General features: G+C 35.4%; 2 long non-coding RNA genes across 3 annotated transcripts; one reads left to right on the top strand and one right to left on the bottom strand.

The window, feature by feature from the left end:
• Nucleotides 1-55,312: 55,312 nt before the first annotated feature.
• Nucleotides 55,313-107,565, bottom strand: LOC146443244 (uncharacterized). 2 transcript variants are annotated; one of them, XR_014855969.1, is made up of 6 exons: nt 107,516-107,565; nt 62,159-62,233; nt 60,933-61,017; nt 59,379-59,509; nt 58,254-58,404; nt 55,313-55,804 (listed from the first exon to the last, which is right to left on the bottom strand). It is a non-coding gene; the product is annotated as an uncharacterized LOC146443244 (long non-coding RNA). The 2 variants fall into 2 exon arrangements; XR_014855968.1 differs by lacking the exon at nt 107,516-107,565 and adding an exon at nt 78,016-78,079.
• A 266-nt stretch (nt 107,566-107,831) lies between these two features.
• LOC146443243 (uncharacterized) lies at nt 107,832-111,233 on the top strand. The gene is made up of 3 exons (XR_014846461.1): nt 107,832-108,170; nt 110,817-110,865; nt 110,950-111,233. It is a non-coding gene; the product is annotated as an uncharacterized LOC146443243 (long non-coding RNA).
• The last annotated feature ends 32,946 nt before the right edge of the window (nt 111,234-144,179 follow it).

Raw genomic sequence — 144,179 nt, 5'->3', positions numbered from 1 at the left:
GAAAAAAAAAAACCCAGGCAAATAAACCATAGCTGCTAATATTACTGTCTGGTTTAATACACTGGTTGAAATGTTGTGATGTCTCTAAAGGCCAAGACACAGGGAGGTTTGTATGTGATCTGAATTCCACAGGATTACATCAGGTTCAACAAAAGAGGACTCCTGTTAGGCGGCTCTGGATGAACACTCCTGATCTTTAGGTTCAACACTAAAGGCAAAATTTGCTTCATCTTCCTGATCTCTGTAAATAAGTGAAATTTTCTCCATTTTCAGCCTACGTTTCTGTAGCAATTCTGAAGTAAAAGATAACCAAGTTGAAGTAATGTCTTTACTTTTAGGTGAACATTTAGGTCACTAAAAATCTATGCTGTGCTAAAGTTGTATGTAACTTAATTATTTCAGCTAATTTGATTGCTATTATAAAATTATGGTGTTGGTTGTTCTGTTCTAAACACTTGACATGCACATTTTAAGATATCATATTCTTCACAGAAAAATAAAATTCCTACACAAAACCAAACACTTCTCCCCTCACTCAAAAAACCCCCACAAAAAACTAAAAACAATAAGACAAAAGGCGAAAGAAAGCATCAGAAATAGGGAATTGGCTTTGGGATCTTTGGCAATTTCATGTGAAGAAAGACAAAGATTCCCTTCCCCGAATTTATATAACAGTTTGGCAAATACATTTAGTATTTGCAGTATTATAGCGGCTTCATTTAGTCTCTTCTTTAGAGGTGTGCTTCTTTATGTGAATAAAGAAATACAAGTTGGATTAGCCATTTTTTTATACCCTACATGAGGAAAAGTTATTTGATTCAGGGTTTAATCTTATAGTGTTCAAATACATATTTAGTTTTATATACACAAAAAATTGTCAGCAAGATGAAATACTGAAAAAAAAAAAAAAGCCATTACTGATGAATTAGGCACAAAGCTGGAATGTAAAAGAGAACCTGTGAGGGAGGTATCATGGGGTCATCAGATGGGTTTGCAGCCAAGACTCTTCTGTGTAATTCTTTTCATATGCACTTCAATTTTAACTGAAAGTCTTCTATGTCTGAAATAATATATTTGTTGAACAAAATCCAGTCTATACTAAGGGCTCTACTAAGGGCTTTAAAGATATTTTTTTCAGATGGAGAAAAATATGGGGTTTTAACAATTTTCTGATGACCTCTAAATAAGAATAGGAATAAATATATGTTATAGAATTAAAATACTGATTTAAATCTAACCCTGGCTCCCAAAGTCCTCCTATATTTGCTGTTTAAAGCAATATCAGATATGTATTCCTTCAAGCCAGGCAAGCATGGTATATACGAAGCATTATTTATTTTACTTCCAAATGAAAAAAATTGAACAGGAGGAATATATCAAGACATAACATAACGAAAATGTTGCAGGATTAGAGGTGTATCTGGGAAAATTTGCCAGCTATTTTAACATATAGGAACTTTCAGTGTGCCGTACAGGTCATCTTTGTGTCAGTCCCAGGATCAAAAAGAAAAGTAAAATATAATTTCATACCCAGTTTTAAAATAAATTCAATGTTCTACAAAAGTATTAACCCATCAGATGAGGTTTTTACTGACAGGCAACAGCAAGCCTATACTGCTGTGCATGGAAAAGGCAGCCAGGAACTGGAAATACAGCAGGCAGGCAGGGCAGCAGCTCTACCACTGTGACACCATTACAAAGTACACATGCAAGAAGAGAAGACAACTGGTGGCAGTGAGCAGGGTCAGCCAGCAGCCCTGGGATTGCCAGCCACGTCCTTAGTGACAATTCAGGCCTGAGAAATGGCCAGGAAGCCGAGTCAGTGAGGCCAGGTCAGGGACAGTGGGGTGCAGCGCCAGGTACAGGCAGAGCTGCCACAAAACTCTCACATGGACATAGGTCAAGGGCCAGAGCTTAATGCAGATTTCCAGAAAAGAGGAAAGAGACCACAGGAAAGGCTCCCTCTTCAAATTCTCATAGCTTATATTTTCACAGTAGTTTGATCCCATGTTATACAGGTGAGCAAAATCAGAAATTACTTTGAACACAGCCAAACTCCTAGGAGCTGGGGAAAGAGGCTGCAGAGCTTGTTAGTTCCCTCAACATCCTGGTACCAGCAACAGTCATTTTTTTTCCAGTGAGCAGCAGTTTAATGCTGTGAGAGTTTAAATCCTTGGCCTTTGGAAGGAACAGAACATTCCATAGAATATTGCCTAAAGATTTTCCTATATTTGACTCAGGTCAATAGTGTACAGCCTTTTCCTTTTGGCAGGTACGAAGATTGGAAGGTACAAAAAAATTATAAAGATAACAACTAGCCTTACACACAAAAGAAAAAAAAATCAAGAAAGTGCAGGTTTTTGTATATTTTTGAAGGATTCCACTTTAACTTGCTTTGCAGATATGAAGATCTGGGAAATAGAAGTGTATGTAGGAGTCCTAGTTATCTAACTGATTTGTCATCTTTTACCCAGAAAAAGGCATTCTTCCATCTGTCTTACTAAGACTTTCAAGATATTGTAATGCATTCAAATTGTTTCAATGAAATTTGATTATAGCTTCTTGTTTAACTGTTTGACCAAATTGTGATTATAATACAAATTCTTCACTTTTTTTTTTTCACTTGTATTTTTTACATTGAAGGGTATTTGATTTTACAGATGAGGACCTGTTAAAGTGTGGTATAGAAAATCTCATTGTTTACATATTCCTTTACCACTTTCAATAAGGATCTTCCTCTGGCTGAAGTTTAAGAAGAAATTATTTTTAAGCTTTGGGAGCTGAGAAGTGGGCAATAAATTTCTACAGTGCGTAGAGAAATGTTCCCTCCAAAGTCTACGGGTTTGTATGTAGTATGACTAACATAAGATGTGAGACCTCTTTTCATCTCAGAGAGGTTTTTTCTTTCTGCTTGCCTGATTTGTACACTATGAAATTTTGTTTCTTTGTTATCACAGTAAAGAATTCTTCTCTGTCACTTGGACTGTAAAATTCATGGATCATACCACACAGCTTTCTATCCTAAGGTTGTTGAGCTTGAACATTACCATCATGCATTTCAAATCTTCATATTGTATAGTTCATTTGCAGAATATATTTAATCCATTCAGACAAGAAGTGAGTCTTTAGTGTTTCTTGCCCTCCACAGTAATCTGCAGAGAGGTTTATTGATTTTTTTTTTTAAACAAAAGGCATTAAATATAGCTAAAGTATTTCAAAGTAATATTTTTTTAAAAAACTAATGTCTGTCACCCTGTTTCTGGGCATTGGCTCAATTACTGTGGAACTGTGACTTCTGGTTGTGGTTAATGATATGGAAAACGTAAGTGATGAGGTCTAAAGTCAGATCACTAGCAGGTGCTACAAATTACAGAAAGATGAGTTATTTGCTTTGAACCATTTGTTGCTAAATAATACCCAGCCTGCTTCAAATGTATTCTTAACAGCCTCATTTTCACGTATGACACTTAACAGCATAAGGAATAACTGAGTACATTTGAATTAATACCAATCAAAAAATGAAGAGAAACATATTTTGCCACGTTATAAAGCCTACCATAGTAAACATAGGTAAAAATATCATTAATATAGTTTTGAGAGCTACATTTGTTCCACTTTTTTTCCAGGACTTGCTCCATTCCAAGGGTATGAAAACTGTTTTGATAGAAAATCAGGTCCACATTACATTTCCACAGAGTAAATCCAGAATCATACAGTTATATTCATGAAGAAAAGACAACAAAACCACCTCTGATATTCTACTCCTGTAATCACATCTGTAAAAGCAGATTAGGAACATTTTGCTTTTGCAAATTAAATGCAAATGTGCTAACTGCAGAAGGAACAATGCAATAGAGAATCAAACCTATTGTCCACAGAAGGAACCTTCAGTTAATGCTCAACATTACAGAATTCCATCAAGGAAGAAAGTACCGGTTTACAAACTGCTAGGGACTTTTTCCTCCATTTAAAACAACCTAAACCACATAATTTATGATAAAACATCTTACATAGAGTGTTCATTCTTTGGCAGGTTGCTGACCATTTAGAACATCATTAGAACTAGTCATAATAATTTGGCTATTTCAGTTGAATCTCCCTCTGCTAAGTTAAATCCCCCCCATTACCAGAATCAATTTAGAGCAACTCTCATGAATTTAAAATGGTATAGCCTTATGCTTAGTTCTATGTTGAATCATAAAGCTAGAAGCTTGAAAACTACGTAAGAATTTCTGATACTGCATTTGTGATCTTCTCATATTCTGAGTTCCTGAGAGCAGAAGATGCTTTTTCAGAGCTCCTCTGACATTTTTTCCAGTACAAAATATAGGTGTCCCAATTTTAGCTAAACTGTCTCTGATAAATTTCCTTATCCTAACTGGTTTCCTAGTCTTCACTAATCTACCTGTTTTACAGGGAAAGACTCACCATATTTGCAAACTTGGAACTGGTGATGTAGGTGGGCTCAAGACTGAGATTTGTGTTCATCACACCAAAGAAAATGACACTTAGGAGCTTCCTGAATTGTCTCCTGCACCTGCACCTGCACCTTCATCCCCTCTCACTCCTTGTCCCAACGAACCCCTGACAGGACAATCCTGGACCAATCCCTGGCCTATTTCCATCCCCATGGAGATGTCCAATTTCCCCAGCTGTCACCTAGTCTGCTCTATGCCCTGGCTGGGAGCAGGCAGACTAAGGACTCCAAGCCAGAGTCCATCCCACTGGCTTTTGGCAGTGGGATCAGCCATGGAGCCCTGCCCTGACACCCTATGGGGAGGTCCCTTGGCCCCAGGCACATGACCCATGAGAAAGACCAGCCCTCACAGTGCCCTGACATGTGACAACAATCTTTAGCTTTTACCCAATAATGTTCTGACCGGAGGGGACTAATATTTGAGTTCTTTATGCATATTCTATTCAATGACTAAAGGTGCATCATACAGTTTATGTTATGATGTAAATAAGTGCTTGCAATGCATACCTTTTTAATGTACAGCATTTTTTCACTGCTTTCAACATGAAGCTAAACCAATCTGTTTGGAATTCAAGTACCTCATTTTGGTTTCTTTGACTGGGCTGTGCCTAGTGTGTGTTAGGCAGAATTCCTCATACAGGTCTTTCAAGGGATGTAAGGCTGGCACCAAGGAATACCAAAAGAGTTGGTTGGTTCTATTTTATTTTATCATTTCTTAGACACATGGCACTGTTCATGGGTCAGCCACGTTGCATCCTGAATTAGATCAGAATTGCAGTCATAGGATACACTGAGTTAGAATGGACCCACAAGGATCATAAACTCCAGCTCCTGGATCTGCACATGACAACCCCAAAAATCACACCCCGAGTAAGTCAAATTATTGAAAATCAGTATTATTGGATTCAATGGAGCTGGTTTTCTTGACTTGCTTTCTCTTCAGAACAAATAATTAATTTTAAATACATACTTTAGGATTAGTGACTCAGTCACACATGCACACACAGCTACATGAAGACAATATCAATTAATCCCACCAGGCATGTCACAGTATAGATAGTATACAATTCTCAATTATTACCCCAGACTTTACTTATCAAAATTATGTCAGAAGGAAGACTCATATTTTAGGTTAAATTTCTTATGGTCACATGTAGAAGACACAGTCCTGCTGCATGACTCAGATGTGAATGCTCTACAAAGACACAGGAGAAACCAATTTTATCTTTAAAATTCAAATTTGCTTAGAGAAATTACCATTATGACATATCTTTTCCTTCTATTCACTCTCTCTCTGCTTGCCTGAGGACTTCAAACCTGATTCTGCCCCAGTTCTGGACAATACACCACAGGGATCCCTGAACCTGAGAATAAACCTCATTTGGGGTAGAGTAGAGAAAGCATGCAGCCTGAATTTGAGATTCTGGGTTGAGCTGGAGTTCCTGGCTGTACTAAAAAGCATATGAACCTGTCCCTGATAGATAATGACTTTCAAACTGAGACTGCATTCTTACCTAGGCACTCCTCTGAAGGGAAGTCTGCTGTAATTAACTGCAATGAGAAAATTCCTAATAAATTTAAGAGAAGAAAACCAAAACAATAAAATAAATCTCGCTGAAAATGTTACAATATTAGCACATAAGCCCTTTCTTTACTGCAATGGTTCACTTTAATCCCATCTTAATAAAAACTGATATAACTGTCTTATTTATAAAACTATATGGAAATGTAACTGGGAAGGATAGTAAAATTCCCAAACTGTAACTATTAAAGCTGATAAATAATTTTGTATCAACACTTACTAATTTAAAAAAAAAAAAATTTCAAATTGATTAGGCTGGTTTGAAATCGTTAGTCAGCACGCCTAGAGCCCTGTGGTGTTGTTATGACAGCCACTTTAAAGCTAAGGAAAGATTTATTTGCTATATGCTTGAAAAGGTCAGAGAGAAAAGTACTTACACAAGGACAATGCACACAGTTTTATATAAAGACAACAAGGTAGTAAGTTCAAATATTTGCCCAAATAGAAATAACTCTTGCCTGTCATCTTTAAAATGACCTTCCGATTAAAAGAGCATAAAAAAGTATTTCTGATTAATTTGAAGAGGCAGTAATTCAGTTTTTCACACAGACCAGTGAGATTGGACATGTTTCACTCAGATCGGTTTGTTAAATATTTTATACATCGGTTTTCTGTCTCTATTGAATTGGAGTGTAATCATCACATAATATTTTCTTTACTGCAAAGGAACATGTCAAGAAGCTTTTCATATTTGATTATTTATTTCTAGAGTAGATAATTTATTCATCAGCATCACCTCATTACTGTACCTGTCTTCAAGAGCAATTTTGGTTGATATAATCTGACAGAACTATTATGATGAATCAACAATACTGGCAATTTGAATAAAATGATCTTTAATATTGGCTAGTAGAATGTACCACTTGTTTCTTGTCTTTCATAGAACTAAACTAAACTTAAAAAATCCAATCTCATACACACAAAAAACCTGCAACATTTCACTGGTTTAATTGCTGAGAGCAATACATAAAATCTGTTTTTTACCAAAGGCATTTCAACATATTATGATTGTAGTGGTTCTTGCTGGAATGTAGTTAAATTTATCACTTTGGATTTGCGAGTAAATCAATGTTGATAACACAACGTTTTGCCTGCTGCTGAACAGTGCTTGATGACAAGACCTTTTCTCATTCTACTCAATCTGCTTCTTCAGCAATTAGGGTAGGTGTGTGAAAGATTATGGGAGGGGATAGAGCTGAGACAGCTAACCTGAACTGACCAAAGCCAGGTTCCCTACTGTATGATGTCCTGCTCAATCACAGTAACCATCTTCTAGGACAGTTGTTGCTTACAGTTTGGCTGGACATGGAGTGGCCATTAGAGGTGGTGAGTAATGGTCATTGTTTGTTTGGTTCATTTTCTTCCCCCTCAGGCCTTCATATTTTAAACCTTTCTAATCTTGGGTCATGAGTGTTCTTGGTTTTGCATTTGCTATTTCCTTCTCCAATCCTGATGAGGATGAGGGTGGAAGAGAGGGAGCAGCCATGATAAGAATGTCAGTGTGAAGAATTTTCTTCATTCTCTGAAGAAAATAATGCATAGTTTCTGGCCGTTTTGCATACACTATGCGTAATTTTTCTGTGCTTCTCATTGTGTGATTACAACATTTATGCAAAACTAATGAAGAAGGATGATATAGAACTATCATTCATATACTGCTTACATTTTTTCTAATTGTACCAGCACACTAATTTGCAAGTCAGGAGATATCCCTATGTAAAGTTTCACACCATTTTCAATGTCTATAGCTCACCAATTACTTTGAAGAATTTGCTTATTTCTAAGTGGTTTTCAACAAAATGAAAACCTACTTTGCACTTAAGGTCATTTGCCTATCAAAACCACACATTTTTGTTGAGAAGCTGTGGGTACAGAGGTATCAAACATATTCTTTAATAAGATTTGAACATATTTCTCTACTAAAAGAAATCAAAGTTACTCTTCTGGTTGCAATTCTGATAATTTTTTACCTTCAGCCACATATATTATATACATGATAATATAAAACTAATATTTTTTTCTCTGTAAAGCATTTTAAAAATTTTGATATTTGAATATGTTCACATAACCTTTTACAGGTTGACTTACTTTTCCTGTGGTATAGATTTGAGGCCTCTGTCTGCCCGTGATCTAAATGAGTTAGAGAAGAGCCATCTCCAAAATGGAAGACTGCATAAATAGTCATACCAGGGTATTTAACCCATCCAACCCTCCAGCTCCCATTCAGCTCCTTGAAATAATGCAACAGGAGGAGTGAAAACTCAGATATAGTTGGCAGAGTTTGACTCACAGTGGTTGTTATTTCTCAGTGTTATTACATGAAAGCAACACAGTAGGGCAATGATCCTCTGGCAAGTTGCAATTTCAGAGACTGATGCCTGATTGCTAATCAGAAAATATATTGCCAGCATTTGCAAAATGCCTGTGTGGACATGTCATGGTAGATCATAACCTTTGAGTGCCTACTGTAAACTTGTAACTGCATTTCTTTTTCATGCCAAGAGACACAAGTGGAATCTTGTTTCCAGCAACATGCATATTTTTGCATTTTTTAAATTTTGTCATGGAATTCATTATTTCTCCCAAATTTCTAGAATTCAGTCCCCATACACATGCATTAATGTGTGTATTACCTTTTCCTGTGACCAATTAAAAAAAAAAAAAAAGAAAATAAGGAAAGAAAAGGACTTCTACAAGGGCTGCAGTTCAACAGAGCTCTACTTTAAGTTTTGTAATTGAAATAGCACAGGTCAGGACTGCATCTAAATGAGATAATTCTCCAGCTGAGCTCCAGTCCTCTCTTTTATTGAGACAAGGGTTAAAGAGCAAGGGAGTGCTCTCCTTTCCCTGAGCACAACACTGAGGAAAGGGGCCATAGGGGAGACCCATTTCCTGGCTTTCTTTAGGGGATTTCCTCACTATAAATTTTATTTCAGCTTATGCAAGCGCCCAACTCTTTATTGATTAACTACATTTCTATTAGGAAAATTTGAACCTTTATCTGTTGTGGGGAAGGCAAGCACAATCTTCCTCTCCTGAGAAAGAAAGATTTTGGTCTCAGTGACCCAGACTACATTTACAATAACTGATACCCCACACACATCCTCACCCCAAAGTACTCTGATTTAAGGGTAAGTTGATGTTTGAAACAAGGGAGTTTTTTGCAGACTGTTGGGAGTCTCTGCTTCAAGCAGATAGTGTTCATGGTATCACGAACAAGTTCTTAATTTGTGTACCATTTTAAAGAAGAGATTTCTCCTAAAACACTTGTAAGGGATCTTCATAAGAATCATTTGGTTTTCCCTGTCTTTTTGTATGAAATCCATCCATCTTTTGTGAAGGTCTAATTTTGTTTTTGAGAAGCTAACAAATTAATTCCATTTTCACCTTCTGTTGAGAACAGTCATATATATATATTTCATTAAGCTTGAAAACAAAAGTGACTCATCCATTAGTATCTCCTGAACAGGATCTTGGCAGTTGGAAATATATTACCTGTTTATCTGTTACCTTCCTGCACAGAGAAGGCACACCAATACTTGTAGCAATTAGCAAGTCAGGCATTGTTAGTACAGGTTGCAAAAAACCTTTGCTTTCATAGCAGCAGATGAAATATGATCAGCCAGATGCCTCAAGCAAAAGAATAGTTTTGGTGTGTTCAGTAAAATAAATAAAGGAATTATGCAAACAACATTTTGATCATTAACAAGTGCAAATATGACCAGATGTGTTTGGAACAGATTGTGAGTGCCAAAAATGACAAAAGGAAATAAGAAAAAGAAAGTATAACTTGAATGATCTACTCACTAACAAGGTTTTCCCTATCCAAAGCTATAATTCATGAAAATTCAGTGTCAGGGGTACTCAGAGTATCTGACAGACTCTGGGGGCAGGCGGCCAGAATCCCAGGAACCAGCAGCCAAGATCTTCTCTGCTGCCTCTAGAGAACCTAGGGAGCAGAAGAGAGACCAGGAAACCCACGACCTGTCAGGACTGCATACATCACACTGACTCCACCTACTGCTCTCACACAAAACAGGGAATTGTACAATTTGTTAAACTGCATAAATCTGTGACTAAAGTGTTTTGGTATCTAAATGCCTTTAGTCTTTAAACTGTCATCAGGTCTTAATCTGTGACTATGTGGCTACATATTGCTCTCCAAAGGCAATATGTTTTCCAATAAAACATCTGCTTTTCAGTTAGATGTGAAAGTTGGCATAATTAAACCACTTGCTTAATAATTTAATGAGATCACTTCATATGTTGTTAAAAAAAGCCTGGAAAACTGTCCCATTAAATACTTCTGTGATGAAAATCTGTGAGTCTTTAGTTTGAAATAAGTATTTACATTCACACTCACACACAAATCAGACTGTATTACAATGATTCCAGATTGCAGGGAAAAAACACTTCCTTAATTTCAGTTAATGAAGCATCTTTTTAATTCAATTGAATATATATTTAAATTTTCATTTGTTAGCATATTTGCCCTATGAACACGGCAAGACAATTTCATGATTTCAATGTCTACTTTTATGCATATGTACATGACACCCATCACTGGTGAGCCAGGAGGGTGGCTGTGGATGGTGTCCAATCATCTGAAATATGCTTGAGCATATATATGGAGGAGATTTAAATCAGTGTAGCTTTTGAAGCCAACTGACTGATGGGGTTCTTTATTCACATAAGACTCACTTTTTGTTATCCAATGAGTGCATTTTCACAGAATCTGTTTCAGATAAGTACACATTTCACCCAAACATATCATTACTGTGGTTGAAAGCGGTAGTTAATAAAACTGCATTGTCACCAAGGACATCTTCCAAATAGATGACCCCTACTGGATGATGATGATGATGATGATGAAGAATAACAGAAACAATAAGAAGAACAGAGATCAAAACAAAACCAGGATTCTATTGTACACTGGGATTTTGCAAAGGGTGTATATGAATCCTATTTTCTCTCTTCCACATCTGTATATAGAAAGAATCAACGTACAAAATACTTTTTTCCTCTTCAAGTTTTTTATTTTCCAGTGTTTTCAAGGCCCTTACAGTTCTTTGGTTTTAGATAATGAACTAAATAGAACTAATTACAAAATTTTTGTTCTCTCTTTAATGTGTTAGGTTAACAGAGATCTCTCTTAAACTATTTTTAAGATGAGAAGTAGGGATAAAGATCTCATTTTATATATGTGTACTTGAAAAAAATTAAATACACCATGTTATCAGTTAAGGTTAGATGCTTATTAGTCATTTAGTTCCTTATTATTTAATTACATACTTATGAACAAATCCTTAAAGTGTGGTAAGATAGGAAAAGGCTGTGGGCAGCCTAAACCTAAATAAGTTACAGCTGTGCCCCTAAACAAGTGAGATAAACAACTTTGTTCGAGAATGAAGCAGAGAATGCTGAGTGCAGGACCAATTAGAAAAGGCACCTGTGGGTAGTTTACTGACCAATGGTAATGTAATAAAGAAAACCTGTTATGCATGTGAAGAAAGAGTATAAAAAGGGGCTACCAGGGGCTAATGAATTACTGATGCCTAAGACCATCTTGTGTGTTGGTGTTTGAGGCTACCATCATTAAAGGTTTGAAATCTTCATTTAAGTCTATTAAATGAAATTCTTTCCATGGAGAAAAGTCTCATGAAACCTTAAATACAGTATCATAGAAGTCCAGGTGAAAAAGGAGTGGGTTTATATAGATTTAAGAACAGTAGATGTCAAGAAATGTGTTCTGAAGGAGAATGTGTATCATTTATATTCTGCAATAAACAAATACATCTATGATATCTTTTTCTTCATTTAGAGTTGAGGAGATATTTAGTCAAGTAAAAATAGTCTTAAGAATCAAAGATGTGCAACAGAAAATATTTTAATTTGGTTTGGACTAAAGAAGTATTTGTAGTGAAATACAGTATTTCATCTTGTGCTTATCTTAAATAGATTTTTAACACTATACATACGCATATATGTTTGGAATGTGCTACAATTTAAAAGCTTAAGTGAAAGTAAACCCTGAAGTTGATATAAAAGGAGAAAGCAAGGCAAAATAATGTAATTTATATGACACATATTTATCCATCAGTAAATGAGGAAGAAGAAGAAACACTTGAAGACATGAGTTTAAGAGTGTTCCTTTTAAAGCAAGTATGACTCAAAATATGATTTGGTTATGGACTAGGTTCCATGATGGCACATTCATCACACAGCTTAACTGATTATTCACACACAATTAGATTTGGTTAGGATAGGGACTCTTACGGACACTTTAATCATTTGCTTCATGAATTGAAAAGGGGTGTGCATTTGATTTACTGTCATCTGGGTGGGTGATAAAGATCAGCTAGTTGATAAATGTGGCAAATGAATGTGCTGATCGAAGCTATCCTTTCATTTGTTTTGCACAATAATTAAAGATTAATTAAATCAGACATGCCTCTAATGAAAGACTCTTACCTGCAGTCCTCTTCATCCAACTGGAAAATTCAAACCAGACAAAGATGAAAATTCTTCAAAGAATGAGGGCTTGGATAAACAGAGAAGAGAATATTTGCATTGTTCTGCAACTATTGATGCAAGCAATGTTTAACATTTACACTCTACCTATTTAGAACTATAATTACTTTTGGACCTGACATTTGTAACATTAAAAAAATGAACATGCAACACTATAAATGTTGTCAAGCTGCTCTTTTTTTTAATTAAGTATAAATGAATTTTATATTTGACAGAGATAAGCATGGCCTTTAAACTCAAAAACTGATAGACCTACTAACAATGTAGAAAAAGAGCTGTTTCAAGTGCTTCACAGTAGTGAAGAAAGCGTGTTTGTCATGATCAATGCCCTAAATTATGCCTCAAATAAAATTACACTATTGTAATAACTAACTAGGTTTGCTCAAATATGACTCTGTACATAGGAGCTTCCAATTGACATTAGAGCTTTGTGTGTGCCTGGGTGTGTATTGCACACTGATGGTTGTAGCATCTCTGCTATGTCTCTGTGTAGCTTTTGTATTACTCTGCCAGAAGGCATCTGCTGTGCTCCAGGGTACCTTCACTATCACAATAGATGGTATCAGAGTTCAATTTCACAACTCGTGATTCAAACTCTCATATTGTAAAGCACAAAATTCAAAAACCAAAAGTAAAGAAAGCAGAAATTTTGAAAGCCCACACAAGCTTTTCAGGATGATTTGATGGAAATGGATTGACACACCATGAATATTACTAGTCTAAAAAGACTTATTTCAGAGACTTCTCAGGAAGATTCAGGAAAAAATCAACCTGAAATTTGGTAATATGGAATGCAAAATAGACACATGAGATTAAAAATGGAAAGTGGAATAGTAATCTACAATGTATTTTAGACATCTATTTTTGTTGGGGTGTATTGCCTTTCTAGGTGATGGTCAGTGGGAGGGAAAATATAGTTAATTTGTAATCTAACTTTTAGATTATTAAAATTATGTCATCTGACTTCTGTCCTAGTGGGTTTACTGAAAACAGAAAACAATGAAAAATCAATGACTTAAATATTTTGTAAATTTTTTCCTCAGAGATTTGTTTAGAAGCTTTGAAAATATCCTTGAATTTTTAATCAAAGTTGGAATGCAAGAAAAGGAAGCAACTCCTTATACATTCTGTCAGTTTAACTGACACCTCAAAAGATTAGGGCTGTTTACCTGCCTCCAACAACTGTCATATCTGTGTGTTGTGGCAAAATGATAAATCAAAGACATCAGAAATCTCTCAAAGACCTTTCTATTTTTGCAATGCGAAATATTAACATTTCCCAATGATGAAGGTCATTGGGCTGCACTTCACCACTTTTTTTTTCCTTTTTTATGATTTGGCAGATCAGTTCTAATTATACTTAAAAGCCTTATGCTTATCACAGCCTAAAGCTGTGAATATGTTACTTTCCATGGCAGTGAAATATACTGCTCTGGGCTTACACTCTCATTATGTATTAGTCTGATAGGGATTTCCTAAAACTTACACCAGATGACTATGAGAAAACAAGATATTTGAGTTGCCGGGCCTTGAACTCTTCCATAAAAAGCAGGTAGTGACAGGAATGGCTTCAAATTGAAATAATGCTATCTATCTTGGTATCGCTATTAGGAAGAAATTCTGAGCTGTGAGGGTGGTGAGGCACTATAAGTGGTTGCCCAGAGAAGTTGTGGCTGCCCCTGGATCCCTGAAAGTGTTCAAGGCCAGGCTGGATGGAGCTCTGAGAAACCTGGTTGAGTGGAAAGTGTCTCTGCTCATGGCAGGAACCAGATGGTCATTCAGGTCCTTTCCAACCCAACCCATTCTCTGATTCTGTGCGCAGAGTTTTATTCAGCCCTAAAATGTAGATAATTGTTTGAAAAATTATGAAAATATGTGGTTAGCACAGTTTTTTTCATGAGAAGTTTTTTTGTGTTTTGTAAATAAAGATAAAGTTTGGATGTTTTTGGAATAGTGTTTCAGAACTTAGGCAGTGCAGGCCTGGCTAATCAGGCCTGGGAGAAGACTTCTGACTGACCAATCTGAGTGACTTTTGAGAACTCTATAAATGTGATGAAATCAAAACAATAAAGGTCATTCCTTCTTGCCACTGAAAACCGATGCATTCATTACTCTGCTAGCTGCTCAACAGCAACAAAAATAAACTGATAGAAAAATCTCATCAGATGTTAATTCCACCTTTCTTCTTCAACCAACCTCAAATCTCCATTATCTTTTCAAAATGCACATAAAAGGCAGGCTCAGAGTTAGAGAAAGTTGAGGAAGATATTCTTTAAAAATTAAAAGGGCATTATGTTATTGTTCAAAATGTAGAACATTGTTAAGGCAATGTTAATGATGACAAGCATTACCAGTTTTTGATCAAATCTTTATGCCCCTGAAAGCAATCACACATGGTGCAAACTCGCTGTGGAAAAGCAGTTCTTGTGAAGGTGTGACGATATAGCTAGTATGTGTTCAAAAGGACAGTGAAAAGCACTTTCATCTTGACACTGTGGGCTGCCTTGAGAACAGGTTACAAGGGAAGCACTATCAATGGTATGAATCGATAGAAAGAAAAATCAATAGGGAACAAGAGACATTGACCTTGGGTTATACACCTCTATTTCTTGTTTCCTGAGTACATATTAATTGATCCCGCAGTACCTATTTATAAACACCAATTTTCATCTTCTGCAGCAAAAAACATCAGCCTTGTTTTCAAAGGTTTGAAAGACTCTGAATAGTTGTTAGGAACATAAGAAACTGCAGTTTGTGCTAGCTCATGGCAGAAGATGCAACTGAGTTTTGAAGCTATCAGCATTTCACTATCATACATTGCATTTATTCTGAATTAGAAGTCTCATTGTATGAAATAAGGCACACAAGTGACCCTGAAGAATAAGTAACTAGATATCTTTTGCCATAAAATACACAATCTATTGTCCATATTGATGTCCTACATGATGTTTTTTTTATCCTTTGCTTTGTTATTTACACCAAATCCTCTTTAGTAAAACTAGAAATATAATCTAATTTTATCTATAGAATTTTAAATAATAGAAAAGAAATATTAAACAAAACTCTTCCTAGAGTACATTGTGCATCAATAGTTTCCAGTGTCATGAGACCTGGAATTTGCACCAACATGTGATATCAGGATGTTTGATCATCTACTGAAGTATTTTCTCACAGTTTTTTGAGGTTTTTTTTCCATCATGCAGCAGGATTCTATGGGCTACTAACATGAGGTCAAATCACAAGTCCTAAATCCTGCATTTTTAAAAAAAAGTTTAGTAATCTGAGATATAAAATTGTCTTGATTGTGTACTAAGTTATTTATTTTGAAATATACTGTTTTTCTGTAATACTTGGTGTCGGTGTGTTCATTCTTTAGAATTGTCATATTTTAGCTTATCTTGAAGTTTTAAAATGGGAATGTACATTGCAAAACCCAAAACCTGGGCACCACAGAGAAAATTAGGTCTTCCCCAAGTTTAGGCCTCACTACATATGAATATTCAGAATTACTTCTTTGGTAATATATATATTATTCTGCCTTTATGACATGATTCACTCACCTTAATCATTCAGCAACTCTCCAGCAGGATGAAACATGAATGATAAGTGTGTAGTGTGTTCTCTCCAGGAAATATTTTATGCCTTGTGCAGTACAGATGTTCTTGTCTAATCTTGTAGGGTAAGTTTGCCAGTTATTGCTTAATGATGTTCTCATAAAATTTTCTATTGTGTTTAAGTAAGATCATTCCTGGGAGCTCAGACTTTTCAAAGGCAATTTCTATCATGACGTGATTCTCTCCCTCTGCTCTACTCTCTCGAGACCCCACCTGTCCACCTGTGGGATCCTCAGCACAAAAAAGACATGGAGATGTTAGAGTGGGTCCAGAAGAGACCATAAAGATGATCAAAGGGATTAAGCTGCTCTCATACAAAAAAAGGCTGAGAGAGCTGGGGTTGTTCAGTCTGGAGAAAAGAGAGCTCTGGGGAGACCTCATTGCAGTCTTCAATTACTTAAAGGGAAGAGGGGGTCATGTGGTCAGAAGACAATCCCTCTGTATCCTAGGAATATGTAAAAAAAAGTCACAGAAAAGAATATCTAAAAGACTCAAAGAGAATAAAGTGCAGACACTCAGCACTAGAATTTTTTCCACATATACAAGTCTTTAGCAAAACTGTGCAACAGAAAGGGAGAAAACAGCTCAGGAAACACAGACCTGAGTAACATAAGAAAAAAGGAGTTCCGTGTAAAAATGCACCATATTTTCAGTTAAGATAAAATAACATGGTACCGATGATTTTGATGGGCCAGTATTTATTTGTTCTGAGAAAGCAATCCAGAAAGAGAATTTCTACATGAGTGATGCCTTTTCCTTTTAATTACAGGAAGAGGTAGATTGTTATTTATTGCCAGTCAGGCAAGAAGAACATTCAGACTTGAAAGAACCAAATTCATTTAACTTCTAAGATCTCTGAAACAATAAAAAAAAAACCAACCCCTGCTAGTATAGAACACTCTAAAAGCATATTCTGTTGAGTAAACAGCATAACAAATGTTAAGAATGAATTTTACGTGGAAAAGCCTCTCTTGATTAAACAAGGGCTTTATATTAGTAACCCATCAGCAGCAGTTGCAAATTTCTGGGGTTCTGTCTTTATGGTTTCCGCAGTTGCTTGTTCCCCAGGAAAGATTACAATCCCTTTTCAATTCCTTTGCTGTGTCACCTTACTATAACCTACATTCCCTGAAATGATCCACTGAAATAAATAAAAAGATATAGTGTGTTTTACTCTTAAAATGGCTTGTCACAGTTGCCTGGTTTAGAGCAAGGCCACACAGCTGAATCAGCACACCTGAGGGTGTCATAAAATCTTGCAAGGATGAGGAGTAAAATATCTTAAATTAGATCCTCCTCCAGTGGAACGGTAATGGAGAGTGGAAGCCACAAACAGAAAGAAATTGGACTATGTCACACATTCCACGACTTTTACAGCTGTAAGAAAGCAATCAAATTTCTCTGCACATATCACTCCCGAGCTGAGTCAGCCCATATATCCTGGAGGTAGAAAGAGATATAAGGAAGTGGAATCTTCACTGCTTTTGATATGAATTTTTTCATAGAACTGTTGAGCTTGAGTGTATCCTGGGGTCTCAGTTTTTAGAGTGATCATACAACTCCTGCTCAGGCTTTATTCCCGGATTGCAGAAATGTATTTCTGGTACACCGTAGCAGTAAAGATTTGCTATTTAGAAGAAGTCATTCATTTTCAAAACCGTACCAGATCCACCAGAAAGGTCATGTGTAATTGCACATGCTGTAGTGGTTTGTCAGTGTCCCTGTCATGTACTAATGGCAGCAGTCAGACTTTTTTTGAAAGACTGAGCCACTACTACCCTACAGTACTGGAAGGACAAATTGTGTAATCTATGCATTTAATCAGTAATACAGCTGACAGATATATCTCTACGTATATAATCTGCTTCAGGCTATACTTAAGCATCTTTTTCAGCCACTTTCTACAATACTGTTATCACAGTCAAAATACATTACCTGTGGAATATAAACATTTTTGGACATTGTACTCATTCTTTCAAGATAAAAAAGGGAGGACAGCCCTTAACAGCTTCAAACAGCTTGCCAAAATATCACCTAAAGCTGTGGGATTCAAATCTAATTATACGTTTGACAGGCTTTAGAAACAAATGGAAATTGTCCCAAGCATGTTGACAAGTACAAGATAAGAAAGGAGGGCTGTCCTCAAATCATTAGTAGCCAGATTCATGAATTTCTTTCAGAAGATTAGATATCAGCGGGGCAAATGTTCACATTATATTTCTTAGCCATTTAGACAACTTTGAAAATGAATTTTTGAAACTAAAATAAGGCACAGTTCAATTAAATGCATGTAGACTTTTTCAAATGAGCATGTGTTAAAGCAAATCTTACAGACACAGTTCAGTATTAGTCCCCTAAGCTTACAGCTGAGAATTGCTGGCACCACTGTTAGAGGTAACTTTGATGTTAATATGGTACATAAACAGTAAAACTGCAATTGAGGCTTCTCATAGGAGAAACGTTCTATCAGCCAATTATTTATCTAGCTTACCATACCATTTAATGATTCTTATGAGGCCTTACAGCTCAACTGTTGTAAAGCAAAATTTAAATCTCTTTAAAAAATGGATCCCAGCTTCCATTCATCAGACATCACAGAACCACAGAATGGTTCAGGTTGGAAGGGACCTCTGGAGGTTTTCTGGTCCAACCCTCCGCTTAAGCAGGGCTACTTAAAACCACTTGCCAAGGGTGGAGTTCAAAATGTCCTTGGGAAATCTGTGCCAGTGTTGAGTCACCTTCAGAGTGAAATATTTTTCCCCAGTATTCAGGTAGACCCTCCTGTGTTTTAGTTTATTCTCTGTTTCTTGTCCTGCCACTGAGCACCTCTGAGAAGAGTCCCAGCTCCATCTTCTTTGCCCTCTCCCTTCAGATATTTATATACATTGATAAGATTCCCCCTGAGCCTTCTGATCTCGGAGTAAAACAATCCCACCTCTGACAGTCTTTCCCCACAGAAGAGGTGCTGCAGTCCCTTCATCACCTTCATGGCTCTTCACTGTGTTCTCTCCAATGTTCATGTCTTTCTTACCCTAGGGAGCACGGAATTGGGAACAGTACTCCAGACACAGCATCTCCACAGCTGAGCAACAGGCAGGGCTCACTTCCCTCAAATGGCTGGCAGCAGTGCAGCCCAGGATTTCCTCTCCCCCAGGGTATTTCACTGGATTCTGCTTAACCTGGTGACCACCAGAATCCCCAGGCTCTTCTCTGCCAAGCTGCTTTCCCACTGGGTGGCTCCCAGCATGTACTGCTGGTACATGGGGCTTTTCCTCTCCAGGTGCTGGATGAAGTACACATACACTTTTTACAGCTTCAAAATTGTGATAACTTGGACAACCTTCTGATTCAGTGTTGAATCCTTCTAGATATAAGCAAGAAAATGGACACTATATTTCAATTAAAAATTCATTTCTCTATTTGGAAAGAATATATTCTGTACTTAAAATAAAGGGCCTGGATGCCCCATATAAAATTGTATTATAGTCAGTCTGCTGTATCCACTCTGGTTCTACTTAGTATATTTGGAGATCAGTCTGCAGAGGAGCTGAGAAAACTTCTAAAGCTTAAAAAGTGAGTCAGCATTCAGATCATGCATCTCTGATTGTTTGTATTGTAGGCTGAGAAGAATAATTAGGATTGAGCCGTATGTAAGTAATGTGTGCTGATTATTGTTAGCTGACCAGTGAAATGTGAAGGACAACCTAGAAGCTGGCAACTGCGATTAAAGCTGATTAGTTTGATTCCTGCAAAGAATAAAAACAGACTAGTTTTCTGTCTTCAAGCAGATTTGTACTAAACCCCATGTATAAGCATATAAGTTTTAGTGCATAAATAAATGGAAATAATGGTAACCATAATTATGGTTCAGTTATTCCTTGAATGACTATATATATATCCTTCACACATACACACACTCACATCGTGTATTCCCCACTTTTTCTTAAACTATTAACAACTGTTCTGAATGTGCCCTTATCAACAATCACTTTGAGGAAATTTTTAGTCACACTTTTGTTTATTGTCAGACAACATATGATGTGATAGAATTGACTAGGTTAGAACCTTTTTTAAAAGAAAATAATATTTTTCATAGATTATAAATGGTTTTGGGGACTTGAAAAAAACACAGAAAGATTTTTGGTTTTTTTCACTGGAGAGATACAGTCAGTGCAAAAGAGAAAATTCCAATTTATCTTTTGGAGTTTGTAACCTGATAAAATATGGGAGTATAGTTTCAGTAAAGAATATTTCTAGTTGCTTTCTTTCATGAAGATACTGAAGTAAGTAAAGGAAAAAATGGGGGGGGGGGGGGGGGGAAGAATATGCATATATTCCTGCAAAGGAATTTGTAGACAAATCTGGAAAATTATGGGAAAATTGACTTGAGAGTTGCCCTCTAAGTGACACAAACAGTGGATGCTTGTTCACTACTTTTAAAAACAGTCCACTTGGTTCTAAGAAAAAGATCTTATTTTCTAGATACTAGTCTCCAAAATTTGGCTTTTAATAATCAAATCTTTCTCAGTTCAGAGAAAAAATGGAGAAATAGTCTGAGATGTAAGTGCTTATTAGTGCCAGAATAAGACCCACCCTATGCTTAAAGTACAATTTGTAGATGAAAGCAAAATAGAAAAGAAGAGGCAGCTGGTAATTTTAATCTGCTATGAAGTGATGATTGCATCCAATGATGACTCAACAAGAGTTGTGTAAACTAAAAACCAGAGAGAGTGAATCTTGAAAGCTATGTGCAGATTGTTAGCAAGATGACAAGTTCATAAATCATGCAGTCAACTAGACAGCAGAAAGGAAAAAAAACCAACTCTGAACATTACTATATTTCTTCTGATAAAGAGCAACTTTTGATGAAAAAGATAAGTCACATTCTCTCACTTTTGTCTCCAGGGAATATGACAAAGCACTAGCTTAATGGGGAGAAAATTCCAGGATGCCTGAGGACTGGTTATTTGTAGTCTACCTTGGAATCAGACTATTAGTTTGTACCAATGTCCCTGGTCCAGTTGTCCAAGCACTGGTATCAGGAAACATAAATAGTGTGCTTAGTAAAGATTTACCTTCTCAAATGAATTGAGAAGGTCAATATGTGATAGAATTTAAATGAGTCACAGAATTTATAACTAGTTTATAAGTGTTTAATTTATAAAAATTAAGTATGAATCCTATAATGCACTCAAAATAGATACCTTTACTCTCTGCTGTTTAAGAATATGTCCATGATGACATGTTCATCAAAGTATGTCTGAGTAGATCTACACCACTTTTTATCTCATTCTTTTCTATGGCATCTGCTACGAAACAGAAAGAAAGTTTGAAATAAGCTTGTAATTTGCTATTTCCAAATAATCATCATAGTCTGAATATTGCCTGTTATTCCTAGGAAACATGCTGAACTCCTATATTTAATCCTTTTTTTTTCCCCTCCTATTTCACATTCCTCTCACTAAAATATAGACCAGAGAAGAACAAAGCAAGTAACAAATTCTGGTAAAAGATGTTATCTTTAAATTCATGGCACTCAGGGTGATGAATCATATTTTAACATTCTCAGAATAAGTCTATTTCTACATTAGAAGATTGATTCTATATATCCTTTTGTTTAATACAAAATGATGCACTAATATGGATTTGCATAAATAAGCAAGGCATTAAGTGCTCACTCTAGTTACAAAATAGTTCACTTATAAAATCACTTACTGAAGAGTATATAAAATGGAAATCATAATAAAGCATGTTTGTTATCAATCCAGGAATTAATTTTCCTTCTGTACTGAATTCTAGATATGATATCATTGATGAACCTGATTAAAATACTGGTTATGCATCAATAATAAAAGGAAAAATTCATTATAAGTTAATAATCTAACATCAAATATTAAATTTCATTATAATACTGATCAGAACATCCTTTATGTTATTTAAAGAAGTTTGCTCTCCCTCAGAATAAAAAGTTACAAGAGATAACACAGCTGGATATTCTCTTACAGGGACAGTTCTTCTTTTGACTTGGGAACATATTAAAGTTTCCAAGTTATAACAGTAAGTTGTCCATAAATATATGCTTTCTGTAAGCCCTCCATATTTTCATTCAAAATACACTGTATGAAAATTACAGATCACACTGCCAGATAATTACTTACAGAGACACTGGTGACATTCTGAATTATAGATATTGTGGATAAAAAACATCCAGGACAAAGAGAAAAATAGAAAACGATTATATGGTGGGTCCAGCATGGTGAACTTTATTCCACTATGTCAGTTGTAGAAATAGAATTAGAAGAACTTCATTTGGTTTTAATCCTAGTTTTCATTTTGAAACCACCACAAAATCTTTAAAAATCATAAGATTTTGTATCTATCTAAAAGATCAGATTAAATCAAAAGTTTGATGTAGTTCCATAGACACTTTCTGTCAGTATTAGGTACTTAGAAATAGATTAAAATAATGTGGACATCCCTGAAGGGAGCTGACTTCATTAATAGCCAGTGGTTTTAAGCTACCAGTGACTTAGAGACTCCCAAAGCCAGACTTTTAAATTCTGTTTTGAATACTTCTGTACTTTCAGAAAGGATTGTTGCCTCACTATTGAAACTCATTTCTAGACATCTGTGACTATGCTGTACTGGTGTCATATTTGGGACCCTTACCAATAGCCTAAATTAACTCTGAAAGCTAACCTTTTTTGTGATTTCTTCTTTGCTATCTTAAACCAGTTAATAATCCAAGGAAATATTTTCTAATATCCAGTTGCAGCTTACTTTCCCTTGATAAGACTTTTTTACAGGTTTTCTCAATTCAAATGCTTTATATCTGCATGTATAGCTCTTTCAAATAATCCTAGATAATTTGTGAGGTATGATATCTCTCCAGAATGCCATGTTTTCTCTACCCCTATGCAAACTCCTTATCCACGTCTGCTGTTTGCCTTCTGTACTCTTGCTTCTGCCAGTTGCTTGGAAGGCAGCCCATTAATTTTGCTTTTCTGCTTTACTCATAAAAAGTCCCAGGCTCTGCAACAGTCCAATAGGTCAGGTGCTTTGTCAGAGCTGGGCTGGGCTGGTTTCAGCTCCTGCCTCTAGGTCAAGTGCCTGTTGCCTCCCCTGCCTGAGCCTGAGTGTGTCAGTGCCTCCATAGGAATGGTGCCATTGCCCAGCAAACAAGAGTCCCTGGGGAGGCTGTGGGAACCTTTCACTCTTAGCTGGGAGCATCCAGAAAGCATCTGCCTGGGGTAAAGAAATGCATAAAATAATTTCAGGCCAGCTCAGGACAGAAGAGAAACTCTTCTCCCCCATGCTACCAAATTTCTTACCCATCCTTCCAACGACCTCCAGATGGTAGTGTCATGTCTCACATCCTTCTCTTGTCTTCCTTCCAGGAGCTGAGCCTGTCAATTTAAGGATGCCCTGGGATATTCGAGGTATATGCACAGTCCCATGGAAAAGAGCTAGCAAAGGGATTGCATAACAAGTTTAAATCTGTCTTTAAGACTTTTATCTGCATTAATTACATAGTTTGTATCACTGGAGTGTTAAAAACAGTACTGCTAACAGATTCCTTGGTTCATATATGTGGTGGGCTTCATTTTGCTTTTAACAAGAAGGTGGCAACTACAGAGATGAGACCTGTGACCTTTTTAAAGCTCACACTGCATATCAAACATTTAATTTCCCTGGTATCTAACTTGTTTAAAGACATAGATCTGCTTCAGAGTAAGCAGCTGAGTAGTTCCATGTTTGAGTTTGCCTGAAATGGGATAGTGTTACAGTGTTAGAACAGACCTTGATCCTTCATATAATCTTCTTCTAGGCTGAATAATTGAAAATAAGATTGTGGAGTCATTGTTTAGAAGACCTTAATCTTTTATAGCAGCCCTAGAGGAAGGGGTAGGGTTTAAAATCTACATACAAAGATAAATCAGAAAATGAAAACACGCTGCAAACTTAAAAGTTGTCATTACACCTTGGTCAGACTTATTTTACTCCTTAGTGTCTTCTGCTGCTTTTTGAAGCACATACTTCAAATACATTTCATGGAAGGCTTCTTTTAGAATGAAGGTGTCTTGGGGAAAAAAAACCAAAACAAAAAACAAAAACAGATGATGAGAAGTGGCACAGTAGTAGGAATGGATTACTATGATCTGTTCATCTCAGTACTTTAGGAACAAGGCATATAAACAGTTTCAGTGGAAGCTATAGTATGTCTTGATGTAGGTAAATGGTTGGTGGCATGAATGCAAACTCCATTTAGAGACATTATCTATAGCATTGTTACTGGGTATTTATTGCATAAACTTGATCAAGTAAAAAACTAAAGCATGGTTAACTTCAAGATGAATAATCCCACTGAAATCAGTTGAATCAATGTTCTGTCTGAGGCTCCTTGGGCGTTTCCTCATACTATAGGGATCAAACCAGTAACTCATAATCTCATTTTTGTTACCCTTTTGAGTGAAACTCTTCTTTTACTGTATTAACTCTTTATTTTTTATTTAAACTTGACTAGATATGCTGGAACTTCAGGTTTGCCTTTGTTGCTGAGAACACCAGGGCTTTTTCTCTCCAAAAAAGTCAGATTTGGTACCTCTGGGTTTAAAGGTTTATTACTGATAGTAACACTAATAGAAACAAACAAGGAGTGTTGCACAAACAGATGCAACAGTATCAGAGCTCAGAACTTTATTAAGGGAGACTGATGTCCAGAGACCTTTTAAAGGCAAAAGAAGTAATGCAAACCTGGGTCTATTATCAGATTCTGATTATCGTGATTCACAGGCAACTGTGGGTTTTCAGTGAATTCCAGTTGCTTGATTGGGGATTTTAATTATTTTTATATTAATATTTTTAAACTTATAATTAAATATAAATATTTCCATGTACTCTTTTTTTCTTAAGATCACACCAATGAAGTGTTTCTAAAGGACAAACACCTATAAACATATAGAGGTCCAAAACTCCCTTCTTTTCACTTCAGCTTTCTCTGATCCTTTCCTCCACTGCCCTCCATTATCCCCATTACAGTGATTGCTGCACTCAAACCGCAGTTCTGAGGACAGACAGTTTGCAATACCCTGCTGATACGAGTGGTAGTATTCCCATTCCATTCATTTCACTACAGATCAAATTGTTAGATACAAGGGCAAACTGTTATTTCCCATCATTTTAAGTGTCTCTTTCCTATAGTGTATAGTTCTCTTTCATAGGAAATTTTGATCAGCACTTCAATCTATGGAGAAAAGCTGTTTTAAAGACCAATACAACTCACATTACTTGTAAGTTACCAAAAGTGTTGCAATGTTTTTTTATCTATGTCTGCCTATCAAGACTGCACAAACACCAGGTTTACTAATTAGTGGCTGTTATTGCTCTTCCACCCATAAAGAAGAAAAGAAAGTTTAAATGGAGTATAAGTCTATCAATCAGGCTCTGTTATCACTACATCAGGATTTTGTTAATGCTAATGACATATTTCTATATATCCATTACTTCTTTAATAAGTAATACAGAGACTAAATGGCAGCTGAGTAGCCTGTTGAGAACAATTAACTCGAAGCAGATGGCACTACAAATACAATTCTTAAAGGCCGTTTACTTGTTTGGAATTTTCACCTTCCTTGTTGATTTTACCCCCTGGGTGAATTAAGGTCTTTATTGATAGATTTAAGATGTTCCTGACATTTGATTAAGCAAACTTCATACCGAGACTGTATTAAATTTTAATATCTTTCAGAACTGAGCAGCAGTTTCTACTGGATGTTTTCTCCCCAAGTCTAGTGTTTAGTATCATATAAAGCGACTGATAGCTCATCAACTACCAATCCTGAGAAAGCAGTACAAATGCAAAGACCTGAACTAATAGCAGCTCTGAAACATTAACCTTAAGGGTCAATAGTGTTATATCCAAATAAGATGGTTATTTTACAAAGATTTTAAGAAATATGAGAAGCAATTTCATTGAGCTGGATATAGAATACACTAATATATATTTTTTAAGCACTTGTATCTTCTAAGTGCTGATCTGTTAAGAAGCACCATGCAATTAATGGAGGCTGATAGACTTTCTTGGCATAGGGCATAGGCTTCAATAGCATAGGTTTCAGAGATTTCAATGCAAATTTGAGGCATTGTAAGTATGTAAAGACATCAATGAAAAATATTTCTTCCAGTATAACTGAGGCTTGAGAGACAAACCTGTGTCAGGACAGGTCCATCAGGTAACTGCTACACTTAAAGGGAACCAATTGTCCTCAAGCTGTTTGTAGCTCTATTTCTGACATCCATTCTGGTCTTACACTAAGCAATGATTTTTGCCACTGCTTTAGAGAGTGCTCAAAACAGATTTTATCAGAGGTAGATATGATCTATCATTTGGATACTGAGTATTTTAGGCATGCAGAATGGTTGACAGGAAGATTTGCAAAGTTATTAAGTACAGTCCTAGGAGTACCTATTTTTTTTTCTTTTTAGCTTTAAATGTTCCTTCTGGTTAATAAAATTTAGTGCTTTAAAGTAAAAACTAATATATGTATATACAGGAGTCTGTTATTTTAGAATTTTGAAATATATTTCATTGTTATAATGTTTAAAAAAAAAAGAAGAGAAAATAAGAAAGCCAATGACACTGCTCTGAAAAAAAATAACAAATGGAAGACAGTGCTGTATCAAAATGCAAAAATTTAAACAATTATAGTGTTTCCTCCTGAAAAGAGCTTTTTGGTGGGTTTTTTCTAATGATTTCACTGTGATTTTCTGATGATTGTCTGTGCCCTTCAGAACCTAAATAACTACAATTTCAGCCAGCTACATCTTTTGGGTTGGCATTAGCCATGCTGATCAACACCTAATCTTAATTGAGCTTATTTCAAAGCAGTTGCACAGAATTCACTAGTAAACTTCTGATAAATACCAGCTTGTGAAAATATAAACATGGTAATATAAAGGCATGGAGTATTTTCAGGTAAAAGGTGGAAAATTGTAATCATAAATCAAAATAACATTTTGAACCATATATATTTGTAAAACTGTGCTGTTCTAAGACCCTTAGTAGCTGTGTTACTCTCCAGACAGTATATCTGTCCCAGTCTTAGCCCACTGGAGGCTTTGCTTCGATCGTAGCAGATTTCCTGTGACAGTTTTTAGTCTTATAGTCCACATTATCAACAAAATTTATGGTCTAGATTTCATATTTATCTTTATTATCTAAGATGTAGAAACTCTGTAAACATAACAATACAAATTTCAAAATACATAACTAATTTCAAGACAGTGACAATTACACAAGAAAGAGAAAAAAACAAATCAGCACTCACTCAGTGAGGTGTGGTTGTACCTTGAAAACAGGTAACTTTGGAGTGGAGGTGTGTGTTAATTTTAAAATTAGGTTATAATGAACCAATTTCATCCAAGGAGAATGGTTTTACCCTAGTTGGCTCAGCAGCCAGACAGCTTCTCCTCTCTCTCTGGCTGACAGGTGCTATGCAGTTTATCAGCTGCACTGAGTTCCTCTCCCCACAAGGATTTCAGCAGAACTTGACCAAGGTGTCTCCACCCCATTCCACCCTCTGTTCCATCCCCCCTGACAGGTGCTTGCATTTGCAGATTGTGGGTGTGTGGAATCATCATGGAATAAGTCTCAAGTGTGACAACTGCATTCCAGCCAGGGAGCAACAGCTGTACTTTACCCTATAATCTCCACATATGTGTTAGGATGTGAATATAGCCTGTCAGCTTCCTCCAATTTTGCCCTCAGATATCTTTCCACAGATAGGTGGCCAGAAACATGACAATTAACTTTTACAGGTCTTTCAAAATGAACACATTTTAAAAGTCTTCAGAAATGCATTAGAAACGAGCTGTAAAGAGGAATGTGATGCTTTTCCATCAGGGTTTTTATGGCTTTAAAGTTTATTGATAAAACACATTAAAAATAAAGTTAAACTTACTTTGTTATCAGTGAAAAAATCAGCTATGTAGAAATTGCCAATAGGATTTACTTGGTCAAAAATTCTAACTCATTTTTATGAATGTAAACCACAGTTTCAAATGAATATAAATATGTAGTATCATATTTTGCATAGAAGTAAGGGGTTATGTGGCTTTGTAAAACATCTGGAGGGAAGATGTCTTTTTATGTGAGACATCCATGTGAGCTCTTTACTACCTGACCTTGGAGGAGCATCTTCTTATCTCTAGGAGTCCCTTTTTGAATCTTTCCTTCAACAAATCTGTCTAAACTATAAAATCTGCAGTAAACACTGGTTTTAATACAACAGTTCATTCTCTCCTTTTGGCCCCTGTTTAAAACAGAAGCATCCCCTGCAGCACCCAATGAAGAGAGCAACCCTTGGTAGAATATATTGTGTGCATGTCTATCAGATCAGCCTATTGATCCTACAGGGAAATAGATCTGTAAAAGAGGTGCAGGTTAAAATAGTTAAATTCAAGGTCTCACTTTACACTTCTCCCTGAAAATATAAAGCTAAGAATGCTGAGATGTGTTTTTTTGATATATAGATATTTTAGGAACACTAAGTAATGACAGAGCATATAACTCACAAATATTTTTTTAAAGGAGAAAAAATCTTAAATGATAGTTTTAACATTTTTTAGTACTTCAGTTTTACATATATTTGTTGTAACAGAATGGAATAAAACCTTTTATTTTTTATGAATAAGGAAATAAAACTTTTATAATTTCAACACTCTTCTTGAATTTTTGCTAGAATAGTTGGCGAGATATCAATCATACAACCACTACAAAGTAAACAGGCAAACATCGTTCTTCTAGACAAACCTAATGTATCTCACTTTTTGTAACCTTCAAATACTTAAGTAACATTAAAAAGTATATTTGATTAAATTACAATAGAAATACTCCCCAGACCAAGCTAGTTTTTTTCCTTCTTGAAGTGTTTTGAAACAGCTCTGTGAAGACTAGGGGTCAATATATTTGCATTTATTTTGGGGTTTTGTAGGCATACAGGTTTCCTCATGAATATATAGTATATCTATATTTTTGTTCAATCAATGTATTTTATCAGTGTAATAAATTTACTAAAATACTTACATTTATATCTTATATATATGTTATTAATATTTTGTTAAAAATATTAAATTAATATTTTGTTAAAATTATTAAAAAACAGCATATTTAAAAATTACAGATAGAAATCTAGGCCCCCACAAAAATCCTAGATAATTCACGTTAAGTTTTCACTAGCCTTCACCTTCAGCACATTTTTAAATGAGATCATTTCCTTTAGAGTTTGTGGTACTATTTAAAACCACTGCTTGTTGATTCATTTTTTTTTGAGAAAGATTTCCTTTGGCTTTCAAAATACTGAAAACATTACATTGCCATTCACCTTTAGATATATTAAAGTATATTATCTAATAAAAAAATGGGATCTCTGTTATTCTTTCAAAATGCACTTTATCACTTCTTCTGTTTTAATATATTTTGATTTAATGGCAAAGATAGCACAGTCTTCTGCTATCAACTTTTTTTTAGATCACATCAAAGCATTACAATCCCACCTAGACCATATGGGATATCATCATCATGTCTAATATTCTTTTAAATTTTTTACTGCATTCTGGTCAGATCTCTTCTAATCCCAGTTAAGCAAATGTCATATCTGAATTTGCTCAAAACAGTTCCCAAAACAAATCTTGGTATTGACTATAGTGCTGTATCTTGTTGAATTGTCATGTCTGAAAGTATTTCTGGATTAAGCCTAAACTAACTGACCACTTTACAATATGCAGGAAGCTTCCCTGTCAAACTGAAAGACATATCTTTTTCTACTAGCTACTATGCCCCTTGGATAGGGAAGAATTTTCTATAATGGTATTCAAACTCAGTTCGTGAATTGCCTTCAAATGTCAATTAAATTACTCTCATCAAACAAGGGTTACCTATAATAACCAATTAATGCTACTTTAAAAATTTTGTATGCTTGTCTTCAATGACTTAATGTATATTTCTCATTCTACTTAGCTTGTTTTAAAAATATTAAGGAAAAATTATCAGTTGTCTTTAGGTGAAGTCCATAATAACAGCAAAATATTTGAGGGAAAGAATGGAGAAGATGAAATACAGATACAAGTTTATATTTAATCTTACCGAGTAAGAGCATTAACCATTTTGAAATAGATGGTCTCCAAGAATAGAAAGGTTATCTTTGTTACTCATATTCATTATATGGACAATTTGTAAAAGAGACTAAAGAGATTAATAACGCTGCTTGTAACACCTTAGTTCTGAAGCCTGTGACTTTTTGTTGGAGACCTCTTGGCACAATAGTTCTAGGTAGCTGATACTTTTCCAAAATAGATTCAGGTGCTAAACCGCAATGCTTGCAAGAATTCACATTGTATGGTAATTATTTAAATTTTAAGCAAAGCCAAAAGTCACCATACGGTTTTTGGAAGCAGATGGAAATATAATAACTTAGTCTACAAGATGTAAAGAGAAAGCTTGCTGGAATATATCCACTGCTAAATCACCATCAAACACTCTCAAAGTGCAGAAACAGGATTTGCCAAGGAATTATCAGCCTAAAGTAGCAATAAGTCTGTATGTTTTCTGCATAACAATAATATTTAAAGATGTTTTAAGTATTAATGTCAATCAGTGTAAACACAGATAAAAAGAAAAAATCTTAGAAGTAAAATTTTAAGGTGGATGTTAGGAAGAAATCAGACAAATCCTGTTAGTCATAATCAGCAGGATTTGTGTGCTTATCTTCTCTACTTTTTATATTGAACTAATTTGTTTTGTAATATAAAAAGGCTGGCAAAGCAGATATGTACCAACACCTTCAGACCTACTGCACAGGCAGAGATTATATTTGAAAGGAAAATAATTACAGTCTGGGCCTAGTGCCTCTATGCAATCCAAAGAATCTATATAAATAGAGTGTATCTCACACTCCTGAAATATTTGTAGTGGCTTTACACTACACATATGCAGTGAGTTTAACACATATATGTACAGTTATTTTATTAAGCCCATGCACAGTGTCTACTCATCCTGAAATTTCATAGATCTGTCACAAAAAATATAAAGGCTGTTCAACCTGTCACAATTACTATCCTGGTATTGTCTGTAATGTGTTGCAATGTCAGCAGCACACTCTTGAGAAATTTTTGATCCTGTTGATTATTTAGTTGCTATAGATTAAATAAACTTTTTTTGTTAATAAGAACATGATTTATTTGGAAAGTTCAGCATGAGGAGGCAAATATCTGTTCCAGTGTGGTCCTCCATGGGCTGCAGGGGTTAAACCATGGTATTCCCTATAGACTGTGGGGGAATCTCTGCTCTGACACCTGGATCATCTCCTTTCCCTCCTTCTCCACTGACCTTGGTGTCTGCAAGGCTGTTTCTCTCACATGTTAACAAACAGTCCTCCCTCACAAATGCTATTGTGTAGTGTTTTTTTTTCCTTTCCTTAAATAATCAGAGGCACTACCAATATCACTAATAGGTTCAGCTTTTGTGAGACACAGGTCCATGTTGGAGCTGCCTGGAACTGGCTGTGTCTGACATGAGGACAGCTTGTGGTGTCTTCTCATAGTAGCCATCTCTGCATGTTCCCCCTTCACATACCCACACACACCCACCCACACACACCCACACCCACACACACACACACCCACACCCCCTCACTACCAAAACCTTGCCACATAAACCCAATACACATTGTTAATAAATTTCTTTGCTCCAGAGAGTTGAGCTCCTAAGTAGGGATATAGGATATAAGTGGCGAGTTAGGAAATGATAGTTTCACGTTAAATGACAAGCATGATAGGCAGAGATAGGGCCTCTCTTAGCAGTTACAGTGCCAAAAAGAGAGAGCAGGAGCTGCTGATCTTCCCATGACAGCAAATAACAGTATTTTCTACTTTCTCTCTCTTATCAGTCTACTACATGGGATATTGTTCCTTCGCTAGAGTCAAATGGTTTTATGGATTAAGCTGAGAAGTGGACAGAACTTCAATAATAAATCATTCCCAAACAGTAATTTCTCTTTTTCATTATCAGTGGCATACACTTGACTGACAGCCTCCATCTCAGCACAAATGTGCTCCCAGAACTCCTGCGCTCTTCTCAGGGCAGTTCAAGCACACAACCTCTAAAGAATGAGACAATGTGAGGACAGGAATCTTATTTGGTTCCTTATTTTATTGAGCAGTTTTTCTGCCATAACCACAAGATTTGAACCAGGATCATTCACAGTCTCATCTGTCAAACATCTTCAGGTGTAAATAATATACCTCTTGCTTGCTTCAGCTTTAGACATTAATTCACTTCACTGCTATGTTCTAAGCTTAATAAATATATTTTGGTTCTTTTTAATTTAGTGGGTGCTTGCTATTAACTCTATTAAAATTTAGATTTATTAGGATTATTCAGTATTGTTAAATTCACTCAGAGACCTGTACTGCTCTCATGTTATTTTCAATCCCATGAACAATTATCCATGATTGTTCAGTGGGGTTGTTCCTCCCACTTTATATAATGAGCATGATGTCATATGGTCTGGAATATCCCTTTGGTCAGTTTAGGTCACCATCGAGGCTATGTCTATTCCCAACCTCCCACGCACCCCCAGCTTCCTCTCCAGCATGACAGTAAAAAAGGCAGAAAAGGCCTTGGCTCTGTGTAAGCCCTGCTTGGCAATAACAAAAAATATCTCTGTTATCAATTCTGTGTTCAGCAGAAATCCAAAAGACAGCCTCGTAGTAGTCACTAGGAAGAAAGTTAACTCTATCCCAGCCAAAACCAGCTCATTCCACCCCTTATTCCATACCATTTACATCACACTCAGGTCCCACAGTATTCAGTATAATATCATTACCCACCACCCCCACTTACTCTCCTTTCGTACAATACTCAGACATTGCTCCCCTGTTGAATTCATTTAGTCCACAACTTTGGGCTCCATCTCTTATGGTTGTCACTGGGGACAGGAGAGGTGATGTGTAATGTGGAGTTACTGGACACCTAAGCCAGCTCAGGTCAGGTCACTGCTGCACTCAGACTGTTTCTTGTAGGTCTTCTCCTGCACTGGCTCAGGTGGTTCTTGTTCTAGTAGCTCCTGTGACATACAATTCAAATCATGGCTTACAACAATTTAAAGACAAATCCATCACAATCTCCACTCTTTGTCCTTTTGGCCCTGGTTTTAGGGTTTAACATTGCAGTGAACTCCTCCCCTTGTCCCCAGCCTGACTTCTACAAGGAGTTCCTGTTATAGTGTACTCCACCATTAATATGGTCCACATCATAGTCCTCCCTGAGCTGCGGGGGCCCAGCTGCATCACCATAGTCTTCACCACGGGCTGCAAGTGAATCTTTGCTTCTTCTGCTCCAGTGTGTGGTCCCCCCCATGGAAGATAGTCCTCCTCGAACTTGTCCAACATGGGTCCTTCTCATGGGCTGCAATTCTTCACAAACCTCTCCTGTGTGGGTCCTCTGTGAGGTCACAAGTCCTGCCAGCAAACCTACTCTACCACAGGAATCTCACAGAGTCACATCCTTCTTCAGGCATCCATGTGCTCTGGCATGGGATTCTTTCATAAGTCACAGTCCCTTCAACTCCAGTTCTGAAGTTCCTGCTCATCCTGTACAGCAGCACAGAAACAACAGCAGTGCCCTGGCCACCTGCCAGCCCAGGCACATCGCCAGTGGCTGTTATCAAAACGTTCTCAGGCACAAATCAGTGAGGTGATAAGCAGTACAGCACTACAGCAAGCAGTGGAAGCAAAAAGCAGCCACTAACAAGCAGTAGACTCTAATACACAACCAGGAAAGTGAGCCCCATGGCAAGCAAATAAGCCTGTAGATTACTAGCTAAACAGTGCTAACAGATATTCAAATCTAGTACATCTAAATTCAACCGAGTACATCCCAGTCAGATCTATCCTTATCTTAAACACTTTGAAGCCCAAATTGAAAACCAAAAAGACCTTCATGGTTTAACCTCAGCCAGCAACCAAGCCCCACACAGCAACTCGCTCACTCTCCCACCAGTGGGATCGTGGAGAGAAACAGAAAGGTAAAAGTTGGGAAAAGATCGTTTAATAGGGAAAGCAAAAGTTGTGAACACAAGCAAAGCAAAACCAAAGAATTAATTCACTATTTCCCATGGGCAGACAGGTGTTCAGCCACGTGCAGGAGAGCAGGGCCCCATCAGGGTAATGGTGATTGAGAAGACAGACACCATCACTCCAAACTATTACTTGGGTGTGGCAGTACAAAAAGCAGAAAAGGCCTTGGCTCTGTGTAAGACCTGCTCAGAAAAAAACAAAAACATCACTATATTATCAACCCAGTGTTCAGCACAAAGCCAAAACACAACCTCATACCAGCTACGGTGAAGAATATTAATTCTACCTCAACCAAATGCAGCACAAGGTGTTAATGAATCGTAATAGAAGATTAAATCTCTACTCAAAAACATACCCATGAGAATCCACTTACGTTTCTAAAGCTGTATTTCTTCTTCCTGACAGAATACAAGCCTGGAAAAAATCAGTAATATTCTTTGTTTCATGTTCTTCTATTTTTCTTGATTCAGAAATAAAGTTTATTTACATGTGTCACAACCTAAAGAGGCACCCAGCCTGCTAGTGAAGATCACAGGAATCCAGACGACACAAGCATGAAGAAGTTTTATTCTCTAAACTTCCCTGTCTAATTGATTACACATTATCAGAAATAAAAAAAAAAAAAAACCCACCCAAAAAACCCAAACCACCACTGGCAAGTATATATATTATTAATAAAGCAAATATATATACACATATTCAGCTATTTTACTATCAGCAGTAAATACTGTGGCAGTAATCAATAATAGCAACAAGCAACAGTATTGAAGCAATTAATAATAGCAGGAATTGATAATTGCAGCAAAAACAATTTATAAAATTACAGGTTACTACAAACTTATCAGTAGGAAAACAACTTATCAATAATGTAACAGCAAATATGATAGCGATTTGTATGAACATGTACAGTAGCAAAGTGCATTAAACAGATTTCAGAAGGGGACCAAACCCAGGAAGACTCAGCTGTCCCAGAAATGGGAGAACTAACTGAATCAATCCCAGGGGAAGCCCCAGAGGGGAACCAATCCACATCATGGAGCTTCGAGTCAGCTGGGGTACAGGTTTTGTTTTTTCATTTCCAATCTCACAAGGGAAAAATAAAAATATGTGACTGTCATCAGGAGACGGCCTGAAAATATAATGATGCTTTTCAGTAATTACACTACATAAAATATGGGTATTTATTATCAGTTTTTCACAGATGTCTTTGATGTTCACACGGAGTCTGTAATACTCCTTAAGAAAATGAGAAATCTGGAATCCATTCAAACTATTTCTAAGAATAACTTTTGGCAAGCAGCCCTCAGAAATTTGTGGCATGCCTCAGAAACACTACTTTATTTTTTTTTAAATATTCGTGAATCTCACCACAGAAAATGACAGAATTCTTTCAATATTTACAATGCAATGTATAATAATCTTTTTATTTTCATTAGACATGACCTGTTAGACCAGAAGAATGCAACAGGAAATGTCTGAATCAGAGCTGACTGAATTTTAGAGATTTCTTGGATAAAACATGATCATATACTTTCCCTGTTTTTCTATTGATTGATGGCTCTTGCTGTTCACTGACAGACAAGAGATAATATGCTGGATCTTTTTTAAGAGACCATATGATCATTTCAAATCAACAGAAAGGTGCTTTAAATTCAGTACTAGTTTACTTTTCAATTAATGACATACATTTTGACTTTAAATTTTAAACTTATTTTAAGCAGAGTAGGACTAAATGCACAACATTACACAAACTTAGCATTTCAAATTAAATTTAATATTTTAAAAGGGTTCTGAAAAAAATGAAGTAATTCTACAAGGATGAGGTGTCTCACACACATTAGCAAAATTCCTTGAAGAAATACAGGATAGGAATGACTGGATAAATAGAAGGTTTCTCAAAGCAGTTTTTCTTTGCAATTGAAAAAAAAAATTGAGCTGTATAAACCAAGACATGGGGAGTAATTATTAATCTGCTGGTAGCAATAAACCCTCAGCTGAAACACTTTGCCAACTTTGAGTATAGCACTTGGGGAAAGAAGTTTGCTAGGAGAAATCAAGAGACAAGCAATGAAAATGACTTAGGGTGAGCCTAGAAAAACTTATCAGGAATCACTGGAAGGTGTGGGTTTGTTGAGTTTAAAGATGACTGATACAATTGCCTTCACATACAGAGATAACAGGTTTAAAAGAAAGGAATCAGAACTTCATCATGGAAGAAAGAAGAAATAGGTATGATACAAATTAGATGTTCATGTAAAACAGACATTTTGTTACTATAAGCAAAAATAAAAGATTATAGTCTGTGGGGGTGCGGCGGCCCGATGCTGCAGATCCCGAGTCCCCGAGGCCGGCGGTCGGCGTAATCCACGGGGACGCTGCCGAGGATGCCATCGCCTGGGACTCGGAGGAGGCCAGGCCGTAAACCGCTCTCTCCCTCCCCTGGAAAGTTTTTCCTAAGCTTATTGGTTTAAAGTTCGCTTCCCCGCCCCTAGCACCGCCCCCGCTGCTTGCCCTCACTAGAATGTTCTGCTGCCGGGCTTTCCCCATGAGTTGCTTGTAATCCCCTCCCTAGTTATATTTCATTTGCTCCCCCGCTTGTCCCTCATGTTGTCCCGGAGCCCCGTTGGCTCCGCCCCTGTTGTTCCTCCCCGGGAAACCCCGTATTTCCCCCTAAAAACCCCTTCCCTTTGTTCTCTCGGTGTGGTGTGGCCGCGACCCCAGCCCCGCCGGGTTCTGCGCCCGGCAGCTGCGTGGACCGCCCCACCCTAGAGCCCCCAGTGTGCCTCCCCCGCGCCGCTTCTCCTTTAATAAACTGCACACTGGTGACTCTCAGCTCGTCGCACTTTCTTTATCACGGGAAGCGACCAGCGACTCCACGGCGTTCCTGCCCGGCAGGCACCCGCCTCCGCCGCGTGGTCCCTGCCGCTCCAAGGAGCGACCCTGGGAACACCGAGGCTGACCGCAGCCGCCTCTGGACAGAGCTGAACAGCCGGGAGGGCTGAGAGCTTGGGCCAGGTGAGGCCCCCGAGGTCTCCCGAAGCCCCGGAGCTCATTGGGGCCAGGCGGCCGGACCCCTCCGGACCATACAACTTCAATAGTCAATCATTGTGTTCTTGTGCTCTTTACTTTTTGAGGTTTCTGTACACTGAACACAGTATTTCATAAGTCTGTGTTTTCTTCCCAAGTGGTAAAAATGGCAAAATGATTAGGTCAACTTTCCAGCCTTTATTGAACAGTTTGGGCATGATCAGAAGCAATATGGCACAAAAAAAAAAAAGAAATATCACGTTCCCCTTTTCTTAATCTCTGTAGTCTCATGATATTACAAAACAATTTTATACAGACTTCTTTAAACGTTCAGACTAAAACATCCAGTTTCATAATATTAATCAAAATATTGAACTGGCTTCCAGAATTTGACATAGAAGATACTATCATTTCCCAGAGACCGCAGTAAACAGTTATATTTACTGCATAGACCTAACCCTACTGGATTCAGACTTTAGGGAAGTCTTAAGCAAATTATTCTGTAATAGATATTTTTAAATTACAATTTAATATTTAATTCCAATAGAAGCATATAAAAATTTTCATTGCAAATTTCTAGTTCATATTCAGTTGATATCAAGTAGTGTAGAGCATTGTGGTGCACTTAACACATCTCTTAATATTCCTTTCTGAAGAGATCATTAGTGAGAGAAAATTTTGTAACAAGTTCCTTAACCCTGCTCAACTGGAAAAGTAAATTCGTGTCTCTGACAAAATACACACTTCCATCCACTTAGTCTTTAACCAATCATAACAAAATGACTACGAATTCAGAACAGGATTTTGAAAGAAAAGATCCTTCATCTCTTTAACATTTTGTGTATTTTTACTTAAAAATTGAGTGAAAGTTGAACACATGCTTAGGCAACATGTTAGCTTAAGGACTAGAAGAGGAACTCTGAGGAATTTTAGTGATGTTTCTTAGATCATGCTATTCCTAACTCTATCATTTTCACTATAATTTGAGAATAAGCTATGTTTTGACTGCAGGTTATTTCACCATTTTCTCTGTAACCGAAACAAGATCTTTCAGCAAGAAAATATTCAATAGAAACTAAAGGAAAAATATTGAAGTGAAAAGGATTGGTCTCTGCAAATTAAACTCAATTTATAAAACTGAAAATGTAAGGCTAGCTCTTATATGTGCACTTCCTAGTGCACATATATGCAAGTTTTGAAAAATTTATTATTAAAGTAAAATATTTTAACTACATATTCAAGCCTTCAAGAACATGGAAACACCAGAACAAGTGTATCTGCCATAAAAATGTATATAAGTTTCAATGTATGATAAACCTTAACTTTATATTCAGCATTCAGGATGAGTTAAACCAAAAATACAAAAAAATAGAGAAACAAAACAATGCAGCTTTATTGACAAGTATTCTGTGATCTGAATTTAAAATCTTGGTTTTAAATTAACTAGACAAATTGTATAAAGCAAATGATCTCACATTGTAAAAGGTTACCTCATGACAGAAGTATTTAATTAATTTTAGATATGAAAATTAGATGTGAAAAGGTCATAGAAATACTTAAACATAGCATAATCAGGTAATTAAGTCAGATAATTCATATCATCATTGAATGATTAAAATTCATGATACTAATACCTGATTAAAATAAATATTTTTTGATATCTACATAATTGCCTTCTGTGGTAAAACAACTAGCTGTGTGGATGAGGGGAGAGCTGGGGAAATGATCTACCTTGATTTTAGTAAGGCATTTGTTCTGCTCTCTCACACAGTTTCCTTTCAAATGAGCTGCTAAGATATGGACTGGACAGAGGAACAGCAAAATTGGTGGAAAAGTGACTAAACTGCTGAACTCAAAGTGTTGTGGCTGTTAGAGGCTCAGAAACAGAGAAGTGGAGTTCCTTGGGGTCAATAATGCCTCCAATACCATTAAATATCTTCATGACCAATCTTAATGTCGAGATTGAATACACACCAAATTTGTGGATGGCATCAAATTGGGAAGTGAAGCAAATAAGTTTGGACAGATGAGTCACACTCAGTGTGAGCTCTGCAGGCTGGAAGACAGACCAGCAAGAGCTCCATAAGAACTAACAAAAAATAAATGTGAAGTCCTGCACTTGGGACAGAATAATTATAATCTCTGTATCAAAAGGCTAGGGACTGATGGCTGAGAAACAAACCTGATTAAAAGGTCCTGGGATTCCTGGGGCTCAGCATGATTCAGAAGTGTGTCTTGGCAGCAAGGAAGGGCAATAGAGTCCGGGTGTCAATCTGAAAAAGTGTAGCAGCAGACTGTGGGACATGATTATTCCACACTGCTCAACATGTGATATACAGCACACGGAAAAGTAAACAGTCCTGACCCTTCTAGCTTAAGAGAGATATTGATATATCCACAGATGACTGCCAAGATGATGAGATAGCTTGGGAACATATGAAGAAACAGTTGAGGGAACTGGGTCTGTTCCACCTTGAGAACAGAAATCTGGTCTGGTGTAGATGGAGGGGAACCATACTCCAATAACACTCATTAAATAAGAGGCAGTTACAGAGAAGATGGATGAATATCTTCATAAGAACTCACAGTGACAGGACAAAAATCCATGGCCACAAGTTGAATTAAAGGAAATTCTGTGTGAATATAATAAATGCTTCATTGTGACAATAATTAATCATTGTCATATGCTGCTTGGAGAAATGGTAGAACCTCACCAGAAATGCCAAACATTCAGCCTGACAAGGTGCTGGAACAGGGCCCTGGAAAAACTAACTTAAGGCCCTGCTTTCAACAGAATTCTGGACCAAATGAGCCCTGAAAATCTATTCCAGACTAGATATTTTTATGGTTCTATGATTCTACAATAAATTATATCCACAAATATTTTTTGGGGGGGTTTTGCTGGTACTAATTCTTATTGTGTTCTGAGCCCTGAATAAAGCCACTTATCATTAGCCTCCATTTGGACATCAAGACATTGACCATAGCACTTTGAGTGAGACCATCCAGCCAATTCTTTATCCACTGAGTGGTCCATAAGTCAAATCCATGCCTCCCCAGTTTACAGACAAGGATGTCATGCAGGACAGTGTTAAATGCTTTGCACAAGTCCAGAGGAATGGTGTCAGCTGCTCTTCCTTTATCTATCACTGCTACAACCCCATCCTAGAAGGTCACCAAATTTGTCAGGCATGATTTGCCTTTCAAGAAGCCATGAAGGTTCTCACTAATCACCTCATTATTTCCCACGTGCCTAAGCATAATTTCAAGGAGGAACTGCTCCATGATCATGTCAGTCACCAGGTTAAGAGGTATTGTCCTATAACTATAGGGCTTCCTTTTTTCTCTTTTTAAAAATGGGGATTATGTTTCCCTTTTATACAGTTAGTGAAACTTCACAGGACTACCATGGTTTCTCAAATATGATGAATATTGACTTACCCACTTCCTTCACCAGTTCTCTTAGGACCCCTGGATGCATCTTTTCAGGTCCCATGACTTATGCACCTTCAGGTTCCTTAGATGTTCTCAAAACTGATCTTCTTCCATGGCGGGAAATTCTTCAATCTCCCAGGCCCTGCCTTTGACTTCTGACTTGAGTAGTGTGCACTTGCTGCTGAAGACCAAGGCAAAAAGTCATGAAGTACCTCAGCTTTCTCCATGTCCCAGGTAGCCAAGTCTCCTATTGCCTTCCTAACAGGCCACACATTTTTCCTTTTCATCCTTTTATCAGTGATATACCTGTAGAAGCTTTTCTTGTTGTCCTTGACATCACCTGCCATGAGGGCTTTAGCTTTCTAAACCTGATACCTGGCTGCTCAGGAAAAATTTGTTTTCTTTCCAGGCCACCTGTCCCTGCTTCCAACTTCTGTAGGCTTCCTTTTCATGTCAGAGTTTGCCCAGGAGCTCCTTGCTCATCCATGCAATCCTCCTGGTGTTTTTGACTGACTGCCTCCTTTTTGAGATGCATTACTCCTGAGCTTGGAAGAAGTGATCCTTGAATAAATCATGACTACTGATATTAATAAAAATTAAATAATGATTTTTTTTTTAAAGAAACTTGCTTTTCATTGCATGCACATTACTACACATTGTTTCACCACCACCTTAAGGTCAAACACAGTCAAATTAACAATACCTGTATAGTAATTTTGGGGCTGTGGAGTTCTTTTCTTTCCTATCAGGCTATGCAATTGTACAACGGTACATTAGGAAATCTTTTTTTGATATGCTGACAACCACTGCTGGTTTTCAAGAGTGAAAATGCTCAATTTATCAATAGCTTTCATAAATAAATCAACTATTTTGCAGCCTGTTGTTACCTTGGAAAGTATTAACACCTGCATCTTCTGTCGTCTCAAGCCTCACAGCTGACAAAAGTCTGTCTGGGGATCCACATTGTTATATCAACTCCCACATACAGAAACTGAGCACCATAAATTTGTCATAAGACACAGGTTTCCTGAAAAGGTAACCTGCATGAACTGGTTTAACTCTATTTAATACTTAAGGAAAAGGTGATGGCCCAAAAACTCTCCGTTTAGCCTGTTTTAAATTTTAACGCAACCTCCAGCTGAAAATTTAATTTTTTTTTTTTTATATATCAGAAATTGAGTTATTGATTATAAAGAAGGAAACAAAATGGGAAAAGGCTAAAATTATAAATAAAAAGGATATTGGCAATCTATCTAGTAATTTCCCTACCTCTGGGAAATTACCTTTGAAAAAAAGCTTTTCAATTCACACTCTTTATTTCTTCAACATTGACACTCTTGTTTTTATTTATTTATATCATTGTTTCCCAGTTTTTTGTCTGCAGCAGGAATTAAGTTTCAATGACATACATATCACAAATAATGATTCACTTCGTTGTTTTCACCTCCCCTCTCCTGCATTTTCTTTATCTCTTGTGTTGATCTTTTTCCTAAACCTTTTTAATGTAAATGAAACATTCACTACTTGGCCTCAGGCTGACTGATTGTAAATTAAGCATTCTATTTCATCAGGGGATAAGGGAGGAATGATACACTATTTTCAAGACTGTTACAATATTTTATAAATTGTGTATCATAAGCATTTATTTTACATAGATCCTGTGTAATTCAGTCTCCATAGAACCTTTACTTTTCCACTGGCATTTTATACTCTCTGTTATCAACATGCATGAAAAATATTAGTTTCAGAACACTCTTCTAAGATGTCACCCCCATTTTGGCTCCCTTTTTTGTTCTTTTTTCTGCATATCACAAGTTTTATCACCTACTCCTGCCAAAAATAAACACTATCAATCATAATGAAAAAACAAAAAAAGTTCATCAAAATTAAATATTCTCTGACATTTTTCTGAAGCAGAATTTTCCCCTTTATATTATTTCCTCACTGATATAACTGAGTTTTAGGAAGGATGGTGTCTTAAAACATTGAAAACACAACTCAAAATAAGAGAGGCACACGAGTTCGACAGTCCTAAGTATTAAAACAGTTCCCTTTTTTCAATCCTTTGCTTTTCAGAGACTGTAGTTCTTGACTGTGACTATCATCAACCCCACTCAACCTTCACACTAATGACTGATCAATGCCTTTTTGCAGATATATAGCTAGTTCTGACAAAAAGGTACTTGCATGATTTTACTGGAAATATTGGTACCTAATTTAGTCATTCAGTTTTATTTGAACCTGATGGTGTAATGTTCCATAGAAGGAAACATAAAAATACTATTTCATCATTCTCACAAAATATTTTGGAAAGGTCTTCCTCCCTCTATATTTTCAGAGAGGCAGTAGATTACGCTGTGTCACAAAATGCAAGATGTAGAAAACTATCAAAAAGAAAAATACTTCCCTAGTTTGGTTTTTTTTTTTCTTTTTCCTGCAACCCACAGTGAGTTTGTAAAGTCTATATCTGTATAATATTAAGACTTGAGTCAGTTGGCTAAACATAAGCAGTAGAGAAACTGATATGCCTGAGGTTACCCAAAAGCATCTGATCACGGCTGACAAAAATGGGATTTGCACTTTTCTGGATGGCAGGAAAGGACAAAACAGATAGGCTATCTTTGGAAAAGCCCATATGGCAGCAGAAAACTACATTTACTCAAGCCCTCACCTTGTTGTCAGCTCTCATTGAAATAGAAAGATAAATGTAGAATTCATCCAATGCCTTTTATGGAAATGTTATGTTTTCATGGCAAAAAAGAATGAAGAACCATGCATGTAGTCAGAGTAAGTTTTAGGTCTAAGTAAAACTAAAAGATAAAAACCATTAAAGTGTTTGGGTTTTTTGATTTTTAAGATCAGCTCAAGAAAGACTATATGACAGTACAATTTTACTCTCCTCCATGATTTCGTTCATATACTCCCCACCAAACTCAAAAGTTAATACTCTGAAACAAATGAAAAATTTTGGTATGAAGAGATATTACAAGAGTATGACATCAATTTAAATACGTATTTCAAGAAAACTTAATTTGTATAATTCTTATCCATTTCCCAGCAATTTTCAAAAGGTTGGAAATTTTTTTCTGGTTCTATGGCACAATCTATAGTTCACTGAAACAAAAGTATGCCTTGAATTCTTTTGTGATATCAAATACTGTAGAAAAAACATTCAATTTATGCTTGCTTTTAGAAATACACCTTTTTTCTGTACTTTAAAATCAGATTCACAGCAAGTGTTTATCTTTTCCATATATCTGTATTGGTGTTTTACTTGAGATCCTTAGGCCAATATGGGTTAATTCTTCTTTGTTCCTTGCAGAGAAAGTTCTTTGCTTGCACCTCTCTTTCTCCTGTAGCTTCAGAAATTCTTATCTCAATATATGTAGAAGGCATTATTCTTATAAACAGCAAAACCAGTTCTGTTCTCTTTTTCTTGCCACCAGTTTCTCTATTATCTCTTAACACTTCAGTAATATCAATATTAATGTTTCTAGTGTGTCAGTACTGGGGCTAAGCATATTTGTTTCAAACAATATGGAATAATTTCAGAATAACACTGATCTCAGAAAGCACTGGAAGCACTTTTTTTACTTTCATCTCAGAAAAATTACTTATCATAAATTTGCCTATACCGTAAATGTCCTTGTGATGAGGGGTTTTGGCATTTTCAGTCTTTTCCTTTACGTCTTACTATATTGCTACATAAAATGTTAAGTCTCCAAGTTTCCAAAGATAATTAAAAAAAAAGAAAAAAATCTAACACAAAAAACCACCCCCAAACAAAATAGCAAGGGAAAATTGAAGGGGTGTAATATTGCATAACCTGAAAATTTTTAGTTGATATGAATAAAATCTACCTATGTTTGTAAAAATATATTGAAAATACAAGACAGAATCTTTGTTTGAAAACAACAAAGGAAAGTGTTTTGAACTTGACAGCCTTATGACTATGGTTTATTATTGCTCTTTAACCTCTCCACTCTATTTCCTTTAGTTACATTTTTCTCTTTTTAATTTTTTTTCCCTTTCCCAATTAAAGAGAATAAAATATAAACCAAAAAATGTTTCTTGACCGTCAACATTATTTCACGATAAAATGTACTAATATGCAGTATATTTCTCTCACTTTTTGTATAAACATTACATGCTGAAGGAATATGTTCCTTGTGAACATTAAGAGTCTAAAACATCTGCTGGACAAGAAATATTATTTTTAATATTTTTATTTACATTACTTTACTAAGCCAGGTTTCACATTTCATGCCCTGGTGGTTTTAAAGTTGTTTATTGCTCTATTTTTCTTATCACAAGGGAACATGTTGAGACTTCCTGTCACTTATCTGTTTTCAAGGACTTGTGTACTGGACTTATGTAATTTTTTTTACAGAGGATACAATGTCTTTGTTTTCACGCCACCAGAGAGCACTGTTGGATCGTTACGATTTGGCTTTTTTCTTTCTAGATATTAGCTAAAGTAATGAGAACCAGGGATTCAAACAAAACTTCACTAAATATTCTTTCTTACCTTGTGACAAATGTAACAAGCACATAAGGCATAGTTAAGCAATTGGCATCTTTGTATTTATAGTTCTTAATTCTTCCAACTTTCTTTTCTTTTAAGCGATGAAAAGACAGGTATTACCAAGTTTACAATTAGTGATACATTTTGTATTATCAATTTTCATAAACTGTATTTTACTCACTAGCCCAGCTGTGATTTGTATTGCAGGACAACTGTGAAGATCATTTCTGGCTCCTCATTCAGGGGAACAAAAACATCCCTTACTGCCACAGTAAATAACATGACGGAGTTGAAGACCATGCTGCAAAAATACCTTGCCACTGTGCCAATCACAGGTGGTTAATGCAACAGCCATAGCAAAAATCAAGGAAATTGTGTTCAGCTGAAAAAAACACCACAGTCACCTTCAAAGGATGAGGAAGAGAGTGGTGTAGCCCAGTCTTCTAATTTCACTTTTTTTAAAAACTGCAAACTATAAATCTTCAGTAGGTTAGGAAGTTGTTCTGTGTAGGCAATGCATGTGCCTATGCCAACATACACACATATAATACGCATATGCATACCACATTAATTTATTTTAAAATCTCTTAATTTTGCAAGGAACCTAAGCACCATTCTCTGTGGAGTTATGGAATTAAGCTTTGCACTAAATTGACCAAGCATAGTTTCAAGATTTTTTCATAATTCAAAAAGGAACCATTAAGTAGACCAGAAAACTACTCAACCTCTTGATACTAAACAGTTTTAGCATTTCAGTTTTGAAGCCATTTTCAGGTACTGTTTAGGATTTTTCTAAGACAGGGGAATAAAGACTATGTAAGGTCTTAATTTCTGCTTTGATTCAAAATGTTCCATTTAATTTTAAGTGTTCACATGCATTTTTATTTTTAACTTGGTGATTAAAAAATGTTGGAGAAATTGAAATGAATTCACTTTCATTTCTAATGTAGCTAAATAAAAAACAAAAATTTGTAGAAGAGCTTCTAGAAAATGAAATGTGTTCTAGGGAAAAAGTACTCTAGAAAGACACATCGTAGTTTTCTAACACTTAAACTTTATGATCTGTTTTTTGTATTTTGTATATTAGGAATATTTTATGAGAATTCCACTTTTCTTATGGTACAAGGAGAAGATGATTGATCAAAAATTAATAATACTGAATGTCTTTATTCCACCCTTTATTATTCATTTTAAGGAAATTATTCTGAAATTATGATGTTATGACTCAGTGTTAAATTTTCTTACCATATTGAGGCTTGGATATTGAAATGTATAAGTATCCATTCTGTTAATAATTTCTAAATTCCAATTCCAACACACAACACCAAAAAAGTCCTGTTTTCTTTCTTCAGCATAGCTTATGGTAAATTCTGTAGTAAGAAAGAGTGCAAAACCATCTTTTACTGTTGCTGTAGTTCAGGGTTAAACAGTCTTTTCCCTTTGATGAATCTGCTAAGTAAGCATTTTTCCTTCCCATCATCATAAGAAATCTACCCTGTAATGAGCTTTCTCCTGTTATCCGCAACAAAGGTGATACAGACTATATTGAACTTATCTGAGATTTTCCATTGGCATGCTTGTTTCCACAATATTAATGCTTTTCCTTCTACTTTGGGCTTTTATCAGATAAAATGTGCATTGAAAATTTTGCTTAGGTAAGGACTTCAAAATATCTATATATTCAAATAAGAAACAGGACAATGATAATCTTCTTAACCTGTTTTCTTGATTATTGCATTTTCTATCATAGAAGGTTTTTCGTATCTATATCATACATTATTTATATGTAAAGTTAATTCTCATGCCTTAAAAGTACATAAAACTCAAAGTACTGAAAATATGTTGTCTATAAATAACAGAGTAGAATCATAGAAACATTAAGGTTGCAAAAGGCCACTGCCACCTCCCTGAACATCGTGTTATCCAATGCATTCTTGATGTCCAGCCTGCACCTCCCACAGCACATCTTGACACCCTTTCCCCTTGTCCTGTCACTTGTCACCTGGGAGAAGAAAATGACCCCCACCTTGCTACAAGCTCCTTCCAGCTAATTGCAGAGACAAATAAAGTCTCCCCTGAGCCTTCTTTTCTTCAGGCTTAACACTTCCAGTTCCTCCTCATCAGCTGCTCCTCATCAGACTTGTGCTCCAGACTCTTCCCCAGCTCCATTGCCCCTCTCTGGACACACTCCAGCTCCTCAATGCTTTTGTTGAAGTGAGGGGCCCAAAGCTAGACACAGGATTTGAGGTATGACCTTTTCTTGCTGTGAAGGTGATTATTCACTGGAATAATATAACCAAGGAAGCTGTGGATTCTTTTCTGTTTGACATTTTATAGAGACTGAATACCTGTTGAAAACATATATTTTAATTTAAATGCAGGATTTTCTTATGTCCACATGTCTATGTCTCAGGATTTTTAACATTAAAATCTTTGTGATGGCTACGAGGGAACAGGTGAAGTAGCAAGCAGCAAAAGCAGCATTTAAAAAGTTTTATCTCCAGTTCATGAGATTCCACTGTTTACCTCTTTCCAGATAAATAGTAAACAGCGATCTTGAGGTCAACAGAAATTTTGGTCAGAGTTTGAAGGACACTGTTTCAACTTTTTGAATTAAGCAAAAAAATTCAAACTTGCTTCATGACATTTCTTTAAAAAACACACCCATCTGTTTTCAACAGGGCTTGAAATCAGTAGTTCTATTTAATTTAAACAACTGAACTTCAGCTGCATACACAAAAGTCACCTTAAGTCTTATAAGCTATGATTACTAGATGTCAGTAGTTTCTACAAGGAGGCCCAGTTCAGTGAGGTCTTTCTAAAGACAGCTCACATACTCTGACAAGATTTATTCAATTTATTGAAGTAATGGGCTATGTTTTAAGAGAGCTTAAATGTAAGAACAAAGGACTTTCTGCCACAGGCTAGTCTACCATCTCCTTTTTATCTTGTGTGATCACAACTGGTCTCATGTTCGTAACTCAGGTTTTAATATCCTTCCCTAGTAATTAATGACTTGTTCCAATAAGGTCCCAACTCTATATTGTTATACTACCCTGTGGGACTGGTAAGTTTCTGTTATAATAACTTATTTCTCCATTCTGAAAATCCTTTCTCAGTAGTGGCATTAAAATTAAAATTTTCTCCACATCACTTGTGAAAATCGAATATTAAAAAGAGTCTTAATAAGTGCAATCATGCTTTAATCCAAAACCATTTTTAGTAAAGCTCTTTAATCAAAATTCTTTCACAATGATGGCAAAAAAATGGGACTAGATATATGAACCTATTCATATGACTTCACAGCAAAAATAGGTCAGTGGGATGCAAAAATCCCACTGTTCTTATCCAACTAACTTTGCCTTTTGCTTTGAAACTTTGCATTCATTGGGCACTTACAAAGTCTTTAAATTAGCTTTTACTCAGTAAGCCACTTATATGCTCTTAGGTAAAGACCTTCACACTGATTGCAAAATCTGCTAGCTTTAAGCAATTATAATGGTAAAGTCCTTGCATTTTGGAAGAATAAAGGGATGTGTAATTTGCATTTGATGTAAAAGTTAAACAGACAGCCTTTCTAAGCAAGCAACTGCATTGACCCTGTTCAGAAATCTAAGTCTTGCTGAAGTAATTTCTGTGTATATGTCTGAGTCCATGATCCTCTCTAAAACACTAAAACACACAGTCCACTTGCCTCTTCTGCTTATCTTTCTATCTGTATTTCTTCTGTGCTCTAGACAAGAACAAAACTTATCTTGACCATTTCAGAAATGTTATTGATTTCATATGGAAGGATAACATTTCATATAGAGAAGCACTGTGAATAAAACTTCTAGAGCATGCAAAAGTTTAAAAGAGTTTAAAAAATGCTAACAGTCCCTTATGTTCCTGTAGAAAGAAAAAATAGCATTTGTTACAATATCTATATTCTTTAAATTTTACACAGTGAATCATCTAATTATAGGAATGCAAAAATTTCTATAACTAAAAAAATCACTTCCTACAAACACTGAATAAATGAACCCTGGTAGAATAATGAAGCACTCCCATTCCTTTAAGTTCTCTTTCAGGTTGAAAATCTTTTGTCTTCTACAAATTTAAAGACATTGTATTCCCTTTCCTAGTGCAATTTTTGCTTCTGTAAGTTTTTATAAATCTTCTGTAAGATGCTGAGCAGCAGAGAAAAGCCTAAAGGAAGCTCAGTAACCTAAAATAGTGTCTTCATGAAAGAACAAATTCATCTTACAGATTAAAGTATATAAAAATGCATAGCTAAACAGTTTATAAATTCAGTTCTATAGCTGTCAAACTTCCTTTTGACACAGTTAAGGCCTACTACAGAAACATAGTATTTTACACAGCTAGAAATGAGCATATATCTTCAATAATCCTTTATGAATTATAAAAGAAATGTGTCTGTGATTTGTCTTAAACTTCTAATGAATTAGAAACTTTTTTCCTACTTTGCATGGATTGTTCCAGCAATTTATGTGCATTGTTGTTACCTAGTCACAGGATTAGTTCAAGGGGTCTATGAAAAAATATTTTGTAAAGATCATCCACAGTGCTGTAGTTACTATTTAAGGGGCATGAATTAAAAGCCCCATTTTCATTGGTGTGAGGTTGGCTGGGGTAGAGTTAATTTATTCACAGTGGTTGCTACAGGGCTGTGTTTTGGAATCGCACTGAACACGGGATGGGAAATACATCAGAAGCAACTTTTTCAGTATTACCACTGAATAAAACTATTTTTTTACAATATTCCAGATTGTTTGAATGACAGTAGTACAAGACTATCATAAAATTGATGTATGAAGGCCCCTCTTATCCCAGTTACCAAACTCTTATGATCATGTTGGCACTACTTTTAATACCACCCTTCCTCTTCTTGTGAAAAATATTTGAGGAAAGAAGATAGGCTGTCTACCTAAACAAGGGTCAGAATACAGCCCTCAGAGGCAGATATCTACTCAGAAAAGATAATTCTGAATATCTACATGAGCATAAAATCTGTCATCCATGAATATTTTAGGCTTAACTGTCTTATCCAATGGTCCAGAAAACCATATAAGCACTCAAAGAGGGTTTCTGTCTCAGACCTAAGTAGCAGATGCTCATTGCTGATGATATTTAAGTGGCAAAGACTTCATTCCTTTTTCAAGTTTATGTTTATAACAGTGCTATTATTTTAGAAAACCTGTATTTTTAACATTTTTATGATAAGGTATTTTCTGTACCCTGGAAAAACAACAATCTCTTTCATACTGCAGAGAAAATGGAAAAATCCAAAGCCAGCAAAGAGTCTTCATTAGGAAGATATGGATTCAGACCCTGCAGACCAAGCTGGAGAGACCACTCACAGAGCCCATGGCAATTTCTAACCTCTGATGAAAAACTTTGACACTAACATGTCCTCCTTATGTGGCTGTGGAAGAAGCAAACCTGAGGAACAAACCAGATGGAGCCAAATGTGTGACTTAGGTCTCTACATGAAAAAAATTACTACAGCCTTTGGATCTTATTTCCTAGAGATATTTTCCTTCATTCTTGTATTGGTGCCAAAATCTGTTTTAGTGCATATCCTGTTACAAACATTTTGGGTGTCAACTGCTGTGAATATCAGCATTAGAAACCTTGATCTCACTCTTCGTTGCAACTTATTCACCAGGATTGGGAATCCCTTTACCTAAGCCAAGACTTTTGACAGCACAGCATTGTGCTGTTTGGGTTCAGTGTACAGCTGGATTTTGATCATGTAGAGATTTCATCAATGTTCCCAAGAGAAATGTTGATATAGAAGGCTTAGCTGCCAGAATAGACACACAGTGAAAACCCTCTATTGGTGAAATTTAGGTATTTGGGTGGTTCTTTTTGATAGGGTTTGGTTTTGTTCCTGTCTATTGTAAATATATATGCACATGTATATGTATATATAGTATATAGTTACTGTAATTTTTTTCAGCCTTATACATAATCTCAAATAAAAAAAGGTAATTATTCAAAAATCCAGACTATTTTGTCTTTATGCTCTTAGTTTCCACTGCACTATAGCCTGAAGCTTATGCCTCCTGTGAGTCACTCTACTCTGTTGTTAAAAAGGCAGTACAATATAATGGAATATTATTAAAACATCAAGGTGCGCTTCCTAAAGATTTTAAGGAAAAATTCAATTGTATGAACACGGAAAAAATTAAAATTTTCTCTTTCTTTAATGAGACACAAATCAAATAAATTATCGGCAACCTAAGATAATTAACTCAGGCATTCTACAGGAATAGTGAAAGGACAGAAATTATTTTTAGAAATCAAAATATATTACAGAGATTTCATTTATTGCTATGCTGTAGCTAACAAACTCTCTTCTTTTTGTGAATGTACATCTGAATATCAGTACCTGGATCCACACAAAGGTACAACATCATTAGGCTGAAGTTTATAAAAGTTACCACTGTTTTTCAGTGATTAGTAAAATTTAATGTCCTTTCAGCTTCAAATATATTTATTTTATGCTACACAAGCATTTATCCGTAAAATTCTTGGGAATGGCTTACTTTGCAAAAGATATGTTAAATTTGTTCTTAAACTGGTTTTTTTTTTTTTGTTTCATTAAAAAAATCCCAAATGGACAAGGGTACATGCATACATTTTTTAGACAAGTCAAATAATTTTGTTTTCAGAGGTTCTATGAGCTGTTTAAAAATACACTGTCTCTCATCAGGTGTTGGCACTCTTTGGGTATGTAAGTCATGCTACAAAAGCTGTTTGCACACCTGCATGACTGGATGTGCATTAATCACCTGGTCAAACACATTCCTTTTCACTTGATGGGCACACATCCCTCTGCTTGATGGATGACACAAATTATCTCTGTTCACATCATCCAATAGATAAGCTCTTATTACATTGAGTAAATGTGTATCTACTGCACGACAGAACCCCCTTCCTCATAAAGTGCTAACAAATTAAGTTTATGCTCAGTAGGTTTTTTCTCAAAAAAAAATGTGGCCTCTTTACTAAGAGTGTAATAAGGAATAAATTCTGGAGAGTTAGCAGTTTTGCAGAAAAATGTGGTTGAGAACTTGTGAATTAATGGGGGGAAAAAGCTGAATTCTATTTTCTGTTGATTTCATAAATGGCAGGATAAGATTCCTTTTGTGATAATTTTGGAAGCTTGTGGTGTTTGGGTTGGGCTTGGCTGGTTTTTTGGGTTTTGTGATTTTTTGCTGTGTTTTGTTTGGTTGGGTTTTTGTTGGTTTTTTCATAAATAATAAATAAGTAAATAGCACGCTGCAATACAAGCTGTGCAAAGCAACCCCAAAGTCATCTAGAAAGACAGTAAGATAGTTTTTGAGCTAATCTTATGAAGTCCTAACAAAATAATGTGACTTTACCAGTAGCAGCATAGTGCTGAATAGGAAAGTTTCTGGTGGTTGAGGAATGTCAAAGATGCCATAATTCTGAGCCATTTCTATTTGTCTTGAAACTCTATTTCATTACTAAAACACAAGGAAGAAATTAATTATTTCTTCTTTTAATAAACTGATAGAGCATGCTTTGCTACACGTGTGCAAAGCATACATAAGAATTAATGTACTGACAGTGGTAAAAATAGATACAATGATTAAAAAAAGATACAATTTCATTTCACAAATGAAATTGTAAAATAGAAGTACTTTTAAATATCCAAAAAAACGATATATTTTTGGGATATTCTATGTACACAAAAATGACTTCATGGCTTTAGCCAGAACTGAAAAATACAAAAAAGCCTTTGATATTCTGTTCTGGGTCACCTTGTTTTGTACATTTCTTTCTTGATCTCTACTGGCTTTGCTAACATCTGAGTCTTGTTTTAAGCTTGCTGATTGCATTGAGTTTGTATTTGCTACACAATAAGCTGGCACTAAGAAGGATTTTGATCTTTAATCTGGTTCAAGGGATGCTAAGCAGCTCTGATTGCAGCCATAGGCAATACATGTACTAAATGAGATTGAAGGACAAATTAAAATAAATAATGTTTGAGTAAATCACTTTGTCCTGGTTAAATGCATTTAACAATTTCATTTTCCCTTGCAAAGCAGATTTTAAAGAAATTAACAAGTGTTTTATTTTTTTTTCTGATGTAAGTATAATGAATCTTTTTCCACACAGAAAAACTAATGTCATTGAAGTTGTGTTTCTCCTGTATGTATTACAATAGCTTCAAAGCTTTTGGGTAGAAAGCTGAGAAGTCACAGATCTGTTAAATAGAGTGCTGTATTTATTGCCAAAGGCAAAACATGGGAAACTGGTTAAATCTTCCTTAACAATCATACTTCACTTGAATAATGATGTTTTAGGCCTTCTGACTAAGACTAGTTCCTGCAGACAGACCATAGCAACTTTATATAATTTTCATTGCTCGAAGAAATAAAGTTTATTAATGAATTCGGCGGACAAAGAACAAGGAAGCACAGTTTTATTTGATCTGGTCATTTTAGTAATATTCCACCTGTAAATATTTACATTCCTTAGGGTAATATTTTCATGATGCCCTGCACACACAAAAAAACACCACCACAAAAAAACCAACACACAAAAACCAAAACACCCAACACAAACCCCCCACCACCACCCACCCCAACACACCCAAAACACCAAACACAAAAAACACAAAAACCAAAAACCCACCACAACCCCATATTTGAAGAAGAGGAAGCTAAACAATAAATTAAAAAAAAAAAAAAGTCTAGTCCTGTAATTAGGGGAAAAGCTAAAAAGGATAAAACCAATGGTTTAAAAAATATATTCCAAGAAGGAAATTAGTAGAGCAATCAATATTTTTCAGCAAATGTTCTATGTTAGGTAAAAAAACATGATAATCTGATAGACTAAACCTTGTTGAGTCACACACAATTCTAAGGAGAAAAAAAAAAACAACAGACATTACAGCACTTTGGAACCTATGTTCATCAATTCCTTCTCTGCATGTGAATTTCTTTGAATAGTTCAAAGTCTATAAAATATGAAATGTCAAAGCAGGACATGCACATGTTTAGAACAGAAAAGTGGATGCAGAATAAAGACTTAGTAATATATTCTAACTTATATATATATTTGTTTGTTTGTCTGTTTGTTTGTTTTACTACTTACATGCACAGTTCTGAGGAGAAATCCATGTTCTTTTTGGTATATCCTGATGCCCTGGTAGGGTTCAGAATTTACTTCTACAGTAGATAATTCACTTCTGAATTATAGAGTTCAGAACTGAACTCTGCATTACTGCTAAAATCTTTTCTTTATCATCAGGTCAGACATAACTGAAGGCTAGGTAGGTCAGATGGGCAAAGTAGTTTTGATAACTACAAAACCAGAAAGTTGTGGCTGATGTCTTTTTATATCAACAACTTCATAATATAATATAATCTTTATGTACCCATGCCAGAGTTAAAATACTTTCTTGGCCACTAAAGTCAGCATGGATAACAGAACATTCACATATGGGACACTATTCATTTTACTACCTTTCACTGTAATTCACGAGTCATGGCAGCTCCAACACACATTTACATCAACCAGTTTGTCAAACTGCTTATTTTTCATTATTTTCTAAAATTAACATTGATTTGGTGAAATTTACAAATTGTTAGAAGACAGAAAAATGTTGCAAAGGGTTTATCAGATTATGCAGTTATGACATGCTGAAAACATTAAATATAGACAAGTTACAACACTCAGTAGCCTAGGGACCCTAAAAATTTAATAAGCTGTAGCTCTGGGCAGGAATCTAGCAGCTGCAGGGACAGAGGAGGAAGTTCTAATCTATTGGTTACACATATTTTGTTGGCAAAAGTTATGCATCTTCATAACTGTTCTTTCTGATTCATTATTGAAAGTTCTCACAAATTTTCACCTAATGCATATACCTATTTATTTTTTTACATAATTTGCCAAAGTAGAAGTTGACAAAAACTCACACTCCAAAAAAATCTTATTTCAGTGTTTAATAAATATTAAGGATGTGAATATTTATTCTTTAATATTCTGAACATAGTCATCTGTTCTCAACAAATGTTTTATGACCATTAGATTGATCTTCTTGAACAGGGTATCTCTTTTTATAAATATTCTGTAGTGAGAAGCTATGTTGAGGATACAGATATTGAAACAAGATATTGTTAAAAGAAAATTGTCAGTTCAGTCTTATTGCAGTCATGATTAACGGTCAATGCATAAACAAAAGTTACAAGACATTGCTTTCAGTTATTTATTCAGATCTACTCTTCAGCTTTATTTTCCAATCCTGCTGGATTGGATCACATATACTGTGAGCCTGGAACACTTACAACACATGGGTTTTCTTTCTTACTACAGCAGTGGTATTTAGGATTGCAGGCCAAAAAGTGGTGTTCTTCATGTCTCTGACCAACCTGGAACCTACTTTAGCTGAATCTGGAAGAGCCTGAGTCTTTGTAACCAACCAGAATTCTGAAAAAAACCTGTGATATATCACTAGTTATATTATGATGTTGTGATGTCAGAATCTACTTTGTGCACTGTGAATGAAGTATTCAGCTTATAAAGATATTAGAAAAATTCTATAATAGGAGTTGCTCATTCTAGAAATACTTCACTCACATTAGGCTAATGTTACATGAGTTGAACAGACTTTCCCCTTGCATTTAAATTCTCCCTAGAAACACTGGTGTGTTATCCACAGTGTTTTAGACACAAATTCAAAGCAAAGAGCACTATGAGCTGCTAAGAAGATATTTGACTCCATCCCAGTCAGACCCAGTATGAAATTATATCTTCCAAAAATGACCAAGGCAGGTTGTGATTTATAAAGAAATTTTGTGGGGGATTTTTATTAGTTACCATTATTGTTATTGATACTGTTGCAAGAACAATTTTAGTTAGAACAACTTAAAAAATTTAAACATTCAGTATTTGAGGGAAAAAGTCCATCTGAAAGTGGAACCTTAAGAAAGGCTTACAGCTGAGCAAACAAGTATGAGATAATCAAAATGTTCATAATTTTTTGGCATAAACTCATACACTAATGAATGGCTATATTGCATCTGGGATTTACACAGAACAAGTATCAACATTGTCTCTTATGCATTACTTTACATAGTTAGGCTAACAGCTCATTAAAATTCATCACTGTATTTACAAATGAAGAACACACTTTTGATCTTCCAACCATAGCTAGCATTATTTATAAAAACAGAAGAAACACCAGACCTACAAGGAAATCCAAAATATGCAATGGTTTTACCAGAAAGTACAAACATTTTGTTTCCCACACCTGTCAAATCAAAGTAAAATTACAAAGTAAAATTATTTTCAAAATAAATGAAAATTCTCACTTTATGCTTAATCTCAGGCTAGGAGGAAAATAAAGAAAAAAGATGGCAAAATGGCTTTTAGAGCTGGGATGAAGAAAAGCATAGTCAATATGTGGTTGCCTTCATTGAAGTATAAGATGAAATACTTTTAAGATATCAGTCTAACCCCAAGTTCATACTCACTGGCAAAAATATCTTTTCAGATGACAAATACATAATATTATTATTTATATTTATGTATTTTTCATTAAATTCATCACCAATGGTAAAGAACTTCTCAACTATAAGTACTAGAATCAATCTATGCATAATTCCTTCAGGGAAACTTCACCTAAACAGAAAAAAACCCACTTGCTACATTATAAAAAATCAGTCAAAACAGCAATTTAAGTTGCATAAGCATAGGATACATCTGCCATAAGGGGTGAAATTATTATCCCTTTCACAGAAGGAGAGCGCTACATCACTTCTGAGCTCATGAAGAGGTACAGTGGAAGGGCAATACCTTGCTCACTAGATAGTAAGATGTACAATCATCAAAAAACAAGGCTTTTGCCCTTTCCTGGCAGGGTCTACACCCAAATTTTCCTGCTTCGCTGGCACTGTTCAGAAAGTGACTAAATTTGGAGTAAAATGGATTCCAGTAGAGTAAGTCCTAGTGATACAGTTTCTCTACTGCACCTGCCTTTTGTTTGGATGAGCACAGGGACAAAAGATGCAATGGTCTAACAGATATAAATTCTACAGTGCTACAAGAATGACAAAAAGTGACATTTCTGGTAGTAGGATACTATCTTCCTTCAGACCAAATGGATCACAACAAATTATAGAACATTGGATGTAAATTACATTAAATTTGACTGATAGAAAAATGTTACTTTTTCGTTGACTTCACATTTAAAAAAAATCAACTAAATTGCAAAACATCTAGGAAAAATTTTAGATGTAATGTGAGAAATTCCTAGATCAGTCAAAGAAATAACCCATGAAGAAAGGATAAAAAAGTTCATCTAGGTAGATAGGAACATAATCAAAAAAGAAGATTTCCATTTGTATATGATATATGAAAAGTGAATTTGTGGTTAGAAAATAGAGGTTCACTCATTTTATCACGGGGAAGTAAGAGCTCCAATACCAAGCAATGCACTAGTATGATGATCCTCCTATTTTTTTTGTATTTATCAAGTTCTGAACTGAGTACCTACCAAGTAAAAAAGACTGATTAAAACTCCATCCAGTTTATCTATGATCATAGAGGAAAGGATTACTATCACAACATGATTTGTGATCAAAAGCAATATTGACATCACTGACTATTTTGAGCTATAAATTAAAGTCTTTTCTTATTCTTGTCCACAGGTAGTGAGTGAAGACCCTCTTAAAATATCAGGGAAGTTATGTATCTACAGTTTCCTATTGCCAAAGATTTTTCTTAAGCCTTCTCTCTCCTGTTCTTTGTTATAGCTTCACTTCCATACCATCAGAAAGAGGTATTTTCAAGGAAGAATCAGAGGACAGAGTGTAAAAGTCACTTTCATCCAACTACCACCTAGGATTAGATTTGCTGTTTTAGAAAGGTTGTTAGAGGTAGTTTTACCTTCACTCTCCTCAAAATTTAATGGGACATTTTTGTGGCCATCAGCACTGCTCCATTTCACCTTTGTTGTTTGGTACTGATCCTCCACTGGAAAATCAATATTGTAGGGACCATCCTGCATTTTACTCTTACAGTTGAATGACAGCAAAACCTAAGAATGACAGCATCAAAAAAATATGTATCTGTCTATCTGGTATAGGAAGAGTAATATTCCCCTCTTTAAAATGAATTTGGCAAAACTTCAAAAATGAATGAAGTGTGCCTTACAAAAATGTGTAAATAATTTCCCATATGTGGTCTGTATTAATTTCAATTTTTGTATTCAAATAACAGCTGCTGTAAACCTCATTCTAAAAAACCTCTGCATCTATGGTTATCCATTGTGATGATAATGGAACAAAGCATGGGTGAAAAATATGACAGTAAATCTTAAAATCATTATGCAAGACAAGTCCATATGAAACCAGTTTTTCTCTGCTGGGTATAACAAACAGTTTTTAAATGAATGAGTGAAATTTATGTGACTGTATCAGCTACCCAAATGCTTTATGACTCATTGGGAAGTTGTCACAGTAAAAATTCTGCTGCCTGCCTTTCTAGGAAATGGCAGGAAGGCGATCACTTTGTATTGTGAGGATTCATAATGCTTCTAGTTTCTTTATTGAAAAATGTTTCCCTGCTCCAGTTTTAGTTTGTAGGAAAGATTCTGGAAAATTAACTTTATTGAGTATCAGTGCAAGTATTTGAAAGTAATTTTACAGTGGAGTTATTTTCATGTATGACTTGTAAAAGGTGATTATTTAGTTTTTCATAAGCACTTTTTTTCTTTTGAAAAATATGATGATACAACAAGGTATTTATGAATGTCTTATGAACAGCATATTTTCAGATTTTAAGAAAATTAAATTCATACCAGATGATTTTAGTAATGACTTGGACAGCAGCAGTAGTAAATGATAAATAAAAAAGTCACAAATTAGCAGACATACTTCAAAATTAGTTTTTGTGAGTAATTTTAAAAGTTTTTATCTGTGTCACATTTATTAATTTAATTTACTTGGTATTTAGAATTACATAGATAGATAGATATTTAATAAATAAACGATTGTATCTGATATAACTTACCCTTATCTCCCAAACAAATTGTTGATACATAAGAGCGTTCCTGAGAACAGTCCTCCAGCTAATCTTGATTCATGGTGCCACTTTATGCATGGCTAGTAGAACTGAGACCATTTTATCTTTTCCTAAATGTCCTTTGAAGTTTATGGTCATTGAAAAATCCATGCAAATAAATTGGCAAAGTTAATGATATATTCAGGTCTCATACAGAGTATCAAAGCATTATGGTGACTTAAATTCCTCTAAAACAATGAGAGATGGGATGCAAGAATTTGCTTACACATCTAAGGTGTTTTTTGTCGTCCAGATGAATGTGTGCAAATAAACAGAGAAAATATTATAACATCAATTTATAGCAGCTCTAATACTTTATGTTAAAGGATGTTAGGCACAAGGCAGCCTCCAACAGCACCATTTCAGGACTATCTCCCGACAGCCCCTGGAGCCCATTTCCTCAGGGACCCAGGGTCTTTGCCCAGGCTGAGGGACACAGTTGCCACTTTCGTGTTTGCAGACAGAACCAGAAGTTCAGTCCATGTGGCAGAGACACACACAGACACGTGCAGGACACTGGCATGGCCAGCCACACAGGCTGTCACAGGCAAGGCTGCCTTCAACAGCACCTGCGTGCAGCACTCACAAAAATAAAAGCAGAGGAAGCCAAAACCCTGCTACTGACCAGGTCAGCTCCTTGTCTTTGCCTGGCTGTTAGTTTTGTGTCTGTGTGTATTTTGTCTATGGCTTCCCTCTTTTCCTTAGTATTCCTTTTGACAAAGTCCTTAATTAGATAACCTTATGGAAATAAACATTTCTGTGCTCCATCTACTCTTACCAGCAAATGTTTCTGACAATGTTTAGTTCTCATTATTGTCTGGTCAGGTTTGTGTCTCTCTATCATCTTTCTAATTGAATATACAAGTTGTCTTTACTGGTAACTATACATTATATTTGGCCATCATCTTTGTGCTTCAGTGCCCAGGCACTGTATTTTTTCTGGGAAGGTCTCTACAGGATATGGCACTAGATTCCCAAGCTGAAATATTCTGAGCTTAAGAAATGGAAACAGGAGTTTCATAAATTAGGGCATCATACATTTTTATTAAAATGTGTTACAGTGATATTGTGTATTTTCAGGAGGTGATGATGAAGCAAATAATGTTCCAACTTTTTTCCCTTTATTACTCGATTAATCTCTCTGGGTGAATTTTATCTCACTATTTTCTCATGTTAAAACTAAATGAATTAATTGAAATATTCTCAGTTAAGCTTTTATTAAGGGTATCAAGAACTCACAGAGAAGCAGGCATGGCAAAAAGGAATCTTTTCTCTTTTTCAACTCAGAAATTTTTCAGGTAGTACAAGTATTAGTCCAATAGGTATTTCTTCAAGGAAATTAAAACAAAAAATTTACCTCTTGTTGAGAAATTCAAACACACAGGAATGAGTCCATTCTTTTGCTATAATACTGAATTGTTTGTAAATAGATATATTTAAAGCTAGCATTCTAATCTAAGCAGGTCTCTATTTCAAATCTTATATGAACACAAATAGTCATACGTGCATACTTCTGCAGAGAAGATTCGGTGAGAACCCATAAAGTACTTGCATCCCAACGGAAAAAAATACTCTTTGCTTCCATCTCCTGGTGGAGAGACACAAGAATTTAATTTGCATAAAATTTTTATTCATAATTCCTTCAGTGACACATGGGAGTGATCATCACTATACACAAACTCATAATTAGTTGAGAATTGGAATTGCATGGAGAGAGGTGACAAGGGATTTCTTTCATGTAGCTGAAAGAACATCTGTGAGGCAAGGACTCACAGATGTTGAAGCATCCTGCAAGTTATTAGTCGTCAGGCCCTGCAGCCAATGTGCTATTGAGAGGTGAAATATAGGTGTTTCTTAAATGAAACTGCAGAGGGCAGAAGAAGAGCCAAGAGAAATCTAGTGATAATTTTCCTAACATTTTCCTATCAGGATAAAATGTTGCATTTCAGAGCTTCAGGTCTTCTTATTCATTAACAGCAAAGGAAGCATAGAGCTTAGTTGATCAGGAAAGGTGTTGTTTAACTGTTTGGTTTGGTTTGTTTGTTATTCTTTAATCTCATAGAAATTCCATCCTAGATCAAAAAAGTTGTCATAGTGACTTTTTGTTTTAATAGAATAATTCATTTTGATTGAGAAAATAATTAGTTCATAATTTCAGAAAATTTTAAAAGAAGTTGCCCTTTCTATGAGTTCTGACATAGTATTAGCTTGTGTTTAAGTATCTGTTGGCATTTTATGAAAGAATCACAGACTGTATCTGTATTATGGAGTTATTCCACTGCTTTATTCCAGTTCTCTAGTCTTGTTATCATACCTGCAGGGATGTGTGTTCCCCAGCTCTGTTCAGGATGGAACTTATGTATACTTGACAGGGAAGCTGACTAGCTGACCCATATCTATACTGAACAGACAGTACAGGTAATTTTGTTTCTCCAGATTGAGAGAGTCTTCCAATAGAAAGTTACTTTTCTCCACTCAATGCCATCCTTCACAACAGCACATGCACACTTTCATGCTGCTTCCCAGAATATACCTGTCAGACTTTCAGCACAGTGTAAGAAAACAATCTGGAGGGTTGCAGAAGCTTTCTAATTAGTAATTTTTTCTGTCTCAGGTATCAGCACACAAAAGCTGGTAGGGATCAACTACCTGTAGGGACCTTGTGTTGTCTCAAAATTTTGCTGTCGGGAGGATTCCCAACAGTATTACAAGGAGGTCACTTGCCATACCTGCCATATGGTCAACACTTTGCAGATGGTTACTGTCACTCTCAAAATCTTGTTATGAGCACAGGGGAACACAGACTGTGCAGAGTGAAGAATTTATTGTTAGTACAATTAATGTTTTAATAATGTTACTAAAATACAGCAAGCAGTTCTTATTAGTCCAGTTAAATTAATATTAAAACTGATAGCCAAAATTAGCTAACCAGTACAGAGAATTCTCCTTGATAATGCAGTCAAAATTGTTATTTTCCAATAATATTTACATCTTTCTTACTTGGGTGTTGGTCTCACTCTCATGATGTTCCTCTAGTCCTAGGTCTGATGGTGCTAACTCATCTTCCTCAAAAAGACTTCACAAAGAATGTGGGTGAGTTATGGCAACTCATCCTTACTTCTTCCACTAGGAAAATTACTGTGCTCATAGCAAAGTGCTTCTTCCCACTCATATTTGAATCTGGTTTAAGTTGGTTGTGAATATTTTCTAGCACAATCTGCTCCATTTCTCTTTCTTCACTCCTAGAAGTTCCAATGTCACTTGTCTTTCCAGTGCCATCCTAAAGTACAGCCTCACATGGGTCATCTTCTTGTTGTAGTGGATCAAGAATGACACACCAGATAGTGATGGTTCATTTGGGTGGCATCTAAATTCAACACCTTGTGAATAATAGGTGCTAGACAGTGACTACTAACTAAAAAATATGGGAGGAATTCCCTACATGGAATTTTCCTGCTTTGTCATAAAGTTGTACAAGACACAAACATGGTGTAAGCTAGAGAGGCAAAATGCAAAAGGATTTAAAATTCATTTTTTATTCAAGAGTGTGTTGGTGTGCAGTACAAGTTAGATATGCCAATGTGCAGAATCTGTAAGTCAACCCTCATCTGTGATGGAGAAAACTGAGCTCAGTCCCTGGGACATGCAAAAATGACATCGCAGACATGGTCAATAAGTACAATAAACCAGCCGGACTGAAGTCCTGAGTGCCTGGGCATGTTGCTACTTTGATACTCTCTGTTTAGTAATTGAAAATGAAACTTTGTAATTTATTTTTGAAGGTCTTATGAAGAGCTAAGAAGAATCAAAACATTAAAATTACCTAACAGTTAGTCTAATATGAATTAACATTGCTAGACAGAAATGATGACCTACATTTTTAAAATAATAGACTTTAGGACTTCTTAATTTTCAAAATCTTCCTATTTAAAAGCAAAGCAAACTCATTATAAGAAACGGGCATTCCCCTTACCACTTTAGCATAAGGCTTTACTTTATAGTCATACTTTTACTAGAATTTGTTTTGGAATTCAAAAAATCCCCAAAGAAAAATCCATTTCAAAATTCTCAAAAATCATAGATCAGATCAGCAGTGTCTAAATTTGGAAGCAGAATACATGTGAAGAATAGTAAAGTAGAAACAGGAGAACCTTAGTCATAGACCATAAAAAATTTTGAAAAACTCAAAATCTAGAATAGACAATACAATACCTGTATTATGTATACATAACAGTAGCACAAATTTCTGTTGATATGAGTGAAAACAGGTGTTTTGTTTATTTTTAAAATGTATTTATTTCCAGAACTGAGGTAGTGTATCAGTAGACATCTTGATAATAAATCTTTCTGATAGGAAGTCACCACCTTTTGACATCCCTTTAGATAGGGTTGCAACACTTTGGCAACAACAGGATAAGTCAGATCCAAGCATCTGTAGATGCTCCAGATGGTTTTCAGTTAATGGTGGTGTGAGGAACTGACTTCCAAGCATAGCCCCTGCAGTTCTTTCACTGTGCAGTCATAAAAGTGTCCTGACAACAGCAGGCAGCTCCCACCACGCTGTGCATGAAGAGAGCAACCACAGAAGGTGCCCTAAATATTCATAGTGTCTTGAGCAACACTCAGGGTATGAAGTAATTCATATTACTTCATATTATCGTAATGAAGGAATAATGACTCTAAAGACACTTTTAGAAAATTATTGTGAAGAACTTGTGATGCCCATAAATGTAAACAGAAAGACATATACTAATAGATTAAGGTAGCCTAGGGACTTTGGTGTGTAATATACACTTGCTTGTCTTCAGAAAACTCTGTGGGACACTGCTCATTATTACTACCAAGAGCAAATTCATGACACCCAAAGAGGCCATCTGTTGAGTTGGAAAGTCTGCAAAGAAAACATTTTTGGCATAAACTGTACCCTTCCAAGTTCTTCTCACAATGACAATACTGTGATCAACTCAAAAGGAACCACTTTACTGTCGGGGTACAGCTTTGGAAATAAGTGAGATTGCTGATGACTCCAGAAAATAACAGTGCTGAACACATATACGGTAGGTGTTTCCAAATAGTTCTCTTTTTTAAATAAAGAAGGAATTATTTTTAATCTTATATAACTAATTTTAATTTTATGAATGAAAGACAAAACTTAGATGTCATTATGCTAATTACAGGAGCTGCCCAAATCAAATTAGGACATAAAAATCTTGCTCAGCATTTGTAAATTGTACTGCGATGTGCAAAAGGCATATAACTTGAGAAAAAATGACCACTACAGAAGCTAATATGATTTTATTTTTCAGAGGTTTTTCAATTGCCTTAGCTACTTTTTAGAGCATGTTTTTCAGATTTAATAACTAAAGTGATGAGAGCAGTGTGGGCTTCTTTGCAGACATGAGTAGGAAGGATACACTAGCAGGTGTATACAATAAACCATCATTTGGCAGGGAGGAATCTATGCTCTTCTCACACACTTCTTCCTACTTCTTTTTTGTTGTTTGACTCATACTCATTGTCACAAGAACACATGTAAAAAAAGAAGGTTTTGTTCATATGATATTGCCCATGTAAGGGAATTTTTTTTCTAGGTCACCCTGTAGATTTTGTGCCACCTACAGAAATCAGGGGAAAAGCTGTTGTTTAACAGATATTGTTGGTGAACTATTGTAAATCACAAAATACAACTCAACTATTTATGTTTTTTGGCAAAAGGACTCTTAATCATCTCTTTTTCAAATCTATTTGGATAATGATAATCTCTATGACAATAAAAAATAAAATAACTTCCTTTAGTTCAGCCCATTCTTATTTGTTTTAATATGCTTTAAAAAGTTAAGAAATTAGCTCTACATGACAGCTAGTTATATAATGATTTTCAGAAGCAAGATAATACAGCACCTTTCATATATATTACAATTGGTTCTTTCCTCCCCCAAATCTAACAGTCTCTTACTCACAACAGGATTACAGTTATAATCACTGAAACATTTTATTCCTTCTTAATTTTGTGTTTACATGCCTTGATGTCCCAGCTTTAAAAGTCTCAGCATGGATCACCTTCATATAAATAAAAAACATAGTCACAGAAAATTTATTGCCTTCTCTCTATCATTTCACTTACTCTTGTTATCAAAAAAGATTTTTACATCAACAATTGTATGTTAAGCCACCATGACTGGATAATTAAAAATTAATCACTACAAAGTTCTGCAACTGTTCATTTTAAATGGAATTTAATGGACCTCTATGATCAAGCATTCCTTCTCTGCCATGATATGTGAGCTTAAAATAAATATATAGTATCCTATTCTTATACTTTAAAGTTATGCCAAAGTAGTTGATACAAAGCCAAAAAATATTTCAACTTTTGCTGGTACTGTAAAAATATTAAAACACTTAAAAAAAAAGTGTTTGATGTCAGAATAAGATTTTTATGATTAATTGGCTTTTCATTTAAAAGTTAAGGTTTATAAATGCTTCAGAATTTGTTGTGATTAGGGATTATTTCCTTTACAAAAAAATTCTTAGCAACCATGTATGTACATGCTTTTTTTTTTCCCCAAAATATTTTATTATGCAACACACAGGAAATAAAAAGGGGTAAAAAGCACTCTTTAATATATTGAATTTATAAAAATGAATGTTTCTGGTGGTTATACACTTTACATGTAAATAAGAATAAAATGCATAGCCCAGTAAATGTTTTTTTTGCCATTTCCAGTGAAAAGCTGTGGGAAAGTTCAGGCAAACACAAAGGATCACTGACCAGCAAAATAAAGCCCCTGGGGGCTGGCCCTGGCGAGGCTGCAGGGCCATAGTCACACTCAGCTTGGAGCAGTCAGAAGGCAGCAGCCCATGGTGAGGTAACAAATACAAATAAAACCAAACAGATCCCAATAATGAGGAGTGGGTGACCCCACCAGGAACATCATATTCATGTCTCAGGAAAGCTACCCTTATTGTAGCTCTCTGTTAGTCTTGCCTGTATCAAGGAGTTTCTGCAAATAAAATACAGCTTAATACAATGCTTATAGTGTATTTCCATTCTGAAATATATTTCTCTGCAAATTATATTATGTTGATACCGTGTTTATATTACCCTTGATGCTACCTGAGGCAACATTTGCTCAGTTTAAGTTGAAAAATAATTCTTCCAATTAATAGCCTTGTAAAGTCATCCTATAATTCAAGAGTTAATTTATATCTGTTTATGTCTATTGCAAAAGTGAAAATGAGGCCACAATTTGTTGTTGAAATTGAAACTTATTGAGCAGTTCTGTGGATGAAGTAAAAGCCTCACTAGAATTTTACTTACTCTTTCAGATTTCTATCTGGTCTTGAAAGATAATATCATGTAGACTTTTTTTCCCTAAGAAATAAACAGCTATGACTAAAAAATGCATATATGAATCATATCCTTTCTGTGAACAATGAAATCACACAAGTAATTGTTTTGTTAAACAACCATTAACATAGTAACAAGGTCTGGCTGTCTCTACCCATCATTTTCAAATATTAAAATTAATTCTCTTAAATGATACTCCAAAAAAAAAAAAGAATTTAATTCTCAAACGGGTGTCTGGCTTAAAGCAATTAATTAAATAAAGTGACTGTCTCCTTGAATAATCTAAATCTATGACACTAATATTTGGACAACTGATTATTCGACATGATTTTGCTTTTACCTGGCTGCTTCAATCAGGTGAATAGTATTCTAACATAACTTAATCAAAATTGTTCAAAAACAATGAAGGAATCAAATGTATTAATTTTATCTGTATAATATTACAAATGGAATAACCTAACGAATACTGCAAAAATCTGAAGAAAATTGGTTCATTGCAATTGTGAAAATTATTCCATCATGCAAATGACCTTTACTTGTTTGACAGTTTGAGAAAGGAAGTGAATAAATTAAAATGAAAATCAATTTCTAGCTTCTTGATCATAGTTTGATGGTAATTTATACTTAAATGTGTTGTAAGCAATTTTAAGAGTATGAAGGACATGGATCATCACTGTTTTTTGGAGTGAGGGTTTGACACTGTTTTCATTTATACCAATGCATTAACAATTGTGTCTTGAAAAATGGATTTAAATTATAACAGTTTCCCAGGATTCAGAGGTCTGAATCTCTATTCTACCTTTTGCATACTTTAGTAGAACCACTCTTTGGCTCTGACTGTTGAATTCACTTTACAAATGAATTAATTTGTGACCATATATAATCGAGAAAAAGAAATCTACCAGCCATGTTTAAAATGGTGAAACCCTAAAGCCTTCAAAATCTGCATTAGAGTCCCCAGCTAAACATGCAAAATGCTGACTACCTTTTGATTCAATGGCAGCTGTTAGAATCAATTCAGGAGAATGCATGGTCAGAGCAATTCAGTGAACCACTGAAAAATTTATTCCCATTTTTAATAGGCACTGGCTTCAGTTTCTCACAGAGCATTTCACAGATTTATTTTGAACATGCATAGTTAAATGAAGAACAGAACAGAGAATACAGTAATATTCATTTCTCATTCAAATCCTGTGCTTTTCATGACAGTTAACTTTCTGTTTTCTTAGTTTTTAAACAGAGTGCAAATATTAAGTTTTCAAACTATGTGATGATTGATTAAAGGTTATTTAATACCATATGCAATTAATTTCCATTATGCTTGTCACTGATTGTATTAGAGCACTATCTATAATTGTAGTGTATCATAACAGAAAAGGGATGATTCACTTTCTGTTGATAACAAAAAATATATCAAAATTCTTGTTCTTCAAAGATGTGCCCAAAATTTATAAGTGAAATATTTATTTCACTTATTTTGCAGCTCAGCCTATTATACATGTTGTCTGATGACAACATTATGCTTAATAGACCCATTGGGAGTCCAAATTAGGCAACATTAGACCCAATATTGGTGTAAGCACAGAGGAGGGCCACGAAGATGATCAGAGGGCTGGAGCACCTCTCCTATGAAGACAGGCTGGACAGTTAGGTTTGCTCTGTCTGGAGAAGAGCAGCTCTGGGGAGCCTTTAGAGCACATTCCAGTAGCTAAAGGGACCACAAGAGAAATGGAGAGGGATATTTCACAAGGGTAGGTAGAGGTACGAGAAGGGGTAGTAGCTGCAAACTGAAAGACAATGTCATTAGTAACAGATTTTAACTTTTCATCAGCCCTGAATTGCCCAGGGAATTGGACTGGCTGATCATTGTAGGTCCTTTCCAACTCTACACCAACCACCGATATGGAAATGTGGTAATATGTAGTAGGTTTTTTCTTCAAATGCATCTTAGATAACAGCAGAAGTGAAATTTGTATTTGATGCAGTTTGGGGAAGTACCAGTGTCCCTGAAAGAAAATCCTCAACAGACCTGTGAGTTGATAGAGCTTCCATATTCAGCTCAGGTTTATATCAGAGCAGGAACATTGCTGGGTAACATGAGGTAGACAGCTTGACTGTATATACATGTTTAACATTGTTTACATTAACCATGTAGCAATACTTGTGCCTCATTGCTCACATGTACTTCTTTCCTACTTAAAAATCATTGAAAGTCAAATGGTTACCAAGCTATGGGGTCAATTACTAATTTTCTCATTGTACAGACTTACTATTCTTGAACACATAGATTTTATGGAAATGGTATAAAAAAATAGTTGTTGATATTCCATCAAATGGGATATCAAAATAAAATTAACTTTCAGCTTTTCCCCACTGACTTTTAAAAATTTTGTTTAGTCTCATTTATTTATTAAGCATTCAGCTTCAATGCCATACAATATTTCTAAATGTTTATAAAACTAAAAACGTCTATTAAAACATTCTGAAGACTTTATGACAAAACGTTAAAATTTTTAAAGGCATCTCTCAAGAAGGAGGGCAGAATGTTACCAAAGTATAGAAACACAAATTTTAATAATGGTTTAAAAAATGAGAAACTGAAATTTCTGGTATAAAAAAGCTCTTCAAAAGCATCCTGCAGTAACTGATATTACGATGTGTTTAGTCAACTTCTAGGCAATGTTAAGGGAGCATGTTTAAATTGTGTTAGAAAAATAGAGTCATCCATGTGCTTCTGACTAACAACAGAGTTACAAAGCAATCTGTAGAATTCAACATATTCAACTATTAATTTTTTAGCTATCCAGCTTTCGAGGTGTTTAGCACTTTTAAGTAGGTCAATTCCTTCTTTATTCCAGAGATGTAAGGGAAGGCTAAGAGGCATGCTTATGAAAGCATTCGCTATACTCCTAATCTTTCTTGCTAAAGCTGGATTGTCAGAGCATTTTCCCATTTGTTAATGAACACCTCAAAACACACAAACGATAAAGCTGATATCAGTACTTGACAACAGCAATTAAGGTATGGCCATTCTATTTGCATGTTTCTTAAAAAAAAAGATTCAATCATGGCTCTAAGGCACCAAATCTGCATAATACATGTACCACACACACCAGCAGTAATTGGATATATTACTATAAACAGCATGTTAAACCCCTTGTATATTACTTGTAAACTTTGATTGATTGTCTCTGTTTTACTCATGTCCTTGCATATCTCTTTTGAGAACTACGCTAGACCTATGTAGAATTAAATACTCCTGGCTCACAATGAACTCCTAATACATTACAATAATTTTTGAAGACAGATTTAATTTTTAATAAGCATGTATTATTCTTAAGTAATACTTTTTGAAATCAGAGCTTATATGATTAGAATATCTGATTAGCAATCAGAAAGAAATGGGTTATAAAAGAGCGGTGTTAGACCAATTTTGCTTTCAGGTTTCTTACTGCATATTTGTATATTAAAAGTTATCACACAAAAAGGATTTAGAATAATGTTATTCAAATAGTGTGGGTTTCATAACAGAAATATATATTACAAATATATTTAAATATGGATATTCTTTTGGTTTGTGGTTTTTGGCACTTTTTTTGCAAGCACTGTTGCATTTTCTGATATTCAGAGAAAGGGGGTTGTACTGGATCTGAGTGGAATGGAGTTAAATTTTCTCATAGTCATGCATATGATGCCATGTTTTAAATTTAGATTTGTGACCAAAGCAGTGTTGATAAGACATCAGTACTCTAGCTATTGGTGGATCAGTACTTGTTTCTGTGTTTCTCACTCTGCCCCCACTAGCAAATAGGCTGGGGATGCACCAAAAGTTGGGACGAGAGATGGCCGTGAAAGTTTACCCCAAGTGTCCAAAGAGATATTTCATGGCATGTGCCATCATGCTTGTGTAAGAAAGAAGAGGAGGTGGGGTTTGGGTAGAGACTGTCTGGGGCTTATTTACTTGAGGGAGGCTGCTACTGACTGCCTTTGCATCATCTATGTTTTTGTTTTTACTTCACAGATTCAACTGAGAAATATGAACCTGAAAAATGCAATTTATGTTTGAAACTATAAAATGTAGCATAGTGACAATAATACTGAAAATTTTGGTTAAAAAGTGATTCCATGAAACATAAAAAATTCCATACTAATGCATCAAACATCCAATGAAATGATTTTTTATAGCTTTTCTCCCTTCTGTAGATATAAACAAGTTAAGTCAAATTTCAAAGATATCATTGTAAAGATTTCATTCATTTCTCTAACTGTGTCCCAAAAGCAAGGTTAAAAGAAATAAAAGAAATGTAGAAGACATGTGCTATCTACTTTGTCTCCATTTCAATAGACTAGAGTTATTAATCTTAGCATAAAAGCCTTTGAAATAGAAATTCATTATTGTTATTTAAGTAGTCTGTTCTCCAGAAAAAAATATTCGTGGGAATTGTATTAATTATTAACCTTTGGTCAGGTTCATTTTTATATTTTATCTGTCTGTGTAAGAGGAAATGTTATCTGCCTCCACTGTAGCTGAAGCCACGCTGACATTGTGTGTTACAAATTAAAGCTTAATATTGTTGGCTGCTGAAAACTGATGAGGAAAGTGTGGGATCAATGCTTTAAAGTGTTCCTAATTTCAAGGGAACCAGGAAGCTGAATGCAGCTATTTCCTCTTCTAGCTTTGAGATTAAATTAGGCTGTTCAGATGGGAGTTAAATCCCCGGCAGAATTTGGAGCAACCTCTTGTTCATGCCTCAGGCTGGTTTCCATCCTCTTCATTTATCCTAGCGTGGCTTGCTTTCTATGCCACTTTATTGCTTTGATACTTCCTGCACTGTTATTTAGAAACTCTTTCTTGAAGCACTGTGCAATTCATTACTTTTATATAACTATCTATTCCCATTTCTCTTTATATTTATCTAAACATTCCCCTAGTGATTCTTCAAAAAATCCTGCTACTATCACAACCTTGTTAAAGCATCAATGATAGCCCAAAAATGTCTGTATGGAGGAAAGAAAAAAAAGCCCAAATAACCCAACCTACTGCTCTCTCTCCCCATAGGTCAAAAATAATGCGCTGGGAATTCTTTGATACTATTATTGATATAATCAGTTTTCTAACTGGGAGAGGAGAGGAGAGGAGAGGAGAGGAGAGGAGAGGAGAGGAGAGGAGAGGAGAGGAGAGGAGAGGAGAGGAGAGGAGAGGAGAGGAGAGGAGAGGAGAGGAGAGGGAGAGAGCAACTACCTATTCTAACCAAGCAAGACCAGGAGAGGGGCTGAAACAGTGATAAGGAAAATCCTTATAGATACAGCATCAGTATGTTCCCTGGCTTAAATTTGGCCCTCACTAACTTCTGCTTTCTCAAGTAGTCCTCAGGGATTAGTGGTTAGTAAAAAATACTGAGGCATTTTCCTTCAGGTGCTTTGGGTTAATCAGCTAGTCATCAGAGAAACACAATTGAACCATAGCTGTACTTTTCTTACAAATTTGTCCTCACAAGCTTGAGTGCCTAGACAGAGAAAGCAAGTAACTGCAGTCCCTGCCTGTAATATGCAAACATGTATATTTTAAATCATGTTTTGATTCAAGGTTTTTCTCCACATTGTGTAGAAAAATCATAAAAATACTTCTCTTGTGCCAAAATGAAGTAGGGAGATATGCTGTTAATATATATTAGTTTTGCTTCATTACTTTTAATTCCCAGAAGTTTTAATGAACAAACAACAGTTTACACCTTCAAAGGGACACATTAAACCAAAATTACAGCAATTGTCTTGGGCTCTGCATTGCATTGTTCTGAGTCATCCCAAATCCAGAGAGATCAATTAGTTTTTGTAATAAATTTTCAGGAATGAAACTGGTTGGTCTTAGAGAAAACTTTCACCAACTCCACTTTTTTTGCTTAATTCACTATCCTCCATTCCAAAATGATTTGGCAAAAAATTAATCTGACCTTCACCTTGTGGGGTTCAGTTTATACATTATATGATTACTGAACACTTGCACACCTTTTTCTGGGGTAGTTATCCTCAATATACATTTCCCCAGAGATAAAAGCAAGTATGACAATTCTACGTTCAAAATGAAATTTAACCATATTCTTCTGTGTATTCTTTTTTTCTCCTCAGAGACCACCAGAGAATTAATAGATGATTCACAGTGTACTGCATAGACTATCCATTTCCTGCTTTCAAGGTACTACTAGATTTCTAATTAAATGAGATTTTATTCCTACAGTCAACTAAAAAAAGTGATGTCTATTTAAACAATTAATAGCTTGTTTTTTTTTCTGGCAGCAAAGCATAACTTGGTCAGATTTCAAGGCTGAGGAGTTTTTTTTGGGTATTCTTTTTTTTTCTATTTTGGTCTCTCTTTGTGGAAATTTGGAATAACTGAGCAGTTAAAATTCATGATCTACACTTTTGTGTCATTATTATTACATTAGCATGAAATTATGGTTCTAGTTAGTCATAATTATACTCATAATTATTCAATTTATCACTATAGGTCCTCCTGGAAATTTTATTGGAAGCGTTATTAACATTAATAAATTGTTTTTCTTCATATCCATATTATTAATTCACCTCGTGTGTGATATGAACTATCAGCCATAAAATTATTGCAAACTCTGTTCTCCGTGTAGCTGATTTAATGATGGAGAGACTGATAACCTTTTCTGGTACAGCTCTGTCTTCTTGTACAACTCTGTCTTCTTCATTGAAAGTAAACAGATGGAGATAGGTGGACATTGAAATATTCAGAGCCAAATACACCCAAGACTCTTGATAGAAGTATTTCCGGATTTTTATAATTTGTGAGAAAAAAAGAGAAAAAAAAAACCAAAAAAAGAGAAGAAAATACTGATTTTCATATTTCAATATTTCTAAGAAACAGTCCATCAGTTTCACCTGACAGATATTTTCTGGTCAAAGGTACAAATATGCTTGTCAAAGCCAAGAACAGCTAACAGCCTCTGAGATCCAGGTAGTCACTGCAGAATTTGACTCTGGCTTTGCAAGTACTTTTTCCTGATGCTTTTTACTTGAATACATGGATGGATCTTTACAGAATCACAGAGATGTCTGCTGCTGAGCTGTACCCAGAACTGATGCACTACAGCTTTGTCAGTGTAATTGTTAAGAAAATAATGGCACTGGTTTGCAGAACCTAAATCAACACTGCACTATTGCCTCTACTTACACATTTTTTCAGTCATATTCTATTACATAAATAAAGCAAGAGACCTAACTCCTTTTATACTCATTGAAATAATCGTCCAGTTATTTGGCTCATAGGTTAATTTATTTTTTGAAAGAATGCTGATTCATCCCAACATTTAAAATTACTTTAGAAGAAATCATTTCTGAGAAGCAAAAAAAGTAGCTGTAGATTTTTTTAATATATATTACAGAGGGCAGAGGAACAGTCATTTGTTGCCTAGTCCTGTGGTTCTTTTAGAACAATTATCAATACCCACATTACTGAAAAATCGTTTTTTCCAGTTGTCAATTCCTAGCTCTTTTCACATAAGAGGTCAAAATATTGTAATTGACATATAATCTTTCATTTAATAATGAAGCTGCTGGTTTATGTCTTATATTGACATTAAAGTTGGGGCTTTTATGTTTGGGGTATTTTTGGTTGTTACTTCTTTTCACTTGTTTTTACTGAAGATCTTTAATTATAATTTCTGATACTTCCACACTTAAACAAAGAGTGTAACTGGTCTGAGATTCTGAAATGCAAAGGCTTATAGGAGAAAGGAATCAAATTCAAAACAGAGTGGCTTTTAGGACTTTTAAGAGGTGGTCTCAAATAATAGTGTATCCTGGGTTTTTTTTAATGGATTTTCCTGAGTTGTTGAAGAATTTATTAGCAGATAAAATAAATGTATGATATTTTTATAAATAGTTTTTATGTGAAAATGTATCATTGTAGAGACCAGCATAGAAAAATAGAACAGATATTTCCTCCCATATATTCCCACATTAGATGTTATCTGGCTTATGTCGCAAATAAATTATTCAGAAACTTATAATTAAGTTTAAATTATTGCAAATCAAAGGATATAATCATATTCAGTAATCATACTGAAGACATAAAAGAAGCAATGATGATTACTTCCTGCCTAGATGTTAATACCATCCAATGTATACAAAATAATGAAAAAATTAATGCAGATAATACAATATATAACTACATTAAAACTGAGATAACTATAAGATAATAATGTAACTGAAAATTAAAAAAAATCTTGTTATTTAAAGTCCTCCTTGATTAAGTTTCCAATCTGAGTACAGAGGTTTTGTGGATCTGCTGTGGGTCCTATTAGTCAGCTCTGAGTCAGTTATATCTTAACCAGAGCATACATAAGCAGATTCAATAATTCTTTGTTTGCATTGCAAGATGGAAATTTTGTGCATATGTGTACCATTCTGACTTTCTTTGTCAAATTAATGTACTATTTTCCAAATAAAATTAATCACATAAATCATCCCAGTGAAGGAGCACTTTAGAACATTTCCTGTTTGAGAGCTGTTGCTCGAAGATACTCTGCCAGGGAATCTTTAGATGTAGTTAGTGTTTTTATTCATTTTAATTTATAATACCAAGCATTTGTTAAGCCCTTGTCAGAACTGGCTGAGTCTTGCAACTTTGGGACAGATAAAGAAGAGCAAATTAAAGATGCTTCTGTAATTGATATTGCTGACAAGGAAATGTCACTGGAGTTACAGATGGATTCAGAGCTGACGCTGAGAAAAAGTACTCAAATAGTTCATGACTAAGTGCTTATTGAGGAGCAAAGTACAGATCAGGGAATAGCAGAGGAAGTTGTTGGTGGTCAGTTTCAATCTAAGGAAGACAGAAGAAATAAGAAGAATTTGAACCTCAAGAAAGGGTCTGGTCAATAGAGATACAAGTCAATAGATGTCCAAGTACAATCAAGGAGAAAACTGGCCTGCATTGAAGAACATGGGTGGAAATGTAAATTGGAGGTTAGTTTAGAGGACAAGAATACTGATAAAGATAATTCTTAGGGCAGGGAACTCAAAAAATAAAGATTTAGGAACTTAATACATGAAGAGAAAACACCTAATATACAACCACAGGTTGAACTAAAATTGGAAGGAAGGACTTTGACAAAGAGGCAAGTGCAAAATTCACATTCATATTGCACAAAAACAGGGACAGTGCTAACACAACAAATAAAGTTACAGCCAATGAATGTAAACCTTGATACATTCCAATAGTTTAAATAATTTAAAAAAAAACAAAAAAAAAAAACCAAACAACAAAGCAGGCAAGTAATTTCATTGGTCAAAGAACAGTTTATTACAAGAATTTTATAGAGCCGTTCTGGGTAATTAGAAAAGCAGATTACATATACCTTCCCAGAGGATGGTGCTAAAGAGGCTCCAGTTATTTTGGGTTATGTGTCTGATCATTATAACTGTAATCACATGCAGCCACACCCTATAATATGGGGGCCTTTTATTCCAGTATACAATTCAGGCACTTAAAAGACTTTATTTTTTCCCCCACAGCTGAGAATTAAAACATTTTCATGTATTGGAACAAATGGTACCTTAGAAAAAACTTTATAGAAAACAATCATGAAGAGCTTTACACTGGAAAAGAGGTTACATTTGCACCATGTGAGCACAAGGACAAGCACATAAGAAAATGGCAATAGCTCTCCCAGGCTACATTTTGGCCTTCCCATTTGAAATAACAACATACAGAAAACTGACAACCTCAATATCCATATCCCAGAATTTCATAGTAAAAATATGCATTTCTTGCTGTACATGGGGATTCCCAAATGGCTTTTCTAGCACACCATATGTTAGCAAATGAGTTACAAACATACATTCATTAAGCATTATAAGCCCCAAAAACATTTTCAGATAACCTGGTAAGCTGTCTTTAACCTTTGTCCAGTACGTGTTTGGCAACGACCCTCAGATGGTGACATTTGCCTTTTTTTTTTTAAATATATGTTGCTGGAATGATAGAAAGAACAAAACACACTGCAAAAAGAGCATCATTAGAAGATGTCTCTTTAGATTCATAGAGCTACTTAGAAATTGCTTTACTGTGAAGGCTTCTCTCTTTTTTTCGGAGCAGTTAAAAATAGAATATTATATTAGGGTACTCTTATAATAGGATAGAATATAGAATATTATATAGGGTACTCTTATAATAAAAACAACCCCTCATAATCTACAGTTTAAATTAAGAATAACTATTGGCTAATAAAGATGGTAAAAAAAATAATGTGATACATTAATATGATTTAAATATTAAAGGCCTCTCCTTTAGGGGATTAAATAACAGTCAGTTATAAGGATGTGCTGTCTCTGACTTTGATAAAGAATCGAAAGAGTCACTGGCACCAAAAAAAGGAATCTATTAGAATAAAGAAACAGTCTTGTCCCTAAAGCAACTCTCTCACTCTCAAAGAAATGTTTCTGCCTAGAATGTTCCACCTGAATGACTTTCTTCCAAAGAAAGAGCATCCACCTCCAAGGGATTCAAACATGGTTACAAAAAGGTGAGACAAAATTTCAGGCCTGAGTCAGTGAGGTTTTTAATGAGCAAATCCATAGAAATAAAAGATATTTACACTTTCTGATGAAAAGAGAACAGCAAATAAAGAAACCTTCTTCTTTTGCCCTCATTTGCAGTCATTATTTTGTGTGCCTGATGCCATAGACTGTGGCTTCAAAACCCTGAGCACAAGGCTCTCAGGAAGCTTCTTCTACAGAGGAGGGGGGACATTAGATATCCAACAGAAGTTCTCCTTTTCTCCTGCCCTGCCTGTCAGAGCAATACAAGGCTTTCTGGCTTCTCTCCAGTGACTTTTTCTGCTCTTAAAATGGCTAAGCACTGAGTTTGTGCTTATATCTGGCTTCCTTTCTTCTCCATGATAAAACTGATCTCTAGGTAGAAGAAATATCCTGTTCCTCTCAAGGTATCTGGTATACACCAAACTTGCCTTCTTGAGCCTGGGGGAGCTGTCTCCACAGAGTGAGCAAAGTGGCTGAGGCTCTGCTCTTTCTGTTTTATAGCAGCATTTCTGCTTTCAGCTTTAGACTGTAGCTGGCACCTTTTGTATTTCCTTCTTACTACCACTGAGTTGAGTATTATTTTAAAATATTTACATGCATCTTCTGTAGAGAAGGATATTTTATTAAAGGCGTTTTTTTCGTATATTTTTTTTTAAATTCTGAATATACCTTATGCTGCTTTTCTAATAGGCTTGTAGCAGGTTCTTTGCATCCTTGTTCCCAGGACAGCATCCGTTCAAAAAAAAAAAAAAAAAGTGTGCTATGCTAAGCAGAAAAGGATTTCTTCAGTGAGAGTACAGGACACAAAGATCTGTGTAAAGTTCTCTCTGTTTCCTCCAGCTGAGCAAGCCCTTGAGTTTCTCAAAATGTCTGTCTGAATAAAATCATGCTCAAGTACATTACTGCATGCACCATTTGGCAGGACTGTAAAGTGTGCTTCTGGAAGTACATATGCTTTCTAAGGTAAAGCAAGGTGCTTGCTTGGCATTTTACACATTAGAAAACAAACAAGAGACACTCTAGTTGTTAAGCCTAGCAGCAGGATTTATGCATGTGTGTACATTTAGTAGGAAGGGAGTGGAGAGAAAACTCCCTTTTTTTTAGGCAGAAAGAATATTATCTGAAGTTATCAATATTGCCTGCATTCCATAGCAACTATTAATCTTTTTTCCTTAGTTTTAATGGCCAAATTATGACTAGTCCAGATAGATGGGATGGGCTAAAATCTCATTTGCTGTTGCTCTTAAAACAAACAGAGCCCAGCATTACAAATAAAAGAATATTTTTTTCCTGTGGATTAAATTTCAGTTACTGTCTTACTTTCTGGCTTTTACAAACTCCCACCCAGTCAGATCTGCAAAATGGATATTTGAAATATTATTTTTGCTGTTAACTGTAGCTTAGGAAAGTGAAGTCTATTGCTTTTCATCTGGTTGCTGTAGTCAGTCCCTTCCTGATAACTTTTCTTAAAATGAGGCTGTGGAAATGAGATGTCCTATGAGATGGATGATCTCCTTTTCCTGCTTACACTAGCAGCTGTTGCTTTGTAGTCTGAATTTCTTTGTAACTCCCTGGGATGTGTGGCCAACCCTACTGCAGCACACAGCGTCAACAGGCTTTCAATGTTTGTCCTGAAACTTTTTTACTTTTATAGAGCAGAATAGAAATGTAAAATCAGGCGGTCACTGGCATAGCACAGAGGAGTAAAAAAAATATTCAGGTACTCATTATAATTGCAGCAAATATTTATATTGGTGGAATATATACTTGTCAAGAAATACAAATAAAACACTATCGCTATCAAAGGTGTTTTGCATTTGCCTTCTTTCCTCCTTTTGTTTGTTTCAGGGAGAACTTACTTAAAGTCCTGGTACAATTTTGCAACAATATACAAAATACTTAGAAATAAGATGGTACCTGCAAGACTTGGCACAATGTAAAGAACTTAGTTTCCAGAAACTTGTACTTAATACAGAAGTTAACAGAAACAAATTTTGTTAATATAGTACTTCACTACATGGAATTAGACATATATGACTGGTTGTAGCAATGTGGGTTTTTAGGATTCCATGTGCTTCCATTGTTTCCCTGCTCTGTATGCCATTGGTTCATTTTAAAATATGCACTCTGCTGTACCTGAAAACCTATTGGTGTGTTCCCCCTGTCAATTCTCCCCCTCCACCTCCCAGGACTGGCTCCAGGGGATAAAAATCCCACCCATTCTCTTCCCCTTATAAGCCCATGTCTGCGTCAGAGAGAGGTCTTCTATCTCTGAGCTGCTAGCATCTGCTACCTGCCCTGTCTCCCTTCCCCCTTCTCCTTCCCTGCACCCCTTTTCCCCATACCCCAATTAAACCTCCCTAGCAGAACAGAGATGGAGTCCAGTTCGTTCCTTCGTCTCACTACGTTTCCTGCTAGAATTTCCATGGTTGGGAGACCCCCGCCATGCCGCAGGACCCCGGGGGCCGCCCGCTCCGGATCCGGTGGAATTATGAGGACCAGGGACCTGGTCCAGGAGGGGACCCAGCCTGTGCCACCCTCCCAGAGCCTGCAGTAACAACTGGTTTTATTAAAACCTGAATCTTTGTGATTAAAGGTGATTTCTCAACTTGAAAAGCTGATCCTATGGCCCAAACAAAGTTAATCTGTTTTATATCTTCATTATATTGCACATTATTACATTTTGTTGCTTATTGTATATCAGGCATATCTAGTAGAAAACAAACTTCATAATTTTTTGACTTTTTCATTTAACTTGAATTACAGAACTCTGGACAAATGGACTAGGTCAGACTCACTATTTTTCTTCCCTTAACCTTTCCCATACTTCCATGTGGTTTGAAACATCTACTTTATAAGTAATACACCCATGGAGATCACAATCATAAAGATCTGTCTTTCAGAGATTAGGAAAAAACAATTTTTTTTTTTTTGTTGTTGTTTTTTCAATTACTCAATTACTAATATTGAATTATCTGGCCATGCTTTTATTGTAAGACTGAGATATTTTTTCCTTCTATTTTTTTCCTGTGATATCTAAAACATTTCTTTAATAGCTGCAGTATCTAATCATTATAAAATCAGTGATATGTCTACACCCCTAGAGTTTTTAACACATCCATGGTGCTCCCTCAAGCTCAGATTTTCTGTCAATACCAAACCTAAAAATGTTTTATGTGAACAGCTGGAAGACATTCTCTGGAGACAGATGCTTCTTTTGGTGATTTTCTAGACTGCTACTATGGCAGTTGTTGGACAGTAATTGGCACAACTTGCAGGATATTTGTATGAAAAGCAAGTATGTCACCAAATGTAATACAAACGCAGCTGACTAGAGCTAGTTCATTAAACCCCAAGTGTCACAGCCACCAGAGCCTTGCAAGCAATATGAAGCAGATACTTGGGAACAAAATTGTATAACTAAAGAGAAATACTATGATTAGGTTTTGGTGGGGTTTTTTTGTCTATTTTCTTTTCTACTTTTGCTGTCTGTAAGAATATCTTTTGAGATATCTACTGTGAAGATAGAAGATGGTAACAATACCTCTTAGTGAGTTCTATTTGTTAGGTTTCTTTCTCTCTGTCTGTGAACCTTAGTTTTTACTATTTCAAATTTTGATGGACACTCCAAAAATTTGTTTAAAACATTTTTTAAAAAGCCCATAATTTGTATTTCAGGTGAGTCTTGAAAAATGGCTAACAGTAACTTACCACATTATAACGTAGAAAAGCCTTTTAAGGTACAAAATGGTGTCGTTCTAACATGCAAAGCATATTTTTTTAATAGACAAGATTTTCTTGGATCACATTGGCTTTATCATCAATATTTCTAAACAATGTAAAATAGGTAGATTTTAGTAGATAAATTAAGAAAATCACAAGCACCTTGTTTTTTCTTTGTCAGTGCAAATGTAGGTTTGATACTTGTTCTTGTTTTGAAATGGCAGAAGTGAACTAATAATGGCCACAGCATGAAAGGACAATAATAGTTTAAACATATTTTTAAGAACATTTGGGTCACAATATTTATGAAATTATATAGCTTGAAGAAGAGTTTTTATGGTATCCATTTGCTTGACTTCATATTTTTCCTGAAGGCAGAATCACATAAAAATTCAACGAAGCAGAAATACAAACATTAAAACTGAAGCTCTGGATTGCACGTGTCTATTTTAAGACATGTAAGTAGAGAATTAAATACCAGACTATTTTATTCCACAGAGTTAATCTCCACTTCCATTATAATCTTTGTCACAAGATGAATTAATTTTATACTATTTTCTTTTCTCATTACACTCTTTGACATGAATATAGTCATATATCCTTTTCCGAATGAGCAGATATTTTCAGAACTCAGAATAATTCTGCCTCAGATGTTCATACACACTAACTCCAGAGCACTTTCAAAGAATTACAGTCGTATCTGAACCACCATGTAGCTGAGGAGTCATTTCTCTATGTCCACAGAATACATCAAAGATTTGCTTTTTTTATTGGTGAGCACTGCTTCAATTCTGATGCCCAGGTGAATGTTTCCATCTGATGACCACATGATCTTTCAGACATTTTCATTATATTTTAGCACCTGGTCATTTCCTGCTTTTGGCAACAGATTTATCCTCGAGATCTGATTTTGTGGCTTGAAAATCTCAAGCAAACACAATGGATTTATACATTTTTAGTGTTCCAGCATAACAGCACTACGTGCTAGGTCTATTACCACTATGGCTTTGTTACTGCTTCAAGTTTTCCAGCAGTGCAATGTCACAGAAATAGTCCTGTTATTTCTTTTGGTAATAAGTAGCTGGTAAAAAGTCAAGCCGCATAAATTGGATTCAGTTATGGGAGAAAATGATGCTCAGCCCACTGCTTTCTCTCTTTCTTCTGTCTCTTCTCTCTCGTCTCGTCTTCCCTTCCCTTCCCTTCTCTTCTCTTCCCTTCCCTTCCCTTCCCTTCCCTTCTGTTCTTGTTCTGATTGCTGTAATCATATTTATTTTAAAGTCATGTACAAAGTCCTGCTACTATGAAGAAAGCACAAATCAAAAAGATGGTAACTTTCATCAATACTTAAGAAGAGAGATGCCATTTTTCAATAATATTTATATTAAAAACACTTCCTCTGAACTACATTTTCTGTCTAGGTTTTTTTTCTGGGCCTTCTATCCTAATGCACTGCCTTATATTTTAAATCAGTGTACAACAGGTGTGGTCACAGAGTCACAGAAAAAACTGTGTTACAATTGGACCTTTGTCCAAGCTGCTGCTCAAAGACCTGGGATGTCTTCAAGACTAGACCAAGCTTCTGAGGGCCTTCTCCAGAGAAGCTCTGAAAAACCCAGGAGACAGTGATTCCCCATTCTCTAGGCAATCTCTTATGATGATTTCACCTCTTCTAGTGACACATCCTTCGCTATCATGTAACTGCAGTTTCCTTTTTTGTAGCACTGTCAGAATCACTTCTTGATACTTTCTTGTGAACATCTGGTAAGTGGCTGGCTGAATCTTCACTGTAATCCCCTCTTAGACAGTAGAAGTTTAGTGACTTTCCAGTCTAAAAATACACAGTACCCTTCTTTTCTTCTTTTCTTCTTTTCTTCTTTTCTTCTTTTCTTCTTTTCTTCTTTTTTTCTTTTCTTTTCTTTTCTTTTCTTTTCTTTTCTTTTCTTTTCTTTTCTTTTCTTTTTCTTTTCTTCTTTTCTTTTCTTTTCTTTTCTTTTCTTTTCTTTTCTTTTCTTCTTTTCTTTTCTTTTCTTTTTTCTTCTTTTCTTTTTTTAATGTGATGTGCTCCATCTCCCTGTCTAGTTGGTCCTTCATGGGTTTCTCCCCAGTTCTCGATCTCTCTCTTCTGCTGGGAGAGCTGAAACAGGACAACATACTACAACGGTGGCCATTGAGGGAAATAAAAGCTTCTCTGGACCCACTGCTGTTTTTATTTTTTTTTTTTTAATTCACTGCTGGGTTGGTTTTTTTTTTTTTTTAATTTTTATTTTATTTTTATTTGTGCCCTTCATCACTGTAGGGCATTTTACAGACTTACACTCAATTTTCTGTCTACCAGGATCCCCAGTTTCTTCTTTTCAGATCTGCTCCCCAGTCAGTCATTCCACATTTCTCTATTTGTGCCACTTCCAAGGCACGTTGACCAGCAGCAAATGCCTGTGTTTTAGGAAGTAGCTCCTGGAACTCGGACAATCTGATTCTACATACAAGTAAAATTTTTGCCTACTGGTTTTCTCCTAAAAACCAGTAAACAAAAAAACCAGCTCACTCCAGGTCAATAAAATAAACATTAAAAGCCATAGCCTGTTCCCAAAACATGTCTTTACTCCCCAAGGCGGTTGTGAGCTCCTCAGGAAGCTTTGCATTTATCTCTCTTTTACTCAAACAGTTGTGGAAAGTAGCACTTTCCAAAATGCATAGATCTGACTTTTTGGCACCAGTTTCACCTTTGACTCAAATTCCTGCTACTTGGACAAGCCCTCAAAAATAAGTGATAACATTTTTCTCCATAAAAGTATTTTTTTCCTCTCACTTAAAAAGTGGAGAATGTGAGTTTCACCTGTTTCAGTATGTTGGATAGATGTCAGTCTTTTGATTAAGGACTCCAAATTGCTAACACAGAAAAAATACCACAAATAGATTTCAAGGATTCACTTAAGGTAAGAAGGAATAAGTAACTTAAGAAATTACAGATGGCAAAACCTTTATTATAAACATCTTTTCATTGTGTCAACCCAAAACAGTGTGTCTTTCAGAGTCCTCCTTATTATAACCAGTGTTGAATGTGTTTTTCCCTGCCAAGTTGTTTTTCAGCTCTTGAGTTGAAGTTTTTACTGTGATTGTGAAGAGCTCTTACCTTTTTTTTATCTCTGTGAACGGCTAAGAAAAATACTATATTTAGGAAAACAGCAGTTCCTGTCACAACTCTTAAATTTTTGTTTTCTACACTTATGATGAGTGTTTAGGGACATGACAGATCTGTCAAGAATACAGGGAAAGATGCTATTGATGTCCCAGTGAGGAGCTTTCTCTGATAGGAGGGTTTTTTCCTTGTTTTTCAGTGTGAGCATCACATTTCCTTAATTAGCCTTCTATACCTTAACTGCATTTTGCCTGGGCTAAATATAAATTTGATCTAGCATTGGCTAAGGTATTTGCCAACTTCATATGGACAATAGTTTTACAGACACAACAGCTCTGGCATCTTTTTTAGTGTAGATAGTTTATCACTGTATTTATCATGCCTTGATTTACCTTATTACTTTTACAGCATTTACCATATTGACTCCAAGACTTACCACTGTGACTAAATGAGCATTTAGTGTAACTAAAGAAGATTTCACAGCTTCATTGATGTATTCAGATTCAGTCATGTCTGAGAGAACTCTTCCTTAATACAACTGCATGCACCTGATCAGCTACTAATTCCTTGGACTCTCAAACCTAACAAATCCACAGAAGTACAAAATACAAAATCGCACCTCATAGAAATGTTTTATAGCTTAAGACTAAAGTGGATAGTTTTCATCACTTTTTCTCTTTTTACAGTTTTACACAATGCTCGCTCCTGTTGACATTCAAACAAAAAGAAGAGAAAAAGTTTCATCTTGAAATTTATACAGAGGCCAAAAATAATATTTTTTTAACTGATCTTTTTGTCTGATTTAGTCTCAGTACTAAATTCATAGTAATTAAAAGAAATAAACTACATTTGCTGGATCTTCAGACTCAAATGCATGCTTCCAATTCCATATTCTACATGTGCTTCCAAAGTCTCAGCCTTGTGTGTACTCATAGTGCTTTCCTACTCTTATACAAGTATGCTTTTTCCTTTTATTCTTTATCTGGAAGATGAGCCCTGAGATGATGCACTCTGTATGCTTTCAGATATGTGTTGCACTGCAATCAAATTGTTAAAAGCAAATTTCTATTCTATCGTATACAAATTTGGATTAACAATGCCATAGTCAGCCTGGCAATCTGTGCTGCTTTTTATATGAGAGGTTTATAATATCAGTTCTTAGCTGAAGAAATAGGGAACTCATCATAATTCCTTAAAATAATTACTTTAATACTTTGAAAGTATAGACTTCTGAAGCTGTTAAGGATTTGAGGAACATTTCTGTAGGGGATAATTTTAATGAGAGGCCAGAAATATCTGAACATGGTTCAGAGAGCAGTTCCTTCACACACTTAAATTACTTTCCTCATTCTGATTATTTATGGAAGAAGTATTTGTTTCCTTAAACTATTCATGGCTGATAGATATTACACACAGTTCTCAGTTGCTTGAATGGAAATAATTCCTTTCAACCTTTTTCTTCACTGTACAGTCAATGCATGCAAATTAATATGATGAAGCAAAAAAGCACATCTCTGAAAGAATGTACTATGGCATCCATAGGAATGCCAATGGTTTAACTCTCCTAATATTGCAAAAGGTGCTTGCAGGTATTTACCATAGAAACAGTAAACAGAATGAAATTTAACTAACTATATCAGGATGACATTGTAAAACATGGAGGGGATGTTCTGAGGAAAAAAAATAGAAATTTTCTAGAATTTGGTCCAAAAATCAAATCCTCTATTCCTTTGTGCTCTTTTAAACTAAACATCATGCATAAATATTGTTGTTAATTTAAGTAAAATAATTAATAAAATAAAATTCTGACCAGAGAACATTAAATCTATTGAATCACAGGTATTTTTGTTCTTTTAAATCACTATCAACATTCAAACAAACAAAAACTACAGCTGGGTAAATCAGACTATGAAAACCACAAATGAAGTACTTTCTAAACCATACGTTTTTAAGATTATACTATTTCCATTACATTGCGGCTTATAAATGAGGTGTGTAATGCTAACATACAGATAACATGTTTCTCTAAACATGTCAAACGGAAAGTGAACACAAAATACTTTTTCCTCTATTGGCATAGTAAGATAATTAGATGCTTGAAAATTACTTTGGTCATCTTTTTAAAAGTGATTAGTTATTGGGCAGATGTGGAAGTTTTTGTCATGAAATTTGTGGTATTCATATAGCTAATACTGTTCCACTTCTCTCAGCTACAAAATATTTTTTCATAAAAATCAAAGCCACAGTGACAGAGTGAAGGAAAGCCCAAAATCTCATACAAGAACACTCCCTTTCACTGATATGACAATGTGTTTTTCCTATTTTGTACAGTAATGTTTCTAAGAAGGCTCTTAGTAATGTTTCTAAGAAGGCAGCCTAACATTTTTTCATGCAGGCATGTATCTAAGTCCAGCAGCAATTTAGTGCCTTCTGTGATGCAGCAAAGAGACAAGACAATAATTTGCTGCAACACGATGGAACACAGAGCATCAGCAGGGATCGTCCCAGTAATCTGTAATGTTCATGCACAGCTCAGTTTGAGGCACGTCACAGATTCCTGTTACATTGCAGCTTTGCTGACACACACATAATTGTCTGCAGTTAAGTAAACTGTCTGCAGTTATCTTTGTTCAGCAATGCATGCTTCTCGCCACATTCACAATGCTAATAAATAAAGGATGATCAAATGGAATCCAGGATGGTTGCTCCTTTTGCAAATTTAATTTGATTTCTCTAGAATCAGTGAATTCAAACTAAACCAGTGAGAGAGTCAGTTCTGTTGAGAGCTGCTGCCAGTTTTATCATTTACATTTTCAAAATTTAAACAATAACTGGAAGAAGTTACTCATGAAAGAATACTTGAAGAAATTTTTATTATTGAAGAATTTTATTCTTCAACACAACAAAATATGTTTCTATTAGATAGTGCTTGGTTGGAAATATGAGATCAGTCCTTCAAAGGAAGAAAATAAATAGAGCTGCATGAATTTCTGTGTTGCTCTACTAATGGAATCAGACCTGATCTAATCTAGGCAGATGTGAGACAGATGTTGCCCACGTGTTCATGAAGAAACAAAGTGTGCTTGTTTCTTCAGAAACAATTCAGAGCAGATGATCACATTTCCTATCATAATCAGATGGAAGGTGCAGAATTAATTTACGTATATCTGGTAAGTGTATGAACACTTGTGACTGGGAGAGCTCAATAGGCAATGATTCTGAAGGAGGTCAAAATTAGCTTTCATAAATACATATCACCACTATAGCTTAGGGGACTGAAATAAAGCTCAGCAGATAATGCTTTCAGTATCCCATTGCAGACACAAGCTCTTCCTTTTAATTTGACAGGAAAAGTTATTGCCTAAGACATGCATGAACATAGGATGTTACTGTTCAGACTCCTATGATCTCCTAACATTTTTGCCTGCAACAATACATAGACTTAAAAATAAATAAAAAACAAAACAGCTTCTTTAGCCCTCTTAATGAAGTACAACTCTACATAAACATTATCATGAATATTTACATTTGGGTTATTTCCATAGTTTATATAGCCAGAATAAAAGAGTGATTTTTCTGCTTCTTTGAACATCTAGAGAGCTCAATAATTATTGTACTATTAACTTTAGGCTCATTTATTTTGACCCCCTCTTACCATACAGTTATAGATGTTTCCATTATGTTAATAATATAATATACAGGTATAATTGTCCCATTGTGACATTCAACTTAGATACAAATTAGCGGCTGACTCCTTAAAAGCATACCAACATTTATTACAGATTCAAAATTTATGTTCCCAAAGTTGTTAGAAAACTACACATTAAATCATCAGCTATTCTTACAATACACCTCAAATAGGGAGTTGGGGTCAAAGACTCTTGCCGGATTTTAAAATACACAGAATAAATGAATTGATGTTTGTTGAAAAATAACCATTCTTGGAAAATAAAGTTACTGGTGTGTGTCACAAGATGCTTCATAAAACTGGAGGCTTTTTCACTGTGCAATACCAAACTTAGGCCTTCAACATGAAAAGCTTAATGCAATGGCACATGATTCAATCTTCACATACATTCTGCTCATCACTTCCTTGCAGAGTCCCGCAATAAGAGTGCTAACTAAAGCCAAATGCAGTTGTTTTCTTTTGTGTCTTGTAAGGCTATTTTGTAGCAGTCAACAAACACCCAGCTTATGGTAATAGCTTTTAATCAGTAGCTAAAGAAACAGTGACAGTAGAGAGGCAAAAGCCTGGGTGGGACTTTAAATTATATAAATGAAAGAAGAAGTTTTAAACAGGTAGCTATTTGCACCTTAACATATTTTTCTATTCTGCTGGATATGAACATAACGTAAATGAAGAGACAAATAATCCAGCAAATATATGAGCAATTTTAAATGCAAGTAGAATCCTGTGACAATAAAAAAATCAATACTCTCATGCTGGGGGAAAAAAAAAAGACAGATATTTTATTTTAGTACAGTGATTTATTTTAGCAATCCATGTGTAAATTTTCCCATCTACATGATTTCATTGTGTAGCTAAATTCATACATTGCATTGTGGATATTTCTTAAATAAAGGCTCCATCTTTTTAAAAGCACAACACATCTCTTTGCTGTTGCACAATTCTGCAAAGTTCATTCAAGAGTTATGAGCTTCTTTAAATACTTTAGAAGTTTGTAGCACCATGGCTGCATTGATACAGACATAAACTGATAGAGCAATTGCAAGTTCTGTAACATTCAAAGAGTTCTTAAGAAGGACTTGTTCTCTTTTTGCTGTGAGAGAACAAGAACCAGGTAGTTACAGTAATTTTGTTCAACCAACTATGTCCTTTCTGATGAAGAATTAAACTTCTCAACATTCATTATTTAAAGTAGCATTCACAGCACGAGAGTAGTGCTTTAATAGAATAGATAGAATACTATCTAATATATATGTTAGGGAAATTTTTTTAACTATCTGGTCTCAGCTGCAGGTCTGTTGGACCATAAAAATTAATTTGTCACTAACCTTATACATTCTGTCAATCATAAACACTTTTGAGGCACAGACTTACAGAAAGCATTAAAATGTTAGGAAAGGAGGCCTTGCAATTACATAGAATAATAAATATTTCAGATTCACTACTAACATCTATTTCATTTCATAAAATTTACCTGAGAGAATATCCACCTAAGAGATTATCCAGCTTCCTGGTGTCCTATTTACTTTAAGGGCAATCTGGGTCACTGATGACAGCTCAAAACTCTGTTAATACCAAGGTATCATTGTTCTATGCAGCACAAATTATTTTACTAATTCTGGACAGAGCAAAAGGTCCCAAAGCAGTGAGCAGATTTGGCTAATCAAAAAGTTATCCCAGTAGAATGAGGGAAGGATAGAATCACAGAAACACAGAATCATTTAGGTTGGAAAAGACGTCTGAGATCATCAAATCCAGCCTATGATTAAACACCACCTTTTCAACCAGACCATGGCACTGAGTGACACATCCAGTATTTCCATAAACATCTCTGGTAACTGTGACTCCACAAGCACCCTGCGCAGTCCATTACAATGTTTAATCAACTTTTCAGAAAAAATTCCTCCTAAAATCCACGCTGAACTTCCCCTGGTGCACCTTGAGACTATAAATATATATAAAATAATATATAAATATAGTATAAATTTCAGTCTTCACATTAAATTTTCTGTCTTCAGTAATTTCAGCAAACTTCTTAGAACCATTGTCATGTTAATTTTTGTATGTGCTTTTGCATGAAAGTTCAACAGAAGAAATAATTAGATTTATATATGCAGTGCCTGGTAGAGCTGATAAAAAAGGTATTTATGTGGAAGTCAATAGTTCTGATTTAGCACAACAATCAAAATGATGTTTGTATTTCTGTCTTTCTGTTCTCTGGAGTGCTTCCTGTATTTTTTAACTGTTAGGAATTAATCTTTCTCTTTGTATTACAAGATGAATATTGTAGATTTTTAAGTCATAATAATTCTATTGCTAACTTCTTCTGTTATAGCAGAAGTATAGCAGCAAGGTAAAACATATAGACCTTAACCAATATGAAATTGCACAGTCTTACATTGTTGTAAGGTTGATTTTTGTATGTTAATGTTAGAAGGAGAATTTTAATCTAAAAAAATTAGTTAATATATTGAGGCAACCTCCAGGGTAAGAAAAATGATAACATAGACATGAAAATAAATGTGAAAAGTCCCCAAAGAATGTACAGGAGTAAAGAAATTCAAGTCTTAGAATTTTAACTGAGACTGAAGAAAATGAAACAGCAAACTGTTCCTCAGTATTTGCAATATCACTCAAGTTTTCTTATATTAATATAAAAAGCTCAAGGAAAGCATGATTATAAATATTAATTTATTTATTTTGTTTCTAATTGCATGTGTTGGAAAAAATGCAGCTTTTAAACATTCAGTTATAAAAGTATTTTCTGAACATCTACAAGGGACTTTAAACATGTCACTGGTAAAAAGAAAACAAAACAAACAGAGAAACTGAAGCTAAAAATTAAAAAGCTGCATTTTAATTCTGATGATAATTTGACTTATGTTGCATGATTTAGGCACAGTCACTTTCAATGCCTACTATTACGGGACCTTCTGAATTTTAATAAATCACATACATTACATTTTCTCCAGAATTTGCTATTCATTTAAATCAACACCTGTTACTAAGTCAAAATAATACTTAATAGAAATGATATTTGAATGATATTATGAATAACATAACTACAAAGTTGTTTAATACATTCCTATTGCCTGAAAACCAGACAGTTTAGCTTGTTTGTTAGACTCAAACTCATAAAACCCGCCAATGTACACTTCACTAATGTACATGTAATGTACGTGTAATACTAAATGTCTTTGCTTTCATTAGGAAATAATAATATTGTTATTAATAATAAAACCCCCTCACATCACCAGGAAAACAAACAAACAAAACAAAACCTGTAAAAATGTCTAAATATTTGATTACCCATGTAGTGATCAGTTTCTGGTTTCTAAGTTCGTAATTAGAAAAACATGGTCGGTTGCACACTCTTAGGACACAACCTAAAAAATTAAAGATATCTGTAAAACTCCAAAGATTTTTTTTTTTTAATTGGCCTTGTAAGCTGCTCTTTATTTAAAACATAGAGTGATATTATGGGCCAAGTACCAGAAGTCATGTTCCATGCTTCCTTGCACACCATGAAACTATGAGGAAGTCAAACTTGAAAACTTAGGTACTACCCTCAGACTAATCGCTGGGAGACATTTTAGATTCTTCTATAGAAAGAGGAAAAAAAAGCAATTGTTATATTTTAAACAGGCCTACATATTTATGAAGTGGCACCTCAAACATAATACCTAACTAAAACATAACTTTGTTGTGTTGCATTCTTATACAGTAACTGAATATAATGTCTTGATCTCTAAACCTTCATCTGCATCAGAATCGAAGTCATGTTCCTTTTCAATAAATTCAACATTATTTTCACCCAGAGATAGTGAGTGAAATTCATTCCTTACAAAGGAATCACTAGGAAATCTCTTTTCCCTTTGCCTACTTTACATTTTCCTCCAGTGCTCCCTTCCAATCTGGCAATTTAAATTGCTCCTTAGTAGTCACAAGGCAAATATTCCTATTCATTGGTTCAAAGGCCTACATTTTGGCTCTTCAGCAAGCAAATCTCTTGCTGTTCTTGGAAGTTTTCCAGTTTTAGATGCTGTTGCAAACATGCTGACACCAGTGATACCTGTCCCACCAACCCCATTCCATAAAACTGCACCCACTGCACACAGCCTCCCTCTCCCTGTGGGCCACCACCCTGGTCCCAGAGCAATCTCTTTACAGAACATAATGTGATGCACTGTAAACTGTGAGGGGACAATTCACAATTTACACAAATAAGAATTTCTTAGAAACAATAAAATTTAAACATATAGAGAAGTATTGTTGAATAAAAGCATAAGAAATATTATTTTCAACCTGGTCTTATTTGTATGTATTTTATCATGTCCACAACTAGCATCCAATTTACGAAGTTACATACCCAATACAAAGAACATACCCAAAAAAAGTTACATACCCAAAAAATACAAAGAACAATTTAAAAAAAACCAAGAAAAACCACTAAAGAAACAAAAATTAATTTGACATTTCTTGACAACTGCTACCCAGAAATACACTGTAAGGTGCAAACATCAGCATTCAAAATGACACACTGGGGGCAGTCATCTTCCCCTTCCAAGGCATGCAAGCAGAATATCATTGTTCCATCTGGCTAATCTGCCAAAAGAAGGCACTTCAGTAAGGCTGATTGCCTGAAAAGCATGCTATATCAGTGCCAGCTTGGTCACATTTATCTTATTTATTTTTCTTTTCTCACGCTGGGAATGGATAATTCTAAAAACCATGGCAAAGTTGAGATTTCAGATGCCTTTCAATTCCCTCTTGAAGCCAACATGACAGCTCTGTAACCTAGTGTGGAATATGGCTGCTTGTCATGTTCCAATTAGTGAAGCAGATGTGAAAGGTTTATTATCATCACCTTAGCCTTCAATTTAGCTTGAAATGGAAAACTCATAACTATGCAGGAGTTTACTAATTCTGTGAGTCTTCCCTACATGCATATTAATTTCTATTACAAGTTATTTCATTTTAACTTTTAAAGTATTGTTCTGCTCCTACTTTTACTGCTCCTGGACAGTTTTTTGTTCTTGGTAAGTTAATGGCAGTTTTGTCATAACCATTAGTGGGAATATAAGTAGTTCCTATAATGTGCTAATTATTTTAAGCCAACTTTTAATATGTAACAGACAGTTCTCTATTGCTATATTATTACTTAATTAATTTGCCATAAGATATACTGATAAAAATGTATTGAATCCACTTCATTACGTGTCAGTTTCAAATAACGTTCTGTCTCATTATCAGAGTTCTTTCCCATAATAAATGCAAAGCCTTATGCATACCTAAGAGATTGTTAACTTTTCAAATGGTTTTTAATGCACTGGCCCAATGATTTCAGGGGCTGCTTGAGTACAGGCTAAGTCTTTAACTAAGGTTCTAGTACATGGGGAGCTATGACCTCCAGCCTCTTCAGAGATTTACTAAGACCCACTTCAGTGACAGCTTCCCCAGCTTTCCCTCAGCATTGCAAGAGGGAAATTTCTTCTGTGGCAGAGAGACCACCACAGCCATACCTCAGCACAAGCAGCGCAGGTGGGAACCAGAAGCATATGGCACATGTGCAGTAACCACAGCAAGGGGAAAGTCTCCCATTAGGTAAAAAGCAGTACAGTAGCCATGGCTGCACAGTACCATCTCTATTCATAGTCTAATTGGATTATTAAACCTCATCCAGCAGGTATTGTTACTCACATCCAGACAGGAGGTTACTGACTTCCTATCTGGAGGTCAGTAACAGGATTCAAGGAAGAGACATATTTAAACTTCAATGCAAGGTTAGTTGCCATCTTGATGAAAAGATTGTAATAATAGAAACTGAGGAGGAGAGCTGCATTACTTCTGTCACAGGCTAACCAAACAATTGACAGAAAGAAATTACCAGAAAGCTTTGTAGAGAGAGGGAAAAAAAATTTCCTGCACCTGATACAGAGAAGCTATCTGCCTCTCTCTATTGTCTGTGGAGGGAAGCTATGGAACTAATTTAGATAGGATGCTTTGCATTTTAGGCAACTCCAGTGAAAGAAATCTTAATGAATGCTGAAGAAATGCACTCAATGATAAAAAGAAAAGGGAAGAAAAAAGTGTACAGAGATTACTGTGATTCCTCACAACAATACCTGCTGACATTTTTTCTAGAAAAAAGAAGAATGATAAGACATAAGAACGAAAAGTAAGATGAAGAAGTTGTGAGAAATGAGACTTTTAAAGATTAACCATTCAGACTATGTAGACATTCTCACAAATTTAGGACTTTAATTGCAATAATACTCAAAGATAGTCCCAAATAGGGTAACACATGAACAAACACATTGTAGCTGTATCATTGGCTAAGATCAAAGACCTGTACAATCTGAACATTTATTTTCCCAACTGTATGCATAAACAATGTCTAGGTTATAAAACAACATCCAAAGAGACATATTTTTTCTGAGTACTGTGCAGTAATATGAAACTTCCTAAATCAAAGTACCTTCCAACAATTTAGGAAACAAATTAAACAGATTTATTTACTAAACTTGCCCCACCTCTCCTTAAACCCAAATATGCTTTTAATATTCTCAGCATCCTGAGAGAAGGTCTTCCATAGCTTACATTTTTGAGTATCTCATAGAATCCTAGAAAACTGAAAGCTTAGTTCAATCACCTGCTCTAGGCAGGGACAAGCTCAGGATATGGTCTCCTTTTGTGTTATGTTTCCTCTGATGTTCCATAGTTCATCCATTGGTAGAGGCAGGGAAAAAGCGATCCATATTTACTATCTCTAGACTGATCATAAAAGCCATCCGTCATGTCTTCTAGAGATTTCTTCTGTTTCCAACTGAAGAATTTGAAAACTACTTATAACACCTAACCATTCATTTTTCCTGCTTTTGAATATCATTCTTTCAAGTCTCTGAATTTTTTATATTTCTTTTCATATTTTTTCCTATTTCTTTTTGAGACTGGCATAATACTGTTTTATTTTGATAAAAGTACATAATATTTGATAAATGTAATAATATCTGAGTGATCTGAAGTTTCTAGCTCTATTCCATGTTAGAAAAATTGTCTTTGAGTCACTGAAAGAAATAGATGAAGACTTCTAATATAATAACAACTACCAATAGTGCTTTAAACCTCTTGAAATCATAACATCAGACCAAAAACCAGTGTGTTTTTAAAATTAAGACAGCTTCCATTTCAGATCTATTTTCACATGTAGTCCTTCAGTTTTAAAAAATTATTTTCATCATTAGATTATATGTGAATAGTGCAGAGTGATTTCAAAACCACCAAGGCAACCTTGTCAGCTGGTTTGGCACGATTTTGTGATTCTGCTGCTTTGGTCCTTAAGCCTCATGCTCTGCTTGTTTTTTAGTACTATGACGAATAAGTTACAATCATGGTATAAAGATACAAAATGTGAAGTCATAAACATTTCTTTTTTGTTCTTTTTCCCAAACCAAGTTTTTAGTAGCGTATTATTCTGTCACTCCCATCAAAACAGTAAATATTCATCAATTGATCAATTTGAAAGGAATGTATTATATGGAACAATAATTTTGAGAGGGCATTTATGAAACTGAGATATTAAGTTGCTAGATTATACTTACAGTAAATGTCACTGAATGCAATAGAAATAATGATTTGCATTAATTTTCAATTTATTGCATTTTAAAATCAAAATATGAAGGTAACAAGCCATGTTATTTTTCCTTTGAAAAAATTGTTAAATTGTATTATTCCAGTTCAGTACAGTGTAGTCAATTTATTAAGTTACCATTATATATCTCACCAGGGCCTCTACTGAATGTGACAGGTACATTTCCTTATTCTAGTTGAGTGTCTTTTCCACAGCCTATGAAACTGCTATAGCAATTGCTGATCAGCAAGTAAATATTCAGTAAGTAAACGTTCTAAGATAGCCTAATTGAGACTGAGAACAACATCAGCTGAAACTGACTCTGAGGAAAGCAGGTTCCCAATGGCTTGATCAGCCATGCTTGTTAATTCTAATCCTGACTAGATCATTTGTTTCTGGAAGTGTTAGTAACAGCAGATAGTAATTATCCCACAGTGAAGGAGAGTGCAAGGGGTCAGTTTCTCATTAAAAAAGGAAAATTAAACACACCAGATCTAAAACAGTTTTTTACCTTTTATTTAACATTATTTTGGTGAAATTACTTCCAACTATAAATAAATAAATTATGTTGAAAAAGAATTAATTTTATCCTGTATAGATAAATAAAGCCATCATATGATGCATTCCCAATACCAGATGAACACATATTTAAACTCTTTTAGGCTACGCCCTCATGAAACTTGCTGTAGTATTAGGTCTGTTTGGGAAAGAAAAAGCTCCTTTAATCATATTTTCTTCTAGACTACAGAGTAGGTTCTGCAAGGAAAAAAAAATTAAAGTAAAAGTACATTTTAATGAGGTGAAGTTGCCCAATAAAAGTATTGATCAATTTGTCTATTATGGGTCAAAAGAGTGAAAAATGAATTAGTAAAATGCTTTAATACAGTTTCAGTTTACTTAGATTTTTAAAAGTATTGTCAGAATTTACAATTCCTAGTATATTCATAATTCATAGTATATTCAAGTAAATAGACTAACATGATTCATATAAAAACCTCTGAAACTTAGAAAACTAGTCTCATGTAGAGATTAGGTAATAACTTAATTCTGGGCCAGATAGTAGACATAGAGTTCAACTTTTTTTGCAGATGTGAGAATTGTAGTCCTTTATCTTTTGTGAACTAGGGTAGATTTTTGTGAACATCTAAGCATCTTCTCTATCAGACAGGAAGTCTGACATGTAAATCTATAGTAATCACCTTTAAATCCCATAACATTTCCTGCAGAAATACAGAGCTATTCAGAGATTGCTATTCAGACACAGCACTATAGGAACTGCCTTATCAGACAGAATTCTTATCAGACAGAACCAAAAAATCATGGAATGGTTTGGGTTGGAAACTATCTTTAAAGATAATCTTTAAGGTTCACCCGCTTATCACACACCCCACCACCACCACACCACTCTTTTCCACCCCCAGAGATTGAACTTGATCAACACAGCCATGGAGTTCTTTCTCTAGATCAGCTTGCTCAAAGCCCCACTCTACCTGACCTTGAACACTTCTGATCATGGTGCATCCACAACCTCCCTAGGCAATTTGTTCCAATGCCTTATCACTCTCTTTGTCTAGAAGTTATCTGAAGAAAATTGAAACTTACCCTTTTTACTCCAAAACTGTTGCCCTTTGTCCTGTCACTAACAGCTCTGGTAAAACATCTTTCTTCATTTTTCTTATAAGCCCTTTTTAGTATTTAGGACACAAAATGAGTTTCCCTGAGCCTTCTCTTCTTCAGGCTAAACAACCCCAATTGCCTCAGAATTTCTTCAAAGGTTATAAAGAATTCTCAGGTCATGAGACAAACCAAATCAAATGAAGCCCATCTTAATTTCTAGAGTAAAACTAGAAAAAGAGGTAAATTCTTTGGAGTATCCTAATGCACAAAGAAAGAATTTTGCACACTCAAAAGGATCCACTAATATAAAAGCAACCACCAACTATTATTAATGTTTACTGAAATTTAGCATCTATGAAAAAAATTTACACTATAAATTATCCTCACACTGTAAAATGGCATTTTTTTTTTAATTAGAATTTTGGTAAGTATTTATAGAAACACATCTTATTTAAGGACCTTATAGAGATTAAAAAAACTCTAAACCATCAGATTTAAAAATCAGTTTAAAAATAAAATTAAAACTTTTAGTCAGCTATGATTTTCACAAGAAGTACTAATGTGAAAATTATGGGGTTTTGTTTCTGTTTTTGTTTTTAGCACTTATGGAGTTAAATATGACTGGTTAAAATTTTGTACTGTGAAAATGTTTTAAGAGTCCCGTGAATGGTCTGACTGGGAAGGTTCCTTAACAACTGTTTGGAAAATATTTTAATTACGTTGGCAAATTTTGTTGAAACTGCAACATTTGAACTAAATGAAATCCACTCATTGACTGTGATACTGAAAGTGATCCTCAGCAATACTGTAAGAGAAAACTTGTGTCTGGAAGGAAAATAAATACTTGGTCTGTCTGTTAGAAATTGAGAAATAAGAATGCCCACTTGTTATATTTATAAAAGCATAATGACATATGGGCAGAAATGCTCTATGTTTTGTAGGTTAGAAGTCAACAGTTTCTACTAATTAAAATGCAGACAAACTCTCACCCAATTTCAAGACCATGAATAACTGTGACACTTACCCAATAGCACCCTGCCAGTTCACCATTTAATTTCAGCTGGGAATAACATTTTTTGAATTGATTGTTTTTCTTCTAGTTGCAAATAAATGCATAATAGGTGTTTTTTACAGACATTTACTGCTTTAGATTTCAGTATTCACCCTTTTGTCATTGGAAGTTCAGTGACATATATGACCTAACATAATAAGCAAAGCAACTACAAATATAAAATATTTCACTTAGTGTCTTTCTACACTGATATAAAGATATTTTAATTTATGGTATTATATTAATGGTCAGTTAGATATTTGGATTTGTCTCCAGATTTTATGTCCTTTTTTTCTTTTTATTTCACTTGATCATCTGTTTTATTATGTGTGACCTGAGTTAGTGGTCACATTTACTGCAGAAAAATTTACAGGCAAAAAAGCATGATAAAATATTATAAAATCATGTTTGCTCTATACTTCAAAATAACAAGTGCTTAAATAAGAGAGTGAAATAAATCATGTCTATTTCTATGTATATCCTGAGGGCAACAAACACTGGGGTTTTAACATATCTAGACTTAAGGTCTTGTCTCATTTTAGTCAAATATTAGAGAGTTTTTAAGTAAAGAATTGTTACAATGTTTTTATATCTCCATAAATTATTTCTTAACTGTACTTCAGTAAGGTAGTTTATAATTCATATTCTCAACCGTTCCTTCTCTCTTTTGCCAAATAAGTTAACTATATTTAAACACTTAAGACACAGATTATCAATAAGTGCAAATATGCCAGGACTAGGAGGAATAATGCAGATCTAGTGGATATAGTCAAAGGTATTTAAAGGTCACCAGAATTAGTGGGTTGACCCTGGCTGGATACCAGACACCCATCAATGCTGCTCTCTCAGTCCCCTTTGCAACTGGACTGGGGAGAGAAAATACAGTGAAAGGTTCATGAGCTGGGATAAGGACAGAGAGAGATCACTCACCAAATGCCATCACAGGAAAAACAGACTGAACCTGGGGATAGTAACTGAATTTATTACAAACAAAGTCAGAGCAGGATAATGAGAAGTATAAAACACATTTTGAAAACCACCTTCCCCTTGGCCCTCCCTCCTTCCTAGGCCCTACTTCCTCCCTGCCCGCAGTGCAGGGAGAAGGGAATGAGGACCTGAAAGATTACAGTCAGTTCATCCTGTGTTCCTGCTGCTGCTCAGGGAGAAGAGTCCTTCCCCTGCTCTAGCACAGGGTGCCTCCCACAGGAGACAGCTCCCCACAACTTCTCTCATGTGAGTCCACCCCAGAGCCATTACTATGATTCCTGATTGGCATGGCCCTGGACAGAGGTGGCATTGGCTCTGCTGGGCATGGAGAAATGTTCCTGCAGCTTCTCACAGAAGCCAACCCTGTAAAGCTCCAGCTACCAAAACCTGGCCATGCAAACTCAGTACATCAGAGCACTGTAGCTGCGACGTTGGAGCTTATCTCTGATTTTGTTTTCCGATCCTATGTAAACATAGTTAACTCCCGAGAAGAGAATTGCAACTAAACAAAAGTACTCAGAACAAAGGGAAAAGGAGTATAAAATGCTCAAAAGTGTTTAGTCATGGCCATTCCTAATTTCCACTGGAATCAGTGGAACTCACAAGTCATATTATACCCAGAGCTTCCATCATAATATAAGACAAAGAGATGAAAAAATACTTTTTTCAGAACAAGGACCCTGTATACTAAAAATCAATTTAAAGCAATACTCAAGAAATGTGTATATTATTGTAGCCAACAACACACCACCTCATTTTCCTATTCCCTGGTTGTTCAAGAGTAGTAAAATGCATATTAGTATGGAGATTTTTTGCAATGGGGCACACACTTTTTGCTAATGAAGCAAGTCTGTCAGAGCAACAGAGACAGAAGAAAGTGTAATTGGATCTTACTTGAAAACCTTCAGCTTAAGTTATGGTCTAGAACTGACAGGTTCTGTCAATATTTACAGTGAGATTTATTACTGTGTTGTATATGCTTAGAATGACACACATATTTGTACCATCACAAAATAAAATAAATAGTGTTATTATCTTATTTTGAACATTTTGTGTGTTTAAAGTGCAAGAATGCTTTTTTCAATTGCATGAAATTTACAACTAACCACAGGTTTTGGTTTCTGGTTTTATTGGAAATAAACAGATGATTATAAAAACTGTAAAAGCTTTTTATTATTTGCATAAATGAAAACCAAGTAGTGAAGCTACGAAAGTCATATTCTACTATTTAGATAATTCATTTTGCTTTATTTATAGTATAAGACCATAACTTAAAAATAAATTAATAAAAAAATTCAATTGCAAATATTCATTTTTAGTAACTAAAGTGTGCTAAATATCATAATTTAATTTAATTCACAAACACATTCAGAAATAACTTACAACAAAATGTATATAATGATAAACATGAGAAATTTTGAAGTAAGGGGAGGTTAATTTCCATAACATTTTTAGTGTGACTCATATAATTATATTTCCACATTTTCACTCTCAGTAATTTACTGAAGTTTTCATATGCTGGGTAGCTGAATATTTCTCTAAATGAACAATGGCTAACTGGAGCCTTCTTTCTAGAATGTCTGTGTTTCAGCCTTATCTCCCTCATTTATCATGTTTTAAATATAATGTTGAATTTTGGCCTGGACACAGACAGTGGTAAATATGTGATTTATTTCCATTTCCTTTTGATTTTTTGCCGTGAAATAATAAACAGAAATGAGACATAATTCTGAATATATACTGAGATCTGCTATATGTGCTTAGAAGGGAAATTAGAAAATTTCAGAAAATCCTTGAAATTTACATTCCTGAAATCTGTAAAATCAATCAGCCACATGGTAAATAATTGCATTCTTACCTCTGCTTCTCCTATTTCTTTCTTACTGAGACTTCATTCTCACAGAGAAAGAAAAAGACTCACATGAAAATTTGGATCACAATTATATTAGGGGGCATCAATCAAATAAACTGATGTTTCCTGAACAAAGTTCTCTGCTTCTAAAGAAATGTCAATTTAAAATTTGATGAAACATTTTTCTTGCCCAATTATATTTATGAAAATACCAAATGCCTGTTTTGAACTGCTAAGCTGTATTAACTGTGGTAATGCATGGCTAAGCTACCTGAAAAACACCTTTCACTGACCATCATTATTAGCTGAAAAAGGCCAAACACAAGGATTTTTGGAGAATAAATATCTAACAGGTACATGTATAAAAATATATCTTTTATTTTAAGATGTAATTGCATAGCTCCCAGAGGAGATTCTAGGCACTAAGTTCTCCAAAGTACCTAGCTGGAGTCCCAGATTTAGTACTTAGATACAGGAGAAAATTTGAGGAAAAAGTTCTCTTTTCTGGTTCCTCCTGATTGGCCTGTTTAGCATAAGTGGCTGTTGGGAATTGCACATTTGAAGCTTTGAGTGGCTCAATGCCTACAGGGTACTTTGTACCAGTCTTACATACCTATAAGGCAGTTAGGTAAGATATGCATACTTAGATTTCCAAATAATTACAAAAAAAAAAAAAAAACCAACTCATTAGATTGTATCTACTAAATATTTTTCATAGTAAATTTTATTAATAACGCTGTCATTTTGGTTTTTTTTCTACCTATATCTGCTTCAAGAAAGAAATAAACAACTTCTGCATATTTTTGGTTTTAATGTTCATCTATTTGCATATTTTATATTATTGCTCTCAAGTCTAAGGAGATATATTGCATAGTATGTAAAAACGACAAGAGTCTGATCTCTGTTACATCTGAATAATAAATAACAAGAGCCTGCCTTACAATGCAGGCAACAGTACAAGCATAAGATGTAAAAATGATGGAGAACTGGAGTTTATGGGAACACACAACTAAGGGGGATAGAAGTAAAGAAAAAATTAATCAAACATATTTGTGAGGATGCACAGAATAAATCTATGTGGGTTACTCTTCTCCATCAGACATATATAATTGCATTGTTTCAAAACTTGTTTGCTGGCTCAGTTCACAAATGTGTTCAGGTTTTGGAAGTTTGCTGTTTTGCATTTGTGAGCCCTCTCCAAAAACTTACACAGGGCAGTCATTTGGAATTTTGCTTAAACATATTCTCAAACACAGCTCTGTATCTACTGCTTGTAAGACACAGTGTACAAAGGGGGAGGGGGAGGAGGGGAGGAGGGAGGGGAGGAGGAGGGAGGGGAGGAGGAGGGAGGGGGAGGGGAGGAGGGGAGGAGGGAGGGGAGGAGGAGGAGAGGGAGGGGAGGGGAGAAATGAAAAGGTCCTTAAAAATTTTACTATTAGACCTAAAATTTTGTAATCCCAAGGACCCTTTCTATATATCTGTATTAAGGGAAACAAGTTAACACTGTTTCTTCTTCCCTACAGAGTAGGAGAACAATTCCTTATTCATGAAGCTTTTTGAAATTCCTCTCTAAAAGAAGTCAGGTGAACAGGTTGCTTTACAGGAAGACATAGTAGTTGTCTCCACAAGTTTTGAGAGGGTAATTGTATTAACACTGCCTAGTTTACCACTGGCTACTGTTTCAAAGAGAAAATGCTGAGTATGCTGAGGGAGAACACATTGTAAATTCATGTCTTATCTCTATCAGCTGTTTTTGCTGATCATGGACAGTCAGCTAAACATCTATAAACCCTGTTCAGTCAGAGAGCTGGAAAGGATAGATCTGAAGAATGAAAAATATGCTGGCAATGTGACAGATCTTCCTGCTGGCCAGCCCATCAAAAATGGTGCTGAGCGTATCTGAAGAAGGCAGATGATGAATCAGTGAGTCAAGCTAACAGAAGGACATAAAGAAATTGACAGTTCTGTCAACTAGCTCTTGGTGGAAAGCAATTAGGTTATAATAAATAAGAGAAATAAATCATGCAGAAACAGTAGATATTTAATTAGAGGAAACCTCCCCCAAAGTACAGAATTGCTGTAAACTTTCAAAGAAGTCCAGATTGCAATATTTCCATTGCAAAATTAAAATGAAGAGACAGAATAAAAAAGCACAAATATCTAGTGAAAACTCATCATTTCCTTAATTCAACTTTTCTTTCTGTCAGTCTCATCCTTTCCCTCTCTCCATCCCCATCATAATCTAAATTTTATTACAGAATAGCTACCATGACTGCTCACTCAGAATGGAAGTGAAGAGACATACATAAGAGCACGAATATCAAGGCCCCTATAGCTGGGGAGAAAAAGGGAAACAGAATAGTGAAAATGTGATGCAAGGTCAGTGCTTGCCCAAAAAGACAGGGCAGTACTTGGGAGTGCAGGATGTTGCTCATGGGGCCTCTGAGAAAGCATGATATTATAAACTTCTCCCTTACTAATCACAATATGATTTAGAAATCAGAATCTTAAAATTCTCCTTTTAAAATTAAATCCTCGCATGATTTTTGCTTTCAGAAACCTATGTGTGTCTGTGAGTTCCTGTGCGAATTCTCTGACGGAATCTTCTACTTTATCCAGTTCCTGTCTTCTGAGTGGAACTGTGCTGTGTAGTAAGAATTAGGTACCACTGACATCTGCACCAACTGATAAAGACTGCAATTATGCACAAATATTTACCTCCCTATGCACATCTGCCATTACTCTCTGTCTCCCCATGGCAGTAAATTGGGCTCTTCTCTGGTTAAAAATCCTGTTACCATCCATAACTTTGGTGGCGATGGTTTGTCTTATTTATTTCACTGCCATGGAGACCTTCACCTAGGGAAATGGAGTACCAATATACTGTATTGAACAAGCATTTTCCAACTTAACCTCATACAGCAATTGGCTTCTTAAAATGTAATCCAAAGCTAATAAACTTAGTTTATGTAAATGCAACTGCTATTACAGCATATGAAATTCGTACAGGACACTGATGCTGACCAGATTTCAAAGGGAAGCTGGCAAAACTCTGTGTATCTAACAATAAAGATCAGTTGCATAATTCATAATTTCTTGTAAATATCTTGTTTTCTTACCTAATATATGTAGAGTGCCATAGGCTGATTAGGTCAATATTTACTAGCAGAGAGCTTCCAAGAAGTGGAAATGTGCAGTTATGGAGGAGGGCAGCGTGAGGGAAGTCTACATGAGTGAGTTTGAATGACCTGAACTTGGAGACAATAAAGTTTCCCCAGATATTTCATGCTTTCATTATCTGTAGAATTTCTCAAGATTTTATTTTTATTTTAGATTGAAGTTTTAACTCAATAGTTTCTAGACAGCTAACATGAATATAGCTTAAGTGAGTCATGCTGTATGCATGTACATTAAAAGCAGAAAAAATAGATTTCAAGGACATTAGTCATCTGAATTTCTCATCAACGCATTAGTAGGTTGTATTCAGCACTCCACCTTTTGTTCAGGAAAGATAGCAGTAGCAGAAGCAATTGACAGAAACTGATAACGGTTCAAATTGTGCGTTTGTGAAATGAAAAGAGCCCAGAAAACACTAAGAGAATCAAAGACTGACTAAAGTTCTCACTGGAGCAGCAAAGATTAAATAGCTTAAAAAGCCTGCCATACTGTTACTTATAAATTAAAGAAACATTTTATATTTTTCGGAGGGTATTAATATTCTTCCCTTTTTAAAATAAGCATAGCTGATACATAGATCAATAGCTACATGTCTTGGGAATACACAGCTACTTTTCCCACTGGATGCCACTGTTTGATCAAATTCAGGCCAACAAAATCCTGGAATAATCATGAAAATTTGTAGCTGAAAAAAGCCGTTAATTCAAATTAAAACGTAGGTTCTTTAGGAAATATTTGAAGCATGTTTTATCAAAATGCCTGGAGCACAATTACTGTGGCTTTAGTATGGATTACACAAAATTAAAGATTTCATGAAGAAATAAAAATGAACTTACAGGGCATGACAGAACAATAGATAAAAATTAGTGATATATAAAAGTGGGATTTATTTGCTCAACACAGATAAATCTTTTGAGTACATCTTACTTATTTTGAGTATGAGTTTATAATTTGGCATTGATCGAGAAGAGCCTTGCCAGTAACATTAAAATATTTCACAGGTGAAATATCAAGTACATTTTTCTTTGTTATAATAGAATTAGCTTAATATGAGCATTTTCTGAAATGTTATTTCTGAAAGAAAATATTCTAATTTTATTGTCATTGAAACCAACAGCACTTTCACCATTCAATTTCAGAGCTCATCACCAGACCACCATGAGTACTAAGAATGTACTGGCTTAGTCTAACTCCTTAAAGAAGTATTGTTTGAGTGACAATAACAGTATTTAAACAATGGTAAATGCTCTAGTACAAAACAAGAAATGGCCTCTAAAATGTAGGTTCAAAAAATGCAATACCACCAGAAAATATTGTAAGAACATACCAGTAATAGCAGGAGATACGAGTAGGATATAAAAAAAATCAAAGACTAAAAGTAAAATTAATTCAATTCCAGGAAACTAATTCAAAAGACAAGGAATTATGAGAAATTCATACAGAAATATGGGAGAAAAAGAAGGTGATAATATTGTAAATCTTCCATTGACTCTAGATTACCACACACTAGTGATTTTATAACATTTGAAACTCTGCTTTTTCTTCTTTATATAATGTGAAGTTTTACATGAATTTTAACACCAAGACGTTGGTTTGATTAAGTATTTTATATGAATCTTTGACTTTTGTAAGTACATTCCAAAAACGTACTACAACTAAGTAATTACATTTATCTTATAGCACAGACATAGTGTGGGGATTTTTTTGTCATAAAATGAAGTAATCTTTCCCATTACTCTTCACCATCTTAGACATTGAATATAATTTTCAGATCTCTTTACATTATAATATTCCTAGAATTCTGCAAATGCATCATACATCACTCTGAAAAACATTCCTGAGGCTTGCATTACCATGGAAAGGAGCAGTCAACTCTCCTAAATTTGATAAATTGCTTGAAGGCAAGAATAACAAAAGCCTACCTATTTCAAAACTGTGTGTTTGACAAGTCCAGGTTTTATGCAACACTGAAATTCACTGTGTCAAGACTTGTTTTTCCAGATTACTTTAAATGAAGACTGCACTGTAAACCTTAAAATAATTGTAAAGTTTGGCTAGCTTAGTGCCATGCACCTTTCATGGAACTTTTTGACAGCGTCTCCTAGCATTCTAAAACAGAAAACTCTGGATGTGCTGCTTGGAAGCAGATACAGCATGGCTGTCTCAAGCCTTTGATCAGCAGAGGAAATTCTGGCACAGGACAGTCAGTTTGGAGGGGAGGTGGAATAGTAGAAGTTAAGAATCACTAACAAGAAGGAAAATGACATGGAACAAAAATTGTGGAAGGCAGATGCAAAAACAAGAAAAAGAGAAATGTTTGGTAGAAACTGACAAATAAGAACAGAGAGGAGCAAAGAAAGAAAAAATTAGAAACAAAATTATAAGTGTTTTATAAATCAGGGGTTTTTTTAATAACTATTCTTTCATGCATTTATTCTATGGGTAGATTTTTGGAGGGCATAAATCAGCTCAGGGAGAACTAGTAAGTAAGCTCTGTGTTTTTATCTGTATATACAGTTATGTGTGTCTATCTGTGTGTCTATCAGCATCCATGGTTTTGTATCTATTCTTTTTATGGACCACAGTCCCACTTTCCCTATGAAGCTGTACTTACTCTGATTTACCTTTTTATTTAATTAAAATTTTGTGTAACTAAATAAAAAAAAATAAAAGGAATAAGAAACTTTGAGCATTGTATCATATAGAGGGAAAAAACCAAAAAGGAGTCGTACATTTCTGAACACCTTCTACATGTGATTGTGAAGTCTTCCAGGCTTTCATCTGAAGTACATAAAAATAATTAGCACCAGTCATTTAAGGATGGTGTAAATGGCTCATCAGTTAGAAACTTAAGATATGGATACTGCCCGGAAGAGATAAGTCCATGGAGAAATCCCATCTGCCCTAAATATGAATCAGTCAGTTAAAAGCCAGCCTTGAGTGCCAAGGTAAGTGCCACCTTGAGTGAAGGTGGCAAAGTTAAAAGACCCTGCAGGAAACAGGCACAAATCTCAGGGGAGAACTGATTTGTGTCAGAGGAGCTGAAAGCTGGCAAGGTGAGCTCTGTGCTCCTGGAACTGCACTCATGTCCAGACCCCGTGTCCCAGGTGTGCAGCAGTGTGTGCCAGCAGGGAGCTGCTCGAGCCTCGCAGGAGGTGTGTGACAGAGGACAGTCCTGGTGAACGAGCCCTAGCAAAGCCTGAGTGCTCTGCCCGGGGCCATTGGTGCTGCCTGCTGCTGCCAAAGGTGGCAATGAGGTGGCACAGGGCCCTGGTGTGACATTATGAAACTACTTTATTCCTTACCTGCCTGCTTAATGCCCACAGCTACTGTGCCTTGAAGATGGACCGGGCGGTGGGGAGGAGGGGGGGCAGAGCTGGGGTCAGTTTAATGGCCAACCCAACAGTCAGTTCAACCCAGCCCACACCTGGGGTCAGTTAATGGCCAACCCTACAGTCAGTTCAACCCAGCCCACACCTGGGGTCAGTTAATGGCCAACCCTACAGTCAGTTCAACCCAACCCACACCTGGGGTCAGTTAACTGCCAACCCAATGGTCAGTTCACCCAGCCCACACCTGGGGTCATTCAACAGCCGAAGGACTCGGGGGCAGGGCTGGAGCCCAGTCCATTCAACAGAACCAGCATGTGCAGGTCGGCTATAAAAGCAGCTCAGCCCAACAGATGGGGTTGACGGCTCTCCATTGGGATTCGGATGGAGTGCACCAGAGAAATGGCACTGCTCTGAATCTGTTTTTTTAATCCTGCTAGCTTTGAAAAAGGTTTTGTTTGTTTTCCTTTCCCTCCTCCCGGCCTCCCTACCTTCCATCCCGTCTCTCCACCCCAGGAGGCTGTGGGGTGCCCCGGCTAGCTGAGCTCCCAGGAAGGCCGCGACCGTGAGGGAAGGGCAGAGTCACCGCAACCCAGCAGCTTCGCCTGCTGTGAGGAGACCAGGCTGCTGGGTGAGCTCCCCTTCCTTCCCCTGCCCAGAGACTGGTGGGACCTGTTGGAGGCTCCTCCGGGTGCCCTTTTCTCTTTTCTTTCTCTTTTTCTCCGTTTAAGTTGGTGTTAATAAGTTTTTTTCCTGTGTTAAAAAAATAGTTCAGTTTTTTTTCCACTTTAACTAGCTGTGGTTAATTTGTTTCATTGGTGGAGGGAAGGGGGAAGCCCTTTTCTTTTCCCTCATGAGGAGGCCTCATCCCAGAGCGTTTCCTCCCGAACCTTTGTCTCCAAAACTGAGAGAAAGAATTTGGCACCCAACGTGAGGGGCACCAGTGAGGAACAGGGGAGAAAAGAAAGACAATGTGGGCTTAAATCAGAAGATATTACTGTAGATTAAATACAGTAACAGGTAAGAATGGGGTTGTGTTTCCACATGATAGCGTTTCATTTGATAGCAAAGCTCCGTTTTGATCTTAAAATCTCAAATAATTTTTTTTATAAAGGACTTGATTCTGAAAACATATTTGTGAACAATGTCAATTGCATGAGTATATGTACACTTCCCAAGGTTGGCAGTACTGCAAATGCCCAAATTCAGTGTGCTAATTATCAATGTAATGGTTGAAAAGCTGTGCTGCACATCTGAATAGTTTAAGGAAACCCCTTTTGTATTACCCTGTTTTCACAGTTCATAAAAAGTCCTGCCTAAAATGAGGCCAGTTGTGAAATAGTGTTATGCAATCTGACTTGCTTTACTTTGTTTGCCCACAAAATAATAATAGCTTCTGTACTGTCATTATTTGATGAAATTTTCCCTTTGTGTTTTTGTTTTTCTTTTTCCTCTTATCAAAGATATTTAAAGCAAAGTCTTCACTGACATTCTTGCCCCGTAAACATATTCTAGGCCTACAGTTTCTCATCTTAACCTACAGTCTATTTTTCTATTTTTCTTTCTGTGGTTTATTGTGGGTTATTTTAATCTCTTACTTTAAAGACTCACTAAAAATCTTTAACTATGGAAATTGCAAACAAAGAGCTCTATCTAGATGATAAATGAAGTACAGTCTTTCAGATTTATCTATTCTTTAATGTTTAATGCAATTGTTAGATTGAATGTGGTCCATGAATATGGTGTATGTGAGGACAGTACAAAACAGAATAGCTTCCGACTTAAGCAAAGATATCCTTCTGTGGTTTTCATAACCTAACTAGAAATGGATTGAATTTTGGTATGCTCTCTATGACATTTCGATACGCTTTTATTGACAAATTCTGGTTCATAGTTTGTGATGATGAGAAACTATAAGTATATATCATTATTTTCTTTGTAAACAGTATTATTTTTTAAGTCACCCTTTTGACTTAAATACTATTAAAAATAAATTGTCTTCTGAATGGATTTGTGAATTTACTGCTGATTTATTCTATCTTTAAGTATTCAAAAACATCACAAGTTTTTGTAATCCCATTGATGTCAGAAGAATAACTTTGATTTTTGGAAGGTAAGAAAATGATCCGACCTATTTTTTCTTTGAGTTCAGAGTAATTATTGGAAGATATAAACTATCATTTTAAGGGACTACTATAAACAAGTTATGCTTTTCCTATTATTTTTTAATACATGAAGAACAAAGTTTGGGGCACAGTGAAGTTCAGGTTATTACATCAAGGCTTTAAAAAGTCTTCTTTCTCTCAAGTCTCTGCAAAAATATGCTTCTATCATGGTTAAAATTAAAATCTATTTTAGGTCTTCAATCTGGAAAAGTAGATATTTATAGAAAGGGTTAGGGAGAACATATCTCAAGAACTTTAAAATAAATTCTACTCTATGGCCTTCATGTATTAAAGTTAGTAGGAAATCTGTCATTACATTGCGGTGTCAAAACAGCAATTCTCTTTCTGACCAAACACTCTATAAAAACAGCAATATTTTGCAAAATTTCCTTTCCTATCAGGAAGTGTGTTGTCTACCCTAGGGTATTGTTTTTAATATGTCAGTACTCTAAGATATTATATAAGCAGATAAATTAGCTATAATCCTTACCCCTGAAGAGTTTTATTACACATAAGTACAATCATATGAGGAGAAGGTAAAACAAAAGAAAGAATCAGGAGGGAATAAGGGGAGACAAGGAAGGGCATCAGTTATGAAATCTTCAGTTTTAATGGTTCTTTGCATAGCTTTCTATTTAGATAGATTTTTATTTTTCATGGAGGAATAATACAATAAAAAAACAATGAGAGCTGTGGAAAAGCTGAAAAAGCTACCAACATGAGGAGGAAAAGAGTTTGTACCCAACGAATAGGGACAACTGGGGGAAAGGCATGTGAAATCAAATGTGTGTCTTTAAGTTTTGCAAGAAAGCCATTTGCTGTGATTGGTGAAGCAGAGGTGCATGATACACAAAGCTGATCCTAGTTCCAGAACTGGAGACCTTCATTTCTGTTGGGAGAAGCAGCTTGAAGAAACAGAGCTGAGAAGGCAAAACAGTAATAAGAAATGAAATTAACTTGCCCTGCCTGATTTTCTGAATCTCTTCATGTTGATATTTAGCTTGTCAGAGTCCTGTTCTCTTTCCTGTAACAAATATTCCCCAACCCCAAGGTAATTTTGTGTTAATATACATTTCTTTTTTTTTTCTTTATTTTTGTGTCTGTGTTCACAGCCATGTGATGATTCTCCTTACATATCAAAGCTGTCGACTCCCCCAGCAGGTATTTATGCATAAGATACCTCTTGAGCCTTTTTGTCTCCAGGCTAAACAGATCCAGTTTTTTCAGCCTCTCCTCCTACCACAGGTGCTCCAATGTCTTGATAGTGATCAGCAAAGATTATTATCTTTGTGGTCCTTCATTGGTCTGTCTCCACTGTAACTGTGTCTTGTACTGGGAATCCAGGACTGACTGCTGTACTCCAAAACTATTTCACAAATCCTGAACAGAGAAGAGTCACCTTCCTCAGGCTGCAAGCAATGCTTTTCCTTTTCCCAGGAGGCTGTTGGCCACAAAGCCAGACATTCGACTTGGTGCCCACCAGGATCACCAGCTCTTTTTCTCTAAAGACCTCACCAGATACTGCTACCTCGATTTATAACGCAGTGGATTGAGGACGGGTGGAACAGGCCTCTGCGTCTACCAAAAGTGTCTCTGAGGCTGTTGAGAGATCACTCCAACCAGCACTGCTCTGGTGCTGTACAGAAAGACCCTTCTCACACCCGAGCCGGTGTAAGGCACAGATTCTCACTCACCCAGAGAGCTGGATAGCTCACGCGTTACCAGAGACAAAGAATCCAGAGGCTCAAACAGCTGGATGTTCCAGATGTTTATTCCAAAGGGTTCCAGGGTGAAAGAGGAGACCCTAGGTGTCCCTAGATATAGGGATCACCTGAGATCAGGGGAGAGGAGGCGGGGGGAACACCACAACCAATGGGGAGAAGGGAGGGATGGAGTCAGGGGTTAGGTTACAGCCAGGGGGATTTACATAATTTGGGGAGGGATTTATTGTGTTACTCAGACTAGGATGTTTCCCACCAGTGAAACCCTGCTGTACTGGGACCACTTGGCTCCCCAGCAGTTCCCGAGGTGGTATCATCCACCACTACAGATTTATACTTGACAGTTCCTTTTGTTGAAGTTTGTGAGATTCCTCTCCGCTGGCTGAGGTCCCTTTGAATGGAAGCACAATGATCTGATCTAAACAACATTCCCACTTTTGTATCTTCTGGAAGCCCATTGTGGGTGTGCTACATCCCATCATTCACATCACTAATTAAGTGAAAAAATATTGGTTCAGTCTTGACCTCTAGGGCAGACCATTACTGACTGCCCTCCATCTGAGCTTTGTGCCCACTAATGGCACCCTTTTGATCCTGGCAGTTCAGCCAGCTTTCAAATCATTTCACTGTCTAATTAGTGTGTAATTCAACAGTTTGTCAATGAAATATTATGACATTGTAGAAAACCTTGCTAAAGTCAAGTTATACAACATCTACCACTCTGCTCTCACCCCCCCTTTCCAGCCATTTCATCATAGAAAGTGATTATCAGGTTGATTAGACTTTCCCCATCATAAATCCATACTGACAACACTCAAGAGCTACCATCTCCTTCATATTCTTAGTAAAGGCTTCCAGGATTATTTGCTTCACCACCTTCCAGGGGAATCAGTTCCCTAGAGGATCACCAGATACTCCTTCTTACCCTTCTTGAAGACGACAATGATCATTACTTTTCTCCAAGCCTCAAGAGCCTCCTCCACTTACTGTGACCTTTAACAAATAACTGAGAGTGGCCTTACAGTGCCAGCTCCCTCCGCAGGCATGGCTGTATCACATGGAGTCCCACAGACTTGCGCCTGTCTAATTTTTTTTTCTCAGTGTTGCTTAGCATTTGACAGGGAGCCATGATTTTTAACAAAGTCACAACCCCAAATATTTTTATACAACCCTGTGCTTGCACAGTGTGACTGTGACCAGACACAATTTCCACTTTATCAAGAATGGCAGAAAAGGAATGTGTACACAGCAGCTGCCACTTTTATCAGTATCATACTCTGCATGTTTTCATATGATTTTTAGTTGGCAAGTTTCCATTTGTTGAAACTGTCATGCCCGTTTGCTGTCTGAGCAGCCTCTGATAGTTCACATTGCCTTCAGACCAGGAAATGCTCATATCTGAAAATATAAAGAATTTTCCATACACACATATGTGTAAATGCATACACAAATATTTAGAAAAATTTAATACTTACATGTGTATAAATTTTAGATATATATTTATATATGTTTGCATTTGTATATACTTACATATAGATATAAAAATTAATTTTATGGATCCATAAATGTGTGTGCACAAAACATCCTTCAGTAAAAGTTAATGGGAAAAATAGTTAAAGCTTAAACATGAACAGAAAGTGATTAAACAAAGTCAAAAAGTTTGGTCACCCCATGTTACAAGACTGTAACTGTTGATGAACTGTTCCCAACAATTCCTGTCGGATCATGCTCCATAGGGAATATTCCTTGAGGAATTCCTCCCAACAACAATCCTTGAGGCTAGGTGGGTTGACATTCCAAAAGGTCTACATAATCTTGCATTTAGTTACTTTGTGTACACCATTGTGTTTCAACCATGGACAGCAACCAAGTACTGTGCAGCTGCTCACTCATTCATTCTCTGCCCAGCAGGGAGGAGAATCAGAAAAAAAAAAAAAAGCCAACTCTTAGATTGAGATAAGAACAGTTCAATAAATGAAACAAAACAAAATATTAATAATATTAGTAATGATTACGATATTAGAGAGAGAGGGATAAACCCCAAGAAAGAACAAGTGATCTATTATAAAATTGCTCACCATCCACTGACTGATGCCAGCCCATCCCTGAACTGTGACCAGCAGCTCTTCCTGGCCAGCTCTCTCAATTTATGTACCGGGCATGATATGCTATGATATGGAGTATCCCTTTGGCCAGGGCTTTTTTTCAGTCACTTGTCCTGGCAATGCTCCCTCTTGGTTTATTTTGCACTTGCTCACTGCCGGAGCATAAGATACTGAAAAATCCTTGACTTAGGGTAAACGCTACTTAGCAACAAAACATCAGTTTGTTCTTATTCTCATATCAAATCAAAACCACAGCACTCCGCCAGCTACTAAGAGGAAAATTAATTCTATCCCAGCTGAAACCAGGGCAATCACATACCTGTATTCACATTATCTCAGCCCAACTTCTCAAAGGCTGAAAGAAGGAATTCTCTAAGCTGAAAAATGTCACGGGGTCACAAATAGATTCAGAAGTGAATGCTGGAATGTGTCTAGGGGCTGTGTGTTGAAGGGAGTGCAAGCTCACTCTGCTGCAGTGCCCACTCTGAACCCTGATAAAGGGGACAGACATTGTTTGAAGGCTTATGTCATCCCTTCTGATGGTGTAGGATGAAAAGCAGACTGTCACTAATGAAACTCTAATAACAGGAGACCAAAAACTCTCTGTGAATAATGATCAGTGAGTTTTATCCAAATCAAACATTTCTCTTAATCTTAAAAAAAATCTTTAAAATGTTCTTTAAACTGAAAAAAACCCCACTACCACCAAACAAACAAACAAAACCTGGAAGTAACAATGAGTTTTCCATACAGATAGATGTTCCAACTAAATCTCTGATAGAGTTACAGAGCATCAACTGCCCAAAACACAATTTTCAGGGGAGCTGCAAGCATGCTTTCAATTTGACAGTCATCATAATTTTGAAAGTATTTATAAGTGCATTCCTGCATGTTTTTAAAAATTACAACACAATTTGTGGTTCCCAAGGGATTTTTTTCACTGTATTTCAACAAATACTGATATTTAGAAAGCTCTTCTCTTTGTACAGTTTGTTCTATTACAAACCACATACTGTGATTTTGAACACGCTTTTGCATTAGATAGATTTATCATTGCAGTTATTTAGTTTTTCTGTAAATCAGACCCACAAAATATAACACGATCTGAAGTGTACACTTTACATTTATATGGTAGCAGGGGTGTGCAAGGAGCCCATGCTGTGTCAATAAGAGATAATAACTCCACACACTGTGCAGAAAGATGAATTCCTTGAAGTCTGAGCTATTAGGCTTACATGGGACAGCAACTATGATATTGTGGAATATTAACAAGATAAAATGGCACCAGGACATTTGATTCCCCAAAAGTGGGAAACCTAAACAGAAGCAGTAGGAAATGAACTAGAAGAGAAGCAGGGGATGTGTCCTTTGTTGCCATATGGCAGACTACAAATCTCTCACCCCAGAGTAATGTATGACTTGCAAAATACACTTATTTGTTTTTTATTTGTCCAGTGCTAGAACTTCTAGCCATTTGTTGAGTTAAAATCACTGATGTTTTAAAAAATATAAAAGTACTGCCAAGTCATTGGTGAAAACATTATATGACAAACAAAATTTAAATATATAAGCGCAACACTTTATAGACAGCAAATTAAGTGTATAACAATTGCTCTTGTCAGATAAATTTTATTAGTAGCCATAATAATTATTACATTTGCACTGTTTGTTTAATCTTCTTTATTTTTCTAAAATATATCATTGAACCATAGAGCAATAAAGACATTTATGTGAAATTATTCTTTTAGTTCATACTGAAGAAATATATATATATATATGTGTGCTGAAGAAAAAAATTTATTATATGATTAGAAGTTCAAAATTAGTATGGTTCCAAAATTGTTCTTCAAGATAAACAACCTATGAATTTAAATATTTAAAAAACACATGCATCTGCAACATGATAAGCAACTATCAACTAACAATAAATATATTACCATGTGTTCTTTCCCTCCATGCCCTCTTTCCAAAACCTGTTATAACTATCTCTGTCCAAAAATAGAAAAAATGCAGCAACAGTAAATCCTCATTTCCTGACATAAGGAAAAAAAAAAATCAGGTAAAGCAGATCTGTTTTTTCTTTAAAAAAAAAAAAAAAAAAAAAAAATTTAAAGAAATCCCAAGCAACAAAAAAGTAAGACATCAGCTCAGTTATCAACATGTTAACACTTTTGAATAGAGAACCAATTGCCCATAGCCTGCACATTGGCTTCAGTATACTTAGAAATTACTTTCCATGAAAGTATACTGCTGAGGGATTCTAAGCATTCACATGCTGTAACCATTTAAAACCAGTACTCGAATGGAAAATATTACTAATTTATTTCCAAAAGGAAACATTTACAAAAAGGTAATCAAATTTCTTACTTGATCATTTTTATGTCTTTCTACTACTAACAGCAAGTTTTTCTCCCCTTCTGAGATAATAAAATCACATATCCTCTGCTGGACTGATTACTGGTCTAACTTCATCTGGCTAATTGACAGGGATGGATGATTAATCATTGTCTCTGGGACTGATAACTGCTTGCTTGTTTTTCAAAGAATTATACATTAAACAGATAGTGGAAATGCTCCTGCCATGGGTAAAATAGCATAAGAAATGGGAAGACACAGGAAAGATGTGGTCTAATGGAAACCTGCAGCTTAAGTCCTCTTCTAGCCCTGCATACCTTCAGAGGACATTTCATGTCTTCTCATGACTTGTGTAAGATATGCCAAGAAGAATCAGCCTCAGGAGATGTTTATGACTAAAAGGGAGTCTCAGTCACTCACATGATTATTGCTGAGACATCTAAAACTTGGTCAGTGCAATTCTGCCTGTGAGGGTCTTTTGTGCTACTTGTAGCACATGGACTCCTTTCACTAAAGAAACATAAAATGAGAACATGTTTCTGTTCCCTAAACTCAAGCCTTATTTTTTTAATGTTGTACAACGGATTCTTCATTCAATGGATGGTTTCTTAGTAAAAGCAGAAATACAGTTAGCCTGATTTTAACAGCTAGGTGTTTAACAGGTGTTAGTAAATAATTGACTTTTATGATATTGTTGGCATGTATTGATTCACTTTGGATTTATGGATAAGTTAGATCTCATTATAAACTAAAAAAATGTATTCTAAAAAGCTTATTTAAACTCTCAAAACAGGGGGTTGGGCAAAGTAATTAACCTCAATTAACTTTGGGCATAAGAGTAATCATTCTACAGATTCTCCAGAATAGTAAGAGTAGTGTAAGCTCTGCACCAGCCTTGGGAAACATCTATTTTTCTTCAATGATTATTCAGGAAGTCCAGAATGAAAAGTGTTGTAAGTATCTTACTCAGATGCTTCAACTTAAATTATAAATTTTATTCTCATAATAGAAACTATTGGCTGACACAATACTTTACTTTGATGCTGTCACTCAGTCTTCCACACGGATGTTTACTGGATGTTTTTAAGTACAGGTACTCATCTCTGGACCTGTCACTTCATTTTCTGTATGTGCTAATGTTGTAGTTCAAGCTCTAAAATAAAGGCTGTTCATTGTAGAAATCATTCACTCAAAGTAATGTGGATTAAGGAATGAGGCAATTTTTTGATAATGTAAAAAGAGCTCTGACTTTGGGAATAAACTCTGTAAGATATGCACAAAAAAAAGGCATTAATAATGGAAGAGACTTGTTATGTCATTTAGATACTCTTTTCTCAGTTAAATAATGCTCCCAGTAGTTGAAACTTTGTGTAGTTTTAAATAGCTTGTGTGGACTTTGCAGCAATGAATAATCCAAACATTGGAACATTGTTGGTATTTTGGGAAGAACTTCTCTGCTAATGATATACTATCATTATCCTAAACAGAATTTACAGAAGTCTTTCTTTTCAGGTGTTTTTTGCCTCTGAGGACCAGATATATTCTGTATTTCCCCTGAATGTCATTAAATTACACACACATAGTCCTTGGAAAGACATAGGGAATACACTTCATCTACATTCCATAGTCATGCAAAATTTTAATTACTTTGCTTCTCCTAATATATTTTTATTACATTCATAAGGATCAAAGAGCATCCTCTGTTGGCTAATATAACACCTGATTCTGTTGTGCTTCTCTCTTACTGTTGCCTTGTGAATAGGGTAACTGACAGTGTTATGAAAGGGTATGGGTTCAATTCCTGTAGAGGATTTGCTCTCATTAAAATTTCTTTTATTAACATCTACCTTCTTCTTACTGGGATGTGACTAAATTAATTTTTAAGTTTAAATTATTTTTCTCATATTTCTAATTGATGTATCTGGGAGCCTGGGAGCATGAAAACAAAGGAAGACATTTGAATAACAAGAGATATCTGGGCAAACTTTTCTAGTTTTATCCAATATATAGTCTTATTATTTTGAAAAAGAGACCTTTAAATTCTGACTTACACTTCTAAAGGAAGATTATAATTTGATTTGCAGTTTGAGCTGAACAAGATTTGGGTTCTGTTTTATGATTAAGGATGGTATTAAGAATGGCAAATAGACCAGCTGTAAAGGAATAACTTCCATCTTTAAGACAGAATGCCTTGTACTGGATAAACAAGATCAGCACTTTTCTGTGAGTTCAAGACGAAAAGTAGGAAAGGATTACCTTAAGCCATTGTGAATTAGTTCTGGATGATCAAGGTCAGTCATGATTATCTGGTGGATTTGATCATGATTATTCTTTTCTACATAGGCCTAGCTATTATCGATTTCAATGCTCCTTCTTCCAGGCCAAGAGTTAAAGTCTTGAAAAGGCCTCTCAGGTGCATAAGCAGCAGTATTTACCTACTCCCAGAAAAGTAAATCTGTTGTATCATTGTCTTACACACAAGACAGAGTATCATCATTTCACAAACAAAGTATAGTTCAAATTGCTTCACCTCAAAAATTATATTACAGAATCAAAAACAATCAGCTCAAAGGTGACAAAACTTAATGGAATTACTTTTATTTACTTACTTAAAATACAGTTAAACTGCAGAACTCCTTACCATAGGATACCTTAGATGCTAAAAACATTGTATAAACTGAAAGAGAAACTGAATACATTATTAGATGGTAAAGTCAAAAATACTTACCAAACTCACAGGAACTTACAGGACCTAGGGATCCAGCTCTATGTGAGGCAAGGTTTTTGGTATTTTGATATAATTTTTATATGCTGCATAACCTTGACTCAAACATGAAAATTGTCAAGTTGTGAAAAAGGATTGTGAAAAAGTACAAAGCATAGAGCTAAGTAAGATGGGAGAGCTAAGATTTCTGATACAGGGACAGTTAGCAGTTCAAGGGCAGGAGAGGAAAAACACTGATTGGAAAATATATAAAATCTAAGGAAAAAAAACCAACAAAAGAGAATCAGAAGACAGCAGCAATGAGTATCAGTCCATTCAAAGGTGCTGACCTGCCTGACCTACCTGAAAACTGAGAAACCTCCAAACACCCTCCAAATACTTTAATGGAGGTGGTGAACATATTGTTGGTTAGCTAAGTGACTCCTGTGACCTAAGTATCTATTGTGTGTTAGCCTTTGATACCGACCTTATACTTCCAACTTGTGTTTAAAGAAAATTTGTGGAATCTCTGTATTAAGTGAAGGAGCCCAGAAAAGATGATCAAGATGGGGAGGGCCACAATACCTTTTGAAAGCTGCATTCTGTAGGGAAATACATCTTATTTGATCCTTCAGATACTGACTTTCCTCATGTGCTCATTAATTCATAGCAATTGCTATCTTAATACAAAAAAGGAAAACAAATAAACAAAATACCTCCATTAATTTTAAATTTCACTTATCTCGACCACTGTAAGACCTGTTTCATGTCCATCTCAGTTGTAATAGAAAATTTTGCCTGATTTGTAATTAACATAATTAGTCTTCTTTCAATCCTGATAAATGCCGTGAGTTCAGAATCTGACATGTTCCAATGCATATTAATGTTAATTTTCACCTCATTGCCTACAATAGGATGCAATTATTTTGCAATTGCAAATACAGTTTGGAAAAGCAATAACTACTGAATGATTTGAACCCTAACTCTGAAGTAATTTCCCAGCCTGTCTTTCTTTTGATGACAGGAACTGCTCTTAGAAGTAAAATATTTGAAGATAATTTCTTTTTTTTTTTTCTATTTTGGATCTGGCAGCTGCTTTTGATCATCACAGGCAGTATTACAGAATCCTTCTAGAAACACAGCATATAGCTTTTTTCTGAGAACTCCCATTTTGTTTTAAGATCAATATTCATTAGATTATGTTATTTTTTTTTTTCTGTCTAGACATTACAACTGGGAGATATTCTGAGAAGAAGCCGTTTTTACTGTCACATGTATATTGTATTTTAAATATATCTGCAATTTTGAAGATATTTAGAGCAATATTTTAGCATGAGATATTGACAAGTATACATATTAGCATTTTGCCTTCATGCATAGTTTCATACTAGCACAATTATTCAGAACGTCTTCACTAAAATGTGGTAATTATGAGAGTTGGAGGGTAATTGTTGCTCTATTATCTATAGCCTCCTTTTTAAAAATAGGAGTACATAAAATAATCATACAAGCAAGTATATCGACTGCTCAACTGTGTCATGAATGTTCCATTCTTAGGGTTGGTTCAAAGAGATTTCTGAAAGGTTAGATGAATTTTTGTATGTTTTAACCTTGATAAACCATGTACCATACTACAGTGTTAAGGCATATTAATACAATTATTGATTGTGATTATCACCGATGGTTTTATAGTGGTTATTCAGAAAATCTCTTTGGCCTTTAACATAGCCATGTAAATCAATCCCTAATTCACTGTTCTCAATCAAAGTTACATTACTTCAGGACAGAATGCTCTGCTATATCCAGCAGTAAGTCACTCAGTTTAAAGAATCTGCTGGTCCCAAGATTCCCTACCGATCACAAGACCACTTGAGGCTCACTGATGAGTTTGGTAAGATGACAGTACTGATTGATATTAGATCCTCAATTATTGCTTAGATTTCCAGGTTCAGGTCTGTGAGATGAATTTAGCTTTTCTTAGCTCAATCTTCTTTGACACACAACACTTTATTTTTCATGTAGAATATAGAGCTTCAATTAAGCACAGTTGTAGTCTTAGGCTTTATCTCTCCAACAGCCTAAACAATTAAAGACTTAACAACTCTCCATGGAGAGTTGTACTGGTTTCAGCTGGGATAGAGTTAATTTTCTACTTAGTAGACAGTAAAGTGCTGTGTTTCGGATTTACTGTAAGAATAATCATAACCCATTGATGTTTTTGTTGTTCCTGAGTAGTGCTAGCCTTAAGTCAAAGGCTTTTCAGTTTTTCATGCTCTGCCAGTGAGCAGGTGCACAGGAAGCTGTGAGAGGGCATTGCCAGGACAGATGACCTGAACTGGCCGAATGGATATTCTGTACCATGAATGTACAGTATATAAACTGGGGGGAAGTTGGCCAGAAGAGGGCAAACATTCCTTGTCACCTTTCTTCATATATCAGACTCCTCTGGACAGATAGAGTGCCACACAATCTAATGCAGATGTTCATTGCAGTAGTGGTCTTGTGCAGATTCTATCTGTCCTTACACATACCAGTGTCTCAGCAGTTGAATTTCCCCTCTTTGGCCTGTTGCTTGCTAGCAAGTAGTTCTCTATTCTCACCTGCAGACAGTCATATAAACTATTCTATGCACACACAATTACAGAGAAGTTTTAATGACATTTGCAGAACACAGCTCTGTGCAAAACTAACAGGGAGAAGTGAGCCCTTTTCTTCCTACTCTCTGATTTTTATGAAATTTCTGGTCTCAGCAATGAAGCTCTACCAATGGGTACCTGTATTTTTTGCAGTGATATTTCAGTAGGAAATAGTTTACCCATTCATGCAAAAGCACTAAAGACTTAAGAAAATATCTTAGTCCTCCCTGTGAGGAAATGGAAACTTTTCAGGGTGCTATTTTTCTTTTCCAGAAAGCCCAGAACTTTTCAGTAGCCAGAGCTCTCAGCTGGGGTATGGATGATCCACTTTTATTTAAATTCTACTTGATCCTGATCAGAGAATATTCAGTATTAATCTCTTGGGTTCCAGGTATGTATCATCTCTCAGATTATTAATATCTCTCATGTTGAGACAGTTGAATTTTCTCTAAACAAGTGTTTGATGATTTAGAAAATGTAATAAAGTAATTTAACAACCAGCTTGGAAGGATCATGTTAAAACCCTCAACAATATTGTAATGAGTGGGCTCCTGACAATATAAACATCAGCATAAAATCATCATTTCAAAATATGTCATACCTCATATCTTTTCATATTGTGCCTACTTTATGAGCAAAGGGATTATTATTAACATTGCTATAATTATTAATACAAAAATTACTATTATTTATAAAGAGATTATTTGCAGTATTCTGAATTTCCTTAAATAATTCTGAGATGAAATAGGTTGCATAACTAATTCTGTTGATTTTGGAGCTATAGAAATAAGAAGATCTAGAAAGCAGGAAAATAAGATTGTAGAGTTGCTGATAGTGGATTTCAGATGAAGTCTAGGTTTCATAGGTGAGTTAAAACAAAGTTAAAGATTGGCAAGCTGAGAAATGAAGAAGAGATATGGGTCAAAATCACATATATATTCAAATTTTGAGGTGACACAGAATAGCGAAGTGATACAGTTGATGTTTACATTAGATAATTATGGTATGTGAGATTAAGAATTAAATGAAAAATAATTCTACCTGTTGATGCAGCTGTAAACACAGAATAACATCTGAGATATTGATATTCGAGGTGTTTTCACTACATTAATATTGTATATATCTAGAGATAACTTTTAAGTCGAATATCACAACACAGAAGCTGAGAAAATTGGAGTTTAGGAATATAATTCTGCAACTATCTCTATGGTTTTCAGTGGAAAAAGCCTATCATATCAGAAAGGTCAAAATAATTTGAACTTCTTTACCTACTAGGGCATGTTTATTTCTATAATGTTCAAGTGACCACAATGCTGATTGACACTGCCAAAAAAGAATGTCTAATGATAAAACCACAACCTTAAATGAATAAAACAATCAGATCAAAATTGTAGAAAGTAAAATTTGAAATAACATATTATCTTCTATAAAAAATTATATTTTGAATTAAAGTCTCATTATGAACATTTTAATACGGCATATTTCTCTTACATTTTTCATTTTCAGTGATTAGAATTACTATCTGTTTTCATTAACACCAAATGGTGAAATGCTATTGAGTTACTGGAGTGCTGGGAATAGCTGGAGAGTCAACTCAGTGATCTCACGGGAGGAGTACACACCAAAAGCAAAATACGAAAATGAACACTCAAATGTCATGCTACTAAATAGCCAACCCCATTTTGTTGCAGCTGCATAATAGCATTTTGGACACAGTCCACTCATCTCCCCTTGTAAATGACTGAGAGATGCAGCTGCTGTCCAGCATGTTTTCTACTGGGACCATTTGTATATCAGTAGAAAAATTAAGCACAGTAGAAAAATTAAGCAAATAACTGTTAAAGGAACAGAACAGGTTTACATCTGATGTAAAAAGACAATTTAATTTGGTTATGCTAAAATCTTGGTTTTTTTACTTTTTCGTTATATATAATTTTACTTAGTAACTTTCACTGTTAACGTATTTTTAAAATCCTATCTGCTCTTCACAGGGCAACAGAATTCTAACCAAGCAGTAGCCGTACAAATTTTCTTCCTACTGTGGTAAAAATTCTCTCTGTTGTCCTCCTGCCTTGTCTGTCCCTGCTTCCAATGTCCATACAGTTTCCTTTTCTACCTAAGTTCAAGAAGAAGATCCTTGCTCAGACAAGGTGGGCTTTTGCCCCTTTTCATTGACCTCTGACACGTTGCCTTCTACTGCACTCCTAGCAGATGTGTCATGAAAAGTAACCCACATTTATAGACATCAATAACTTCAAAGGTAGATTCCCAAGGACCTGACTAAAAAGTTCCTTTAGCAGCCCAAAGTCTTCTCTAGGGTCAAAGGGTACCCAGGGTCACACCTAGGGTCAAAGTTTTGCTGACAGCTTTTCTCCTCTCACCCATGATTTCAAACTTCTTCATAGTCATTGTGACCATCTTAGCTCATGAGTCCCTCTCTGTTTGCAAACAACAAAGCTAGGGCAAATCCTTTCCATCTGGCTCTCTTAGTTACTGCACCAAACAGTTATTTTCAACATATTTCAGGAATTTCCTGGACCTATTTTTGACTTCTCTATGATATTCCCAGCTGACATCTGGGACATAAAAGTGCCCCATAAGGACAAGGACTGAGTAGACTTTATTTTCTTTTCCAGACAGAGTCTCTCAGCTGTCATCACCAGTCACAAGCCCCACACAATCCAATCCCTCCCTTAAATATTCTGCACCACCTCTCTGTCTTGTCTGCCTTCCCTGTCCCTCCTGAGGAGCCCGTGACTGTCCCTCACAGCACTCCAGAACTCATCCCTCCTGGTTTTGCTTGTGTCAGTGATGCCATAGCTCTGAGAGTGGCTCAAAGCTTCTAGTTCCTCCTGTGCATTGTTTGTATTCATATTATTTAATTAAAAAATCTAGTATAGCATATTTAATGTATATACTATTATACATAAAAATGGAGTAATATGTTATATAAAGAAACTTATATATATATAAAATATAATAAATTGGTTTATATACTTATCTAATTATTTTATATTAATACAAAATAAATACACCTTAAGAAAAGTGTTTGATTAATTAATAAAATATATTTAATAGATTTAATATATCAATAAATAACTATATTTCCCTCCTATGTCAGGGGCTTTGGATCTAGATGATTTTAAGGTCCCTCTTCAATTCAAATCATTCTGTGAATCTATGATTAATAATAATTAATTATTGATTGATATAATGTATTATATATTACTTAATGTAATATATAGTGGATACTATATATTATTCTATTATACCAAACATTCTTTCTGAGGTCACAATGCTTTAAGCTTTGTGCTTTCAGACTCCCTAAAGTATTTCTGAAACTTGATGTTAAACACACTTAGGGACTTTTCCATGGAACAGTCAGTGCTACTCATCAGATTAAAGTAAATGGTTCTTTTCAAATCAGACATGCCTGAGGTTTTCCAGGGAACAAGCCACTGTTTGGAGGTTAAAAAATCACTGAAAAAAACAAAGGTTTTGTTGGTAACTTCTGAGAGTGAAAATGTTATCCTTCAAAATGAATTCCTGTGAATATTGCTCTTTTTAATGAAAATACTTATTTTTTAATTTTAAAGAGATGTATAAATAATCTCATTATGAATTTGACCTACATATAGTATATTAGTTGGATATCTCTTAAAGTTTATCTCATCTATGAACTGAAATTTTTCAAGAAAGAATTTTTATCGTGAACATTTTCATTCCTGAAATACATTGTACCTATTAGCTCAATATCCATACAATGTGAAGCAGAGTTTTGCTTATTAAAATAAAAGTGGCTTACAGTCTTCTCAGTGATGGACTTATTTCGCTACAAACCCACTGACCAAATTATCCTTTTATCCATTGATAAGTGGATATGTGATAAGTGATTCTCTCTGACAGTAGAGATAAAAAAATAATGCAAAGCAGATTTGATCATTTACTGACATCCTCAGTAATTTCCCACTCATGACACTAAGGAGATATTTTTGCTATGTAACCCAAAGGGTGCCTGAATAAATAATAAAGGGTGCCTTCTCTCTATTAGGAGCAGATTGTGGCTTTGTAGGGATCCATGCACTCTCCTATGGATTAAAAAAAAACCCAAAGAGAGGCCATATGTGGGGGTGCGGCGGCCCGATGCTGCGGATCCCGAGTCCCCGAGGCCGGCGGTCGGCGTAATCCACGGGGACGCTGCCGAGGATGCCATCGCCTGGGACTCGGAGGAGGCCGGGCCGTAAACCGCTCTCTCCCTCCCCTGGAAAGTTTTCCTAAGCTTATTGGTTTAAAGTTCGCTTCCCCGCCCCTATCACCGCCCCCGCTGCTTGCCCTCACTAGAATGTTCTGTTGCCGGGCTTCCCCCATGAGTTGCTTGTAATCCCCTCCCTAGTTATATTTCATTTGCTCCCCCGCTTGTCCCTCATGTTGTCCCGGAGCCCCGTTGGCTCCGCCCCTGCTGTTCCTCCCCGGGAAACCCCGTATTTCCCCCTAAAAACCCCCTCCCTTTGTTCTCTCGGTGGTGTGGCCGCGACCCCAGCCCCGCCGGGTTCTGCGCCCGGTAGCTGCGTGGACCGCCCCACCCGAGAGCCCCCAGTGTGCCTCCCCCGCGCCGCTTCTCCTGAATAAACTGCACACTGCGGACTCTCAGCTCGTCGCCCTTTCTTTATCACGGGAAGCGACCAGCGACTCCACGGCGTTCCTGCCCGGCAGGCACCCGCCTCCGCCGCGTGGTCCCTGCCGCTCCAAGGAGCGAGCCTGGGAACACTGAGGCTGACCGCAGCCGCCTCTGGACAGAGCTGAACAGCCGGGAGGGCTGAGAGCTTGGGCCAGGTGAGGCCCCCGAGGTCTCCCGAAGCTCCTGCAGCTCATTGGGGCCAGGCGGCCGGACCCCGCCGGACCCCTACAACTTCAGCCATACTGATGTAGCTTTGAAATGACATTCTCAGGAGTACTGGGAATGATAGACTGTTTCAGAGGCCCTTATTCATTTCATGGTGTTTCTCTCTTTCAATTCTGTCTAATACTAGAGTCAACAGTGTGGTGGGGATACTGTATTTATACACCAACTCACTTCAGTGAAAGTAGTGAATCTTTATCTGAATAGGCAAGTAAAAATTGAAACAGCTCTTAGGCATAATCCTTGTTTTATGTAGTGCTTAAATAATAAAAAGACTGTGGTAAAAGGAGAACATTGCTAGTAGCAATGAAAATATTATACAAATATTAAAAAAATACACTGAAGATGAAATAAAATATAAGCAGAAAAGCTGACATATTTGTTAGAAAAAGTGGAGAAGAGTGTAAAGGGAGAAATTATAGGATACTTATGTAAGACAATCCCATAAATGATAATAGATTTTGTAAGGACAGAGGTATTTCTTGTAATGAAAGAATTCAATGAAAACAATGAAACAAAATTCATAAGGTCTTCTTGAATTAATAATAAGGGTTTCCCTGCAGCATTTGCAATACTGTTATATGTACAATTTGTACATAGTAAATGCTTTAGATACTAAGTTCTTTAGTTTAATCATTTGCTGGGGAAAAACAGATTTTACAGCTGAGCACTTCAGTACTAAATTACTTTCATCAAGTCTGTGTGAACCCAGGACACTTATATACTTTTTGAATATGTTGCTCATTCTAGTCAGACCTCTAAAAATGGTTTATTCATCTGACATGAAACCATTTAGGACTAACATGCATAAGGAAGAGCTGGAAACAAATCCTCCCTTCTTCTTCCAATATCACCCTTTTTCCATATTAAAGAGTGTTAAGCTAACACTTGCATTTGGAAAGTCTGGCACTCTCATCTGCACACTCAACCAATTTTGGAATGAAAGACTTTCCTCAGCCGTTTTACTCCCACTTTTGTGAAGAAGGTTCTTGATTCACCAAACAGCACAGAGTAAAATCAGTTAAAACTCAAACAAGCCAAGTCCTAACAACTAAATATTATTTATGAATATAAAAAAATGAGACACATTTGTGCTACCTCAATACTTAATTATTTATGATCAGGCATCTTAAATTTTTCATGAAGATATGATACTGTAATAAAAGTGAACACCGATATAAATATAACTTGAATCTGAAAATGAGGTTGGCTGAAAACATCATCTGAAAATAAAAACTTTGCATAAAAATTTCTTAGTGAAATTGCTATGAAACTGCATAATGTGAGGCAAGGAACAGGTCACACAGTACCTGAAAGAAAAAGAAGCCTGAAGTATCTATGAGTCAGATATTGCAGATTGCTTTCATGTCACAGCTGATGGGAAAATATGCAGCTTTTCAATATTATGCTAAAAAAATATAAAAATATATGTTGCTACAGTTATCAGGAAAATTATCTTCATCCTTGACTTCAATGGCAAATTCAAAATAACCTGACTGAAAAGAGTAAGCAGAACATTATATAAGCTCCTCTCCAGTCTCTGAACAAAAACACCAGTCATTTACCACTAGTTACAATGTCAATTCAGAAAATTAAACTAATTGCAAAAAGTTAAGACTCAAACCAAGTGATTCACAAAGTGGCTGAACTCTCACAAGATTAGTGTAGAATTTACTGAAATACTATTCCATTGTCTGTGTTGCACTTTTAAAACAAGCAGTTTTATTCTCTTATCTCAAATAATAGGAGAAGAAAATATGTTATTCCATTCTTTCCATTATGAGCTATCTTTCTTTTTCGAAGAACCACAAATGCTTTTCATGATACAGTTTCCACCTTCATTTTTTTCTCCTGTCGACAAGAATCCACTACTGTTGCATTCTTAATTTTCTGTATCACAAAGCTCATCACAAAGGCACTGCATACAATTATTAGATTGGTGACTTTTTTCCATCAATATTCAAGTAGGTAGAATCATTTATTATAAGCATGTCCTAATTCTGGTACTTAATTAAACAATCAGGAAGAAGGGACCTTTTCGATTTCTGTTCACCCTGCCCTCAGATGTGTTGGGATAAACCTGGCAGTGGCATATTAGAGGTGTGGGTGATCCCAGACCTGCACATGGTCCAGAGGCAGCATAGCATGCCCTTCCTACAGAGCAGAAAGCCCAGGATGTCACAGTACATAAATACAGGCACACAACTTTCTCTGCTTTTCCTCAGTACATCAAGCACCACTTATATTCTATGTTGTTGTTGGAGAAAAATTTTGTGAGCAGGATATCCCTAGGGAAAGGAAAGGGGAGGTTTAAGCCAGAATCTCATGAAGTACTCCTCTCAGGTATAGTTTATCATCACAGAGCAGCTTGCTCTTACCCAGCCTTTAATAGCTTGGTTGAAGATCCATGACCTGTAACAAAACAGTGTCACTTCAGTGGGATTCACAGAGTGAGAGGTTTGCTGTTGTAGCAAAGGGCAAACCCAGGTGAAGTGAAAGATGCATTATTCTAGACACTGAGCAGTACTGGAGGCAATAAAGTACAATTCATTCTAGGAACAACATGTCCTAAACAAACCAGGCATACATAAGCTAAACATGGAAACAACAGCAAATTTTTCTACAGCAAAGAAAAAAGTCCCAACAAACTAACAAGAAAGAAATAGAAACCCCATTTTTTTCTTGGAAATGAAAGTGCATTTGTTTGTTTTCAATCAGAATATGCTCTCCTCCCTACCAGGACAAGGCATACTCCACTATGAAAGCTTAGATGCTTTTGTAATAGGGCAAGAGAAAATTGCACATCAAACCAGAAGACTTAAATCCTCTGTAATTTGAAGTCAGGGAAAAATAGGATCAAGGATAATGTTACACCTTTAACCTAATCTTCAGAAAAAACATCTATTAAAATGTTAATATAAATGGTTATTCAAGGAAAAACTGAAACTAATTAACATCAGTGACCATTTTAATGCAAGTTTTGGCTGAATAGTGTCCAGCTTTTTTATATGATTTTCCAGAAGACTGATGCAAATCCCCAAGAATAAGAAAGGAGCACTTTAGAAGTCTCTGTCTTGCTTTACACATGGCACAAGAGCAGACCATAAAGTCAGTTATATTTTAAATGAAATTTAAAAGAGAAAATAAGATAGCATCCTCCAAAAACAATATTCACAAGGAGGAAATTATTGTGTTTGTATTCGTCATTCAGGGGTATAATATCAGCTTGGTACTTACTTAAGTACATATTAATAAGAGTGAAGGGCACATGTCACAGAGACAATAGCTATCATTGTCAAAACTGTGTAATATTAACTACCTGGATTTCAGTATAATGAAAAGTTTCAATCTGTTAAGAAGCCAGTTGGGACCAACAAAAATACCAAAAAATAAAATGTGATGCAAGTGTTACACAGAATTTAATTTAATGTCAAGGTTAAATATATTTGTTCAGTACTGTATCAGTTCAAATGACATCACAGCCACTTATTTATTAATTTCCACTTCAGCTTAAGTATAGACTCTTGTAGAATCTTTTCATGATAATGATAAATTGCTTAAAAATCAACCCCTGTGCAAATAACATTAGATTCCTCTATGCTACATCTAAACCCAGATTAAAACAGCAGCACTGTCAGGGACCTAAAAAGACAAACATACCATTGCAGTAGGTCATTATCATTTCAAAATATTGACTTAAATTTTATTACTGATGGTAAAACACATTTTGCATGTAAAAGGAAACAAGTATCAATAAAACATTTGAGGTCAACTTATTATAACTAATAATATAGCTTACTTTTAATATACTTTCAAGGCAATCTTCGAAGTAGTTTTAGCAAGAGACATATCATTCAAAAGGTTTCTTCCCTTCCCTTTTTTACTTCTTCCCATTTTCTGATTTGTGTTTACTTTTTCTTCACAAACAAAAATTAAATACCCTTTTCCTACCCAAACAAATACCAGCTGGTCCCCAAAGACAGTCAAGCTGATTTTTTTCAGGAATACTTTCATTATCTGAATGATCCTTCAGCCATTCAAAACACCAGGTTTATGAGCACAAAAATGTAACATAAGTTAGTATAAATAAAATCCTTAACAAATATCTTCAGTAAATAATTTACAGAGTGAAGAAACACATAACAGCTCTGGGAGTGGGAAAGAAACATCAGGTTAAACATGAACCAGAGCAGTCTTGTACAAAAAGTGCTACATTTTCAAAAAAAGGAAGAATGTGTTTTACAGAATAGAGGTTAAAATAAAGACAATGAAAGGTTATGAGAATAAGGGAAGGAAAGGTGACTTAGACAATTGCTGGTGAAGGCAAACAGCATATGGGAAGGGTTTGCCAAAGGAATAAAGGCAGATGACAAAGTTAAAAGTGGAGAAGAGATTGAGATAACGGGGGTGTGTGCTCTGTGGAGTGAGTGGAGGAGCATGCACTAGACTGTGCAGATTAGCACTGCTCACAAAATAAGAAGTTAAAAGAAATGTAATTTGAGGTGGTTAGCCTATATTCAAGATGTCTACAGTGATGCAACCAGAAAAGGCTGAAACTGAACATATCTGAGGTAGCCTGAAGGAGAAAATTAATCAACCAAGGTGTTTTTCAAATTAAAGATGGTTAATGGGTTGAAACACTAATACTGTGGGCATTAAATGCACTCAGAGACTCATGAACTAGAAATAACTTAGAATTTTCCTAAATAGTGAATAAATTTGTGAATGCTAATGTAATTTTTAAGCAGTTTACTTTGTGGAGCCTCTTTGAAATTTTAAAAGCTGTCTAAGATCATTGATTTCATTATTTTAAGGAAAAAAAGGGTAAAATTATCTATTTTACCAGTGTCATTTGAAATTCTAATGACATTTGTGCCAAGAACCATAGAATCTGGGAGACATAAAAGTTAAATTTCTGTTGGTCTTATTGTTAAAGTGGTGTGGCTGGTTATCAAGGCTGTGGCTATGTGCACATCTGCTGCACTCAGGCCGTTCGTTCCCCAGGTGGTCCATAAATTCATTAGTTACTCATCTGTACAGGCTAAATGGTGGGCTGATGAGTGATGGACTGCCCCAAGAGGAGGCTGAAATGCTGGCTCCCTTGCAACAAAGCATTGGATTAGCTGGTGCAGGAGCTGTCCAGGTGGGAATACTTGAAGATTCTCTCTGGCAGGACCTTCAGTGCCTACGCTAAATTATATATTTCAAAGTGTTGGTTTAAATCTTGTGGAAAAAGCTAGACTTTCTGAGGACTCCTAAGAAGGTTACTGCCGCAGAACTGACCAAATCCTACATAGATAAGACCTTTACAAATAGAAAATGTTCTGCCTGATGCAGACAAGGTCAAGTAGGACAAGATTTTGTATACAATTACCATAGTTAGCTGGTTTGTGTGTGGTTAAGAGAACAGCAATGGGACACACTGTGCCTGAGCTGGAGTGCTCATGTAGGAGAACAAATCAGCTGGGTATGAGAACTTGAGAACTGAGTGGAAAACAGTGTGGGGAATCTCAACCAATCCAGCTAAGGACAACATTGTAAGAACCCTTCCAAAGGAAACTTCTTTCACGGTTTTGACAGTGACTGAGAATTTAGCTCCAAGTATTCAATTACTTTATAAGCCTTCCCCTATTGCAAGATCTCAAAAATTCAGGATTTTTTAACAAATTATCTGTGATTTTCTGTGCAGCAAATTCTAATTAAAGGGAGGTAAAAAAATCACAGGTACCTATATCTTATTCTGACTATAACAAAGAGTGTTTGAAAAAGACATTTCTTTACCCCTCAAATCCAAAGCAAACTGGAATTATTGCATTTCAGATCCTGTTACTTAATTTTTTTTTACTTTCTCTAGTAAAAGGACAAATTTATATTTAAACTTTTGCACTATTTTTATTATTTGAAGTAATAATCAGTTGAAACCTTTAAATGTGCAAGTATGATTACTGCTGTTATTAAAGTGTAAATAGCAAATAGTATGATGTGAAAAACTGTGTTAAAAGGTATTTATGAATGAATTTTCTATTTGCATCACTGAGTTTTTACACTCTCAGACAAAGTTAATTAATTTAAGGATTTTCATCTGGATGCCTGAGTCGGAATATTCACGGTGTATGAAGCAATGTTTTGTGGTTTATGTTTCAAAAATAGTTTCTTAATTCATTGCAGTGCACATACCCTGGGATGATAACTATTTTCTTTGCAAAGAGCTAGGACTTTGAAGAGAAGATGGTGCTAATAATTCTGTAAAAATTTCTTTACAATCTCTGGAGCTGTAGAGTAAGAGAGTTCAAAATTGTTGATGGAAAATACTGCAGTTTTCACTACTTAATAGCTAAAAATATTTCTATTTCAATGCCATATTAGAAGTGATTTCTTAAAATCAAACAAGAGGTTTAACAAACACATATCATATCTAAAAATATAAAAAAGTATTTGAGCAGTAAAATCATTTTTCTGCTAGATCAGCATGGTTTGTCCTTACTCAAGCATGTAGAAATACTGATCGTTTACTATACTTACTAACCATTAGTCGATGAAGTAATCATAATATCTAATAAATTGGATTAAATAACCATTAATGAAATGAAATAGTTACTGATTTTACATACATGCCTAACTATACAGCCATTTTTTTCAAAAATAGTTATTCGTAGTTTTAGCATTATTATTAATTTAGTGACGTATCCATCAGCAGAGATAAAATCTGTTCCATTCAATTTCTATTTTTATATCACCTTCATAACTGTAATAATGAGCAGCTTTCAGTGGTGCATAAAGTGTCATTAGTAATATTTTCCCGTGAGTTTTTCTTTGTCTCTCTCTCCTTATTTCTGGATAAGGATTATTGTGATAAAATTTTTTTTGCAGAATATAATGCAATACATCCTTGACTAATTATGCACCAAACAACAATTTAGTTGTTTAGCACCTGTAGATCTTTGGAGCTTTGTCTTGTAGCAAGCATTGGAATGTCAACTATCTTTATGAGTATTTGTCTTATTACTGCAAAATTCATTGACCTTCTTTTCTAGCAGAGCAGTCACAAAATTAGCTTTTATTAAAGCTCTTTTTCAGCTGGACAATTTGTAGTCTTAGTAGGAACTGCTGACCCAGGAGTTCATCCAAAGTGTTCTGTATGAGCCCAGACTAAAGATGCTTTAAACCTAGTGGGAAAATATATCATACACTCACCCCAAGGCTGTTAATCCACTCATGTAATTATTACTCCTTTTTTGTTAACATCTTAATTCTCACACATCAAAAAAAAAAAAAAAAAAAAGAGAGAAAAATAATTAAAAGTTTGAGATCAAGCTTAAACCCTGTTACCAAATGTTTACAACCGAGACAGAAAAAGGCACAGAAGCCTGAATGTATCAGTGTTGCCTTAAACCAGCAATAATATTTAAATGATAGCAAGACCTGCACTGAGCTGAAGTAGGAAGCAGTGAGACCTGAATTTCAGAAAGCCTTCAGTGGCACGGCAGCTTTATTACTGGCAGAAATATCAGTAGTACAAGCAGCAGCTCAGATGGAAGTTCACTACGTCCTGTTGTTCAGAGCAGAAAGCAGCCCGGGATGATCTCCATTTCCTCTGGAGATACACCTGAGAGCTGCTGTTAAGGGGCAGGTTAGAGGTAAGGTGGAACAGTCAGAGGGTTTCCTTCTACAAAGACAAAATAGAAACAGTGAATTTAAATAAATTCACTGTTTAGTGAATAAAACCAGAAATTTACATTGTCACAAAATGAGAATGTAAATATCACTTAAGTTAGCTTATTTGATGTGATTAAAGAAAATTCCTATGCCTCTCTTTAGCAGAAACAGAGAAATGGTTTAGCTCAAATACCTGGAATAGCTTAAATTACACTAGAAACTCATGCCTTAAAAGGACATTATTCGCCTTTAAAGGATATTTTTCACCTTTTTTTTTACAGAGCTATAAAAAATACATCAGGCAGAATGCAATAAATAACTGTATTGGATTCCTGACATGAAAAGAAATAGAGACAGGTTTTTGTCTGAATTGACAAGAGGCCTTTGATTTTCTAAACACAACTTCGCTCTTTCTAATAAATGTGTCTAAAAATCTTATTATGCCTGAAAATCATATCACTCATCCTAAGCAACTCTGAAATTTGGAAAGAAAGTCCCCTTCTTCAAAATTACCAGCATCAAGCTTTTTAACTTTTGATATTCTTTACATGCACAATAAATTGAAGATGCAACTATTTGCAGATGTAGAATTATTTACAAGACAAAAGATTAAATTGAAGATTTTAATTGAACTGAAGAGTGTATGTGGAGTCTGTTATATTAACTGAAAAAGAGAAAGTAAATAAGAAGAAAATTATTAATGATGAAAATTATTAATGATGATTATGATAATAGCTGCTTAAAATAGGATTACATTGACTGCTATAACTGTCATTCCTAAAAGGAATGACATCATATTTGCCAACTCTTCACTCAGTTTTTTATGATCATGGTAGTTGCTGTTGTTCCCAGTGTGAGTACTCCTAAAAAGTAAATCTTTCATCAAACATTTATTTTTATCTCTAAAAATTCAAGGTCTGATTCTGTTAGTTCTTTCTAAATTGCACTGAACAGTTTATAAAGACATCTCATGGCAAAGTCCAAATTTGACTGCATATTTTCTACAGGACAAATGGATCTGGAGATACCTGGCTTAATTTTGAATGTGAAGAGCCAAATATGTAGATAAATGTACAGCAATGACTCTTCATTTTCTTGTCCAATTAAAAATTAATTTAGCACCTCCTTTGCCATGAACAGAATTAAGGACAACACATTTAAAATCAATACCATGCCTGCATATTTAGATTTCTTCTTTTAGTGGTGGTAAAGAATGAAATGTTTGAGAATTTTGTAGAATCTTCAGGTCTATGCATACCTACCTCTGAATGTTTTACCTATGAAAAAAACCAGCCAAAATACAGTTACACAATGACAATTGAAAATCTTTTTTCTGTTTTATATTAGCATAGATATTTAAAGATAAAACAGAAGGCTCTAGGAGATCTAATTTTTTATTCCATAAAGATACATTCTAAATTTTTGAATGGAAGATGAGTATTACAGCTTCAGAAAGGTTATTGTTGTTTATATGAGTAATACTGTCATCACCAGAATGTGCCAGAAAAGTTGTTTGACAGAGAATTTTACTCGATGGGTCACTGAGAGAAAGTAGTTTGATCTTACTTGTGATTTTTGTTTTAGATATAGTCTTAGAGTAGCTGAATGAAGAGACATATCTCTGTGGGCACTAGACATGCACTTGGAACAGTGCTCATGTTATGAGTAGGATTAATTTGACTGCCAAGTGTACCAGATTGTCTTTATAGTCAACAGACTGATGCATTTTGCACTTTAAATACCTGAAATGAGATGAATCTTCTTTCACTGCCTTTGTAGGACAGCTAAGTATACATCATAAAGGTAGTATGGAGCACATGAAAGAAATTAATTCCTCTAAGGTTTTAGCACATCCAGAACACAAGATGCAATTCTTTTCAGAGCTTATTCACATATCCTTCTTATGACAGACTAGTGAGCAGTATATGATACCTTCAAAAGTTTTACTTAAGTACATTGAACTATGCTTTAGGAAATTCTTTTTGGTCACATAAAATTACTGAGCTATTTCAGGCAATGTAGGCTCTCATTTAATTGTTAAGTGTCCAACTGTATCTATAGGGACTCAAATATACCAAAATGGGTGCTTCATGACATCATGATCTATTATAATCTGAAGTACTAGATACATCCTTGTAATTGGAATCACTTTTTTTAGCTGAAAGCTTTAAATTTTCATTCTACTGCAAGATATATACATGACATTTGCATGTTTTCGTAATTTCATATATTCTGGGAGTTTATGTCTTAAATGACTCAATATGATTGCCTCAGTATAACTTACTGCATATTGTACCACAGAATTGGTAGCTTCTGAAATTGAAGTATTTTCAATTCACAACAACAAACAGTTTTACAATTTAGCTTCTTCTGGAAAGTATAACACACCTTTTCTAAAAGGCAACAAATGATGAAGCACCTATCATTTGAGGTTCTAAAATTATTTTTCAGAATCTAATTACAGTGTCTGTTAAGAATTGTCTCTTTTTTTTTTTTAATGAATTTATTGAAACATTATGGAAGCCATCAGGTCAGTCAGTTGATTAAAAAACCACAAACTCCATGGATATTTACATCTTGCCTCAGATCTTCCTATGTGTCTGAGCTGCATTGTGTTTAAATGCACCTGATTCTGGGTCATTAGGACAGAAAATGTCCAGACACCTTGAATGCAAGAAAAAATTTGGCATAATTTTCACTTTCATTTGCCTGGGGAAACCAAACCATGAAGCAGTCCTCTCAGTAGTTCACAGCAAAATTCATAAAATAAACCTTTCATTGCATAATTTTTTAATCCATAAAATAAACCTTGACTTGCATAATTCACAACAGGTATCCAGGCTGCTGTGAAAATGCCCTGCCTAAACTAGAAGAAGCACTAAGGAGGACCTGCCCAAGGCTCTCCTTAGAGTAGGCTCTCTCTAAAGGTGAACACAGCTAAGACAGTGAATACAAGATGATGATCTTACAAATTGCTTCTTTAAAAAAAAAAACTCCCCTAACAAACAAAGCCCACACATATTGATTTAAACCTATAAGTTGCACTATATAAACTAGGACATACATTAAAAATTTGGAAAAGAGTCAGCTACACCCATCTATATGTCTTTCCAGGTTACAGCAACAAGTAAATGTAGTCACTTCTTTTTATGTTGTAAATTTGGTTCAACTTTAGAGCAAAAAGAGTAGCATAGCAAATTGCAAAATTCTTAAGTTTTTCAGCTTCATTCTGTTCAAAGGTTTCCTTTATCCTTTTTGAGGAAAAGGTATTTTTTTTACCTGAAACTTCAAAGAAATAATTTCTTTTTGAGACCACAGAATCAACAAATTGTTTCTAAACAAACAAAAGATTTTTTTTATCCTGATCTTCTCGTATGTTCCCCTTTTCTAATTTATCCCACTATTTAATGTTTTTCTACTTCATGTTTCTTATCACAGTTGGAAGTCTCATTCATTTGCTCACTCCTGTGTCTGGCTACTCTTCCTATGCCACTACTCATTGAGTTTGCTCAAGTTAGAGCTGCAAACAAGTGTCCAATCAGAATGCTCTTTGTCTTCCATGTGGCTAGTCCACTCATCTTCTGTCACATGCCACCCCATTATTCTTATGAGAAATTCCACTTAAATAGTGGCATTCCTGTCATCCTCTACCTTTGAGCAGTACAAGCTCTCTTGATGCTCTTGAGCTCACCATAAGGCTTCTTTTTTTTTTTCTTTTCTTTCCTTTCCTATCTTTTTCCCTCCTTTTTTCTTGCCTCCTCCTAAACATGAAGCATATTGACTGAGGTTTTTATATGTACCCATATCTGTTTGATTTCATTAACTCTGGCATTAACTCTAGCAAACTCAGTGTGTCTTACTGCCTCGGTAGCATTTTTTTTTTGGTCTATTAGCCATATATCTCTTACATTAAGAAGCCATTCACACTTCATATCGTTCAGACTGCACAATGTCCTTTGTTTGTTTTAGCAAAATTAAATTTAGAACTCCAATTAGCAATTTATTCCAAATCCTTATCTGAGCTTCCTTTAGCCTTCCTTGTCAGCCTAAAGAAAAAAACTAGCAATATATCAAAAACTCAGTCCAATAAAATGACAGCAGGAAAATTAGGGGAGGGGAAGATAATTTATTTAAGTTTTTAAAGGCTTCAATACATGAGCAGAACTAGTTATTTTCAGAATGACCATGACTACACACATGAAAATGTTTATGAAAGAAAAATAACTTTACAATATGTAGAAATTTGTAAGTCATTTAAGAGATAATGCTTTCACTGCATCTGTGTTTCAATAATAGGTATGTTTTTGTTGTATTCAAATAAATGTGATGTATTTGAAGAAATCATTGTGATTTCTATCCCTCACAGAGATATTTGAGAACAATGGGGTTTCTCTCTTTTTTTTTTTTTTTTTTGTTTATGAGGTTATGTGAGTGTTATTTTCCCTGAAATATGTGATGTTTTTTCAAGCCTGCTCCTTGTGAGAAATGGAGGGAGAGAATAGAAGATAAAATAGGAAAAGAAAAAAAAGCAGCTAAGCAATAGGGATGTTGGACAATTACTGCAACTACTGTAGCATGTTATCCTATTACTGCTAAATACAAAAGTTACTGAGCTTTTCCTTACAAAATTTCAAGTCAAACAAGTTCTGGATTATAGCTCAAATGTTTTAATCTTCAGAGTTGAGAAGTCCAATATTCTTATACTAGGATGTGAGCAGTGATACTCTATTGTCAATGGCAATGCTACAGCTTTTCAGTTAACTCTGGCATTAGCTTCCTTTTCTATCTGAAATTTGGTGTAGTGAGTTGTTTAAACTTCATCTTCTGGTAATTGCTATTAATAACATATTTCTATGAGATAATATTTTAAACAGTGCTCATAATCAAGTTATATATTAAGATGGGGATACAAAGCTATTTGTAACCTGCATTCCTGCTTTATTTGATGTTTTGCAGCAACTCCTTAACTAAGCTAAGCATGACCGGTAATCAAAAAGACTAAAATCAAAGTACTGCTGGGCTTACTAGTGTTTCTTTTTTAATCTGAACTATCCAAAGTGTTCTCTAATGAGAGTCTCAATAATGGAAAACGAGGATTTCACAGACTATCAAAGCCAACAGAAAACCAAGACATTAATTGAAAAGGATCAGCAGGTCTTTGTAGCAAGAGCATTAACTCTAACATATTGGCTAAATTTGAAATTGTCTATTTTTATCTACTGTATCTAAGCCTCTACTTACATGCTCTGCTTGTTAACAATTAGACACAGTGGGGCAAATTCTATCATCTGTTATTGATGACTTATGCCAAATGTTTACCAACTCAGATTAAAATGGATCTGAGAGAAAGGAAAAACTGAAAGAAAAATGTGGATGATTATGATCACCACAACAAAGCTAAGGAAGTAATTCTCTTGTTTTCTTTCCCCCTTCCCCATCATGATAAACAGAGAAGATTTATGAGGTTTATTGCTCTCTATAAAGTATAAAATTTCATGTGGATCTGATAGTCGATGTATGAATTTGATTTTTTTTTTTAGATTGAATTGTGTAAAAACCAAAATAAATGGTACCAATTAAAAGAGACACTCTCAACTACCTACATTTCTTCTCCTTGTCTTTCCTCACTTCTTTCTTTTTTCTTCTCTTAAAAATTCTGTAAAGACAGATATTTTTTAGCATATTCAAAGATCTTTATCATCAGTTATGTTATTTGGGGAGAAGAATGTTTCAAATCACATTGATCACTACGAAGTTTGAAAACTCCCCAAAACCAGCAGAACATGTGTATGGATCACTGAAAAATGGTAGGCTATACTGCCACCCAAAGGCTCTGTATAATACGTTGCTTTTGTAATATACAAATGTAAGTTTCCTGGTGGAATAAAGATTCAGCTAATTATTTCTTGGTTGGTAGTTATCATGACTGATTTGCCAACATCAGTAATTTAACAAAAGATTTTGTGAGCTTTACTTTTAAATATGAAGTGGCTTGTGACTTTTCTGAAATTATAATTTTTAAATTATTAAAATCCACTTCCATATTTATTTTTCACTTTTGTCAGATAGTGTTTTTTATTCAGGTGCTGTCTGCCTTGGATTTAATAATAGTATTTTCACATTATAAAACTTTCTCTTTTCACCAAGCACAGAGTATAAATTGTTAGCCTCTTGAGTAGAATTGGTGGTATCCATTTGGAAATAGGAATGTGCATCTTAGTTTTCTCTCATTTGCACAGAGTGATTGATCTGGATCCCATCTGATAACTTACAAACAGTTCACCTCCTTATTTTTAATGGGTGTTTTCTTGTCCACAACATATGCATGTCTCATTTACCTAAGTGTGACATATGGCTTTCCAGAATGCTCATTTTGTCTGGAAACTTATGTGTTGTAGACAGATTTGGAAATCTTGCTCCACTCTTTCTTCTGCTGTGTCATTGAGTGATTGTATGCTGTATAATTTGACAACCTCTTCTATCAGCTCATCAGCATAACCTGCAACATGCATAATAATTACAGCTTCATTTCAGGAAATGCGTGAGAAAGGGTCAGAAATGTGTCAAACTGTCTAACTCCTTCTTCCGCCACATCTGTTCTACTTAGTAGTTGGACAGAGTGGGACTGCCTTATAAAATAATGATGCATTTTTTTAAACTGCACTAATCTTTTAGCTGTCACACTGCTTATTCAATGTTATTCTAGAATGTGTCTTTTTGGGGATTTCTATACAAAATGTGATATTTTATTAATAACATATGAAAATCGTTATGATCACTATACCATACGCACAGTCCTATCCTCCAACAAGGCTTGAATCATATCAAAACAGGATACAAAGTTCTGTGTCAATGTTCTGTGCAAAATTTAGCATTATTTTGAGGGCCACAGTTAAGGTTAAGATGCCTATCATCAATGATTTACAGGTTTTTGAAATGTGCTTTAATAATCTGATATGTCACCAAAGGCATATATGTAAGTGGGTAAAAAACATAATTATTTTGCTTTCTGGAATATCTAAAAAGTGATTTCATAAAATGTCTCTAGCAAATTTAGTAACATTTTTGTGAATGTGGCTTTTACCTAAATTCTCCCCTTTAAAGACCTTGTGTAGGAACAGATTTTACTATTGTTATTTTATTAGTGATCATTAGAACATATTTTCAATGTATTCCAGTAAGTCATTTTTTGTCATTAGACTCAATTTTTCATTTTAAATATAAAGTAGGTAGACATGCATATGCTTCATATGCAGTGTATGTTGTATTATATTACATGTTATTGTTAAAATTGATGGAAAAATTAATTGCAATTCAGTTTTCTGATAAGCATCAGAAAATTCTGAAGAAAACATTACATATGGAAGTTCTTTATTTTCCTGCTTAAACTTTCAAATTCAATTCCCTTTTTTTTAAGCAAAAGATCAAAGATATCTTGCAGAAGCAGCAGCAGCAAGTTGTAATTCATGCCCATAAACTAGTGTATGCAAAAAATCCTCAGAAACTGTCAGAGCCTACAGCTTGTAGAGATAGGAACTTCTTAACATTCTTGAAATTAGAGCCCTTTAAAACTACAGGGGAAACTATCTTTCTCACAATAAAGCTGCAGAAAGAAAAGCTGACATTGCAATAGACTTGTCAGAGCTGTTTTATAACAGGTGATCTGTTTTCCATCTGATGAGAAAGCAAACATCAAGGACACTGTCCTACTTGGCATTTTTGTCAAAGGTTTCAGTGAAAAAATATTTTTAAAGAATAGCAAGCTTCGTTTCGAGATTTTGATTTACACTGAGCAACAAAAATGTTAGATGTTACAGTGAGTCAGATGATGAAAAACTGTCTTCCATAGATTTCGTTTTGTGTGAGTCCCTTGCTAGAAAAATAACTGCTTATTTTTGTATTGATGTGTTTTTCTTTTTCAGTGAGACAAAATGAAAAAAAAAAAACAGAAGTACTAAAGACAAGATATTTAACAAATATTTAATAGAATAATTAAAATATATTGATATGTTATGGCCAAGAAGTGTTGAGTAGCACAGGGAGTGAGCCTCGTACAGATATCTGAATCACATAATTGATGACCAAATTCTTATTTCCTTAAATGGATGTAAGCACTCATATTAGAATCAAACACGTGTCTCCATTTTTCTTTTTTCCTTTTTTTTTTTGAGGGGGGGGGAGTGGGACACTGTTTCATACCAGGAACATGCATCAAGGCATGGTGTCATATTCTGTTTTTCAAACATTGCTGAGTTTAAATCATGAAAATAAGATCTCTTAATTGTAAAATGGACAATATGGTATCTGAGAAACTGACTGATAGTCATCAGAACCAAAACAAAGAAAAAAATATTACAGGGTAATCATTGATTGATAAAGAACTGCTTTTCGGTCTCTTGTTTGAATATATGCAGATATATAGTGTATTTCTTCTGACTAGTGTCGGAGAAACTCAAAACATCTATGTATGTGTGCATATATATATGTAAATGTATGTATATGGTTGGATATGTATAGTCATAATTTTAAATCTGGAGACAAGTTTCATTCCCCAGTGGTCACAAAAGTTTTTTGAACATATTTTCTTGGTTTCCTTTTTTGTCACAATCACAATTTTGAAGAATATTAAAATTTTGGTGAAACTGAAGAGTTGAGGGGAGGAAGTCTTGTGGTAGTTTGTGACAATGATGACATCAAGTTACTTTTAATTACTGTACAGCGTGTTTGGGTTTTTTTTGGTTGTTTTTTTTTGTCATTGTTGGGAGAAACTTTGTAATAAACCCAATGGGTACCTCTGGTGCTTTTGGTCCTTTTTTGATCTTGAAAGTGAATATATTACTTAGATTCTCCCATACCATTTACTCTAAGTCCTCATTCTTAGACATACTTAGGTCAAAAATTCATTATAGCCAGAAAGCCAGATTAAATTTTCTTTTTTTAATTTAGTATTTTTATCTTTTAACTAATTATATAATAAGCCCCAATATCCTTCTAGTGGATTTTTCTAGGATTTGTATTCAAATAGAAAAACATCTAGCTGTATGATTTGAAATCAGTAAAGTTTGTTGATTTGATCCCGCTACATCTGATATTTTGTTACATTTAAAAAACATCTAATTCCTTCTTGAGTTATAGGATGAAAGTATATGCAATTTTCATTCTTTTAAGAGAGCAAGGATTTTGGAGTAAGTAATAATGGTGCTCTATATTAGACTAATGATAATGATGCCTAAAATGCTGGTAAAAATAAGACGCAGACACCGCAGTATAGGGAAAAGGGTATTACCTTGGTTTAATAGGATCCCAGGTGCACCATTGTCAAAGGTGGTACCACAACGAAAAAGCCCCCAGGTACAATGCGTATACAGTTTTATGGACTTCACCAATTAGCATACCTATCTAAAATCTTCCAATAAGAACCCTAACAAATTAAGTAATTGTCCCCTTATTCTAATTATCTCCCCCCAAATGAGGCTACCACTTAGTTTACAAAAATATGTTCCAGAGATGAGGCTCCATTCAAGGTTTGTGCCTCATGTTCTTGAGACTGTGGGGATGTTTTGTCTTCCCCAAAGAATTCTGAGCTAGGCTAGAGTACAAGGGTTATAAACATGTGGGGCTAAGATACAGGGAGTGAAAAGTGTAGGGAATGGGAAAGGGTATAAAATGTATAAAAAGGGTACAAAATGAGTATAAAGAAAAAGGACAAAAAACCATTAGGCATCATTTCTCCTCTTTTTTAGAGACTAACAAGACTTTACCTTGTCTAGTCTCTGAACTACATTACACTACTTACAGCACTAGTTTACATAACTAGCTATACTAAAAATAATAACTACAATTACAACTATCATAAATGTTTTTCTTACTCAGGCCCAGTCTGGTAACTATGAAGTGAGGGCATGGAAACTGTGGTCAAATTTTAAGGTGTAACTTTGGACTCACTTTATACAGAATTTGAATTTTTTTCTAAACTTTTCTAATTTTAAATGGCTAGTTATTATATTCATCTAGAGGTGGTAATTGGGCGCAGATCTAGGAATTGCTCATATTAAGAGCTCTGGATATTTTTTGGATCACAGTGTTGTGTAACTTTTGGCTGAGCCTTGAGTCATGGTTACCAACTGGGCAAATAACAGACGTGTAAAAAATAATTCAAACTACATCATTTTAATTTACATCTGTCTGGGGTTTTGATGGTTTCAGGGGCAGAAACTTTCCTCATTCTGGTGTAGTGGATTTATGGGGTTTTTTTAAGTAACCTTTCTCAGAAGTGAGGGTGGTGAGCAAAACTTGGAATGGTCTTTTCCACTTGGCTTGGAAGGGGTTGCTGGTCTACTATTTAATGTAGACACAGTTTCCAGGCTGAAACAGGTTAGCAAGGGTGTCTAATCTTAT

The sequence above is a fragment of the Lichenostomus cassidix genome, chromosome 1Aa, assembly GCF_008360975.1.
Source record: "Lichenostomus cassidix isolate B80296 chromosome 1Aa, HeHo_3.0, whole genome shotgun sequence".
In the NCBI taxonomy this organism is placed as follows: Eukaryota; Metazoa; Chordata; class Aves; order Passeriformes; family Meliphagidae; genus Lichenostomus; species Lichenostomus cassidix.
Note: the sequence above shows the minus strand (reverse complement) of the source record. Positions and strands in the feature narration are given on the sequence as shown.